Genomic DNA, 144,179 nt, shown 5'->3' with positions numbered 1-144,179 from the left:
TTTTTTTGCTTGTGTGTGTGACCCAAGTGCAGCAATTATCTCTGTGTTGTTCCTTCTTTTCATTTACCAATACTGGCTGCCACTTGTGAGGAGAGAGAGCTTTAAAAAATAGAAGCAGTAACGTATATAGGCACCATGGGTCTTTAGACTCTACGTCTATAGACTCTACAGGTATATAGACTAGATCTATAGACTCGAGGTCTACAGACTTTTCTCTAGCCAGCTATATATACTCCGTGACACTTTGAAACACCATGATGATAAGGGGTAGTAAAAAGTACTTAGCGGGCAGGTCTACTCTTATCACAGTGCCTGACCTATCATCATTTATCCCTTTGTGGTTGTTGCATAATAACATAAAAAAAAAAAACAGAAGAAACAAGTCAGGCCTGCATGGATGACCTGAAGCTATAGATTCACTAGGGCTAAGGAGGGTCGATATAACGTTGTCTGACAATGGCCGACTCACGAGACGCTGTGTACTGGGGGCAATCACGTAATACAAGGTTGATAGATTCATGCACACGGCCCAGCCCACACCATGCAAAGACTCTGTGCACCGCATGAAGTGCACGTATAACGATGCGTAAATGCCACTTCCAGCTAAATCCCGCGCACTGCTTAACACTGACACTGCTGTGCCGAAATTTTTATGGCAGCCTAAAATGATATCTTGGGCCGCGCATTTGTGGAAGCCCCTGAGGCTGTTTTCTTTATGGTTTCTGTCTTTCCTACAGTTTTTCGTATGAAACCGGACAAACGGCCGTTCTTGTCCTGTCTTGTATGAAGGAATCGTATATAAACAATGGCACTGAGTCATCGAGAGGCTTCGGCGTTGGCGTTATTATTGTGATGCAGGAAACAGAGATGGCAAACATAATAATATGTAATATGGTGGCTCTTCGCTTTACCGAGTCCAAGATCAATAATTTGAAGAGGCAGCGATGAGTGTAGGCTTTCTTTCATCGCACATTTAAGCAGTCGCAAAGCTGACTCAACGTCACTAAGTGCTGCTTACAAACAAGGTGGTTGCGTATATAGAACTACATCTCTGATTTCCATAAACGTCGGCGCTATTTGGTTACGTCGACGAAATCGTCGAAGGACACCATGTGCCGGGACAAGAACAGCCGCAGCTGACACACACCCCATATGACACCGTATATTGTCGGTTTGCATGCACCTTAACCATGGATAATAGTAACTGTTAGTTTTTACGTCCCAAAACCATGATTATGAGGGACGCCGTAGCGGAGGGCAACGAAAATTTTGACCCCCTGGTGTTCTTTAACGTGCACCTAAATCTAAGTATACAGGCCTCTAGCATTTTCACCTCCATCGAAAATGCGGCCGCCGCCTCCTGCGACCTGCGGGTCAGCAGTCGAGCACCATAACCACTAGACCACCGTGGCAAATCCTTAACCGTGGAGTCGTATCATTTTGTCCGTGCATCTAAGTGGGAGTTAGTGCACTGTAAGTGTGAGAGCAATTCCGTTCAAAAAAGTACACCGTCTGGAGAGTAACGTAGACAGCTTTTGAACATATAGATGCTCGGTTTGAACACGTACTCTTTTAGAACGCATATATCTTTTGAACATGGCCCAGGAAAATGAAAGGGTGGTGGTGTAACTATTTGACAAATCTGCGGGGATAAAGTAGTTATGACAGTACGATAGCCTCATGGCATTTAATTACTCGCGAAAAAGTGCAGTTCAGACGTACGCCAGAAACTGTCAGTAGGAAGTGGCGTCCGCGACACGACAGCACCTGAAAGAATACTCAAGAAGTTTCCCAGCGCAGAAATACGGATAGTGGATTGGCGCAACCTCACTTTTGCTGTATGTGCCCGGACATAAGGTCAGCATGCGCCAGGCCCGTAGCCAGGAATTTTTTTCGGGGGTGACGGGTGGGCCCACTTATTGAAAACCTTGACTATTTGAGAAAAACACCTATTTTCATTATTTATTTTTGGTGAAACACCTACTTTCCTACTTTACCGAAATTTGGGGGAGGGGCTAGCCCCCCCCCCCCCCCCATTCCCCGGTTTCGGGTCTGGCATGCGCCAGTTGCGTATTCCAGCGTACTAACAGTGCTGGAAATTACATTATATGAACGTTTGTCTTATTTCAGCAGTAGAAGCGATAAAACGCCGTTTGACGGCCATGGGTGTCAAACGGTAGGCATGTTTGAACAAAGAGAGCGGGATTGGTAGTGATGCAAAGAGTTCTGAACGACATTTCCCTTCTGGGCACGACTTCAATCTTGGCCCGCTCCGGACACTGCAGTCAAGTCACACCTTCGGTTGTGCTCCCAAGTCCCATGCGGAAGGCTCCCGACAATTTAGACTGCTTATACAATTGGAATGTCTTTCATATTAAACATTATTTCAATTTCTAAAGTTTTGTATATTGGACTTTAATTACTAGCCACTTACTATTTTACCGCATACCTCATATATTATTTGCAGATTGTATGCTTTTATCCCCAGCAAAAATTATTGAACATGGTTATGTGTTAGCGTCGGTTCTATATCTTTCTGGCCTTATTCATGGTATATGGACCGTGACAATGTTCAATAATTATTCAATAATTTTTTTTAGCAGATGGTGGAGCACAGGGCGTTGGAAACGCATGTAGCTGGGGCGAACATCTCGTTGCACACGTTTAATAAGTAGAGACGAGCAGCGAGGAAGAACGGAATAAACACACGCCTCGCGATTGCAGGGAAACAAAAAAACACTGCAACGGTCGAGTCAGAATTGAATGTTTAACTTGCAGATCTACACGTCGAACGCTCAATTTTAATAATGCGGAGGGGCGGTGTATAGAGTGTAATGAGAAGGCAATGAACCCATCCTATTAGGTGGATAGTTATTTCCGTTTCGTTTTCAACTTTTATATATGCACACAACAAGCTCCCCGGAGCAAAACTTTTTTGGTTTATTATTTTATTTCCTTGTTTCGAGTACAGCAGCCCAGATATGCATTTCGCATTGTGATTTGCCCCGCGGCGCGTACACCTCGCGGAATATTGAGTCCACACACTAAATTCGACACGCCCCACTTTAAACCAGAGCTCATTACCATATATAGTCTGAGAGCGCGAACTCTGTAAATACTGTTCTCCGTCGTTCACAGCACACAGAAGGCTTCTCTTCATGGCACGTTAGACCTGAGCAACGACCCAAACTACAAATTTCTAAGTTGTTAAAAGGCGTCCCTGACGAGCAAAGCATCGAATGGCCGTGCCTAAAACTCAGCCGACCGCGAACTACTAATGTGTATATACGGTGTACTCAGAGCGCAGTTCCATACAGACACGCAGTCATTTCCACTCCCATTTAAATCAGACCGCAATTCTAAAGCAGGCCACGCGTCTCTGCTTCGTAGCAGGGCACTTCGTGTCTTTCTCGATACGGGCTCAGCTTAGTAATTGCCCCGTGTGCTCACCGACCGTAAGAAAGAGCGGTATAGTTTGGCATTAGCGGACATAAACGAGCTTGAAGCAGGAGGCTAACGACGTATGGCTTAGTCGGAGCCAACGATACCACACCTAACCGTTTTTTTTTTTTCATGATGTCTGAAGTCACTGACCGCATTAATAAATAAGACTAAATTTCTGAAGTGCTAAGAAGAGGCGCACGAGGCATTACAAGTAAAGATGCCATTAAACATACCGTCACTTAAGATATCGCAACCATTTCCATTTTAACACATATGCATGAGGAGAAGCTATAGTATGAAGTGTGTTAGAGTCTTAGGCGGCAGCTTTTGGAGACATTACCATATTATATATATAGTCTATATTATCAAGCCATTTAGGCAGCTGTGATGCTTGATCAATTACAATCAGTCCATTGCTTCATGTCACAGGTGCGACAAGTATACCGCGAGCGAGATGTTCTTCATGCGTGCGAAACCACAATGTTCGTGGTACCGTGTATAAACCTATGCAGCGTTGATGAACATACAACGACGCCCTTGAAAGCGTACCTTGAGAGGAAGCTCGCGCAGCTCTCCACACCTCGTCATTGTCTCTCCCACAACTGACCCGACTCTCTCCTTTCTTTCTCTCATTGTGTCCTTTTGTGAGTAGCGCGGGAGGCTCTCTCTTTCTCTCGACTGTGGCTGCGCAGGCAAGCGTCAAAAATCTGTCCACCTCTTTCATTTGGCGTCCAACAGAGCGTGAAACGCACACTCACCCGACAGTCACGCGGCGAGTTCACGTTCGAAGTACTCACGCAACTACCAGAAGCGCGAACGTTCTGCACCCCTCTTTTCTCAGTTGCAAGTGGACTGCCCCTGTATACCTCCGTTTGCCACGCAGGCTCACGTTTTTTGCACATTGAAAGCACACGCGCGCCGCATATATTGTCTTCGCTCGAGGGATTTTTTCGCGCGTCCTTCAATTCGCGGCATAATACCAACCTGTGTACAGTGCATTTTGCCGCTTCGCAGCACAAAGTCTTATTATTTTATTTTCTTATTTCTCACCCTTTCGTATCTCGCCTTTCTCGGCGCGTCCATATATCTTTTCCGCTTCTCGACCCTTCTCGTCGTGTCTTCTTTTACATAAACAGCGCTAAGATGTGGCGTCACGCCTTCTGCACGGTCACCGCGGTGCGAACACACGTATTGCGACCACCAAGAGTGATGAGTTGACTCGACTCGGTAGACTGGAACCCATCACGCACCGCGCTAAGCTCAGCATTACGCCCATGCTCCCCCCCCCCCCCCCCGCTCCCTCCACCCCTCTTCAACAACAACAACAACAATAATAATAATAATAATAATAATAATAATAATAATAATAATAATAATAATAATAATAATAATAATAATGATGATGATGATGATGATGATGATGATGATGATGCAAAATCGCAGTAGCCCAACTATAAGCGCCAGCAGGAAAGCCGGGAAATGAAACGAATATACAAAAAGCAAATGACAGAAAACGTGGGAGACCCCAGTGAGGAGGAGAGATGAACCGAAAGTTGAGGAGAGGCAGTTGGTTTTATTGTAAAGGAAAAAGCAAAAGGGGCGAGGGGCACTGCGGGACGAGGTATAGGCGTCAAGATTGCGTGCAAGCCATGCATGCGTCCAGGGTTTGCGTGCCGGACGACGTAGCGGAGCGATGTGTCGGCTTTCGCCGCGGAGATCCGTCTGGCGGTCGACCCCCGTGGAAAGAAAAAAAAATAATGCTATATAGGCACAGGCAGGCTCTACGCGTCATAAAATCCCAGCGCCCCCGGAGGCACAGCGCTGCTTTCCTCCCTCGGCAGCAGCAGCGAGGCGAGAGAGTGCTATTCGCATCTTTTAAATATACCTGAGCGTTGTGCGTGCGAACGCATGGCGACGTAATGTACCGTGGCACCCGTACATGTATAAACACACACAGAAAAGAAGGATGCAGAATGGGAGGGACTCTATTATATATGGGGTGAAATAAAAAGAAAAAAAAAGTTCCGGAATGCAGTGGTGGTCCAAACGTGACGAGTGGTCAAAAGAAGGCAGCCACGCGGTTTGAGCGAGCTGTCATGCGTGCGCATGCGCTGTGTCAATTACGAAAGTCGTTATAGTAGACACAATGTAAGTAAACGAGCAACTGTCATGAGGGAGGTTGGCGCGCGCCACAGCGGTCGACATGAAGACTCCGGAAATGCCACCACGGGTGCGCGCGTTTGTGATTAGTGCATGTGATGAAAGACAGTGCAGCAGCTTTTTTTTTTTTTTTTTGTCGTTGTCTGTGGTGATTTCCACGGCACCGTCATCGAGATATATATTAGTTGACGTATATTTCTATCGGTTTCCATGCAGCTATAGAAGGTGAGAAACGCGTTTGTGGGGTGTAGTACAGGCGTATATATCTGCTTGCACTCCGAAATAGGAGTGTGCTTTCTGTCGCCCGTGGGAGATAAGGAGTAGCCGGCATGTCTCTGTAGGTGACGCCCACGTCTCCTTACCTATATGTAATTAAAATAGTACGAAGCGTCATGCGTGCGCACGCATGAGACCCGCGAAATATCTTCGAATGTAGCATCGTGCTTGATATCGCGTGCGTTGAAAGAAATTACTAGTTTATGATCTTTTAGCGACGGAACTCGAAAGCAAACAAACAAAAAAGAATGAAATCAATCCTTGCAAAACCGACCCCTGGTTATGAATAACACCGAAGCTTATGTCTTAGGTCACTTTTTCTACAACCTGCGTCTACCTTTAACGGGCACCCTATACTCAGTAACCAGCGTTTTTTTTTTGTTTTGTTTTTTTGTCATAGTAATACCACCGAAATGCGACGGTCAACCTGGGAATCGAACCCAGACTTCACTCAAGAAAGAAGAATGCCACAGCTGCACTGGGGCGGATACGCACGATGCTATTTAAGGTGAAGACTCAAGGAATGATGACATCATCGATGAAAAGTTGATGACGTCACCGATAAATGATCACGATGAAAAATTCAAGTACACGCCACCCGAGAGTTAACAAAACTACAAGGAGGGGTATGTTTTGAGGAGTATACACGGAGGTTTGTACTACTTCTTCAGAAACGTGCAAACTTGCACATGCAGGAAACTGTCTAATATTAAAAAAGAAACATTATAAGAAACAAGAACGACGTGTGTAGGTATGCACGTCTTTTCAAAATCTACGAGCGTGAAAGAGTACAGGGCGCTGCGAATCTCAGGGACAACGTCGGACTTAAATTAGTTTAGAAACATCTTTTTTCAAAATACTTAAAGCTACAAGGGGAGCAGTCTGTCACCGATAAACCAGTAACATTGGATTCCTTCTCGGTACAATATACCTGATATTTATCAGCGCGGCGTCGTAATGTGATGCTCGGGCAGTTCCATATCGCATATCGAGTTACGAGCGATTCTTTCCTCATTTGCTTGAATCTTTCAAGATTTCTACTACACTTCGGAAGGCAATCGTACCAAAGTGCTGTTCGAATGAAGATGTCATAACGCTTGGTTTCGCTATCCCATTGTGATCAACTGCTGTCAGTCACATCAATCGCGTTCGGAAAGTGCGACGCGTAATGAAACAGGTGAGCCTATAAACTTCATGTATGGCATGCTGCTTTGAGCACCCTGTCAGGTGGCTGAATTTAACTGCCGAGCAACTGTGCAAGAACTTGGGCTGCATCCACTTACCCCGCATATGAACTGTGCAGCCAACGCTTTCGTAGTGAAGAAACATTGTTCGCCTCCTCACCTCCGTGATTTCTTCCGTGAAGCACTCCTGTCGTCTTATCCTGACAGCACCGATGACGAGAACAATCAAGTCGCAGTAGCGCACCGACATTTGTCACACCACGAAGCAACCACAGTACTCTTCCTCGCACCAAATGGTGTCAAAACGAACTCACGAGCCTGTGACGGAACGCACAATCACCGCGTTGTTAACCACTGCCGCAATCTGTTCGGACTTCAGCAGCGCACGTGCTCTGTTCCTATGTTTCCAGTCAACGTACGCCGCTGTAGGTTTAAGTTAGCGATCACGGCAGTCCCCAGACACCGGCACTCACACACAAGGGTAGTCCACCCTCCACATCTTCCAACGATCCGTCGCACAGAACACATAATCACACGATCAAGTCGCACCGTCAAACACGCAAACAGTACGTCCAACGATGCTCCGACGTGCACGCAACGGCGACCACGACGTTGTCGACTTTCCCGCAACCCGCGTAGACGAATTCTGCACCGCGCACACGGTCACCGTCGGTTTCGTGCGGCTGCCCAGTCCGACTGACACCCGCGCGTTTCCCTGTGTCTCTTTCCCCTTCCCTCTCTCTCGCCAATTCCCTTTTGCACGACGCCCATTTCATCCTCACCCTCTGTCCCGGTCACTTTGTATTTTTAATTCTGTTTCACGATCCCGGCGGCGGCATTTAGCGTCGGCGACGGCCGGTGATTCGCACCAGTGCGTGGTGGTGGCCGCCGGCCCAGCGAGCACGTCGTCGCGCACGGCAAAGCGAGCGGTCGGCGCTGACGCGGCGTCGGAGCAGCGTAGCGGCATCAGCGCACACGTGCCGAACAGCAACAAGCGAACGCGGAGCGCCGTGGGTTCAGCGGCTGACCGCCAGGGGAGCCCCGTCGTCCTGCCGGCTACTACTACTCGAGTGGGCTGGCAGTCAGCTGAGCGGCTGCCTGCGCGCTCTGCTCCGGAGGAGATGCCGATGCTCCCGCTGCTCGCCTCTCTCGCGCCATCAAAAGGAGTCGGCGCTGAGGGGGCTCCACGGACGGAAAAGAAAAAAAAGAAACGCTCGGAGCAAAAGAGAATAAGGGACCAAGAAGCGGGTCGAGGAGAGGAAGAAGAGAAAGAACCGCTGTGCGGGTCCCCACCCCAACGCTCAACGTCGGGCGACGGGCCAACGATGACGGCTGGCTCGGCGCACGTACCCGACGGGCCCCTGAGTTTTGATGCTCGCATTGAAGAAGCGAGGGAACCCCTCGCAGGCAGCGTGTCTCTTAAGACGCGCGCATGTGTGTCGTTGCACCGCCACCTGCACCGAGGTGCTTCGGCCGTGGATGGCGCGGTAATTGCGTGCAGGCAGCAAGCAGCAGCTGTGCTGGCTCGATTGGCAACCGCCATATGCGGACTATGGATGCGGCGACTCGCGCACCTTCGTGATGCACAGCACGCAAATATTCGAACCACTGCGTAACCCCCCTCCCTTTCACCAATATGCATGGCCGACTGGAGAGAAGTGCGGAAGGAGAGGAGAAGGGGGGGGGGGTGTTATATTCCTGATGTCCGGTCGTGACGACGGAGCCCTGCCTCTCTGCCGGCCGGCAGGACGTCTACCGTCAGCCTGACGGGCGGCACGCAATGTCACTTTCTCTTTCCCTTTCGTTCTGCGCGACCTTTTGGTCCTATCAAGCCTGTCTCGACCACGGCCAAGGTTTCTTTGCTCCTCAGGCCACTATCCTCCACAGCAGGAGCCCGCTTCTCTCTGTTATTCTTATTATTCCTTCTCCTCTCGATTGTTTCTTCTGTCGTTCACCCTCCCTCTGGGCGCGACTAGCCCAGAGTCAGCGCGATCACGCTCGCATAGTGCAGTACGGTATACACCCAGCCGGTGCGTGCCTGCGAGCATGTTTCGACTTCGTCGCTCTCCCGCGATGTTGCTGGCTTCTCCTGGTCGTTCCGCGCTCGCTCGCTACATTCGCCGTATAGTTCGTGCGCGGAGCCCGTTGCGTGAGTGGATGTGAATGCGACGGCGGCTGGCCGTCCGGGGAAGCTCCCGAAATAGCCGCGCACTCTCTCGCGGGGACACCCCGGCCGGTACACACCTAAAGCCAGAAAGTAGCTACATGCCCGCGACCCGCGAACGACGGCAGCGCGCCTCGCCGCGCGGAGAGACAAAATAAACAAGTTGGCCGCCTCGTTTTCATCCGAGCCTCTGGCGAGTTCGCTGCGGGAAAAAAATAATAATAATAATAAAGAATAGCGCAGTTAGTGCACCCCATTTTCTCGCTTTCTTTCTGATTTCCTAAATTTTTATTGCCCCGTATTTTTCTTTCTGCTCGGCATCCTCGCATTCTAGATTCTGTTTCTTTTTTACTTTGTCTTTTTTTTTCTCTTTCTCGCACGCTTATAGCGGTTCTCCGAGGTGCACCTCAGCTCCTATGCAGTTTCGCTTCGCTCTTCCTGCAGGCGTCGGTCTCGGCGAGCTCATTTCGTTGGCGCGTGAGCGATGAGCCGGCGCTATAGAAGTGCGCGTGTTCGTATACTGTCTGCATGTGTGCGTGCGTGCGTGGCCATTGTGTGTGCTATATGCGCCGTGGGTGGCTCTGCTAGAGGGATTATATAGCCCCGTGCGCTACATGGGTGCCAAAACTAGGCTGCCTACACCCGCGAGCTTAATGGCTTAATGATGTATTCGCTCGCCAATAAAACATGTGAGTTGTTGCGGACGGTTAGCTATATGAGTCGAGAGAAGAGACGAATTGCCGGCCTAGATTGCGAGGCTAACATCGCCCTGTATACAGAAAACACATAAACCAATCGATGGCGTGGTCTGTGACTCACATGGTAGCTTAGTGCATAAGGTGTTGCGCTGCTGGACGTGGGTTCGATTCCCACCCATGGTGGCTGAATTTCGCGATGAGTGCGACATGCACAAATATCCGTGTACCAGGCCCGGAGCCCGGAATTTTTTTTTTCGGAAAGGGGGGGGGGGGGGGGGCATTGATTCATGAGAACTACTGTGTATACGCTCCATTGATGCTTCGCCGCGCCTGTGATCGGATGCCTAAAGGCATAGGCGTGCGCAGGGTTCCCCATTAGGGGGGGGGGGGCAAAGGTTCGTCGCAGCGCCCCCCCACCCTACTAAGTCAATGTATGGGGCAGATTTTGCGCCCCCCTCCTCTTAGGTGACTAGAAGGGTCAATGTAGGGTCAGGTTTTGCGCTCCCCTCTTAGGTGATTAGGGGGGGGGCTGCCCCCCCCCCCCCCCTGTGCGCACGCCTATGCCTAAAGGTGTCATATGTCGGAGATTCGAATCGTCATGTCAGGGTGCGGAAAGAGGAGGATTACGCTGGTGTCACTTCTCTCAATATTCTGAAAGTTTATACTCACGAGCAACGAATGCACACGACAGTTTTCGGCATTTACTAAAGAGAAAAACGGGTTTTCTCATATTAGTAAACTACTCTTTCATGACACCAAAAACACCACGCTTACTGAGATAAGACACTTAGTAAGCGAGAAAACGCACAAAAAGAACATGTGGGTGCGACGCCACCATGAAGCTTCCGCACTACGCTCCAGATTTTGAGGGCGCCTACTAGGGCCTACGTAGTTCCCGATCGGTAAAAATGAGGTACATTCTCCCCTTGGGGGGGGGCATAGACTTAACATAGCAAGTTTGAGGGGATTTCCTTGAGCCAATGGAGCCAAAGTACGATAAATACACTTTGAAATCCTGACGTCACGCGCAGAGATTTCGGCGCAAAGTATCAAAAAGAAAATTTGAACTTGATTTTCTTCTCCATTATTAAACGTGTGATGGTGAAATTAACGACAATAAAGTTCTCAGAGTACAATTTATCAATCTAACCCAGGTCAGTGTTTCACTTTAGTGTCCCTTTAAATACACTGTATCAGACCTGAATTTTGAGGAGGAGGGCGACTGCGATTGAGGATGACGAGTGATCAATCTGAGATGCAGTTGGCCCTATATATTCCGCAGCAGCTTCCTCCTTATTTTTAAAGAAGTTTATACACCCTTATACACCCTCATGTGCCACGGAACTGCTCAGACCAAGCACTGTCTTTTTTTTTTTTTCAATTAAGCATGTATAACTTCAACGCGTTCATGCAACCAAAACACCGAGAATGTGTTATTCCGCTCACTTCAGGAGTGTTCGATGCGCACAATAGTGACGAGAGCATCGAACTCCCACTCGACTCACTTGAAGCTCTTAATTCTCAGTCTGAGGTCCATTTCAGCAGAAGCAAATATCTCAACAAGCAATGAAAGCACTTTCGTTTGGAAACGCTGGCGTATGCTGTGGATATTGATTCCAGAGCACCTTATTTAACTGTCAGTGCTCCAATCATGCGTGTGAAACCCACTCTTGCAACGTCCGTGGAGTTTGTTTCAACTAAAGGTTTCCGGGAGACTCCCCTTCTAAATATTTGAATTTTGCATGTGGATATATAGACGCACACATGCAAACACGCACAAACATGCACAAATTGTAGCCGAAAACCCCACCCCGAAAAAAATTTCTGGCTATATACGCCCCTGCAACAGAGATATGCTGGAGGCTCAGCGATACAGGCAGTGTAATTTCGGAATCCGTGAAAAGGCTGAGTCCAGACCCTTTCATATCGGTGCCACGAAATCACCTTTGCCTTTCGGCATCGAACTCTTCTTTTATCTGCCTTGCAGATTTCCAGATCTTACAACTGCGTCCCTTGGCACCCGTTTCTCTTAACAGACCACCGATTATCTGATCTGACAACGAATATATACACAACACGCTAAATGCTCCCAGTGATTAAGCGGCTGCACATCTGATGATAGCATTCACGCCCGAAACCCGCGCTCAATTCTGTCACCACGTGTCGCGGCCAGGTGGAACGTCACACGCTATGCGGTTCGTCTAGACGCTGTCTGCGCCCGCAGACGCCTCCTGTTGTGTCTGCGCGCTCGCTCGCCTCCCATTGTTTGTTTCTTCCCGTTTATTTAGTTTTCTTCTCTCGACGACTGCAGCTTTGGGCGTGAAGTCTCTTTTCGCGCAGACAGGGTCGCCCGAATGCATTCTGTGGACAATGAAAGAAAGATTGTTCTCTGCTGCAAAGAATAGCGCGCAGCGACGCGAGCAATAAAGGCAAAGACACGCGTTGACACCTGCTGCACCGGCCTCACTGTGGGCATGTCCCATTCTGGTTTGGAATAAAAAAGTTCGTGTGTTCTATTATATACTGGCCCCCGGCGACCGCATTCCTGTGCTACGGAATGCAGAAACTCTGATCGCGTAGGATTCCTGTGTACGGTTTAGTGTGTTTCATGTGATGGAAAGAGACACCTCACTTTTGCAGTTTATATCTATATATAGACGATTACATACTCGCATACACGGCGGCTTAGAGCTAACGAATGAAGATGAGGTGAAATACAAAATATCACTCAGCAAACACTTACATTAGGGTCACTTTAGAATATGGTTTCACATATATGAAAGCATATGTGAAATCATTCTCCGCTTTCGTTGAAGCCACACGGCGAAGGGAAATGAAATTCGGCGTAAGAACTTGCCGCGTGTGGGGACCGAGCCCACGACATCTGCACAAATTCAAGTGGACGTTAAAACAACTTTGCGCTAATAGAAGGTCAGCCAACAGACTCCGCATGAGCATACTATATATGCTGAGGGTCCAACACCATCAATTATACGATAACGGTCAGGCAGACGTTCGAGTTCAGCTGCCATATTGCTTAATCGTGCCATATTGATTAATAATAATAATAATAAAACGTGCCCAGGGGCGCAGCCAAGGGGGAGGCTTGGGGGGATTAATCCCCCCCCCCCCCCCGAAAAAATTTCTGGCTACGCCCCTGAACGTGGCATACTGGTCAATCTCCACGTCTCTCTTCATGTGTTAAGAATATGTGGTTAATTTTTTTAGAGCATATGACTCATGCATTTCGTCGCCCTTTTGCGTTGACTTGCTTCTATATTCTGACTTTCGTATAATTACGACTCGTACATCGCGTGGAACGCTTAAAAGTCTGCCACGACACCTACCAAACGCAGGTATACGGGACACCGCTTGTTATCTTCAAGGCAAGCCGGTGGAACGCAATTCATAATACCTTTGTTTTATCTCTCTCTCTGCCCTCTCAGGATGTAATTGAGATATGATGTGTTCGTGTTACTAAGACAAGCATCCGAGGTTCGCTAGAACGACGCAGCAAGAACCACATTCATACCACTGCATGGCTCTGCGGGAACCTGGGAGCAATTTCACAGGACAGTGACCCTCTAAAATGCGTGCACGGCTGGCGCTCTTGAAGAAGAGTCCATGCAGAGGCAAACGCATTTCTTATCTGCACTGTAACAATGAAATGCGCAAAAGCATTTTGAGGTACACCAGCCGACTGCCACCACGCAACGCACTCTCCCAGAGCGTGCGCAGCGCCAAGCGATCATACACCAAACACGCGTGATATGTGTGAGTTTCCGTGCGCACCCAAGCATCGTCCGGTACTGTTTTCTACGAGGCTCCGAGAATCGGTGTACATGCCTGCGGGTCTCCGCGCGGGCCCTTCATGTGTACGACCAAGCACCGCTTGCGTCCATCCGAAAAGAAAACGTGACACTTGGCTGATTCAGACGTGTGTACCGGTCTAATCACGAGCTGTTTATCACTGCGCAATTTTCTAAATTGCCCCCGCAGTCACGCGCGGTCAGTCTTGCTGGTGTACACGTATGTGTATTTGCGTGAAGATGTGCTTTTCGTAGCAACTCCAGCACCTGCTGGTCTGCCCCTCTTCCCTTTTTTTTTCGCGCCATCTTGCGTGTTTGCTCTGCAGAGATTGCGTAGCATGCAGGACGTTCTTAGACAATTTTCGTTATTTCATCTTCGGGTTGTATTGCCGGAGCATCATGCAGCTGAATGACGTATACATTTGTTACGGCCGGAACCCTTACTGCAGCCTCAGAAGCCCCAATTACGGTGACAACTAATCGCCGCTGACGAATTAAGAGCTCACCGTTTCGAACACGCAGGCAGCACAGATATAAACCGGCGGCCAAGTGGGAATGAACAAATTATGAGGCCAGGTATACAGACATAAGCCTGCAGCAATCGAGCACTTTGCGCGACTGCGCCGTTAAGCATCGCTTTCATATATAAAAGCGGCTTGCCTGCACAGCATAATGAAATATGAACAGGCGCCGCTTCTAGCTCTGTAAGGACCCTCGAAGGAGGGTTGACAGTATTGTTAAACAAAACTGGATAGCACCGGAAAGACCCTGTATTCTTCTCTTACCTCTAATTTCTCCCTCCTCATAACGATCTGCCAGTTTCAAGTTGACAGGTGTGGTTTGACGGCGCAAGGTGCAAACAGCGTCCGCGCAGGGTTTAACTCCTCTAACACGTTTTACCCGGGGCCGCAAAAAAGGGAAAAAGAAAGATAGAAAAGGAGGAGGGGGAGGGGGGAGGGAAACATGTATAAAAGTAGCCTGGAAACTTGTAACACGAATATGCTGTTAAAATCTGGAAAACGTGCTGGTAAATAATAAAACAGGCATAAGCTCTGCTGCAAGAGAATTTACTTGTCAGTTTACAGGGTGCCCCAGCTATCTGTAGCCAGAGTTTAAAAATATACCGACGCACTCTATGCAAGTTGATGAATATTGCATGGAGTAAGTCACACTATATTTTGTGTTCTGCTTAATTACTTAATTAGGCAAGAATAATTAACCAGCTTTTGAAGCAACGAAGCTGAAAGAAAAATTCCCATCAGGAAGTTGTAGATCGGTTAATAAGACGTCTGATTAAAACAGTTTCTAACTTTTTATCTATTAAGTATTAGCGTTCTTCCGCTTACTACAGATGCTCCCAAAGTACACAGGCAAAACTGAAAAATTTCGCGGAAGGGACGCATTGGACCACCTCCTGGCTACGCCAATGAACGATGCGTAAAAAATGAGTTCTTTGTGGATTCTTTGCTGCAAGGACGGGACGCCAGAGACGATATACGAGGGAAAACATATAAGTGAGGAACGAACCGGTGTTCTATACTGCGCATGCATGCGCGCGCCGCACATCGAAATGGGAAAGCTTATTTACGGATTTTTCGACCGTAGCACGAATATGTGTGTGGACTTGGCTCGGCGATTCGCTTATGGAAGGGAGACGCTACAAAGAACACAGTTAACAGAACGAGCGCAAACTTCAACTGGTTAATTTTTTTTCATGCGCAGTCGACATAAAGAAAAATTCAAGAAGTACGGGGAAAGAGATAATTCATTTGACCCCGTCTACGTGACGTCCATACGATATCGATTTCAGCAGGAGATAATTTTATTGATGGCTAACTTCCGCGTGTTTCGTGTGGGCTCCTATAAAATACGCAGCCAAGAAGCGATGCTGGGATGTCCTTCTAAAGACAGAAAAAATAAGGGTGTAATAAATGTGGAAAACGAACAGTCCACGGGGCGGAAAACTAATAAAATTGTTGGTGTTTAACGTCCCAGAACCACGATATGATTATGAGAGACGCCGTAGTCGAGGGCTCCGGAAATTTTGACCACCTGCACCTCAATCTATAGCCCACTGGCCTCAAGCATTTCTGCCTCCATCGAAAATATGGCTGCCGCGGCAGGGATTCGATCCCGCCACCTTCGGGTCAGCAGTCGAGCACCATGCATAACCGTGGTGGATCAAGGGGCGGAAAAGAATGAGCCCGTGCATATGTGCGATTGCATATGAGAAATTGAGGGGCTAAACTTTGAATAACGTCCGGTCGGACACCAACAAAAGTCAAGTATACCTATGCATTATTGAAAAAACGACCATTTAGTTGTTAGCAATCTGATGCATGGACGACAACGATGCACATAGGCGCGCCCCGATCTCTCCATTAGAGCGAGACGGGTTTCAACGAAGCCTCCTCTCCCCCAACGATTGCTTGAATACGACAAAATAGCAAGCTTCGCAACGGATGCTAAAATGAAGATGAAGCGATAAAATGCTTCTCACAACGGCCTGCCTCTGGTGCCCGGCTTTCCGGCGGTAAAGGTGGGAATTGAAAATTTGGAGGGCGTCTGAGCTTCGCCTTCAGGAGCGGAACACGAAAGCGTAATCATGCCCCGTGCGCACCGTCTTCTCAAATGCTACCCTGGCTTCGGTTCTCGGTGCGTGCCTCAACAGCGTTTCAAACTGTCCTATAGAATGTTTACCGCAAGCACAGTTGTTAAAGGGACACTAAAGAGCAAAACGATTTTTCTCATATTAGTAAAGTGCTCTTTCACGATACCAAAAACACCACGCTTGCTGCGAGAAGACGCTTGGTAAGCGAGAAAACGCGCAAAACAAAATGTAAGTGGCGACGCCACCTTGAAGTTTCCGCACCATTCGCCGTGACGTCAGATGTTTTGACGGCTCCTACTAGGGACTACGTAGTTCCTAATCGGTAAAAATGAAGTACATTGTCCTCTGAGGGGTTCATAGACTTAACATACCAAGTTAGGGGTAATTTTGTTCAGCCAATGGGGCCGAAATACGATAAATACACTTTGAAATCCTAGACGTCACGCGGAAGATTTCGGCGCGAAATTTAAAAATGAAACTTTGAACTTGATTTTCTCCTCTATCAACAAACCCATGATGGCGAAGTTAACGAAATTAGAGTTCTCAGAGCACAATTTATTGATCTAAACCGATTCATTTTTCCCTTTAGTGTCCCTTGGAGTGCCCACTACGCCATAATTGTTCCTTTTGCGAATCAACGAAGGGCCCACTAAAAAAGCTATCGGGAAGACTTGGCAGCCCCCTTATATGATCATGGGAGGGGGGGGGGGGTGTTGAACCTCTACCACGTGCCCCCCCCCCTGTTCTGGCTTCGTCTTCAAAAGAGCATATGCTTACGCAACGGATATATCATCGAGCTCCATAGGATGAAAACCCTACATTTTTATTTCTTTATCTCGTCGGCGAGACGGTCTAATACTGGCTAACATCTATCTTAAATCTCTCGTGATCTGTTCTTTGGAGGGCAGAAAAGCCTCAAACGATTGCAAAGTTACATCTACAATGTGCAGCCGCGTCAAATTCGTGTTGCGCGCTATATGTGCTACAAATAACACCGTATGTCATCTAGCTGTCGCTATATATTCATCACCTGTGGCAGATAGCTCGCAGTTCGACATCTTAAGGTGGATTGTTTGGCCAAATAAGTTCAAAGACTCCTTTATGTAGTCGCGCCGCACGCTGCACTTTCTTTTTTTTAGGCGAGTGCTTCAAGGTTTCTTTATAGTGGATTTCAACAAACTGCTCTGAGCTCGACAGCAACACTTTTACCCATGCAGCATTCGGTCTTCCTGTTTATCGTCGTTCCGAGACAAATGAACCTGTCAAACAGCGCAACGTAAGAAAAAGTAGTGATAAACATCGAATGAGCTCCTGTTTTGGCTTGTTCTGTGGGCGAGGCCGTCACTTCTTCTCCGTAAGTGCTGGTTTTCAGTCGACAGTGTTCGAGAAAAACGTCTCTCTTGACGAATGTCAGGTGCTGACTCTTGTCGGACCATTCTTTGTTTGGACTTTCCCACTTTCTCTTCTTTGCTTATTTATTCTGTGCCATTACCGAACCTCCGTCTGCGCCTCCCGAACGCTTCCGGGTACACCCACCCTTTTAACCCGAAGTAAAGTACAATAATTGGGCGCATAGGCACAAGTAAGTCAAGTCTACCTTGTTTTTCGTGCGCTGAAAGCGTGACTTCGTCGGTGCAGTGTTTGCGTTCCATATAACTTTCACTGCGCTGATGGAGACGAGACGGGCTGCAGAGGCGCGCAGACTACTTGTGTTTCCGATTCGCCAGCCCGTCTACCATCGCTGCAAACCGTCCGTGTTTGAAACAAACAGCGGAGTGAAAAGACAACATAAAAAAAAAAAGTTTCGCACTAGCAAAACTGCCACGGCCAGTTGCACCGGAACAAACTTTGTCGACGGAACAAACACGAGAGACCCCTGGCGACTGGCTTCCGCGCGCGCCGATGCGCGCACACGCACACAAAGTTCGAGCCTCTTGTCTCGCTTCGAGTGTATACCGACAGCGACCGCACCAAAAGGTGAGGCGCGCCGTTTTTTTTTTTTCTTTTTATACGCCCGCATTTGACCGTCGTCGAACAAATACAAACGCGCACACACGCGCTGGACGAATCTCCGCGCAATAAACCGACGTCGGCGACCGCTCGCTGGGCGCATGGACGGACACCTTTTGTTGGCTCCTCTTTCGTCCGACGCGCAACCTGTTTCAAGAGTTGGGGGGTGGACCCCCACCCTTTTGTCTGGGTGTGTTGCGCGAGCAACGCGCCGAGAGACAGACAAGGGGGACGAACCGACGCACCGGACTGACCTCCCCCTCCCCTGCATCTAAGCCCGAAACAACAGACTGGACCCAGCGCGGCCGGTCACCGTGGTGAAGGCCCCTGTGCAGCACACCCCTTCGCTAGCCCCTCTTTGCTCGACCACCACTGTTATATGATTTATAGGCAGGGAGGGGGGGGGGGGGGTGAGGGTTGAAGGGACGGTTTCGACTGGCGTGAGAGGCCAACGCACCGAACGGAAACTGGACCCCAAGCTGCTCGCGCGACGGGACGATACGGCGAAGAGCGTGCAGTGACTTGTCCGCTACATGCAGACCCTCCCCCCCTCCCCCCTTTTCATCTAAGATTGGAAGTCGTGGCGGCGTGGGGAAGGGGGCGAACTGGGAAGAGATGTGCTTCTCGGTGGTGGAACACACCCTTTCTGAGCGAGGTGCAAGTAGGGCCGGTCGAAGAAAAAAAAAAAATAAAGAAGACGAAGATCGCTGATGGTGAAGGAAGAAGAAAAAGCCCCGTCGTCCAGGCTGCAGTCGGGGCAGCGGCGAGCACGCGAAATCGAAGCGCGACCGAAAGTAATAAATGCAAAGCGGAACAGAAGGGATTCATCGCCGCGACTGCACGAAGAAGAGTCGAGACAGCCGCGCGGATGAGGGGCGAGGGATATGTAAAAAAACCTGTTTCCTCTTCTGCCGCCCTCGGATGACGCGCTGCTCCGCGTGAGGAGCGAACCTTTTGCGTAGGGGGAACGAGTCTTCTTCTCCGAGAGCCGAACTGCGATGGCCAGCCAACCAACCCCTTTCCTCCTCGGTCGTTTTCGGTTGTTGGTTTTCTTTCTTGAGGAGCGAGTTCTTGACCTTTGTTTCGGCGTCGTTCCCCCTCTTCTTCCAGCCCGTTTCGCAGCTGGCGATGATGTGTGTTATTGCGGTTGCGCGTGCGCGTCTCATTTCGAGACCGGGCGACCGTTATGTTCAACGTCGAGAGGATGCCGCCCCTTCATTGTCTGCAGCATCGGAGAGGTCGGTCGCTCTGCTAGGAAGGCTTCCAGTTCCGAACGCTCGCCTTCCGGTGTCATTTAAACGCGCGTGCGTTAAAGAAAAGAGTAACGGAAGAAAGCCCGCCGTCTCCTTTTGGGAAGAACGAACCGGAAATCAAACTGGTTGCGTTAGACCCATTACAGGAAGTATCGGATAAGCGCTGGCCCAGCAGTCCAGGTGAACAAAACTCGACAAAAACGACAGCTGTTGTCAGCGATACGGGTAAAAGTCGCCGCAACGTCCGACTGTTGTTAGAGCGGGATTCATCATTATAATGACCGCCCTATATCTAACGGCGGCCTGTAGTCGTTTGTGGATATGTAGTGTATATCACATTCAAGGAGGTGAGGCATGAATACGCTACCTACACAATCCTCGTAGCACTAGAGCTAGCGAGAAAAGACCGAGCTTAGCTTAGGGCGAACAGTGGGCCTGCCACTAACAAACAAAACAAGGAAAGGATATTCGCTCGTGCCTGTTTGATATATGTGGCATCTCTGCATGATAGTATAGGAACGACGGTGAAATTTATCGCGTGAGTGCCGCTGGAATATCGCAAGGATGCTGTCGACGCGAGTCGCCGCACAGGGCGGTGTGGTCGGTCTGTCGTACTTAATGTCTCTGGCAATGATTAAAGACTGCCCGGTATAGTCTAAAAGATGTTTATCTGTGTATTCTATCATTTGCCTTTTAGATAGTATAACACGCTGCGTCGTTCTCATATGTAGCCTCGACGTCTCGTGCTGTGGACGAACGAAGGGACGTCGATATATTTCTGCGGCATAAAGAGGATCCCGCCGACGCCTGATAAGACCGACCTTATGGAAACCAAGCGTGAACCACGAGGCCTGCATGAACGATTCAGAACATTATTCGCTGTGAATATCTGGGAGGTTCTTTCGTTAACCGTTCAAGCGGTGATGAAGGCAAACATTTCATCTTGGATTGCTATCATTGTCGACGTTAACCAGTTTAGTTAGGTTAGCTGTTCTGCAATGAATAGAAATACAAAAAGGAGAAGTGGTTATAAACAAAGCTCAAACAAAACAAACCACATACGCTACCGGGATAGAAACGGTAGCAGACAGAGTTAGCAAAATCTAACTATACTCATAAAGCTACGATTTTTTTTACAAATTTTCCGGTTAGAAGTGCTTCAATGTTGCAGACATTTGCAAAAGGCACATGGCTCCGACAATCGAACTAGCCACCCTTCGCTTTAAAGGTTTAAAGGTCAATACATATTAGGTCGCCTGCTTTTCGGTAGCCGCTATTCTTGGGACCTTGGCCCACGGTATCGCATATGCGCAAGGCCACGAAAGCCCTCTTGTGCTTCTTGAGGACCACCGGACTTCACGAGCGCCTGTGAACGAACAGCGCGAGTTCGTGTTGTGTAGTTTCACGCTGTTCATCCATCTCTTTCTTACTCTTCTTCTTTCTTCTCTACCCTTTCCTTTCTATAATTCCCCCTTCCCCCACCCCAAGTGTAGGGTAGCCAACCGAGCCAAAGCTTGGTTAACCTCCCTGCCTTTCCTCTTCGTATCTCTCTCTCTTGTGCCAGTGGTATGAAAGTGTGTATTGAAAGGAGGGTTTGAAGATGCCTCCTGTGCCACGAAAAGCAGTATACGTGCTACAAAGCATGAATCTATAACGCTGCAGAACATGTAATTACTATCGAAAAAATTTCACATGACACATATATGCCTCATATCCAATAATCTCGTACGATCATACGAGAACACATATGGTTCATGCGTGTTCATACGAGATTATTGGATATGAGGCACATGTGTCATGTGAAATTTTACGATAATGGCAGCCTTTTGACATGGACCGTTCAAAGTTATCGTTATTTTGTGCGCAATAACCATCACCTTTATCATTCTATTTACGTCCAGCGCATGACGAAGGCCCTTATAGAACGCAATAAGTTTTCAATCACGTGTGCATCGGGGTGACCCCACCTTTTGAATTCGTCTTCCATTTTAACTCTCTCGACCCGAGACAGCAGTACTTCGCCAACTGTGGCTTGGTGTAGTCTTTACGGAATAATTTGAACTAAAAGATCAAATCGGTCAAATCAGATCAATTGACATGCTATAGATTCTGTAGGGTATCTTTAGCTGAAAGCTCTCGTTGACAGCTCTTGCGATAAGTATAAGTAAACGAGTTAAATGTGGGGCATAGGGTTGCCCCTCTCGCATTGCAACACTCCGTTTGTTCTTTTTAAGAGGGCGAAGCGGGGGTGTGGCAGCCGAGTTTCGCTTCGAGGCTAGAGCGATGACACGGCCCTAGGACCTCGTCGCTCACGCGAGCCAGCGATCTCTCTCGGCGGTCGCCACGCGGAGCTTTTCCTTGGCAACTTGACAAAGGTCGTTGCGCCGCGCGAACAAGGGGCGAAAACACATTCCGGCAACGTCCGTTTGACAGATGCCGACAAGCGACGCGCTGAATTTCGTCAGCGGGCCGTGCACGCCGGCAGCGTGGGGATATAACGCGCACTCTCGTCCTCTGTGGCATCCATGTACGTGTCTTGTACATAAGGCGCGAACACGCGAATGGCATGCCGGAATTGTGCTTAAGGGACGACGTTCACCTTTCAACCGCGTAAGGCAACGAGCTGCGCTGAACCAGGCCCAGGACGTTGCGCCGCGTCCTATATACAGGGTGCCCAGCTAACTCTATAGCCATAGTTTTAAAATGTGCCGACGCACTCTATGACGACGCAACCAAATGCATGTGGCTGACTATTGCAAGGATTAAGTCACACTATTTTTTGTGTTCTACTTAACTGCTCAATTAAGGACGTTTAACTAACTAACTTATGAAGCAACGAAGCTAAGCAAGAAATTCCGATGAGAAAGTTATAGATCGCTTTGCAAAACGCCCGACTCGACATTTTCAATCTTTAGATCTATTAACTATTAGTGTTTTTCTGTTTACTACAGATGTCCGCGAAATTAAAAAAAATACTACGTGACTCCCGCTTGCGCGCCTATGCGCACCTTTCCATTAAGCTGTCGAAAAAAAGAGGAGGAGGAGGAATAAACGTTTATTGTACGAAACGGTGTCGCGGTGCTAGTCCCGCGTCTACCCTAGGTGGGAGGTCTCCTCATTCCAGGAACCCTCTGGCCTTCGCTGCCTCTTTGGCCCTGGCGACGAGACGTTGTTGTTGGTCCAGGTCCTCTGAGGCGAGCTTGGCCTCCCACGTTTCGAGAAGGTCCTCGTTTTCTTGAGCGGCGTTACTGGCATTCGGCGAAGGCGTTGCATCTGTCTGTATGCTGCACGGGCACGCGAGGATCATGTGGGCCAAGGTGTCAGGTACGCCGCAAATTGGGCAGAGGTAGTCATGCAACGTTGGGTACACTCTGTGCATCAGTATACCGTGGGTGTAAGTGTTGCTCTGCAGTCTTCTGAGTATGGTGCTGTCCTCTTTGTTGAGCTTTGAATGTGGTGGGGGGTACTCTCTGCGTTCTAGCCTTTGATGTTGCAGTATTGCAGAGTATGTGATGGGTACGGGCTCAGCCTCCGCGGACGCAGTCCCGGCGTCTGTAGACTCGAAAAAAAGAAATAGATTTTTTTAAAATGCGACTGCCTTCACGGAGATGGTATTTTAGCTTTATATACGTCCTGTATCTTTTTATTATTTCCTGAAAATTGTACCTTTAAAATGATATCATTTCGTTGTCCTTGCTTCCTTAAGAATGGATAACGTAACCACGCCTTCTTGTAGATTGTGCTTCCTAAACCTGTGCGTCAAACATTTTAAATGCAAAGCATTTCTAAGGCACTTTGAGTGCTTTTTATCTATCTATCTATCTATCTATCTATCTATCTATCTATCTATCTATCTATCTATCTATCTATCTATCTATCTATCTATCTATCTATCTATCTATCTATCTATCTATCTATCTATCTATCTATCTATCTATCTATCTATCTAGATAGATAGATAGATAGATAGATAGATAGATAGATAGATAGATAGATAGATAGATAGATAGATAGATAGATAGATAGATAGATAGATAGATAGATAGATAGATAGATAGATAGATAGATAGATAGATAGATAGATAGATAGATAGATAGATAGATAGATAGATAGATAGATAGATAGATAGATAGATAGATAGATAGATAGATAGATAGATAGATAGATAGATAGATAGATAGATAGATAGATAGATAGATAGATAGATAGATAGATAGATAGATAGATAGATAGATAGATAGATAGATAGCTGCCTACGTCTGGGTGTTCTCGTGGTCTCCTCATTAGCTTGGTGTAGACCAAAATTGGCATGGGAGGGTAAGAGGGTTTGACGAATATGACTGCCTGGTCGTGACATGAATATCGTGAAAATCCTGTCGCGTACGTCGTCAAATCCTTTCCTCCAGACACTTGTCAACTTGTGGCCTTGGAGAGCAGAATAGTGGCTTGAACAAGGAAAACATTGAGCTCTAGTCAGACATCCCTTCTGCGGGAAATGAAGAGCTCACATTGAGTGCCACAGATCATGTCGATCTGACACTTTTGTGGCGGAAGATGGACACAGCAGTGGTTTATTCATCGCATTTTTTCTGTCAGCTCATCTAGGAGGGTTGTAGAAATAGAAAAATGAATTTGCCCAGGAGACGAAAAGCTGGCTGCTGTAAGCGCGTGCGGACGCGCGGCGAAGGCTCACTTGAGTGGCAGCATCGCCACTATTGATGAGCTCCAAAAACTACTGACAGCTGATAGACCTTTAGTGTGTGAAGGAGGCGGGGCTCATGGAAGCAGCTGATGCACGTCTCGTCATTACAAAGTTCTTCCTTTGCAGGCAACTCGCGCGTTGTGCCGCACTCGGGAAAAGCGCATGCAAATATAGATGCGCCAGGGAGAAGGAACAACAAGCGCGGAGGCAAAATAAAATGAAAATTTTCGAAAGGAAGGCGATGAGGGCAGCAGCAGCAACAAGATTTTCGTCTACGGAAAAACATCACGAAGTTGAAGATGCAGTTGTCAGCTAAGGATTCAACGCAGTTCATGAATCGCTGCAAACAATGCAGAAGCTGAATTTTGAAACTTCTCTGGGACGACTGCAAGCGAAAAGCTCATAAGTAATGCGATGCACAGAGATGAACTGCCTGCAACTTCACATTGCAAGTCCCAAAACGTATATGGTTTGCTGCACTGCATGACGCTTATCCCACTTACAATCAGATAGTATCAGACGTATCTTGCGAATATCCATGGCTACAGTGCAGCTGCTCTTGTAACTATTCATAACCTTCTTAAAGGACAAGCCTGGCATACAGACGTGCGGAACACTTGTGCTCGATGAGATTAAACTGGACGATACTTCAATAGATCACCTGATAAGTTTGATGGTTTTGTGAACTTTTCGACTCCAGCCCCGAAAAAGCGGGGTCATATCTGCCGACCATGCTTTAGTTTCATCACTCTGTTGCACGTGTTGCAATATGGTGCTCCGAGGAAAGAAAACAGTACCGCCTTTTTTTTTCTTTCGCGAAATAAAGTCCCGAAAGTGTGTACATATGAGGAAAAGCTGCCCTGAATTTATTCATAGTACCTTAAAATATGTACACCAATTGGCCTGCTGACCGCTACTTCACGGCTTCTTCAGTGATCTAAATTAGTAGGGCTGAAACGAATAATTGGTACTTTCCTACAAAGCACTGTTAACTAGAGTCTAACAAACACGTAGCGCGTTTCCGTGCCCGTTACTGCGGAGAAATGACATCGTACTGAAACTGAAATTAAAAGGAGACTTTGGCGTCTTGGTGGCGATGACAAAAAGTAGCGGGAATCTTCACCATGCCTCGTTACTAAATGCGCGAGAATCGGCAACAGTTCATTAATAGAGCCTAGCGGACGGCCAAGGCTGCTGAACTCTTGAAAATGCACTTCAACAGCGAATCGGCGCATTTCACAACTCGGTAAAATTTCTCTATCGATCTGCTAAACACGAGGCCGTAAATATATTAAAAAGGTAATGGGTGACCACACCTGTAGCTATTGTAAGATGCGAAGTCGAAGGACCTGAGCCTGTTCGCCAATGCAAGAGCTGCACTCGCGTAGAGATGTTTGCGGCGCTCCCGCCATCTGGCGGTGAGCCAAGGCACAGGGGCGCCCGCGATGCATGGCGCCTGCGGAGAGTCTTACAACTGAATCTAGTCCAGTAATGTTAGGCGTAATGTCGACGCAGCGTCACTTGTGGTCGCAGTGCTGGCTATCTGATTTTTGTAACAAAGCAATAAACATAACATGAATTCCTATGATACAGGCTTCATGCCGGGTTAACGTCAATAGCGGTTCCATTGTTGGCTCCGCTTTTATAGAAGTCTAATAAGCACTGCATTTGTATTCCTATGATTCAGCAAGCTATATTCAAGCGTTGCTCGACCCCAGAGGAATACGTTAACGAAAGTTACGTATGATATTCACATCATCGCACCGTAAAGTGCACTGCGTTTCGATAGCACTCACGTCTGTGCTGAGTACTGACGCTAAGTCAGACCACGAGTTACCCTTTAAATGCCAGCGTAGTCGACGTGCTTGGTAAGGCCACGATGAGCACACAACTACTACGCTTACAAAAACAGGTAGATCCACCTCGTAACGCTTGGCTCAAAGCAAAAAAAAAAAAATGCAGCATAGACAGTTACTCACTGATTGCTTCGCATGAAACCGATTCCCACATGGCGTGGGATCTGCCGAATTTTTTGTAAACACATTCGAAAACGTATTGAATGTGTCTGTTTGTTTTTTCGTTTTTTTTTCTGGCGCTTGTGAAAGCACAATGCAAATATCTTTGAAAAACATTCGGAAAAGCATTGCATCTGTCTTTTTTTTTTTCTCGGTTCCATAGAAGTGTACAAAGCTAACTAGCCTCTTTATGACGTTCCTTTGTATAATTAATGTGACCTTGTATATAATATTTCGCCATCCTCCCCTTATGAAATGCCCAACCCAGGGTTTTTAAAGGGGTCATGAAGCACCCCTTGGGCTTGTTGAAAAAACACAACCTGCGGAAAGCTGACACGGCTATGAACTGCTCTGCAAAATAGAGAGTTTTAGCTAGATACGGAAATGCGGTAGGCAAATACGCTTCCGTATGACGGTACCGCTCCTCCTTTCCAGGTCGTCGACCTTTTGCCAGTGAAGGCACCCCAACACCACAAAAGCTTTTTTCAAAAATTACTGTGGGGTTGTCACGCCTCATTGTTCCCGTCAGCCTACGCATTGTTAACGAGACACCTGTCGTTTGGGGTACGCATTGTCACTGGAACGGGGAGCGGCAAAAGCACAACCAGCGGGAAAGGAGGAGCGCTACCGTACTGCTTTACCGTATTTGCGTACCGTATTTCCGTAACTTGCTAAAACTCTCTAGTATTACAGTCGTGCGCGCCGCGTAAAGGCCACAAGCGGAGCGCGAAGTTGCCGTTTCCTCAGGCGCCCTCTTTTCAAACAGAGGCCGGTTCTCAATCTCGTCGGTGGGCGGGGCGTCTGCACGTTGACGTCGCGGAGACATAGCATGCTTATTGGCCGATAGCCGGATGAGATGCGCTTCTTGCCACGGGGTGCCGCCACTTGCCCGCGCCGCACTCCTCAGTCTGCTAACTTTACGCGGCAGCCGCACTCGCGCGTGCGAATCACAGCGGGATAGCGATCGCGTTTCATGACGCGCGCTGACGTAACTTCTTTCTCCCGTGCCATCCCTCCCTGTCTAGCTTCCAGTGCGCTCGTCGGCACGAGAAAAGAGAGAAAGCGCTGAGAGCGTGCGCCAAACCCCCGTAACTCCGCTGATTCTTGACGGATTCGAGAAATTTTTGCGGCAATCGATTCGGGAGGCAGTAAACTCCGATACTAAGGTCATTAGATCATTACTTGGAAAAGTGGTTCATGACCCTTTTAAGGGATAAGAAATTATTATTATTATTATTATTATTATTATTATTATTATTATTATTATTATTATTATTATTATTATTATTATTATTATTATTATTATTATTATTATTATTACCTCCGATTTTATATCTTAAATTTCATATGTATAATTGACGTTTTAAATGTTCTAATCGCGCTGCTGCCTCGTTTCTATATTTACTTGTACTGCTTCGTAAAATAAATCGTTTGTTGGGAGTTAGCACCGTTTCCGCGTCGTATCTCTGTGTCTTGTTCCGTTTGAACAGCAAGAGGCCATGCCGCAGCTCCCCCTGTGCGTGCCGCGGGGTGCTTCGCCGTTGAGCGACCAAGCCAAGCGGCGCGATTCAAGAAGGCCACTTTACAGGCGGCGCAGCCATCACGGCGGCAACATGGACGGAGTGCGAGAGCGAGCCACGGCCGATCAAGAGTAGACACCGGCAGCGGGGAGCGCGAGGTCGAGGATGAGGGTGAGAGACAACGTAGGGCGCAACGAGCAGCGGCGGCGGGCCGGGGTCAGCCGAGTTTATTTGCCTCCAAGGTTGTGCAGGCGCGAAGCGAGGGAGCGCGCGCAACGACCGACGACGAGCGACGACACGCGGCCAGACGCTGCCGCGCATGCTGCGGGCTCTGCCGCGATGCCACGTGCGCGTGTGCGCGCGCGCTCAAATGTGCGGGACGGGAAGACGCCGCCGTCTGCGGTGGTCTCCAGGCCACGGGGCACGGCTTGCTAAATTTAACGCAGAAAAAAAAAAAAAAATCGGGAGCAATACCAGTCTGTAAAGGGGGATCACCAGCGAAGCTATGTAGCACACTTATTTATTGATTGAATTCGTTAATTAATTTATTTACCCATTTATTTAGGTTTTTTTTTATTTAGGGCATGATCATTTAAAACAACTCCACCTCGACTTGCGTGGGTAAGAAGTGCAGCGCGCAGGTCACTTATGTATTTATCGTGACGCCGTACGAAATCGTATATGGGAAGGAAAGCGGTCCTTAGGCTAGACGCTCCTGTTAGCGTCACATGCTACGACAGCCTTGGAGGAGTCCTGACACAAAGATTTTCGCCCCGCGTTTTTTTGCTGCAATGTGTTGCTGGGGGCCTGTTAGTCATAACACGGCACATCGTTTGCTGCAGCGCGCGACAGATAATTAATTACAAGCTCCTCATTACCGACACAGCCTCAGTTTTGGTTTGACAGAGCTCCAAAAACGGCAAGCCGCCGGGTGCAACTATCACCACCTAGCGAGTGAAACGCTCGGTCACGTGAGCACACAGAACAGTGACGCATTTCCGCGCGGTCTGTCGTCGTCGGGCTCATCGTCGTCTGATGGCGACTATTTTCTTGCGGCGGGGATCGAAGGAATTTTCGACGTGGCGAATCACTTCATGTTTGACCCGCTGGCGAGGAGCGATTCGTCGGGAAGCGCGTCAAAACAGAAATGGCGGCTACGACGTCATCGTAACTTGTACCGGCTGCAACGATTACGTAGGGGAAGTAGGGGGGTCACCTCGGGTCACCTCCGAGGGTGTCAATGCACTAGGTGCGGCCTATAATGCTGGATCGCGCTCGCGAACTTCAAAATTCGTATATAGTATACCTTCCAAGCTTCATTCGCTGTCGATATTTTGCAGATGGTACACGCACGTACACGGGAATCCATCCAGCAGACTATCTCGGCCGCGAAATTTTGTGTCAGTCGCCTGCCAAAAGATGAGCTGCGGCGATGCAAAAAGCCACGCAAGCGCTGAGAAAGACAGAAGCACTATTATGACCGCCGCCGGCGACCTGCCCCGGCGTATAACATCGGAGTCGATGTGCGGGTGCAAAGGGGCGGAAGCTGTCCGGGCAAGAAGCTACTCGCGAAGTTCGAGGATCCCTTCACAATCACCGAGCGCCTAAGAGAGAACACCTGGCGCGTTAGCACCTCGGATCGAAGATTTGGACTCGACCGGCGGAAACGAAATAACTTCGCAGTGCGTGTCGCGCCTCAAGAAACGAGTGCGCCGTTTGTACTGAAGTGTCGTTTCTTTTTGCTAGCAAAGTCCGCAGCGGGGCCGAGTGGGAAGGGAAAGAACGCACTGGGGCTCGGACTGCTTGCGCGAGGAGCTCGGAGGTACAGCAAAGCGGAGGAAGAAGCGGGAGATAATAGACCAGCTGGCCCAGGAGCGGGGTCTAAATTCTGAATTTCCATGTAATGTTTACCGCCGGTTTCATGGCTAATCCCCCTTTGTGGGTAAGAGCCAGTAGAAGAGGTTCAAGCAAGCAAGCAAGCGGGTGCTGTCTCTGTGTCTGACTGCATTACATTATTTATTTACTTATTGATTTATTATTTCGTTTACGTATTTACTTTTTTCTGTTTATTTTTAGTGTACGAGCGGTGAGTAGTGGAGATTGCCCAGTTTCTGTGACATATACCTGCTACGGGTTTTCTGTGGAGTAGGTAATTGTTGGCAGGGTAACTGCTCGCGGAGTTACGGCATGTTTATATTTCTTATTACTCTCAGGGTCGCAGTCACGTGAACCGATTCGCCTAGTTCGCCCACTGCCGTTTGAGCTCAGTCTGTGTGGCCACGGTCGCTTTTTTTTTCTTTCCTTTTTTTTAAATTTTAGGGCAAAAGCCGCTCATGATGATAATTTCCCGTTGTGTAGGTAACTCCACGTACGTACAGCTTCGTGTACACAGCTTTTCTTCTGTAAAAAGATGAAATAGACGAGTAGAGAAAGGATGGCAAGGAGAGCGTACGAAAGAAAGGAGTAGGAAGAAGAAAGACGGAAATCTTCCTCTTTTTTTTTTAACCATTTAACGTTCTCCGAATAAGATTTTAACTTTCAGCTACGCATTCCTGGCCCATCCCCCAGAGTGCGTACGTGCCATAGAACAGAAGAAAAAACAAACAAACAAACAAACAAACAAACAAACAAACAAACAAACAAACAAACAAACAAAACAGCGAAAGGAAGAAAGGCATCACGGATGTAGCATGGCGACAGACACGTCAAATCGATTTCTGGCGTAATTTTGAAGTTCACTATTTAGCGCTTCGCAAACCTTAGAGCTAGCCGACAGGTTCATCATCAGCTTGCTGTAAAATTTGCTCGAACGCGTACCATTTCGTATAGCACAAGCCTACATATGTGGCACGACATTCGCGTCTCGAAATCTGCCGCTATGTTGCTTATCTGACCCACCATGTGGTAAAGAAGTGTTAATTTAAGGGCTCGTTTTTCTTTGTTATACACAATATTGATGAGCACTAACAGACAATAATGCCAAGGAAAGTATAAGGTATTACATCTACTACTAATAACATCCCCTATACTTTCCTTGGCATTATTGTCTGTTAGTGCTCATTAATATTGTGTATAATACCATGTGGTAGGCGTACTAAAGAGAAACAAGCCTGTCAGTGTCTTTTCCAGCCATAACATGTCCGAAAATATTAGTTTTTTTTTTAAAGGCAATGGCCTTAGATGTCTCATCAAACGCGCAAATTGACAGTCGGCGTCGGCGTCCCGCGGCGTCGGGCATAGCACGAGTGATGCAAAAAATCATCCTCACGTGATGACGTGACCATATGACGTCATCGTGGCCTCACAGAATTTGTCGTGACGTGACGTGATGTAACGTCACATGATGCCGTCATCACATGACATCGTAGCTTGGTCAAAGATGTGCCGATCACGGAGGCAGTGCAAAACCATTTGCCTCCAATCCTGGCGGCAGTGCAAAATCACACTAGGTGCACAAAGCTTTCGCAGGGTGGCGGGACGGAATCAATATATCGACTGAGAAGAAAAAGAAGATGGCTTTCGCCTTCGAGTCGTCTTAGGTGAATGCATATGGGACCCTGTGAGTTTCCTTTTTTTTTTTTCTTTAAACACCGCTCAGTTTTCCTTTACTTGCTGGAGAGCCCAGCGATGATCACTACACCTTTAGTTCAATATGTTGCGTTCCAAGTTCAACCGTTAATTCTTATTCATGCTTCATTCGTTGAAGCCACAGTGCATATATTATCACGGAAAGCCCTGAATATTCCTTGTTTTATTTTTTTGTCATATAATGTAGTGGGAAGGAGTACCAAGCACACTGATCCCAGCTCACTCTTTACACTTTGTATACAGACATGTATGGTCTCTGGTGTTTCCATATTATACTAACTTCAAGTATGACCTTACAGAGTGGTATACTTTACAGATATCAGTAAATTGTTTCCCCGTCCCCCTTTTCACATCGAAGCTGTATATAACTAGGACATTCGCCACTCCGCGAACAATAACCTTGCATACACTAACTCTGCCAGCAGCAGTGTGCCACAAAACTTGGGCAAAACCCCTAATCACCGCCGGTTCGCTAAATATAAACAGAAAATAAATAAATAAATAAATAAATAAATAAATAAATAAATAAATAAATAAATAAATAAATATCCTACGCGCTGCATTTCCGGCCCACGCAAATAGAGGTGGAAATGATTTAAAGGAGCATACACCATATTCAAAAGGGACTTTCTGAACCTTTCATCAAAGTTCTCTGTCACATCCGTGGCGTGTGCTACACAGCTTCACTGGTCACCCCCATTCACAGAGTGGAACGTTCTTTTTTTTTTTCTTTTTTCTTTTTTTTTTTTGCTATTCCGGGTGTTTTATTAGTCCATAAATAATGTAATGATGTGTCAGCGTCAGACGTGCGTATAAGCTGAAATAGAAAGTCGAACGGGAACGTCGTGCGCGTGAACGCACTGATGCGAGGACGCCACGAAACCAGGGCCCCGCAAGCGCCATCTGTCCCGAGGGAGGTTGACTAGGCGTAGATCTCCACGGCCGGGCTAGACCGCACGCGCGCGCTCGCTGGTCTAGCCCGGCCGTGAGATCTCAAGGGTGATGCGGATGTGGGAAGGGGGGGGAGTGGCTGTAGGAGGCGCACTCGGCGTACACTACAACCCATGGTGGTGATCGGCCTCGAGTTAAGTGAAAAATGAAATTAATTAAAGACAAACTTAATGCATTAAGTGAACAACTCATTGTGCTCGCAGTAATCGGGAAGTACATATTTTTGGGGTTAGTTGGTTCGTTCAGTAATTGAGGTCATAGCGCTAACGTGACAGGGACGAGAAACGCGACACGACGTAGCGCACGTCTTGCTCAATTGCTGCTTGCGGTACTTCATTTATTGCTCAATTACCTCAATTACCTCAATTACTGCTTGTGGTAATCTCTTGAATACGTGGAGACCCCCCTAACCGGGTAAAAGTTAATTTTACCCGACCAAACCATGCTTTCAGCAAACCAGCCAGAAATAAAATCTTCAAGAAGTTGTAAAGATAAGAAATCTAATGCAATGCGCCAAGGCATGGACTCCATTTTTACGGTTTACGAATATCGCCTGGTGTCTTTTTGTTCGTTAGTTATTTGTACCGTGAACTGGGTTTTCCATCATTTTCCATCGGCTTCCACAAATCGAAGTATGGGTCTCGCCGCCCAGAGAATACGATTCTGTTATTCAAAGCTGCCGCCGAAGCGAGGCGTGGTTCGAAGAACGGGCGCTAGACAAGAGATGGCGCCAGTCTTCTAAGCGTTCGGGTACCAGGCGTGTGTGTGATTGTTTTGGAGGCGCGTGAGTGCGTGTGCTTACGCTTGTGTGTGTGTTTATGCGTATGTGTATTTATGCGTGCGTGCATCTGGGATCAATTTACAGATTTTTCACAGGATTGACGATAATTAAAAGGACTAAATAAAGCACGCGTACTGCGCATACATTTACGAAGCATAAAAACGTGATATGTATTATGGGTTCAAAGTTGAATGAAACATTGCTGTTGGCTACCGCATGATTCATTTAAAATTCTTTCTTAACAAGTATACTTTATTTCCTCAAGCATATTTTATTTCTTCGTCTGATTCATGATCCTATTTGCTGACAAGGAGTTGTTTGCAATGCCACATCGCATACACAACTCATCTATAAAAACCTCTACGAAAACGAATAAAAGTAGTGGCTCCGTTTTAGGAACTTCCCCTCGACACCAATAACAGAATATAGCCTATCGCTGACGCGTGTATGCATTACTGCAGGACAGTGAAAGCGTTAATATATGCGCATGAATCTAAGGCTCAGGCCCGTACTAAGGCTCAGGCCCGTAGCCAGGGGGGGGGGGGGGGCTAAGGGCCCGCCCCCCCTCGAAATTTTGGTGAAATAGGTGTTTTTACCAAAAATAAATAATAAAAATAGGTGTTCTTCCCAAAAAGTCAAGGTTTTCAACAAGTGCCCCCCCCCCCCCGAAAAAAAATTCCTGGCTGCGGGCCTGCTAAGGCTGAAGAATTATTTGTCTCGTTGAGCGGCCCCTTGGGCAAAATCCGGCAGGCGAATAAAATGGTACGAGCACCCACGTGACCTACGTCATCGCGCACGTCAGTCATAATGACGTCATAGATATATAAATTTGTGACGTCATCATGACGTCATCGAAGCGCCTCATGATAACGTCATCGTATGGCATCGTCGCTTGGTCAAAGGTGCGCCGATCCCGGAGGTCGCGCAAAACCGCGCGCGTAAGGTGCAGAAAGTCTCAGGTGGGAAGGAACAAACAATCAATTGAGAACGCCACGGTAATTTAATGCGTGTCTCTCACACTGAGACTCGTTATGTCGTGCAAGAAGTCCGGTCCCCGATTGCATAACTTAATGTATTACCAAGTGGGCAGCAGGCTTTAGCCTTAAAGTGTTTCAGTAGTGCAAATACACTAGCGACATTTCATACTGCGATTCTCATACCACTGGTGCAGCGCAGGGGAGCGTAGTTTTGTCGTACGCTTGCCCCTTCTTTGTCACAACCATCAATGTATTTGTTTACGATAGCTGCACACATTAGTCTAAATTTGCAACGTATCTTCGGCGACGAAAGTTTCCTTAGTACGAAACCGACTAAAAATTTGAAATCACTTAAGTTTGGGCACGTTGCTATTCCATGTCAGCATCTAGAGCACGACACAAGACAAGGACCGGGTGACAAACTGTCTTCGTCGGTTGTCACTCGGTCCTTGTCTCGTGTTGTGCGCTAGATGCTGAAGCGTCTAAAAATGTTAAATACGTCGCATAATATGCGCTAAATAGGCAGTTTATGATCGCATTTTGCCACTTACACAAACTAAACTGTGTGCATTGCAAGCGGGAGGCGTCAATTTTAAACACTGTCAGTTTTACCGCCGTTTCCGCAAACCTTGAACACCTTGTGTAGGCAAACGTATTCACTTTTTACAACTAAAATGTCAATTTTACACTTTGCGCACTCTGAGTTTACAAATTTCATGTACTCACGGTTGTTGTTCGCCGCTTTCTTGAGACTTTTATACAGAAACTTTTTAAAACAGATGACAGGACATGCAGATTGGCTATGTAAATTATCACTGCATCGAATGTCTTTTTTTTTTTTCATGAACATATAAGTATACAAAATCTATAAAAGATATAAATGTATGTATAATGGCGCACTAAATGTTCGGATCAGATATTAAAGTACAGTGCGATGTACAGCCGCCCGAATCTTTAACTAGCGTGCGCAGCGGCTACTTTTCTGCGTGTGAGAGTCATATGATGGAACGAAGTTGCAAAAAATTGTTTTGTTGGCATGTGCTTCATGGGAATGCACTTGCCCTCACCCTTTTTGGAACTTAATTCGGTCATATGGCGAAGATACAAAGAAAAAGCTGCCGCTCGCTCACGCTAGCTAAAGCTTTGGGCGACTGCACAGTGTTCGGAAAGCGAAGGCGGTTGCATTTAAAATAATGCTGACGTGCTTTGTATCGATCATTTAGGGGTTAAGATGATAATATATGAATTGAGCTATTCTGGTGATCCGCGTATCACAACACGCTTGCTACCTTTTTTTTTTTTTTTTTTAATCGTAGACACGAAGTTTCATTTGTACAACACACGGGCGACTTTGACAACTGGCTTCTCCGCAGCACGAGTCATTGTGCGGCGAAGCAGCCTTGCTGGCGTAACTGTCAAGAAAAAAATACGCCAGGCCTGCGGAGAAACCGCAGCACAGTCACAGCGAAAGCTGGAAGAGCGGCGTTTCTAGAGCCCGTTAAGCTCTCTTGGGGCTACAATACAAGTACACTAGAAAGGTACCCACTACGCCATAAATCACAATTTTTGTGAAGTTGGGAAGCACCTACTAAGCCATTATTCGCCATTCTGCAGAGAAGCGAGGCACCAGCTACACGTCTGTAAGGCATTATGTGCACTTTGTTGACGCGACGACTGATGACGATGAAGAATTATGGCTCAGCCCTTTGTAATGGGTTGGAATGTTTAAACGGCCCACCAGTTATGTAATTTGCATTTCGTGACGCCCGGTCGCTATTTCCCTCTCCCGTCATGCTGTATAACATACGTTGACGTGGGAGAGAGACGGGGGGGGGGCGAAGAACTTTACTGGCACCCCGAGGAAATGGATCATATGGGCAACCAATACAAGTGCACTTGCGAGGAACCCACTACGCTATAAATCATTGTAATTTTTTAGAAGTAGGGCAGCAGGCACTGTGTCATTTTTCGTCGTTCTACGGAGAGCGTTGGTACCTGCTAAACGCATGTAAGGCATTATGCGCACTTTGTTGATGCTGTGCCTGATGACGATGAAGAATTATGGCAGAACCCTTTGTAATAGGTTGGAAGCATTCAACAACCTACTCGTTGCGCAATTCGCATTGTGTGACGCCTGGTTACAGAATTCGCGTTGTGCGACGCTTGGTGCTTATTTTACTCTTCTACCACGCCATATTCTATATGCTAATGTGGTTCCTTCCCGACATAAAGCCTGTATAGGAGCTTTTTGCAGAGCAGTTTCAAGCACCGGCATGGCTCAGAGGTTGAATACTGGGCTCCCACGAAGAGGGCCCAGGTTCGAACCTCGTTCCATCCTGGAATTTTTTTCTTATTTCGTTTTTTTTTTCTTATTTCGAGCGATACTGGTTACGGACACCGGCGGCGGCGGCGGCGGCGGCGGCGGACAACTACGGCGCCAAAAACGGCCGGTGAAATGATCTCATAACAGCTTTCGCTGTAAAACGAGGGCTGGTATACTGAAATTGTTCAAGGCCTAGATTTCCTCACAGTAACGCCTAGAGGGAAATCTGATCTGGCGCCACCACCTATGCGAATTTCTTAAGTGGTGATGCGCCGGCAAGGCAATGACGAACTTGTTCCTGGCCGAGTTGGTGCGTATGTTTGCTAAACATGTTATTCCTGGCGCAATGTTTGAAACATGAAGCAAGGACAGAGGAGAGACAGAGGAGCGCCAACTGCCAACTGTTCATTCATGGTGAAAGCTGGAAAACGAAGTAAACGTCCGAGCATGCGCAGTAACGTGAAAGCTTGACGTCAGACGTGTCATCACGGGAGCTGTTCATTAAGAAAGCCTACTTCAGATCTATATAGCACAAATGATGTGTCACTGACGTAGGCGGACCTTTTCCTTCTAATGCGAAACGCTTCTAATAGTTCCCTCGCCGTTTTACATCGAAAGCTGTAATGAGATCATTTCACCGGCCGTTTTTGGCGAACCTCTGAGCCATGCCGGTGCTTGAAGCTGCTTTGCAAAAAGGTCCTATATACAGGCTTCACGTCGGGAAGGAACCACATTAGCATATGCAATATAGCGTGGTAGAAGAGTAAAATAAGTACCAAGCGTCGCACAACGCGAATTCTGTAACCAGGCGTCACACAATGCGACGAATTGCGCAACGAGTAGGTTGTTGAATGCTTCCAACCCATTACAAAGGGCTCAGCCATAATTCTTCGTCGTCATCAGGCACAGCATCAACAAAGTGCGCATAATGCCTTACATGTGTTTGGCAGGTACCACGGCTCTCCGTAGAATGACGAAAAATGGCACAGTGTCTGCTGCCCTACTTCTCAAAAACTACGATGATTTATAGCGTAGTGGGTTCCTCGCAAGTGCTCTTGTATTGGTTGCCAAGGAAGCCCATAAGCGCATGATCCATTTCCTCGGGGTCTCAGTAAAATTACAATGATTTATAGCGTAGTGGGTTCCTCGCAAGTGCACTTGTATTGGTTGCCAAGGAAGCCCATAAGCGCATGATCCATTTCCTCGGGGTCTCAGTAAAATTACAATGATTTATAGCGTAGTGGGTTCCTTGCAAGTGCACTTGTATTGGTTGCCAAGGAAGCCCATAAGCGCATGATCCATTTCCTCGGGGTCTCAGTAAAATTACAATGATTTATAGCGTAGTGGGTTCCTCGCAAGTGCACTTGTATTGGTTGCCAAGGAAGCCCATAAGCGCATGATCCATTTCCTCGGGGTCTCAGTAAAATTACAATGATTTAGAGCGTAGTGGGTTCCTCGCAAGTGCAATTGTATTAGTTGCCAAAGAAGCCCATAAGCGCATGATCCATTTCCTCGGGGTCTCAGTAAAATTACAATGATTTATAGCGTAGTGGGTTCCTCGCCAGTGCACTTGTATTGGTTGCCAAGGAAGCCCATAAGTGCATGATCCATTTCCTCGGGGTCGCAGTAAAGGTCTTCGCACCACCCCCCCCCCCCCCGTCTCTCTCCCACGTCAACGTATGTTACGCAGCATGACGGGAGAGGGAAATAGCGACCGGACGTCACCCAATGCAAATTGCCTATCTGGTGGACCGTTTAAAGCTTCCAACCCATTACAAAGGGCTGAGCCATAATTCTTCATCGTCATCAGTCGTCGCGTCAACAAAGTGAACATAATGCCTTACAGACGTGTAGCTGGTGCCTCGCTTCTCCGCAGAATGACGAATAATGTCTCAGTAGGTGCTTCCCAACTTCACAAAAATTGTGATTTATGGCCTAGTGGGTTCCATTGTAGTGTACTTCTATTGTAGCCCCAAGAGACTCTACAACGGGCTCTAGAGACGCCGCTCTTCCCGCTTTCGCTGTGACTGTGCTGCGATTTCAGCGCAGGCCTGGCGTTTTTTCTCGGCTTTTACCTATAAGCTTAACTTGTGCGAAACGCAAGTTAAGATTAGGCAATGACGCTCTGCGAGGCTTGTGTTGGCGATCGATTCTTAGGCTAAAAAGTGGAGACGGCTGCACAAATAAGACTTCCCTAAATAGAAACCTTCACAAACATATCTCATTCACCCTTATTATATCCTATAGAATAAAGGTTCACTCACCTGTACGGCATAACGGCATAACCAAACGACGAAAGGAAGAAACAGACGACACATACGTAGAGTGAACGCTGACCTTGTCAGCGAAATGGTTAATATCGTAGTGAAGCAACGTGTAGTAAGCTAGTTATTTCATAGAATTACACAGAAAGAAGTATTATTTCACTTTGAGAACTTCCGCGTCGATGTGTACGCTTTTATGAAACGTAAAAAGCCGTGAGCGACCACCAAAGTTGGAAAACAGACAAGGTCAGCGTTCACTCTGCGACAGTTTGTCGTCTGTCTTCCAACTTGTACACATGGAAGCAGAAGTTCTCAAATTAAAATAATACTTGCTTCTGTTTAATTTTAAGAAAGAACTAGCTTACTAAGTGCTGATTCAGCACGAAATTAACTATTTTGACGCCATAGAAACGCGTTCAAGCGAGGCACGTCTCCGAGGTGTCTGGGCTCTTCGTGAATGATGCCAATCCGAATCCGACACATTCCAGCATTCCCATCACGGAGTTCTTTCCTTCCTCCGTGATTCCCATGCATAAAACAGCTTCGCAGCGCCAGTTTTCCCTCTAGCTAATTGTAGGAAACTCTACTGTTTCAGGCAAACTTATTATTCATAGCAAACGCCTTTTAATGTAGGCACCGATTTAATGTCATGCCCAGAGTTGAATACATCCTCAGTTAATGTTTGTCATCTTGTTTAACAAAGATCATGACAACGGAAATTGCGTGAATTGTACTATTCAAACACACACGAGACCGGGTGACTGGCTCTTTTTTGCATACGAGCACGTATACAAGATAAAAGACGCAGTTGTATATAAAGATGTAGTTACAAGTGGCGTGATCAAATCTCTGATAAGTTCTAAAATTAAATTAAATATTGGCGGTTTGCGCGCCAATATCACGATATACTTCTGAAGTACGCCGTAATAGAACTCATGATTAACTTTTACCCTAGTGGCGCCCTCGTGGCGTTTACACGCAAGCCTATGAATAACTACAGCGTAATAATCAATTTTTTGTTTTATCTATCTGTGCCCTCTTTGCGACCCCCATTTCCCCACCACTGTGTAGGGTAGCAAACCGGTGATTACTACCAGGTTAACCTCCCTGCCTTTTCATCTATTTCTCTCTTGACCAGATAAGCTTTTTTAGGTGTCTTCGCAAATCAAAGTACGTGGGCGTTCTTGCACTTCGTCCCCTCGAAGATGGGGGTCACTTTGGCCGGGAATCGAACCCGCGACTTGGAATCAGCAACCGAGCACTGCAACAACTGTAACCCCGAGGCGGACAACATCAGCCTTCAAATGACTCAAGGTTGTTAAACATGTCATCTCTTTTTTTTTTTTCTATACACATCTTTTTGTTATCTGGTCCTTCTTCCTGCAGAATGTAGACTGAATATTCGGTAATGGAGGACATAATTTTCTTCTAATTTCATTACAACTTTCCTTGCCATATTTCTCCCCAGTGATTCAGGCCCACTGACAAAGTGTGACATGGATTTTCGAATATTTAAGGCTTCCTCCAAATCGCATACAGCAATCAACTAAAGCCCTGCGTGTAATGCAACCTCCTGTCAGTCCTGAAATAAATTTTACAAGATGTTGTTTTGTTCTTATTTGCCTTTTCGTCAAATATATGTGTTCTTTCTACACGCTGATGCATTCGGACATGCTGCAGAAAATATGGTGCACGCGCAGAAGGAGTGCTATTGAGAGGTCGTCTATTAGTATTTTGTATGGAGACATGCAGATGAACTATATTAACAGTCTCTGCATGCGTGCGCCTGTACGCGCGCGTGCGTGTGTGTGTGTTTCATGTGACAAAAAACGAAGAACAAAACAAAGAATAAAACTTGCTCACGCCACCGCCACTTCACGTGCCTAGTTATGCTAGACAACAATTGCAACTTACGCTTCATGATCATTGACCTTACTGGCGTTATGAGAAAAAATGGAAAAGAAAAGCAAGAACAAAATGCACATTTACCTGTATAGACGTAGAAACGTAGTAGGTATTCGTTTCCTTCCCACAACCGTTACTAAACAGCGCTTCCACATCTTTTTCTGTAAGCTCTTCGCAACGGTCAGTGAAAAACACGTCAGTGCGCTATTAATAGCTTCTGTCGTGAGGCATTTGCCAAACCGCATTTTTTTTTCTTTCTTTTCCGAAAGCGCATGACATTATACTACGAACTGCAACCAAGACAAATCGTCAATGCAGCCTTGAAGTGATAAGAAATCGTCGAAAAGGGAATGTCGAGGGAGGCATCGTTTCAACGAGAGTATACTGCAGACGACAGAAGCGACTATTGGCATAGGTGGCACAATAGCCGTCGTGTTTGAGGCGTCACTTATCGCTATACGCACGTAGACGTCTGCACAATTTCGTTTCTATACAAGCCAGGGAAGTGTAAGCATTAACCAGGTAAGTGTAAGCAAAATAGCAAGCATTATGTTTAACAAACCAATCGTACATTCCACACTCTTAGAAAAAAAGGTCGTCATGTTCACTAACTAAATAATAACCGTTTGTGACAAAAAGCACTATAGGTGCTAAAGATCGACCGAGTGTCTTCGAAAGCGCACTCCGTGGAGACATCTATTGCCCTTTCATCAAAAAGCACTAATCTCTTAGTAAGTCAAGGTAGTAAAGTGCAGGTCAGTGAAATTCGCTATCTGGATAGTAAGTGAATTTATAGTAGTAACTCGTATTGTTAGTCTTTTACTAAGTTGTTAGTAACTGCACTAGCAACTCAGTAACTGTACTACTAGCGGGCTACAGTTACCCAACAAGACGTTCTCGCCTATTTTGTTTATATGTGCGTGTGCATTATCATATAAAGTTGATCCTATTTCAAAACATATACTAGATGAAATGAAAATTAAAAAAAAAACGAAATGCCACTGCATTCTCTTCTTACAATAATTAATTACCGATAATTACTTCAAGTAATTACCATGGTAAGTGCACATCACAGCAAAGTACCTAGATGCATGAACGGACCACAAACGAGAACACGCACTGACGCACACAAGGAAGTCAACTACGTATACCCCATATGTATACTCAGCAGCTTGAATGCTATTTATGCTCCTATACTTTGGGATAGCACACCGTGTACCGGTTAGAAGCCATAGAATTTAGAAGAATAATCGATATTTCCTACCATTATCTTGTGTACTATTTTCATATATGTGTGTCATCCCGTAGCACGTAACTGTTATTCCAACGTAGCCAAGAAGATCAAAATTTGTCTAAATTTTGCTTAACACTGTCACAATTATGGCATAATATACTACAGCATCTACGAAGCATCTGGCAGCATATGCGACTTTGTAGTAGTGAAAACACTAAGGAAGCCTCACTGGTTAGCAAAGGCAAAATGTACTGGCTTTACTATATAGCTGCTGGCTAGCAAAGGGATGCCGCGAAGGTACTAAAATACCCTCGAAACCAGTAAATACATGCGTTTACGAACTGTTTGCTAACCTTTTTTTAGGAGTGCCGTCTTGCTGCGAAGCATGAGTAACCTCAATGAAAATGTCAGTACAATTGTCTTTCTAGTGCTCTTGTAAACGGCATGCTGTTCCCGCAAACAACTTTCATCTTCATGAATAAAGCTAAAAACAAATACAAGCTGCTGCGTTTAAATGCAAACGCTGCACGTTTTTGGTTCGGGACAGTTCCTTACATCAATAGCCCTGTAGCATGCGTCTGACAGCCCGACAAACTTGCGCAAACGAACAAAGTGCTAAGAATGCCTCTGATTTATCAAGTATAGCAATCAACAAAAATGAAGAACTGCGGTACATGCAAGGTGGCCAACACGCTATTCTGCACCGAACCGCCCTGATTCACGACCGACGCACAAGCAAAACGACCAATGATATATGACTGTTTTTCTGAAGAGTTTGGGTGCTTTGAAGATAATTCAACGAAGTAAAGCTGCAAATATCAGGCAGCAACGTTAAGACACATGGCCCACACAAAAACCTGCTTTCGAACCATATAGTTATAAAAAGCAAACAAGCTGAGCCGCAACGTATACCGACATTTGTAAACAATGTCTACCATGCACTTCATGGTAGCATTATGCCGTGAGCTCACCGAGTCTTTATAAATGCAATCAAATTGCTCGCAAAGTTTGTAGTTAAATATGTCTACAGTATAGCCATAATACACTGATTGTTGCCTTTTTTTTTATCTAAATGAATTCATGTTGCCTCGCGATGAGCTCAATACCAGTGGCGTAGCCAGGGGGGGGGGGGGGCATGGCGGGACAGTGCCCCCCCCCCCCCCCCCCAGAAATTTTTTTGCCATAGCATAAAGAGCACAAAATCACACTCCACCACATCTGCCTGCCCGGCCCCCACTTCAGATCAACGAGGTGCCCCCCCCCCCCCCCCGAAAAAAATTTCTGGCTACGCCCCTGCTCAATACTCATACTTATTTATGCAACACTCTGTGGCCTGCGAGAAACCCATTAAGTAGGCCCCACGGAATAAATTACGGAGTTGCTAATGATGCTCTCGACGTTAAAGTTAAATAAACTGAGTGCAAGATAATTGGTAATGAATTAAATGATGTAGCTATTGAAATGCGACTTTCTCGTGCAGATCTGCCAATCAAATATTTGTTGATGCAGTGGTTCAAGAGGAAATGTCTTACATAAGAGAACGAATTTTAATGCGCACTCTTACAAAAAGCTTCAGTTATTGTTTTTTAACACGATAAAAAAGCGTTAAAGAGCTCATTACGAAGAAATTCCGGTGTCGGCGGCTGTGAGCGAAAAATCAGCGTTGACCGTGACTGAAAAATCAAGAAAGATGCAAACAAACTAAATAATAAAAATCTTCGGTGCGAATGAGAATCGAACTCAGGCCGTTTGCGTGGAAAACAGGTGTTCGACCACAGAGCTACGTACGCCACTGCTTAGAACTGCTTCCGGGACAAAACGCTATGTCATGTAGTGGGAGGAGTCTTCTTAACGCAGGTGTTATTGCGTGACAGAAGCGTAGAATTATACGCCAGGCGTCAAAACGTGTGAATTGCGCAACGAGTGGGTGTTTTAAAGGCCCACCCATTACAAAGCGCTCAGACATATTTAATCATGATCAGCAAAAGCATCAACAAAGTGAGCAGCTGCGTAGCTTCGCGTGTTGCCTTATGATTCGCAAAAGGAAGAATTATGGCGTAGTGGGAACTTTGCAGCTGCACTTGCAGTAGAAATTGTAGGATACTTTTAAACGGCCAATGTTACGCGCACAGACGTTCGTTTCCATGCGGTACGGTTGAGGCATCCAGCGAGAACCGAAGCCAGGCTAGAAATTGAGAAGACGATGCGCACGGGGCCCGGTCACGCTGTCGCGTTCTACTCTTGAAGGTGAAGCTCAAGCGTCCTCCAAGTTTTTTTTTTCTTCTATGCCGAACACAGAAGGCATATACAACTCAATAGAAAATAGTTGCATTAAGCTTTAAAAGTAAGGACCCTGTGATAAATACACGAGATTGTAAACTCAATCACATAACGCGGATGACGCCGTCACCATTTTCTTGCATAAAACCACCTTGATGCGATGCTGCTCTTGAAAAACCACCGTCTCTCAAGCCCTCGTATACCCACCGAGTTACAAAATAACATTCCAGGAGAATGAGTTGCACACATGTATCCATCCCCAAAAAAAGGGCGTAGGCACTGACAACATCGCAAGCACGCAAGCACAATCACAGCCACAACAGAACGGGCACTCGCGGAGTAACGCCCACACTCATACCATATAGAACACTATACAACTGGCAATTATGCAGAACCTCGTACGGTAAGCAATAACAGTAACAACGACTACCACAGCAACAACAGCAGCAACAACAAAGACAGCATTCAAAGACTTCAACGTAAGGTCCACAGCGTCCACAAGCAAAACGCACGCAACGACACCACTTTAATTGTGCAAATGCAACACGTATACAGATCACCACACGACAGTTTACAATACACAGACGATGCCCAGAGTGTCTCAGTTGCACGCCGACGAGGCGACATGCAACACGTGCCTCCCGTGAAGCTGCGGCCGTCGAAAAATGGCTCGGAGCCAAACACTCACTTAATTCGGAGAGTCCAATCCCGCTTTCGGTGATTCCGGAGTCGCGACGACATTAATCCGATCAAAGGGGCACGACACCAAACGAAACGAACTGCCTCCGCGATGGTTCGTTGAATCGCCTCTGCTCCACAATCCACACACCGAAGCTTCCATCGCTCGGGTTTAAGATCTCCAGTTTTTCGTACGCGGCTTCCAACCGACGCCAAGTGGCGAGGAGAACGAAGACGCAGAAGGGAATGACACGTCCATGCCGTGAAAGAGAGGGAGAGAAAATAATAAGTGAACAAGTCCGTTCGAGAAAAACGGATGGAAACAGTTCGATAGATGGGAGAAAGCCACCACCAGCCTCTCTGTCCCCACTTTCTGGCTTTCGAGTTGGCTGCGGAAGGGAGCCATGCTAGCGGAGCCAAAGGGAGAGGAGCACAAAAAGGAAGGAGTGGGCGAGGCAACAATAAAAAACGGGTGAACTTCGGGACGGGAACGGACATCCCGCGTACGCCGACTGCAGGGACAGGAGGGAGGGAGACAAAGTTAAAATAAGAAAGAGAGAAAGCGGGAGGGTGACTGGCCCGAGTAAACGAGTAAACAGGCAACGAAGCTCCCGTGTCAGCTGGAGGGAAACGAAAAACGCGGCGCGCCAATGGGAGGGTCCGAACGAGGCGTGGGAGAGGAGAGCAACCCCGCCTCGTAACCCAGTAGCCCAAATAGGGCTCCGCTAACCGGGAAGAATGGGCGCGGGGGAGAGAAGCAGTCGAGGTAGGAAGGACGCAGTTTTAGCGTGGGCTGCTTCTTGAGCGCCACATTTGTTACACTTTTCTTCCAGGTCGCCGTGGCTTCGCTTCCGCCTTGAACGTGCCTCGAAGCCGCGCTTTCCTTCGCGCTGTTCTCCAGTGTCGTCCATCGGTAGACCTTCCAAACAACTATCTGGCAAGCATTCACGAGCAAATTAACGCTTTGCATTACACGAGCATCTGGACGCGGAGGCATGCGCGGCTTGTGTTGACATAAGGTGCTTCGGTCTTTACCAACATTCCCAGGTGAGCGGAGAACGGGCCGTTAGTTCGTCGCACGGCCTGTCACGCCGCCCTTTTTTTTTCTAACGGAGTCACCGTATGTATTATAGATGAGATATCATTGCGAAAGCCTCGTTGTACGTAATTAGGCACTCTGACACTCGCGATATGTATTGGCACTGGAGAACAATGGAACAGACGCAACGCAACAGTGTATATCTAGAGGAGAGCCGCGCTAAATTGGCAGTGTGGGTGCGGAACGCTATATAGCAATGTCTCAGAGCACGAGACCAGTCATCACAATACATTTGCAAAAATGTACCAGTATTGCCAAGGTGAACACCGCCCATTTTTCAGATCTTTCAGAAATTGCTTTTTCCTGCTGAAGTGCGATACGATTTACAAGAACAAATCTATGCACGTCCACCTTTGCATGATATACTGTCGTCCGTTTATATATTTCACCTTCCTCGAATTTCTTCAAGGCGTTTGGTTACAGGCCTCGAAAGTCCCTATTTTTAAAAGTGAGTGGATCTTGGGGACCAATGGCCTGCCGTTAAAACGGTCCTTAGAACTATACAGAGAACACCACTCGTGCTATTGCCGTCACATTCGGGTGTTTCAATGGGTTCGGTTCCCAAATGAAAACTTTTCTCCGCCGCTCATGCTTAAACGGCTAAGCAAAGTTAGGCATCGTGTTGTGAGCAGATCGACACATCGTCTTTCCTCGATGTCGGATTCTTATGACAGGGTTATATACGTATACGTATATAGCGTAAAAGGAGACTGGGACGAGAAGAAACGCGGGACCACGCTACTTCCGATTCTTATGATCTCATGCTGCTTACAGTTGGTATAAACATACCAAAATAATGAATCTCTTCGGTGAGCGATGAGCGCAACAACTGATAGTTGCTGGTGTTTTACGAGCCAGAACCACGATATGAGTATGAGTCACGCCGTAGTGTAGGGCTCTAGAAGTTACGACCACATTTTCTTTAACGTGCACCTGAATCCCGGGTCTCATTTTGTCTCCACCGAAGTGCGGCCGGGATTGAACCCGCGTCTTTTGGGTCAGCAGCCGAACACCGTACCCATACACCACCACGGTAGCCAGCGCAATAACAAATTAAAGCAAAACTAAAGCTGCCGCTTTCAGGAGCGCTAAATAACATCGCACGCATACCCTTTCAATAATGACCACAGTGAACGCGCACCCCTTGTCAAATACATCGAACTTTATTCGTGATTTACCCCTCAGTTACAAAATCGACCCAACAAGATACCTTTAACGACCATTGCACACTCACAAAAAAAAAACAAAAAAACTCATAGAGCTTCTGCGGAAGCTCTATATGAGTTTGTTTTTCGTTAGGCCATATTATTCAGGCCATGGTCTTAATAAATATAAGGCTAACGAAAACTGCACTGGGGAGATGTCACGGCGAAGCAACAGTTCTATGTATACATGTTTACGTATACCGTCATCACTGCCATGGGTGCCGAACGATGATTAGCTTTAAGAGGAAAAAGGTAAGCGCCCAGGCGATCACGAATGCCTCAATGCTTACAACCTTTCGAACACTGTATTTAACAATTAACTTTCAATAACCACGGCGCCAACGCCAGTTTTCATTTCATTTGCGCGTTACCACGTTGCATTACACGTTTTTGACCCGTCTTATATCGTCTCACCAAGTACGTCTCTGACAGGCGTGTTGAAAATAAACAATGTGAACCTCGCCTGAATTTGAATTTTCATGGCACTGTTTCGATCATGACATATCCGGTTGGAATAAAAATTTATTTATTTGTTTGTTTATTTATTCCCTTGAAATGCGCAGCACAGAAACATACAACAGTGCCGAGGAATGCGGCTAAAGTCAATGGTTTACCTGACTGAGCTGCGACATTCATAGATAAAGTCACATTCAAATCCAAAAAAAAAAAAAAAAATGAAGCTATACAGAGCTACACTACTACAATTTATCATGCAAATAATGTAATATGTTAAAGTTATCCCAAACAGAAATGGAGATATGGCCATGAACAAGCGCGTAACAAATAATTGTATCTAGGAAATATTATTGCAGCCAATCGAGTCCAATAGTACTCTTCTACATGCATATGCTGATAATTCTGAGGTTAGTTCACAAAGCAGTTCGTTTGAAATAATTATTGGAAGGGATGCAGTCTCTAGCAAACGTTATGCATTCGTCACTGGTTACACTGTTATTAAATTAGTGTATTAAGTATTTATCGTTCTAATTTTGATGTTCACCAATGTCACGAATACTGATACACAAAAGTCAATCTCTAATCGATGATTTTTTAAAATCCCACACATTTGTTGCTCAAAGATTTTGCTGAATTGCTGTCGACGCTCATAATCCTTGTCACACAAAAGCTCTTTGTTACGCAAGGCTTCAGAATGTAATTTTTGGACAGTTTTCGCGCTGCTTGTCAATAATTTTGTTCACAAAAAAGGCGGTTCATGCAGACAAAAAGCTAGTGAAATCTGGCATCGTCTGTAAAAATACGGCATCACAGGCTTCACTGTTTCTGCACGGATGACGAAGCTCCAACATGTTTTCTCTATTTTTCTTTTTTGCCAATAGTCTATCTTTCTCATCCAGAGAAATTGCAATATTGAAGATCTGCATGCTAGTCTAAAGTTATTAAATGCTTCTTTATTTTGCTCCATTCCATGGCAAACGTCCCAGCCATTTTGGCGACCATCTCAAATGTATTCGAAAAAAATCGTGCTGATTTATTGCATTGAAAACAGTAAATTCCTAGAATATTTCGGAGGGGGAAATATTTTTGGCAACGTGGGGAGCCTTCCGAACTGCCCAGAATGTCGCCTGGGTGTTGTTTGTAAGAACATTTATTCTGTAGTATCGTTTCTTGTTTCAATACCAAATTTGGTTTACATAATAGCCAAAGGCGTTTTTGTAAGGTGTTTGAAGCTCAGTATTATTACTGCAATTTTTGTGTCAAATGCGCCTCCAGGAATTTTGCAAAAATGTTCTATGTTTGCACTTTTTCATTTGCAACATTGTGCCTTGTATGAATACCCGAGTAATGAATACATACTCTACAAAAGGTATATTTTGCGTTAAAAATATTCTCAGGCGCCTCAAGTTGCGAAAGTTTACGAGAAAAAATCACGAATTTCAACAAATAGTCATTTTGGTCCACATTGAGACGTAATTTACAGCCCGTGGTGCTCCTATTAAAATCAGCTTTATACCTCAATCGAAAGAAAATAAACCGTTATTCTTATATGGCAAACTTGGTCACTACAATTTTCGCTTTAAGGAAGAAAATAGTTTTCGAAATTCCCTATAGACGGCAATGGGGAACTTCAATGAGGAAGCTGCCGCATGAGCAAATGGGAAGATAGCCATGGCGATAAACCAGGCTAACATCTCCGGGGATGTCATAAAAAAATTGCACTCTATCGACATCGCTGTATATATAAGAGCAAACTTTAGTAAGCTATCATGAAACATTCGCTAGTCGATCTGCGGATAACTTATACAGCGCTCACATATAGGGGCTCGAGAAATACTTATTCCATATGCACAACAGCCACCGCGCATACGAGGAGATGGTATGCATGTAAAGCAAACCGTGCCGAGACGACATGCGCGCTTTTAAGGCGCTGTCATTCACACCTGCGACATTTGTCAGAAACAAGCGAAACGTTCCGTACGAAGACAGCATGCTCGACGACGGTTGGATTAAACTGCAGGTGCTGCAAAGCGAGCACGAGCGTGAATCAGGGGCGTAGCCAGGAGGGGGGGGTTCAAACCCCCCTCCCCCCGAAATTTTTCAATTTTGCTTGCGTATATACACACGCACACATACAAACGCACGCACGAAGATACATAAAGTATGGTTGAACCCCCCCCTCCCCCCGCCGAAAATATTTCTGGCTACGCCTCTGGTGTGCATACATACATATGCGAACTTCCCACGCGTCGCTTCTCACGTGACACTTTCTCGATCTGTCATGTTTGCCCGCTTACATATATACTGTTTTGTATGGAAAGGTCTTTCATTTATAAGTGTAGTATTGATTTTAAGAGCCTTGAAACGAGGAAGTGTTAAAACAGAGCGTGCATGTTTTATCCTTTCGTCTATAGCCTCTATAACAAGAAAAGTCACTTATATGCATGCAGTATTCGTCTGCAGTTGTGCTAACTTCCCTTCGTAGGGATATTCAATTTAGAGGCATCGACGATGCAAAGAGGCCGTCACCGAGGAGTCTCGGGTAACAAGATGAGTTCGATCGCTATGCAAGTGTATGTAAATGCATCTATATGCAAGCATATTGAGCGCTTGCACTATGCAAGCATCTATGCAACCTGATTTCGTTGCACTCTAGTGTTGTATAACGTTGTTGCACATTGCTGTTTGTAATGATTGTTTGGATTCTTTTCTTTCCTTTTTTTCTTTTTTTTTGCTTTTTCTCTGTGTTTCTACTTATTGTTCTTTTGTGAATACTGGTGCCCCCCTTAATCAATGGCCTTCAATGGGCCTGTAAGACATTTTGTATAAATAAATAAATAAATAAATAAATAAATAAATAAATAGGCGTGCGCAGTGTTGCCCATTAGGGGGGGAGCCTCACCGCGTGCCCCCCCCCCCCCCCCTCCACCAGTTCAAAAGAAAGCATGCTTCGCAGTGGATACAAAGATGAAAATTAAGCAATATGGCGTACTTCCCACAACGGCCTGCCTTTGGTCCCTTTGGTAAAATAAGAAGTAGACAGCTCTCGGAATGCAACTTCAGTGGTCCTCGGCCGCCATTATCATCAAAAAACATGCATGGCCATAGCCTTGCACTTTAAACAATGACGGGACAGGTCCGACTGAACGAAGGCTAGCGCCCCCCTTAGATGATTAGGGGGTGGGGGTGCTGCCCCCCTCGTGCGTACGGCTATGCACGCAAGAATGTAAAGATTTCTTCGTAGCAATCTATTAGAAGTGCTCAAGACGGCGTTGTCACAATTGCAAGCACCCAGCCATATTAATCGACATTACATATAGATATGTTTAGCCTGGCAAATAATCTAATATACTTATGAGCAGCAAAGGCAGACGCACCGTTGCCAGAGTCTAGAAAATAAAAGAGAATGTTGCCACAGAAGCCTGCATATTTCTTGTTCACTGCTGTCATCATTATCGTTAATCCGTTTCCAATTCGATCATTTTCCTTTGGTTCTTCGTCACACCTATTAAAAATGTAGATAACAGCATCGAGTCACGGAGTTGCGCAAATTTTGCGAAACGACTTTACACAGTACATAACGATAGTATCAATCGGAACTCAAGAGGAACTACGGTATATATGAACTTCACAAGGTCAATCATTTACTTTCTAACCGACTGGATTCAATGACACCATAGGAAATAACTGCAATTTTTCTATGCCCGCCATGGTGGTCTAGTGGTTATGGTGCTCGACTGCTGACCCGAAGGTCGCGGAATCGAATCCAGGCCGCGGCGGCCGCATTTTTGATGGAGGTGAAAATGTTTGAGGCCCGTGCACTTAGATTTAGGCGCACATTAAAGAACCCCAGGTGGTAGAAATTTCCGGAGCCCTCCACTACGGCGTCCCTCACAATCATATCGTGGTTTTGGGACGTTAAACCTCAACAATTCTTATAATTTTTCTACCGGTCTGCTTCCTATAACATCTTCAGTATCATCCCCATTTCTGTTTTGTCCGTTTCGCGGAACCTTTCTCTCTCAATGAGATCGTTTTGGCTTACGGGGAGAACCACGTTGAAGGTACAGGAATTAGCAGAAGCCCTAAATCAAATGGCTTATCGACAGGAACACCTATACACAGTGTGTCTTTCGCAAGAGACACTGCCCCCACCACCGCCATCGTCATTTTGAGTCCCAATACAAATATGTTACATTGCAACCCATTGGTCCATTGCAAGGAGGTTTAAAAATAATTGATGGAGTAGGTATTAAGAGTGAAGCCGTGCCTCCCAAAAGATGGCGGCCGCGGCGGCCATCTTATTAGGGGCACGATAAAACGTCAGCGCTCGGCGAAGAAAAGGGAGCGTTTTCACCGCACGCCCGACGAGTTTAATACTGTGATAGAATTCGTTTAAAGGTGTAGGTATGGTAATCGTTTTAGAGAATAAACTGCAACGAGAAAGCGGCCAAGCGGAGCGAGCACGAGCACCAACCACAACAACAGTCTTTTTCGTTTCTCTACTGGTACCCGTATTTGTCAATACAACCACTCCTCGGTGGAAAAGGGGTCATCCTGGCGACCTATGACCAGTGTTGTATGCCTTACAGAAAAAAAGTAACTAAATACGTTACTCGTTATGCTAACAAAAAGGAACGCGTTACCGCCCTACGTTACCCATAAAAAAAGTTGACGCGTTACCGTTACCGTTACCGAAAAAAAGTAACGGACGTTACTTCTGCCGTTACTCCATAATCAGAAATTTTAATCGTTGCTTCTTCGCTGCAGGAACCCAATATAAGAATTTTATAAAGCCCAAAGTACTGATTTAACGAGAATAATTTGCACAAATTTGCCGTTCCTTGGCAGTACTGTATATATATATAGTGGCCTGCAGTAGCCTGTGCAGTTATATTTGGTGGCTTCTAACTTTGGTAAGGCTATTTTTCTCAATGTGACATTAAATAGACGACGATCGATGCCACCGTCAACGCTCTCCGCAAAGAAAACATCACTGAACAAACTTGCAGTAATTATGAAGGCGTGCTTGTACTAACGAAATTAATGCGCAAACTTGTAGCAACAAAAAATGCTTAAATGCCATAAATCCGGCAAAAATATTTGCGCCCAATTTTTTTTTCAATTTAACCGGCATAATTACCGCAAAAATTGCGACTGTGTATGCGAAGCTGTTGAGGGTCAGCCTCGCTTCATCAAGAATTCATTAGTCAGAAAGCTAATCGCAGCTGCAGATAGCAAGACGCAAAACTAATTTTGGAAAAGAAGTTTATAAGCAGTGTCAAAGTATTGCACGAACAACTTCCCAATGTAACTGCAACTTGCTGAATGTAAGAAGCAGTTGCATTTCAAAGCTGTCGTCGGAGAGATTGCCTAAATTTGCTCCCAAATGCAATCTTCCCCGCGTAACAAAGGACCCCGCGCGTGGTCGCTTTGTCAACGGTTGGCGGGACGACAGCAATCCGCCACTGCGACGAAATAACATCGGGGAGAGCTCTGGGAAAGTAACTCCTACGAGACGAAAAAAATCTGTGTAAAGTTCTTGAGATAATTGGAATAAAAAGTAATGAGTAACGTCACACCTCGTGTTACCGAAGTATCGTAACGTAAGTACGTTATCCGTTACAGTTCCGCAATAGTAACGAGTACGTTACTAAGTTACTGAAAAAAGTAACGCGTTACCGGTAACGCCGTTACTTGTAACGCGTTACTACCAACACTGCCTATATGACACAGGTAGTACTGGTCGCCCGCACAGGTCGGCAAAAAAAAAAAAGTGCAGTTCACTTAGACTCACTCAAGAAATATATTTTGCGCTTATAGGGCTCAGTCGTACTCAGACTCGAGTGAGTGAGTGAATAAACTTTATTAAAAGTCCGGGCGAGGCGGGGGGAAGAGGGGATTAACCCCTGTTCCGTCCCACTCTCCGTCGATGATGGCGTCAGGTGACGGCTTGAAGCCCTTCGACCCGGGCGCCATCCTCGGCTTGCCGGACGGCCCAAAGTTGGTCGGTCAGCTTGTCGCTGGTGAGTGCCGCCTCCCAGCGGCAGCGACGCCGACGCAGCCGATCCTCAGCAGTGACCACAGCCGCGGCGGCGGTCGGCCCCTGCGCTCGCGCGGTGATAGCAGTTCGTCCCTGTCTAACATATACGTCGCGAAGTGAGCGGCGGCAGCGCCAAGTTAGGGCCTGTCTTTTGTTTAATTTGTCGTGTGGTGGAGGGTATTTGCGTCTGTTTAGTCTGTAATGTTGTGTGATGTCGTTGAATGTGGTCAGGCGATCGCCCCACGACCATTCCGGTTGCTGTTGTGTTCTTACTCTCTCTGGGGTGGAGTCGGCCGCGGCTCGGTGAGTGAGACCTCGAGCCGCGGTATGGGCCGCCTGGTTGCCTGCAAGCGGGACGCTGGTGTGAGCCGGGGTCCACAGGAGAAAGACCGTCGCATTTTCGGTTTTTGAATGCGAGGACGGTGACGTCGGGGCCATCGCTCCTCGAAAGTCGCCGCCGTCCCTGCTTCCATAGCGAGTCTGAAGTATGCGGGCCGCCTGCCACGAGATGCGGCCGCGCGCGAACTCAGACTCACTAAAATTTTTCTCAACCGGACTCACTCGGACTCAAATTCACCGAAATATCACTCACCCGGGCTCACTCAGACTCACACTCATGGCCCGATCTGAGTCTGAGCGAGTCCGAGTGAGTAGACTCATGAGTGAGTTTGCCGACCTATGCTGGCGGGTCGTATTTTCAAACGGTCTATGTGATCAGCCTCGCGTCCGCGGCGCCGTTCATCCGTGATGTCCGAATAAAGGCTCAATAACGTAGTTGACCGGTGGCGTCTGGCGTAGGACCCGGTAAAGACCGTCATACTTAGGCATGAGCTTCCCGGAAAGGCCGGTAGCAGATGAGGGCACGCGGAGCCACACGATTGTTTCATGGAGGTGAATATGATGAAGAGTTTTGGTCATGAGAATGTTTCTGGTGGGCCTGGCCGTGCGCTAAATAAACGTGCGAGCTGCCGTAACTGGCGGCCTCGGATAAAGTCCCAGATTCCGAAGGGTCCGGGCGACACAAAATAATAGTGCCCATGATCGATGATGTTTCCCGACCATAATGAAGGAAGAACGGAGACAATCCCGTGTGTGCGTGCGTGTATGTTTGTGTGTGTTTAGAACAGATTGTGAACGCTTTATATAGTACTATATGCAGTCTATGGACTAGTTTTTCCACTGTTTCCCGTATTTTTAACTGCAATTCCTACTTTTTCCGCACACATGCTGTTTACGTGTGTCTTTGTGTTACTAGTTTTCTTAGTAAGCCTCAAAGTCTTGGCAAATCTTATTGGAGATCTAGTCACCAATACGCATTACGATGTGTAACTTTCGTCGGGATCAACAATCTTTCACAACTAACCTAGCATTTACATTTACAGATCAAAGCCACTTGATCTCGAAATGGGCACCGCCCTGGCACCGCCAGAAAAAGAGCATATTTCCGAGATTTTTTGGGGGGCAAACGCTGACTGCACTCTTGCCGGTAAGGCGTTGAGATTGGTCTATTGTAATCCATCGATCGTAGATAACTCATTAACACTCAGAGTCATGACGCTCTTTGGTCATATCTGGCCCTTGCGCCAATAAATACCAGCACATAATCGTCAATACCTACATGTAGGTGGGTGTTCGGGATATAAGCGCGCGCTATAACAAATGCCGTAACAGCTATAAAACGAAACTATTTTTTAAAAAAGGAGGAAAGTTTGGGTGTGACTAAAACGAAGTGACCTATATTCTGCAACATCAGTTCCCGCTGCCAGACGAGGTCGACGAACGGTAAATCGAGCGCGCGACTTCCGTGTGCGAATAAGCTTACACGGTGCGTCTGCAACCGTGCACAATACAGGGCCGTCGGGATAGAAAGGAGGCCATTTGGCTCACCTTCCTTCAAGAGCGGGGAGCAAAGCGGCGCCCCAGTGTGTGAAGACCCTTCACAAAAGACGCAGCCGTAGTTCCGTGTCCCGGTCATGGTAACAAAGAACTAGGCGCAGGCCGCAGCTCCATTTTTGTCGCACCTTCCCCAGGCACCGTTACCCGGCCCGCTCCCGCCGAAGTTTTCTCTACTCTCGTCTATGTGTGTTCATGTGTATACATTGACGCGCATGTCTTTGTTGTGGAAAGCCGCCACGTTTTCCTTCGAGTTTCGTTTCATCGTCCAAGCGCATTAGGTTACGTCGCTCGGTCCGTATAATGGGGAGCGGATTCCCCCGCTTCCGCTTATTGAACACGGAAGTACACCGTGCACTCCCTATGATATGCGAGGTTATCGTGGAATATATAGGTGCCAGTACATAGGTTGGTCTGCACTCTGCAATCTCATGGGTGCTAGTAATCATCTTGCTTCCCTCGAGACTTGGTACACCGGGACACACTGCAGTCTGCTACATTGTTAATATTGCTGCATGCACTATTAAAAATTTGCATATGCCAACACAATATAGGTCGAAGGCACCGCATATCCGTCCACAATTGCGTAGGTGTGATCAGCGAATGAAAGGCGACCGTTTCCGACGTCCCTGGCACCGGCACTAACGCTCACGGGAGCTGGAACTTGTTCCTGGGCTATAAAGCACTTCTTGAAACGTGAAGGACAGAGAAGAGCATTGGCGTGCGCACAAGGGGGGGAGGGGGGGCGGCCGCGCCTCCTAATCACCTAAGAGGGGGGGGGGCGCAAAATCTGCACCATACATTGACTTAGTAGGGTGGGGGGGGGTCGCTGCGATGAACCTTTGCCCCCCCTGATGGGGAACCCTGCGCTACCAATGGAGAAGGGACAGAGGGGCGCCAACTACCAACTGTTTATTGACGGGCAAGAGTGGTAAACGAAGGAAATCTTCCGTCAATAAACAGCTGGTAGTTGGCGCTCCTCTGTTTCTTCTCTGCCCTTTCTTCACGTTTCATGCAGTGCGCCATGAATAACACGTTTAGCTCATAGCAGCATTTACAAAAATAGATGAAGGGTGGGGGCTCGCTCCCCCATGCCCAAATGCACTGTTAAAAGTGAGGCTGAAGAGACCTTTCCCACTTTCTGAAGCGGTCACTCGATTCTCCATCAGGGGAGGGGAGGGGGCGAGGTTCACCGCAGGCTCCCCCCCCCCCTCTCTCTCCCGAAAGAAAATACCCTTAAGTTAAGCGTATTTTCGGTTAAGTCCGAAAGAAAATACGCTTGGCAATGAACGTAACAATGAAAACGAAGCAATGACGTGCTTTTCGCAACGGGCTGCCTTTGGTCCCCCGCTTTCCGGGGGTAAAGATGGAAGTAAACAGCTTCTGAATGCAATGTCAGAGGTCCTCGGCCGTCATTATCGTCAAAAACCTGTGTCGAATGACGGTAAGGTACGACTGAATAAAGGTGGGGGGCAGACTTGGCGTCCCCCCTTTCGGTAATAGGGGGGGGGGTGTTGCCGCCCCACTGCCCCCCTTGTGCGCACGCCGACAGCACACATGGCTGTATCCGGCAACTGTACCATGACTGCAGATTTGACATGCGCACACTCTCTCGGCGCACTATCCAGCAACTATATAATCTGTGCTTGCATAAAACGATCGTTTTTTTGATCCGGCTGTTGCGTCGCCCTTGCTAGTTGCACTGGCAAAGCCTACAACTCAGGCGAAATTTTCTCTCAGCATATTAGTCACGTAATAGATATTTATTACGCATTCCTTTCCGCAGTGAAGATCACTTCTCCGCCACACAGTAACACGTGGTATGGCATCTGAGCAGGGGCGTAGCCAGAAATTTTTTTCGGGGGTGGGGGGGAGGGGGGCACCTCCTTGATCTGAAGTGGGGGTCAGGCAGGCAAATGTGATCGAGTGTCATTTTTAGCTCTATATGCCATGGCAAAAAGAAATTCGGGGGGAGGGGAGGCACGGGCCCGGTGTGCCCCCCCTGGCTACGCCATTGCATCTCAGCTATGCAAGCCACTTCTGCGACATTTTCGCGCCGTGCGCGTCGGCATTGCACAGCACTGTGAAAATCTTGTCAAAGCGGCGCAGCTCATTTACGACAAGGAGGTGGAGGGGGGGGGGGGGTGTCGCTTGCTTTTCCACTGTCTATAGCGCGACGGCAAAATATGGCAGCTTCCCACACGCCCTCCCTTATTCTTTATCTTTCTTTAATGCGGCAGACTATATGGAGTCGACAGAACAAAGAAGTCTGGTCTCATGGGACAAGCCTTTGTGGAAGATAATACAGACACGCCGAAGATTGCAGGTTCGGCCCCTGGCGGCAGCAAGTTGCCTTTTCGTCCACCTTACTTTCTTCACATCTATATTACAATTACTACAACAGACTTAAAACAGTACAATTAACGTCCTCTATACCTTCCTTGGCTTCATTATCTGCTGGTTTTCATTAAAATTGCCAACGAAGTTACACGTCTAAAGTTTTGGCAGTGACAAGCAAAAACCTAGTTACCTAGCATAACTTGCTCCTAGACAAGACCCCTAGCACTTACAAAAAGTGTGAACACTCCTGTCCTTTAAGCTCGAGCTTCTTTGGTCCGCGTAAGTTCCCGATATTTTTTTATACAAAATAAATTTATAATAGTCTTCTTGTAATTTCTATTCTGCTATGTAATCAAATACAAAAACATTAAAATAAATTAACCATTATATTTGTTTCTCATTAGTTAAACCAGAAATGAATTGTTTTTGCTGAACCAGAATGAAAGAATTGGCGGTTCATTCTCAAAGGATGGCTAGCCATACATTGCAGCGTGTGTGGATGACAGGGCCCATTTCGTGAGCACACCGTAATCACAAAACAAATTTGAGCTCACACAATTGACAATGTGGCATCACGTTGCCTGCTGAAGATTTGATATTCCCGAGAGACAACGCGCAATTTCTGCAATAACATTATTCTTAATTGGCACCACGCGTTGCATCTTGCATCTACTAAAATAAGTGTTTCTACCCATTGCATTTTTTTAAATAGCATCCTTGGCCATAACATGCAATGTAATCTGTGTTACTGGATTGGTAGTGGCATGGCTTTAGGTAGAACATATAGTTTTTCTTGTTCATAGGTGTTCATGCCTTGAAACAACTGAAAAATACAATGATGTCATATCGTGAATGTTACTAAGATGAAAAGTTGTGTGGCTTTGTATTTCATGAAAGGTTAACCACAGTGCCATACAGGTAAGTTTGGAAGCGAGCATTATTGCATAATACTTGATTCCCGCACACAGCACTGCGTAAAGTATTGACTTTATGCTCACATGACTCCCTTCCTCTTTATGGAGATTAATACATATGCTCTTTCAGTTTTTCAGATTGCAAGCGAACACACATTTGATGCAACCTACTTGTACCCAGGTTGAATATGAAAATACTATAGATGAACAGTTTATTAGAACACAATATAAGTAATGTTTTATTATTGCAGGCTCTTGAGTCTTCTTTTCAGCAATACCTTAGTGGCCTCAAGTCTTCACAGATGACCCTGTCAATATTTTTGTGGCAGTATGGCTGATCAGTGTGTGCCAGGATTTGACATCGTACATAAGCACTGCTCAGTCAGGTGTGAAGGTCTACCTAGAATAACAGAGATATAGTAGCGTTAAATGTAAGGGTCGTACTTCTTTACTCACAAGTAGGGTGATTCCACGTAAGATCGAACAAACGATGGCTGGTCGACCTCTCAAATTTATTTGAAAATTTTATATATTATTGCCTGATGAGTGGAAAGAAGAGATCCGCAATTTGTTTTGCCGCCAAAAATTTTTTCGAACCACAGGAAATCAATAATGACGAAGAGGTGGAGTGGAGCGCTCATCCGCTCTGCTGTTTTGGCCAACTTTCGTTATGAATTGCACAAAATATATTAAAGTTAGGTAGCTGAAATTTATTTACCTACATATATGCATGTTTTTGCTTCTGCTCAGGTATTTTTAGTTTTTATGTGTAGTGTAGATGTTTTTATAAAAAACCTCAAAAATGGCCCAATCGGCAAAATTTTTCTCACTTTGAAGGTATTTATCTCAAAAAAGCCGTGTAGCAGAGCGACAAAAATTCTGCATTACGTTCTTCGCATACTTATCTACCAAACTGCCAAATCTTGTATTTATACAACTTTTCAGTAAAGAGATATGATCGGGCTAACTTCAAGAAAACACCGAACAATGAAAATTTCTGACAATTAAAAAAAAACCCATTTTTTAAATTTCTTAAACTTTGTCCACTTATTCTCCTCCACATCAGCTTTCACAATCATTAAAAACATGTTGCATAATGTTGTTGCACTAATAGTTACGGCCCCTCCAATGAGACCCTTTGGCAAGGATGGGCAATTCCGACTTCTTGCCCAGCAAGTGTATAAAATGCAGGCAGGATTGAATTTTTAATAGTATACGTTGTTGGGCTACTTGGTTCATAATCTTCAAAATTGGCTAGCGCGAAAATCGACAAGGACTAAGAAGGAACACTGATGAACACTAGCGCCTGTCCTGTACATCAATGTTCCTTCTTAGTCCTTGTCGATTTTCGCGCTAGCCAATTTCGAAAAACGATTGAATTTCTTTTTATTAATAGGCCAGCAGGTACCTAAAAAGGTGTCGCCGGCACTGAAGACGTTAATTTTGAAAATATTTGGTCACTGCAGCGGCCACGAGCGGGGGCTATCGACCAGGCGCGCGCGCACCCGAGATGCTCGTTGTAAGAGACGGCGCAGTGAGAGCTCGTTTTCGCGTCCTCAGACCGATTGAGTTCGAAACAGCAACACCTCTCGGGTGACTTGAACGCACGTGCACCGGTAGTCGCAGTGATCTGGTTAATTGCGTCGATTTCATTTTCCGGGGGCATAAGAATGTCATCGTTAAACTGTGCGTTCCGTGAAGATCTTTCATTGCAGTGGTAGCAAAAGCACGCGTAGCACAAGTAGTCCGTCTCACTGACAGTCACTGATCTTTCGGGCGTTAAACGTTCCTTCAAAGCATTTATGTCTAGGTCGGTAACTCTGCGAAATTTTGGCTTGTTTGCAATAATTAAAGGAGTACTGACACGATTTTGAGACATCGCAAAAAGGACATTTTTTGCTTCGTTGGTATGCAGTGTCCACGCTGTCCACACACTGGAGTCGGAGAACACGTATAAAATATTTTAATTTGACTTTGAAGTTTTCGTCGCTGAGAATATGCAAGCCAGCCACACTGCAAGGACATTATCCCGACAAGTCAAGACAGTTCCTCCGAGTTCGCGAGTTCTGCGTCCTGCACGCAGCCTAAATCGTAGAAATCACTCTCAGGGTCACTGGACGACAACTCACTCATCGTTGTCTATTGCACCACGAGCAGATGACGGATTTCCCGCTAGTACGTAGCGAATTTCTGTATCTCCGTGACGTCACACTGCTATGAAACGACACTGAGAAGCCACTCCCTCGATATCGAAACCGAAAGTGTCTTTTTAAGGTGGCGCTAATTAAAATATATAGGATGCATCCCCAGGCACGACAATAGTCGTTTTAGGTTTCTCGAAACCAGTATTTTTATTTAGAGCAACAATCCGACTTTTCTTTTTTAAATTCGTGTCAGTACTCCTTTAAGCTTCTTGTGCTTCGAAAGGTAGTCTCCACAATAGACTCTTCAGAGCTATACTTTCTCGTCATGAGACGCACAGGAGGAGTAGAGTAAGAGCAAAGCACAAGAACTATCCGCGCCGAATGAAGTGTGAACAGCGCACCGAACGCGCGGCCAGTTCACGCCGTCTGCTGCCGACATCTAATATAGACAAGCGCATCCGGTTACCGATAGTTTTGCTTTTCTTTCCTTTGACAATTCATAATTTGCTTTGCCACTGGAGTGCCACGTTCATGCTTTCCACTGATCGCAACTGGCGCAGCGCAGTTTCTGTGGCAGCAGCGTGCGTGAAGCGAGCGCTCATATAGCTCCCTTATAGAGTTTTCATCTTGCTTCCATCTCCGCCGCGTTATCAGCGCCTAGCTGAGATGCGAACAGAGGGCGGATAGAACAGCGAAGCTCCAGTGCACGTGCGTTCAAGTCACCCGAGAGGTGTTGCTGTTTCGAACTCAATCGGTCTGAGGGCGCGAGAACGAGCTCTCACTGCACCGTCTCTTACAACGAGCATCTCGGGTGCGCGCGTGCCTACTCGGTAGCTCCGAGCTCGTGGCCGCTGCAGTGACCAAATAATTTCAAAATTTACGTCTTCAGTGCCGGCGACACCTTTTTAGGTACCTGCTGACTTTTTAATAAAAAGAAATTCAATCCTGCCTGCATTTTATACACTTGCTGGGCAAGAAGTCGGAATTGCCCATCCTTGCCAAAGGGTCTCATTGGAGGGGCCGTAACTATTAGTGCAACGACATTATGCAACATGTTTTTAATGATTGTGAAAGCTGATGTGGAGGAGAGTAAGTGGACAAAGTTTAAGAAATTTAAAAAATGGGTTTTTTTTTTATTGTTGTCAGAAGTTTTCATTGTTCGGTGTTTTCTTGAAGTTAGCCCGTTCATATCTCTTTACTGAAAAGTTATATAAATACAAGATTTGGCAGTTTGGTGGATAAGCATGCGATGAACGTAATGCAGAATTTTTGTCGCTCTGCTACAAGGCTTTTTTGAGATAAAGACCTTCAAAGTAAAGAAAATTTTGCCGATTGGGCCATTTTTGAGGTTTTTTATAAAAACATCTACACTACACATAAAAACTAAAAATACCTGAGCAGAAGCAAAAACATGCATATATTTAGGTAAATAAATTTCAGCTACCTAACTTTAATGTATTTTGTGCAATTCATAACGAAAGTTGGCCAAAACAGCAGAGCGGATGAGCGCTCCACTCCACCTCTTCGTCATTATTGATTTCCTGTGGTTCGAAAAAATTTTTCGCGGCAAAACAAATTGCGGATCTCTTCTTTCCACTCATCAGGCAATAATATATAAAATTTTCAAATAAATTTGAGAGGTCGACCAGCCATCGTTTGTTCGATCTTACGTGGAATCACCCAGTAGGTTCACGAATTCTGAAGCAGGCACCTCACATACAAACCACACTAATTGAAACCAGTTCTGAGAAGAAACTAATTGCTAATATTGTATTACCAATAACATTTTACAGGCTAATGGCAATGTTGCTCTGTTAGTTACTAAAACGCATATGTCTGCACATAAGAAACAATGATGCTTTATTGATGAAAGAAAATGCAAGAAAAACTGAGGTGGATAATGGAGTGCGACACTGGGTGAGTTGGTGCATAGCTTAACGAAAAATATTTATGGCACAACTGAGAAGAAAAACGAGAGAAGGCTCTGGTGCCCCATCCTGTCTTCTCTCGTTTTTCTTCCTTGTCCTCAGTTGCGCCACAAATATTTCGTTAAGCTATGAGGTGGATAACACTGGTATATGTACTATTTACCCCAGAAATTCGATAATGGTGCGCTGATCCGAGAATGAATTGCTATGAAATATATTGTTTCTGTTTGGCACATTTTAATCATTGTTCTTACAATAAAAAAAAACATAATGCGGTTAATTGATTGGCAGTAACTGTAGAAAGTTGCTTTGCTGAAAGTTGTAACTGTAACAGGATTACTTTTCTGCTCCAGATAACTTTAACTACAACACTGTCACTTTTAAATGCGAATGCATTTCTTAGTCGGGCTATGTGAGACGTCCGGCGTTGTCCGCGCGCCGGCAGGTGTTATCTCTCCGCTCTCACTCCCTCTCCCATAGGAACAGCTGCGAGTGCGTGCGCTTATCCTCGCCCCTAGCAACCGGAGCATGTGGTGCGAGAGAGTGTAGGAGAGGGTAGGTGCAGTGCTTCACCGCTCCTTCTCTCGCCGTTCGCTCTCTCTCCTCCCTGCGCCCCACTCTCCCGTCCGCTCACGCCTCACTCTTGATCGTTCACTGGCTGGGCGCCTCTCAAGAACATCCGGAAATGTGTGCTCGAGACGCCGCTGTGAAACGCCAACGGCGACCACAAGGCTGAGATTATGGCCATCAGGTACAATGACAACGCAAACAGGTGCTGATGAATGCGTAAATAAATGGTTACGGTACAAATCCTCGTCTCGTCATTAATTTACACCATTAAAATTACTACGCCGTGTACTCTCGGCGCAAGAAATGCATTCGCATTTCCTCACGATTCCCTTCGGGGAGGTGGGGGCATTTTTGTTGGTAGCTTGACCGTGGCTGTTTCAAACCAGCACACTATGTTTAGTTAGAGCAGTTGTGATATGCACCAACCACCATGAAGTGTATCTAAACACATTTTCATAAACATGTGGCCTAGTGACAGCATGTTTCGTGTGATGGCCCCACTAATGAACAAGAGAAACTTTATAAGTAAGTTCACAGTTGGCCCAAATTTAGGAGTGACAAGACGTTCTAAAATGTACCAGCCAGAGCATACAAAGTACGACATTTTCTGTTCCAGGATGGCTCAATGGGTATATTATACAAACTTCTGAGCCATAGCAAGATCTATCAATGCCAAGGGAGCGTGACTATCATTTAAAGTTGCGAGGTCCGTGCTCAAAACCTCCAATCTTTCACGAAGCTGGCAGAGGTCTGCGCACTTCGAAAACATTCACTGTGGCGCACTGTGACCACAGCAATGAATTAGGTGCCAAACTGAGCGCAAGGTAGCACACATTCCAGAAACCTTGGAAACAATGGCTTAAAAAGTTCGACATTCTTTTAAGCTTAAATTATCATAGATTGTCTTGCCTCCATTTTTGCGCTGTGGCAATGCTTCATTATGTATCATGAAAATTTGGATATCCATGTATCATCACACTTAGCGAATAGGAGTACCGGTTGGCAAGAATATGCAATGAATTTCAGTCACAACCGTAACATAGCCAAAATACGGTGTAATACGGATGTGCTAATGCTGACCTAAGGCATGTTACAAAAATACTAGAGCTGTGCGAATAGCAAAATTTTGGGTGCGAAGCGAATTCGAATAATAAAGATTGAGTGCGAATCGAATCGAATAATTTCGAATAATTTTCGAATATTTCTCAACATTTTTCGAATAATTCGAAGTGAAATTACAGAAAAAGTTGCAGTGAATCCCTAAGTATGTTCTTGTGAGATAGCAACATGAAAGCGTTTCTTTTCGCGAGGTTGATGAAGCGCTGGTGGGGTCATATTTCATAGTGGTCTTTCTTATCAAGAATGAGGCAATGTAGAGGCCGAATTCTATTTATGTACATGATTTGGTGCAACCAAATCATGTACATAAACCAAAGTGCTGCCGACAACACTTGACACGTGATAGGTAAAAATGCCATTTCCTCAGCCTCTCCTCCTCTTTAAACTTCTGTGGAAGCCCAACTGATATTTCGGACAAGGGTGTGCTCCCTTCATGTCTGGAGTTTCAAATCTGCCTCGTAGACGTCGATATATAAGAACATCTGAAATTTTTGATGCTAGAAAGCTTCGGCGTCCGATTTTTCGGACTTCCTGCCCAAATTTCAGGTCCAAAACAGCATTAATTGAGCCTCCAACTCTGCCACATCTTTCATCTCCATGTTGGAACCAGTGTTTTCTTGAGTTAATACATTTGCGACCGTAGCGGAGCTTGAAAGGCAGCTTTGCCGCAATACGGGGGCGTGATGAGAAGCATATTGAAAATCTAGGGACCACTTCCAAATGGACGTTGACTGTCTCTTGGCTAAGTTCGACCGTAACGGACCTTGAAAGGCAGCTTTGCCGCAATACGGGGGTGTAATGAGGTGAAGCATATTGAAAATCTAGGGACCACTTTCAAACGGACGTTGACTGTCTCTTGGGCCTTGGCAAAGTTCGACCGTAAGAGAGCTTGAAAGGCAGCTTTGCCGCAATACGAGAGTGTAATGAGGTGAAGCATACTAAAAATCTGAAAGGGTCACTTTCAATCGGACGTTGACTGCATTTGTCTTTGGGAAGTTCGAATAGTTCGAATAGTAAAATTTCAGTGCGAATCGAATCGAATAGCAAACACTATTCGAAAAATATTCGAAATTTCGAATATTCGCACACCCCTAAAAAATACACGGGAAAAAGATTCCATATTTAAATCAAACTAGACTTATTCTTGACTACATATATCATACAACTTTCACTGTCATGCTCTAGAAATGCTAAATCAGTAAGATGACAGAATAAATGTGCAGGCTACGAAAGTGTAACAACAGAGGTGCAGCTTCAATATTTTTTTAGTGTTTAAGAAACTCTTAAGAGTGGCACAGGTATAACCTGGCTGCAGTAAGCACTTGAGCACTAAAGTCAACCTCCATTAATTTGACCTTGACGGGAATGTTGAAATACCGGCTGCTTTATTTGGCAATTTTGCTTGCAATATGGCCTGCTTGCCAAATTTTACCACATCCCCAAATCCCGTATGCAGGCAGCTTTTATCATATGAATGTAAAAAACAGCATACACCCCACTATAATGGTCATCTGATCACATAAAAAAAAAAAACACTGCATGCCTTCAATCATGATGGCTGAAAAAAAAAAGAAAAGATGAAATCTGCAATGTTAAACGAAAATTTATGCGCCGTTTATGCTCATTATCATCACTTGTTGACAGCTCTTTGTTGCTGTGGGCTGCAACAAGTCATCTTCGTGTGGTCAAGCACACTTTATTTTCCACATTTTTTTAATAACCATGCTATTATTGCGAGGATGGTGACCCAAACTTAGACTAACCAGTTCACCATGGGTCACAATACTCACCAAACTCACAAAACACACTTGGCATAAGAATGCAGAATGACTATACATTTAGTATAAAAAATACTGCGCTGTGGGTATTACACACCAAAAGAAATAGAGCATCACCTAGTATGCCCATGTGAAACAAGTGTTGTCCTTCACAAAGAAGCCGAGTTATGGCACAGTGTCACGTTCAGGGCCCTGCTTGTGGGCCAAGTAAAGAAAGCCGATGCTTGTGAGCGCACTGACAAGGAATATCACATCAAACCACCGGTGGTAAAAGTTGAACTGCAGCTCGCCCAGTACTTCTGTGATGATGGACCTGGAAACATGACAATGATATCGCATCATTACAGCGTAAGCAGGATCCAAGCATTGTGGTTACTAGCATGAACTTTGATAACATCCAGGAAAAAGGCTCCCACGAGAAAAGGTGTGTTTTACCATCCATCTTTTGCCCTTGCACGTACCCCTAGTTTTTCATCAGTGACACAAGCTAACTGGTCATTCATTTGTGGCTCAAATATCTAAGCTGTAAACCTTGTACTTTTAAGATGCACAGACTGTGGTAACACTAATGGTGAGTAGGCTATTCCTAGCAATGTTCAGGTTGTCTTTACATTGATAAAGGGTGTACAGTCGCGCTCAATATGACTTGCAACACGGGAGCGCATGGCCTCACGAGTTTAATGATTGCGCACGGCTTCACCTTGCTTTATTTCTGTAACTTAATGTTATTTTCTTATTTGGGAACATACCCCAGTGAGAGAAGCGTTTAGTTGTAGAAATAAGGGCTAGTGGAAGGAATGCGCAATCTTTAAACTCGTTAGGCCACGCGCTCCCGTGTTGCAAGTCATATTGAGCACGACTGTACATGCACAATAAATTTCTTGATACTCTTCCATTAGGCAATGTAGCCTGTTCATTAACATTATATGCACACCAAGTTTCACTTAAAGTAATGTACAGAGAGGACACAACATTCTTTAGTTAATAATTATAGTACCTAACAAGTTCACCAACAGCATTAAATAACAAGGCACAGAATGGGTAGTACAATTAAAAGGGCCTTGCAATACTTTTCCAAGTAATCATCGAATGGTATCATTAACCTCATGAATCGACTGCCACAAAAATTTTTAGAATCCATCAAGTATGAGCAGAGTTACAGGGATTTGTCGCACACTTTAAGCAATTTCTATCTCCTTTTGTACCAGCCAGCGTGCTGAAAGCTACACAGGAGAGGAATGACAAGGGGTCAAGAAGCTACGTCCATTTCTCAGCATGCGTCATGGCCTTGAGCACTTTTTTTATTTTTGTTTCTTCGTAAGTGCGGCTTACTTTCAGCGTGATCACAAGCGAGCGCGCGGGCATGTTGCGTCATCCCGTGGTGGCCACAGTAACTATACGGCTCATGATGCTCAAATCAGCCAATGGCCCTGTACTTAATGTTTATGAAGCAGTCATTTGGGTTTATGGCATCATTTGTCGAGAGAAGAGAGAGCGATTTCTAGCCGACTTTGAGAATTAATTGTAAATTCCAGGCTGCATGCTGCACTATAATGTTTGGCTTACCTGTTCTCAGGAGCCTCGACTACTGATTGGCAGTGTTTTCTGACCACGCTGAAGAAGTGTTGCAGGGCCCTGGCCCTCAACACTTTTCCGAGTAATCATGAAATGGCATCATTAAAGGGCCCCTCACCAGGTGACCTAACGAATTTTAGTTACACATTGCAAGTTGTTGCGAGCCCAATAAAGAGCATTATGCCGCAAGAATTTTTCTAATTGGTCGGTTAGAAGCTGAGAAAAACAATAATTTGTAGCGGCGCGAAACCATGATGCGAGGAGGTGAGCTGCAAACCCTCGCCGCTCGCCCCGCGTAGCCTTCGCAAGCCAAATCCCTTCCCTGCCCTCTTCGGCATGCGAGCGGAAGGATCACATAACACATACGCATGAACACGTCATACGCACAGAATGTCACGAGCGCATGACGCGCCCGAACCAGCCCGAGCCCCCGAGACGCGAGCGGTGTTGTGGCGGCGTTCTTTGCGCTTCATCTCTGCAAGTTATGCCGAATGCGCCCTCGCCGATCACTTGGCTTTCAACCTATTACTGAGCACGAAAGCTGCAACATTTGTACGGACGCGAGACTAGCGGTGTGCCGCATGAACATCTAGTTCGACGCGGGAGGATAAATGAGCCTAATGAGCGCTGGAACGCAGTAGAAAATTAGTTTCGTTGTAAAGGGTGGCGTCTGCACGATGCGCAAAGCGCGAGAACACGAACGCGTGCGAAACGGAGGTAGATTAGTCTCGAATCTTGCTGCGATTCGCAGTAAAAATTAAAAAAAAAAAAAACGCACACATTCCGTTTGTGTGTTTTATTATTGCTTTCAAGTTTTATTCATCCATTCAAGCAACAAATTAGAAAAACTACGCGTCGTGTCAAATAATTATCGCAGTGTCACGTGCTACTGTTGGCGACGTCAGAGCACAGTCGTCTACGTAGAGGAGCGACGTCACAGCACTACCATCTACGCAGGGCCATTCTTTCATGTACGTCATCCCCTCATTCTCTGGGCGCGTGGACGCGAGAAGAAGGGCAAGCAGCGTTCAGCTTGAAATTTGACCCATTTACGTGGCGGCGCGTAGCGTTGCAAATTTTGGCAGACGTAATGGTGAACGCCTAGTGCATGGATTGCGCTCGTCAGCTCAAAATTGTCAAACCTGGTGAGGGGCCCTTTAAAGGAGTTTATTGCCTCACGAATCGACAGGCACAAAAATTTTTAGAATTCGTCAAGTATATGAACGGACTTACAGGGATTTCTCACACGCTTTAAGCATGCGTGCTGAGAGCTACGCAAGGGGTGGGGGCGGGGGTGATGACAAGGGAGCAAAAAGCTACATCCCTTCATCAGCCCACGTCGTGACCTTGAGCACTTTCTTTTCTCTTTTTTGCTTCAAACGTGCGGCTTACTTTCAGTGTGTTTGTGAGCGTCTGCGGGCACGCAGTGGTATCCCGTGGCGGCTGCCGTAACTATGCAGCTCATGATACTCAAATGAGCCAGTGACCGTGAACTTTGGGTTTATGGCACGGTCATTTGGGTTTATAGCATCATTTGTCGAGAGAACAGCGAGCGATTTCTAGCCGACTTTGAGAATTAATTGTAAATGCTAGGCTGTGTGTTGTGCTATAATGTTTGGCTCACGTGTTCTCAGGAGCCTCAACTACCAAATGGAGGCATTTTCTGACCATGCTGAAAAGTGTTGCAGGGCCCTTTCAAGAGAAAGTCAGAAAACAGATATGCTGATAATATAATGGAAAACAACACTAACTTAGGCAAAACAAGGAGGGGGAAGAAATAGCAAGGAGAAAGCATGCAGAGAGGGACATTATAAATAATAGTTTGTGGTATCACCTATATTCTGCAGGCATATTCATCCTTATCAACAGCACAGATGAAACAAAGTACATTCCCTGCAATAAAAGAAAGAAGCAAAGAATGTTACCAAGTCCTTAAAGCTTTCTGGTTTACACAATATGCCAATGCCTCTACCCTGCCAGCCAATAGTTCTAAATGCCAAAAACTGAGCTAAATGAATTCAGCATTTGCCCATTTTTCTGACGCAATACAAATATGTGCATGAGCAGCAGTGAACCTAAGGCTATGGCATTTCACTTCTGAGCGCGGTGTATTGCGTTTCATTGCCGACCGCAATGGCACCTTTATGGTTAAGTGGAATGCAGAAAAACTTATTTATTGCATAGTGGGTGCACATGTAAGAATTCCAGGAGGTCTAAATAAAGTCACAGCACCCACCTAGCGCTGCACCTCTCGTAGCCAATGAGTAACTTTAGGGTGCCAAACTCTATGTGTTAATTTAACTGTTGATGCAGAAATTACCTTGCTGGCAAAATATTTTGACGAAAACTCACCATGACTTGGGCGAGAGCCAAGACAATTATGTTGGAGGACTTGCTGCTTGAAATTGCATAGAAAAACTGCAAAGAAAGAAAGACAGAGAAAAGAAACAGAAGAAACAGACGTTTCAAATAATGCACATGAGCCATCTAACGAGCACAAAAAGCAACATTTAACGAGAGCATGAAAACAAGGAGCTGCTAACGCATTTATGCATACACCATCACTTGACGCACATAAATGTTCTAGAATGAGGACACATTAAGCATGGTCTACTGACTTATTCTTTACATCGAACAGGTGTAACACTGCCTTGGAAATCCCATGCAAGAGTACCAGCACTGTACTACATATAGTATATTGAAACAGTTAACAGCCCCTTTTGGTATGTCAAATGCTGGGCCATGCAACGTTCCTGCAAGTGGACTTCTTCTAATGGTATGGTGAGCATTTCTCGTGTCAATGGAAATATTCATGCTGACGAAATAGCGCTGTTCTGGCAGATAATGTGAAAAAAATGCATTGAGCCCGAAGCTAACCAAGTAAGCAAGCTGCTAAACTCAATATGTGAATGGCTCACACAACAAGGGCTTCAATTGTGTTGGCAGTTTCAATGCACTACAGCAGTGTAATGCAGCAAGGCATCTAACAGCCAAAGGACTTGCCCGTCATACAGTGAAGCGTAATATCAGGAACGCATATCTTTTTCACTGAATTACTGAGATAGCATTGGTGTAGACAGGGTTTGTTTAAGCGCTGCGTCCCACCACCAAATTTTTGCCAGGCCATTATGTGTGTATGTACAACATACACATATGCACGCATGCACAGCCGGAAAGCTGTAGTAGCTTCTTCCGCACGTGATAAAATCCCGACTACACCTCATGACTGTTACATATGTGCGCAATATCCCAGCTAATTCTCTAGTGCCGCCATCTATGCGCCGCCTTCAACTAAAGGACAGCAACTAGCGCCACCTATGTTACGCGTCTGTAACCTCGATCTGGAGAATAAACAGTTCTACTTCTGCTCTCGACTGGGCTGGTCCCGTATCCTTTGCGGTCCAACAACAACGCAACATAACATGGTGTCAGAGTGATCGCAACCACCTCGCAAATATGACCAGCGCCTTCCTGCAACCACCGGCACATTTCGAGCCAGGCGACGACCCGCAACAAGCCTGGGACGACTGGAAAGAAGCGTACAACATCTACGAGCAAGCTTGTGAGTACGCCACCAAGCCTACAGCTACGCGTAGGGCCCTACTTCTCCATGTTCTCGGGCCCCACGGCCGCCGCATCGCCCAGACATTCCCTCCTCCACCTCCAACCACCGACGGCGAGCAGCCGACAGATCAAGTTACGTACCTCCTGGAACAGTTCGACGCCCTCTACAGACCATACAAAAACGTAATACAGGCGTCTGCTGTGTTCAACACGATGAAGCAAAAAGAAAACCAGACATTCGACGAGTTTGTAACGGACCTTCGGAGGCAAGCAGAAAAATGCGACTTTGGGAAGAAAAAAGACCGACTTATTGGCGACCGCATCGTCGTAGGAATCAGAGATGCAGCATTAAGAGAGCGCCTTTTTCGCGAACGGGACCTCACACTCGTCCAAATCATAACTACGTGCAAGGCAGCGGAAATATCCAAGAAGCACGTAAAAGAGCTCCAGGAGCCGAATTTCGAAGTGAAAGCCCTACAGAAGCCGAAGCAGTGGAACTCACAAAAACCCGCAACAATGGAGAACCGGCAACAGAAACCACAGCTGAAGCTGCAACAAAAGTGTTCACGCTGTGGAACAACGCACAGACCACGCGAATGCCCTGCCTACGGTTGCAACTGTTACCACTGTGGCAAGTTCGGGCATTTCGCCAGCCTGTGTAGGCAACGCCAACGAGGCAGCAGTACCTCCCGCCAGCGAATAGGTCTCCTCGAAGATCCGCAGCAACAGGATCAGCAGCAAGAATTTTTCTTGGAGAGTCTCGACCTCCACAACATCAACTGCAACTCGGAGTGGACAGAAACGGTCAACGTAAATGGCCACAACGTCAGCTTCAAGCTAGACACCGGCTCCGACGTAAACATAATGCCAAAAAACCAGCTCAGCGCATGGTCATCGCAGCCTGCATTCAAGCCAACAGCAGCACGAGTGACAACTTATACGGGACAGCAACTTCCCATCGACGCTGAATGCGAGCTGCGCTGCTCAACTAAAGAAAAAGAGTGCACCCTGAAGTTTCTCGTCGTCAGCCAACCGCTGAAGCCGATTTTGGGCGCCAACGCATGCCAAGCCCTGAATCTTGTCACGAGAAGGCAACCGCAGCAAACAACAGTAGCTGCGTGCACAGCAACGCAACGACTTGAAAACGTGCTCAACGACTTTCCTGATGCATTTGAAGGCATCGGAAAACTACCTGGAGTCTATTCCATACAAATGAAGGAAGGAGTAACTCCCGTGGTGTCAGCTCCACGACGTGTACCCAGCGCATTAGAGCACAAAGTCAAAGAAGAACTGCAACGAATGCAACAAAATGGAATCATCGCCGAAATCACAGAGCCTTCGGAGTGGGTCCATCCGATTGTTATTGCCACGTGCGTTTCTTTATCACTTTTGCTATATTCGGTTTTTGGCCACAAAGACTGCCAGCAACGCTCAGCGCGAACCGCGCCTCATTGTTCGAGAACCTTCACGATCATTGTAGATCGTTTTGTTAAGATTGTGCGCAAGACGCGCACACTCGAGCTTATTCTATAAATTGCACGATAGCCAGCGATAACGCTGGAATATTCGACGGCACATGTTTAAATGCCGACGCGCTTCACCGCTTGTTAGTTGATCGACGGTCGACTCTCTGTTCGCCGCTATCAGCGTATTGCTGTACTGTGAATTTCAGTTCCCCGGCCACAAGTTCGGCCAAATAAACAGTTTCATCTCGGACGTGCTGACTGCTGTCTTCGTCTACGTGACTACCACGTGACATCTGGTGGAGGTGCTGCTTCATGATCCGGACGCCACCGCGGAGCGCTGACCCAAGCCCAAGCCGCGGAGAAGACAACGCTACAGACAACCCGGATCGTCGTACCAGCCGCCGGCAGAAGGGACTGCACCCAGAGTACGGGCTCCTTCCTGAAAACACCAGGCAGCCCAAGACCATCACATCGACCGCCGAGACGATGACAGCCCCCATGCCGCCTACAACGGTCGTGATGCAACAGCCAAAGGAGCCACCGACTTTCCGTGGATCGTCGTTTGAAGACCCGGAGAGCTGGCTGGAGACGTACCACGTCTTCTTCTACCTAGAAGACGCCGCGAAGACGTGGTTCGAGAACCGTGAATCGAGCCTTCAAATCTGGGACCTCTTTCGGACGACGTTCCTTAATACATTCGCGAGCATCGTCCGCAAAGAAAAGGCTGCTGCTTTGCTGGAGACAAGAGCGCAGCTACCGAATGAGAGCGTAACCATTTACACGGAAGAGATGACGCGACCTTTCCGCCTGGCCGACGCTGCCGTGCCTGAGGAAAAAAAGGTCCGCTTCCTTATGCGGGGAGTGAAACAAGACCTCTTCGCAGGATTGGTGCGGAACCCCCCGAAAACAGTCACCGAATTCCTCACCGAGGCCACAACTATCGAAAAGACACTTGACATGCGGACGAAACAATACAACCGCTCTCCGCTGTCTGCAACCTATTCCGAAGTGCACTCGCTGGCCACCGACAATTTGCGTGAAACCATCAGAGCGATTGTGCGGGAGGAGCTGCGCAAACTGTTACCTTCGCCACAGCATCAAGTGGATTCAATCGCCGACGTTGTCCGCGAGGAAGTCCGGCAATCGCTTGGAATTCCCGAAGCACCGCAGGCTCAGCCGAAAGTCATGAACTATGCTGCTGCAGCCCGACACAACGCCCCTCCTCCTCGCCCACGTCAAGACGCCGCGCCGCCGCAGGAGTTTCGCCGCCAGGCACCGCCGCCACCACAACCGACGCCATACCGGCCGCCGACAGGACAACGCTGTGCCCCCCGAAAGACCAACGTTTGGCGTGCCCCTGACAACCGCCCGCTCTGCTACCACTGCGGGGAGGCCGGCCACACGTACCGCCGCTGCCAGTACCGACAGATGGGGCTACGCGGATTCGCCGTCAACGCGCCGCGCCCGCAGCCAGGCGAACGGCCTCGCGACATCGACTACCTCACCGGAACACAGTGGCAAGGACGACGACCTTCCCGCTCGCCGTCGCCCGGCCGCTACATGTCACCGCACCGCCGGCAGTACACTGGCCCAAACCGGGGCCGGTCGCCTAGCCCGTATCCGGAAAACTAAGGGCAGCAACCGATGGAGGTGCGGTTGCTGAACAACGAAATGGTGAAGATCCTCCGCCGTCGACGACGACGCCGCGACGAAGTTCCGAGCCCCCGCCGCACGCCGAACGACGTCCTGAAGACGAAGCTTTGCGACCGGAAGGAGACCTGACGACGCAACGCGAAAACAGCGGTGCAAACCAACGTAGCCGTGACCCGACGCCACGATGTAACCGCAACGCAAGACGGCGGACTAGCGACCTCGACGTTCTGGTCGACGGCCACAACGTCACCGCTCTCGTCGACACTGGAGCCGACTATTCCGTCATCAGTGGGCCGTTCGCAGCAAAGTTGAAGAAAGTTAGGACTGCTTGGGAAGGCCCCGAGATCCGGACCGCTGGAGGCCATCTGATAACGCCGATTGGTGTCTGCACGGCGAGAGTCACCATCAAAAACCGGACTTATCCTGCGAGCTTTGTAATCCTACAGAACTGCTCCAGGGATGTGATACTTGGAATGGACTTCCTAAGTGACCATGGTGCCGTCATCGACCTGAGGTCTGAGTCGATAACACTAACCTCAGACAAAGCGCTCCCGCCCCATGCGACGCCAGGGAAGCATGCATTGAATGTGATAGAAGAGCAGGTGACCGTTCCGCCACGCTCCAGCGTCATTATCTCCGTCGGCACCGAAAAACCTGCGAACCTTGAAGGCGTCATCGAGGGCGATCAGCACCTACTCCTGAACCGTCAAATATGCGTCGTACGAGGTATAGCCGAGCTGCGTGAAGGTAAAGCAAAGGCAGTGCTGACGAACTTCAGCCACGAATATCGGCACCTCAACATTGGTACGACGGTTGCCTACATCGACGAATGTGTAGCCGCCAGCAGTGCTTTCGCCCTCTTCTATGCTGCCGAACCTGCTTCGACGAATAGAGGCCCCGAACCGGATTTTGACGTCAACCTGAGCATTCCGAAGGTCAAGCAAGACCAGCTCAAAAACCTGCTCCTGCAATACAAGGACTGTTTCGCGTCGTCATCGCGGGTCCGACAAACGCCCCTTGCTAAGCACCGCATTATAACAGAAGAAAATTCTCGACCACTTCGTCAGAGCCCCTACAGAGTTTCGACGCGAGAATGTGAGGCCATAAAGAAACAAGTCGACGAAATGCTACGCGACGACATCATCCAGCCTTCAAAGAGTCCGTGGGCGTCACCCGTGGTGTTAGTGAAGAAGAAGGACGGGACACTGCGCTTCTGCGTTGATTATCGGCGCCTGAATAAAATCACGAAGAAGGACGTGTACCCCCTCCCACGGATAGACGACACCCTGGATCGACTTCACAACGCGACGTACTTTTCGTCGATGGACCTCAAGACCGGTTATTGGCAGATCGAAGTAGACGAAAGAGACCGAGAAAAGACCGCTTTTATAACACCCGATGGCCTCTTTGAGTTCAAGGTCATGCCTTTCGGTCTTTGCTCGGCACCTGCGACGTTCCAGCGCGTCATGGACACCGTACTGGCCGGATTAAAGTGGCAGACGTGCCTTGTGTATTTAGACGACGTCGTTGTGTTCTCCTCGACCTTCGACGAGCATCTCCGGCGGCTTGAGGCAGTACTTCAAGCAATCAAGACCTCTGGACTGACCCTGAAGCCAGAAAAGTGCCGATTCGCGTACGACGAGCTCCTGTTTCTGGGTCATGTGATCAGCAAGTCTGGAGTGCGCCCAGACCCGCGGAAAACAGCTGCCATCGCCGACTTCGCCTCACCCACCGACAAGAAGGCCGTGCGCCGATTTCTCGGCTTATGCGCATATTACAGACGATTCGTCAAAAACTTTTCACGGATCGCCGAACCACTGACGCTTCTCACGAAGACTAACGTCGAATTCAGGTGGCAAACAGCGCAAGTCGAAGCATTTCATGAACTCAAACGACGCCTGCAGACACCTCCGATACTTGCGCATTTCGACGAATATGCCGATACGGAGATTCACACCGATGCAAGCAGCCTAGGACTCGGCGCCGTCCTTGTGCAGCAGACGGGTGGACTGGAAAGGGTTATCAGTTATGCTAGCCGGTCGCTGTCTAAGGCAGAGGCGAACTATTCCACAACAGAAAAGGAGTGCCTCGCCATCATCTGGGCTACGTCAAAGTTTCGCCCCTACCTCTACGGCAGGCCCTTCAAAGTTGTGAGCGACCATCGCGCCTTGTGTTGGCTAGCTAACTTGAAGGACCCTTCAGGTCACCTCGCACGGTGGAGCCTAAGACTTCAAGAGTTTGACATTACCGTCGTGTACAAGTCCGGAAGAAAACACTCCGACGCCGACTGCCTGTCTCGTGCCCCTGTCGACCCACCACCGCCCGACGACCCGGATGAGGACAGCTTCTTGGGAGCCATAAGTGCCGACGACCTCGCCGAACGACAGCGAGCCAACCCGGAACTGAAGGGCCTTGTGGATTATCTCGAGGGCAGGACCACCGTCGTTCCGAAGGTATTCACGCGGGGACGGACGTCGTTTTTCTTGCGCAACGGTGTTCTCCTAAAGAAGAACTTCTCACCGCTTCGAGCCGATTGCATTCTCGTGGTACCCTCGACATTGCGGCCAGAGGTCCTCCAGGCTCTACACGACGACCCGACGTCTGGACACCTGGGTGTTTCTCGCACGCTAGCAAGAATACAGGAGAAGTACTACTGGCCGCGCCTTTCCGCCGACGTCACCCGTTACGTAAAGACCTGCCGGGACTGCCAGCGACGCAAGACACCGCCCACTAGGCCAGCCGGACTTCTACAGCCTATCGAGCCACCTCGACGGCCGTTCCAGCAAATCGGGATGGACTTACTGGGCCCGTTCCCGACGTCCAATACCGGAAACAAGTGGATCGTCGTGGCGACTGACTACCTCACCCGCTACGCCGAGACAAAGGCCTTGCCCAAAGGCAGTGCCGCCGAGGTAGCCAAGTTCTTCGTGGAGCACATTGTCTTGCGTCATGGCGCCCCAGAGGTCCTCATAACAGACAGAGGTACCGCCTTTACTGCGGACCTAACTCAGACGATCTTCAAGTACAGCGAGACGAGCCACCGCCGCACCACCGCTTACCACCCGCAGACCAATGGCCTCACCGAGCGTCTAAATAAGACCATCGCCGACATGCTGGCCATGTACGTCGACGTCGAACACAAGACATGGGACGCCATCGCCATCCTTCCGTACGTGACCTTCGCGTACAACCCGGCCGTACAAGAAACGACACAGATGACGCCATACAAGTTGGTCTACGGACGGAGCCCGGCAACGACGCTCGACGCCATGTTACCAAACGTGACCGACGAGGAAAACATCGACGTGACCACCTACCTACAGCGCGCCGAAGAAGCACGACAGCTCGCCCGCCTACGGATTAAGAACCAGCAGACGACTGACAGCCGCCGCTACAACCTTCGACGACGCCACATGGAATACCAACCCGGTGACCGTGTATGGGTATGGACGCCAATACGCCGACGGGGACTTAGTGAGAAGCTTCTGCGACGATACTTCGGACCGTACAGGGTACTTCGGCGCCTCGGCGCACACGACTACGAGGTTGTCCCTGACGGCATTACGAACTTTCAGCGGCGCCGTGCGCGACCTGAAGTCGTCCATGTCGTGCGCCTCAAGCCATATTACGCGCGTTAGTGAATCTGAGGACTGTACTTTTGCTTATTGTTTATTGTTCTTTCTTGCTTTTATTCTTGTTATTTATTGTTGCATGTATTGGCCACCCCCCCCCCCCCTCCCCGTGTCATGTTTTAAGCGTCGGGACGATGCTCTTTCAGAGGGGGGCATTGCCACGTGCGTTTCTTTATCACTTTTGCTATATTCGGTTTTCGGCCACAAAGACTGCCAGCAACGCTCAGCGCGAACCGCGCCTCATTGTTCGAGAACCTTCACGATCATTGTAGATCGTTTTGTTAAGATTGCGCGCAAGACGCGCACACTCGAGATTATTCTAGAAATTGCACGATAGCCAGCGATAACGCTGGAATATTCGACGGCACATGTTTAAATGCCGACGCGCTTCACCGCTTGTTAGTTGATCGACGGTCGACGCTCTGTTCACCGCTATCAGCGTATTGCTGTACTGTGAATTTCAGTTTCCCGGCCACAAGTTCGGCCAAATAAACAGTTTCATCTCGGACGTGCTGACTGCTGTCTTCGTCTACGTGACTACCACGTGTGGGTCCATCGGATTGTTATCATCACCAAAAAAGACGGCAGCGTCCGCCTGTGCTTAGATCCTCAGAACTTAAATAAGGCCATCAAAAGACAACACTGCCAGGTGCCTGTGGCGGAGGAACTCTTCGCAAACTTTAGCAGTGCAAAAATATTCTCCGTCCTTGACGCAAAAAGTGCTTTCTACCAACTGGTCTTGGATGAAGCAAGTTCACGTTTGTGTACGTTCACGACGCCCTGGGGAAGATATCGATTTCTTCGTGTTCCATTTGGCCTCGCAACAGCCCCCGAGCTCTTCCAGCAAGCTATTGACAGGGTCTTTGAACGGCAACTTACCGTCAAGCCCTACTTCGACGACGTTCTGGTCGCGTCACGAAACCTTGAAGAGCATGAGAAAGGCCTCAGGAATGTGCTCACAGTAGCACGCGTCAACAACCTAAAACTCAACAAGGCCAAGCTCCAGCTGGGTTTGACGGCAATTACGTACTTGGGTCACCAACTCTCACCTCAAGGGATCGCTCCAGACCCAGATAAAGTGAAAGCCATCAAAGCGATAACACTGCCATCAAACAAGCAAGAACTACAAAGATTTTTGGGAATGGCAACTTACCTAACTAAGTTGATTCCCAACTTCTCAGAAGCGACAACACCTCTTCGTGAGCTACTAAAGACAGATGTCCACTGGGCACTGGACGCAGCAGCATACCGACACCCTAGAGCTCATTAAATCGAAACTAATGACGGCACCCGTGCTTCGCTATTTCGATTCATCCAAGCCCATCACAGTCTCAACGGATGCCAGCTCCTATGGAATGGGCTCAGTGCTGCTACAAGAAGGCAGACCTGTGGCTTACGCATCAGCAGCTCTCACAACCACACAGCAGCGGTACGCACAAATAGAAAAAAGAGCTTCTGGCTGTTGTGTTCGCATGTGAAAGATTTCACTACTATACCTTCGCGCGACACATCACAGTGCAATCTGATCATAAGCCACTGATCGGTATTCAAAATAAGGACTTCAACAAGCTCTCACCAAGAATCCAGCGACTTCTTCTGCGACTACAGCGATACAACATCACTATCACCTACGTACCAGGCAAGCAAATGACAGCAGCAGACACACTGTCACGTGCACCAGACTCATCTAGCCAGATGCAAACAGCGGATAATGATCAAGGACTTCTCGTATCAACGTTGATCCAAGCAACTCCAGCAAGACTTCGTCAAATTGCAGAGTCAACTGCGCAAGATCCGACCCTACAAAAAGTGGCAAGATACATACAGGATGGGTGGCCTCCGAGGCTTTCAGACGTCGACAACAATGTCAAGCCATTCTACCACATCAGAAGCGAACTCCACACAACAGAAGGCTTTGTTTGCTATGGCCAGCGGCTAGTCATACCAACAGCTTGTCAATCAACTGTACTTCAAACGTTGCACCAAGCGCATCGCGGAATCACTGCTTGCAGAACTTGGCAAACCAGAGTGTGTACTGGCCATCTTTAAGCAAGGACACTGAATCCTTGGTAAACAGGTGCGAAATATGTCAGTCACACCGGAATGCTAATCCGCAGCAGCCACTGTTGGACAGATCTCTGCCTGACCGCCCTTGGATGCAGCTTGGCATGGTTTTTTTTCATCTTAGAGGCAAAACATACCTTCTAATAGTTGACTACTTCTCCAAGTATATAGAAGTTCGGCAGATGACGAGTACCACAGCCTGTTCACTAATACAGGTACTCAAGGATACATTCGGCAGGTTTGGCATACCAAATGTTGTAATATCTGACCAAGGTCCACCGTTTGACAGCGCCGAGCTCAGAAATTTCTTTTATGACTGGGACATCAAACATGTCCATTCATCTCCACTGTATCCCCGCAGCAATGGCCAAGCAGAAAGGACCATCCAAACAGTCAAATCAATGATGACAAAGGCATCAGAAGAAGGCAAAGACCCCGCAGTTGTGCTGCTTAACTATCGTTCAACTCCAACAATAGGAGGGAAATCCCCAGCTGAGCTGCTAATGGGCAGGAAGTTGCGCACATTTCTACCAACCCTTCCAAGCGTACTACAACCGAACTTTCCAACTGCAACTCACCACACGCTTCTCCATGAAAGGCAAAAGCAGCAACACAAACACGGAGACTGCCACACAAGAAATCTCTCAGCACTAATTCCTGGTCAGATTGTGTGGCTCCACCTGAATCAAAAATGGGAAAAAGCCACCGTGGTGAACGTCGGTCCAGAACGTCAAAGATACGCCGTAAAGACAGACACCGGAGGCATCTTCTTCAGAAATCGCATCCATCTGCGACCAAGAAACACAGAGCAGACTGTTGCAGAGGCTTTGCCAGAGGACTACGACATTGCTGAGCCGAGCCCACCAGTTCCATCACAGCAAGTTGAGGAACGGCCTCGCCCACCTCAAAACCACCCGCTCCGGAAGAAGGATCAAGCCTCCTGCACGCTATCCCAGCTTAAGAAGCGACTTCACTTAAAACTGAAAAGCTGGGTTACAAAAAAAAAAGGGGCGTGTTACATATGCGCGCAATATCCCAGCTAATTCTCTAGTGCTGCCATCTATGCGCCGCCTTCAACTAAAGGACAGCAACTAGCGCCACCTATGTTACGCGTCTGTAACCTCGATCTGGAGAATAAACAGTTCTACTTCTGCTCTCGACTGGGCTGGTCCCGTATCCTTCGCGGTCCAACAACAACGCAACATAACAATGACATCATGAAGTATTTTGTAATCTCCTTCATATTCTATATATGTGGCTGTGTCTAACGAAAATATTGGAGTCCCACACTATCCAATTTTTTTGTGCTGGCACCAATCTTAACTGTAGGAATGTCATTTTTTTACAGTGACAATAAAAAACAAGCATTAAGGTTCCAAATGGCACGCTAAGAAATACAATAATGCAGCTTACCTTAGTGAGGGTTATCAATAGGCCTCGTATAGAAGTGATGACAATGATGCCAACCAGAATAAAAGATATATGCTGCGACCAAAACTTCACCTACAGGCAAAATAACAATATTTCGTCAGATATCAAAGACACACAATATCATAAAAACCAAATACCATGAAAAGCATCAGTTAGGTACTCTTTAATGGGTGAGCTTGTGGCCCAAAAAAACAAGCAAAGCAATGCACAGATCACAACAATTGTAGCAAGCACAGTCAGCATGCACAAGCAAATTACGGACATCACAATGTGTGTACGCGACACACTTTCTTTCTTTCCCTGTAGTTTATACTGCATGGTACAGCACTGACACCTAACATTTTTACCAATTCAGTTTTGCAGCTCTCCCTCTGTTTGGTTAGGTAAAATTCTAGAACAATGACACAAGGAAGCAAGCGAGCGCCGAGCAACGTGAAATGAATCGCAAGTGGCAATTCCTGCATTGTGGTTCGCAGTGACAGTGCTTGTGCTGGCACACGCGAAGCTGGGAAATTTGATCGGTTCTAGAAACGCTGCCAATATTAAAGTAGACACACTCGGTGTTGTACATCATCTCTACCATCTCAGAGCGCGAAACCCATGAGAAGGCGGGCAAGCGACGTTCAGTTTGAAATCTGAGCTCTTTCTGCGGCGCATAGCGTAGTAAATCTTGACAGAGGTGATCGTGAGCATGCAATGTATGCACTGAGCTTGTCAGCTCAAAATGGCCGTACCTGGTGACACACCCTTTAAGAAGCGACACCACAACCTAAATGTTTCTGGTATAGAAATTTCTTAGCATCGCAACGGACATCATGCCTAACTTAATTAAACAGTTGCACAAGAGGCACATGTGTTTAAGCTGTACACAAAGCATTTCTTTTAACGACGTTAGTCTTAAGCGTACACAATTTGATGGGACGAACAAATATGGCGTAAAATTGACAGCTAAGAAGGTGGAAGAACTAATTAAAAGATTGGGAGATGGCAATATCAGTAATATGTCAGGGAGAGGCCTTGATCTTGCAAGAAACATGCTGATGAAGGTCACAAAACAAAAGTAACCAAGTGTAGCCTTCAAAGAGATACTACACTCAAACCTCGATATAATGAACGTGGATATAACGAATTATCGTTATAACGAAGTAAAAGAAGAGTAATCTTGTCACAGATACAGTGCTGCAAATAAACGTTTATAACGAATTTTCGGATATGACGAAGCTATTTTTGTGACAGATGTGACTTTGTTATACAGCATAGACCGCTTATAACGTAAGTCGCCGGAGTCCCGAATATCCGCCCTATAAGCGGTACCGCACTATAACCAAAACAACATTTTTGAAAGGTTGCACGTGTACAAAACATGACCAACAGGCAGGCGCGCGATTCCGACTATGGCGGCATGCGACTGGGGCGTAAGTTTGCATCTGCTTACATTTGAAAATGTTGAACTGTTAGCGTCCGCGGACCTGCGGTGCCGACACAACGAACGCGGAAAAAATGCGCCGTCACGGGAAGTCGCCGCGGTAACACACCGCGCGTCCGCGATGTCGAAAACGGTGGCGACCACAAACCACCACTCTAGTGTTTCACACGCACGCCCGCGTTTTCGTGAAAGATGTAAGTCACCCCTTCTAAATGCAACAATTGCAAAATGCTTCAATGACTCGGCACCAAACCGCAACTTCTGTAGTCCGCGGCCGCCGATATGGCAGCTAGCGCTCGTTAGGCCTAGCGTGCGCGTTGCAACTTGGCATGCCACCGCGAGAAGCTTGCCCTAGGCAACACGAAGATCGGGAGTAGAAGAGATCGCACTCGCGAGCTAAACCGAGGGCATCACGCGTGAAACGAAGTTTCGGTTCGCGATCGGGAGAACAGCCGCGGCAACTATCCCGAAAAAGTCTCTCAAGCTTGTAAGTCCGCCTGTTGGTGGCAAAGGCGAAAGCTCAATCGCGTCTCAAAGCATTGTTACTTGCGGGGGAATCGAGGTTGCACGCGCGATATCTGCGCTCTACGACGAAGCAACGACGAAGCGCGCATGTCAAGCGGCCGAAGGGGGCAAAGGCTTCTCCGTCGGCCGCGCAACCGCTCCCCCTCCTCACACCACGCACCTGCGCCGGGCTGCTGTCCCCCACAGCCATCCCTTTTTTTCCCTCCCCCCGCTCCTTGTTCGTTCGTTCCGCGTCCCCTCCTCCTTTGTAATGCCGTCGCCGCTCTCTCCCCCGCCGGCGCATCTCCGCTGAGAAGCACGCTCGCATCCTCGCATCTCTGAGAATGTTCCGGCAGCCGCATTATAACCGGTCTTTCATCTCGGGGGTCTGCACAATAAGCGGTATGCGTATACATGGAGTTCTATGGGAGAGTAAACGGGAGTCAGAAAAAACCGCATTATAGCCGGTACTGCACTGTAAGCGGTTACGTTATAAGTGGTCTGAGCTTAATGAGGTTTGAGTGTAGCAGTCTTGTGGTGTGAGACATCATGTACATATGTCACATCAACGTCAACAGTGTCACTGATGCGTGTTCAGTGTCAAAAAAAGAGTTGTCAGCGCGCACTCTGAATCGTTAAATGGCGTCGATTCATTCTACATTGCAGGAGAAGAAGTCCTGCAATAATGGGTGAGGTTAGCATAGAAACAACATTGGCATGCTGCTTCAGGCTCTATAAAGACATTACTGAACCACAGCACATACGAATTCCACTGGTTGTGTATCATAGCAACTTTCGCTCAGAGAAGAAATCATCATAACCAAACGAAAACCACAAATCTGAGAGAGTAGCCAGGAAGACAAGTTGACTCACATCAACGTCAAATCCCATGTAATGGACAGCAATCTGCATTCCCCTCGTCACAGGGTCCACCTTCCCGACGCGATCAAAGACAATGTTGATTGTGCACTGCAAAATATTTAAAAGATTATATATAATTCCGGTAACTACAGTTGAGGTGATAGAAAATTATTACAGTCAAGTACCAGCAACATGGGCAGCAATTATAGGCGATAAAAATATATTCGTCTTCCGGCAACCAATATGGTACGTTGGCCAAGCAACAGGCAACTGCTTGTATTTGCCATGCTTCCATAGCGCATATGGTTGAGAAAAATGCAAACACAGGCTGTAGTCTGAGTTTATCACACTTTCGAGGACATCAGTTGCAGTGGTTGGCGACCGACTGAATTCGTTAAACAGGTGTGTAACGACGAGCTAACGGAAAGGCACAACACCCAAACAAATCTATCAGCATGTGTTATCAGTGTCAACTGGCTTGACTGGAAGAGGCACAGGATTGCTGTGGCATACAAAAAATCCCGTAACTGTGGAGGAGTTGTTACGGTAACTGCTTACGTAAAGTTTTGAAAGTGTGAGTACGTGGGCAATAAGTTAATTCCAATTTGTACATCCTAGGATTTAAACACACAGCGTGTACCCTTGTAATATGCACCCACTTTAAACATACTAACGGTTAAAACATAGTTGCGAAGAAATCCTCAACTGAGTCTCATAAAGCCTAATGCATTTGCTCACCGCTTAAGCCCTACTGTTTCGTCCTATGCCTACCGGTTAGTGCGTACTCTGTGTACTGCGATAACTTTTTGTGCCATAAAAGTTTACTGTGCCGCTGAACTTGCTGACACCAAAATGTGCCACAAAAGGTCTTTCGTCCTTTCAAGTGTGAAGAACGGTCAATCAACTATTCCGAATTCTGTGCCATTGTGGCGATGCTTTTATGGGTAAGCATCGGGAAAGAACGAAGGCAAGGTGGCGGCCACCAACGAACCCACCAGTATGAATTATCGCCGACAACCTTATCTTCAGCTATCTGCTCGGGCACGCGTGTGGAGTAACGCTATTTTAAGCCTACTGCACACTTTTGACAGGAGACAACCTGAACGTGCTGGGCCTCCGATTGCTGTGACCGTATTCAAGCCCGCACCGCTATGTAGGAACGAAGGCAGCTCACTGTTGCGGAATTGAGTATGGTGGGTTGCAGGCACCGAGAAACCTCGCTGCATTGACACTATCACACTCAACGCACACATATGATGCAGATAGCATAGCACTGTTGTAACCGTGCTGCACGCTTTTATTAGCTGACAACCAAAACGCAATTTCATTCACTGCCAGGACTGCTAGAGCATCGCGGAGTGCGCATCGCTTGCAGGAAGCTCGTCATCGCCATGTTAACCCAACAAGCTACTCGCTGCATCTGTGCACGGTCTGGAGCGTAGTGGGTACGAAGAACACTCACACGGCAAATGCGCGCGTACGGTTACAGCAAGTGGTCCGGCAGTGATGGCATGGGCTGAGTAGGTGACGTGCTGTATGCAACTAGCCAGGGACGATCGGCTCCACGCAATTGTACCACGTTTTAATCAAACTGTCAGTTTTCACTTACATAGTAGCAGGTCGCAGTTCAGACGCATACACATGTATCGCGGAAAGCCAATACTGTCTTTATGTTGCTACGTCAGTTGCTGCGTATCCCGTACCCTGCAATAGTTTCGAAATGCTCCTTGGCATCGCCACCGCGCGTTATCGGACATTCATGCGGGAGTGCCAGAATCTTCTCTGCATTTTGGCAAAAAGAAAGAAAGGGTTTGGTGGAGGGTACTTTAAGCATCTCTTTGTTTCTCTGTATCTCTTTGTTTGTTGCGACAGCGCACATCAGGAGATGCAAATTTGTACTTGGTGGTTAATGCATACTACCGTTTAGTGCGCAACTATGCCGCGTTTCTGGCAGCTACGTATTAACGAGGTTTCACTGTAAAGCCCTTTTAGGGTGGGGCTAATGACAACCAAACGCTAGTATATTTTCAATGCATTTGAGGGCATTCGGCGAAATGCCGCAAAGTGAATCAGTGGTGTGCTTTGGTGTTTTTTATGCCTCTTGTTCAATTTTACCCACTTCTTACTTCGATCATGTTTGTCAGTACCATCAGGTTTGACAGATAACTGAAGTCGATTTCACATGTGAGCAACAAGCCTTATTAGGCCCACAGTGCTAATACAGTTGAACCCCTTTATAAGAGACACATACCGGGGTGCAGTTCTTGCCTCTTATATGAGATGTCTCTTACAAGTGGGTACCAGTTTCTCATTTTCTGATCAACCCCTAGTTCAATGTAGGCACACTGGTGCCTCTCACACCCATTTCTCTCTGACATCAGTGTCTCTTATAAAGGAGTTCTACTGTAAAGAGCCCTGCCTAGGTAAATTGAGTGCAATGAAATATATATGACAGAACCAGAGTGAAAGTGACTCACAATAAATATCTTCCATATGCAGTACAACGAGAAGAAGTAGCCAATAAAGTTGAAGTACTTCCCTTTGAAGGTTTTGGACCACTCTATCCTTTCCTGGAAAAAAACAAAATAAAGTGTGCATGAAAACAAGTAACAAAGAAGAAAAACAAAGAGCTTTCAACGGCATAGTCAGGACCATGAGAACCCATAAGCATCGCCTGGCAAGTTTTTCCATCACACTAGCATAAGCTCGGTGTTAGCTTGCACAATCCTCGTTCAGTGTTTCTTGAGAGTTTGTAACTGCTCTTTCACCAGAAAGTTGCTGTGCTGTATGCCTTTCTTTTGATGCCAGTGCTCATACCAGCAAGTGTGTGTTTTACTTGCCACTTGCCATTGTTGCACTACCCAGAGCATATTTTTTTGTCAAGTTGTGCTCGTAAGTTGGGAATTAAGCTATACTGATGTCGGCAGGAAGGTTGCAATTACATCTTGAGGCATGATAAATTGATAATCTATCACCTTCTGATATATCTTATCAAACAGTTTATTTATTTTTTAATTTCATTATCCTCAGGACCTGAGGGAATTACAGAGGGGAGTGGGTTAGATTTGTAACATAAACGTAATTTCAAGCTCACAAAAAAAGGGGGGGCGGGGGGTTACATTTATGTAATACAGGAAAATAACAATAAACAGCGCACCATACAAAGCAAAAAACAAAACAAAAAACAAAGTTGACCGAGAATACCAAGCTTAAAGAGATCTTTTACAACAGAGAAACAAAACAAGAGAAATAATGCTCAAAGCAGTAACATGTGGCTACAAACTAATGAGTGTATCATCACTGTATGTTAAAATCATGGCGTGATTAAAAAAGAAAACAAAAGGCTAAGCAAAAAGGAAAAAGATTACAATGCTGGGACATTCAGGTTTCCATCATGAATGCCCTTTGCGTAATGGCTGCCCACATGATTACAACATCCCAGACATTGAAGGAATGCGAATGCACTTTAGAGACATGGATAAAAAAGAGGTGACAAAACAGAGTGTGCATGCATGTCATAGTGTGCTGCATGCATTTTGTCCTCTCTTTTAACGCGACAGTGCTAAGGAGCCAGTGTCGCAGAAAATGTGGTGTCGGTGTCAATGTTCCAGAAACTAAGCCATCAACCGTGTGCTAGACAAGCAAGACTTCACTCACCATCATGTTGTGTATCTCCACAGTCTCCAGAAACAACTGTCGGCTGAACTCCTCCAGGGCTTCTACACTCTGCTTCAGCTGGCCAATGTCTGGAACAAACACAGGACATTCATGCATGCCCTCAAATAACGTGAAGTTTTCAATGAAATCTAAGATTTCAATCACTCATTTGCAGAGGCTCGCACGCAGAATCCTAACATAATATAATTGTTGGGGTTAACGTCCCAAAACCACGATTTGATTATGAGAGACGCCGTAGTGGAGGGCTCCGGAAATTTTGACCATCTCGTGTTCTTTAACGTGCATTTAAATCGAAGTACACGGGCCTCAAGCATTTTCGCCTTCATCGAAAATGCGGCCGCCACGGCCGGAAGTCGATTCCGTGACCTGCAGGTCAGCAGTCAAGCACCCTAACCACTAGACCACCGTAGCGGGTACACGGAGAATCATACATAGGAGCACCCTCACACATACAAATGATGTAGGTGTGACGTAGCCTGGGGCCACAGCGTCTGTTTTCATGTACAATGATGTACGGCACGATTGATGCATTCCCAGTAGCACTTTCCCGATCTCTCTGTCAAATTTCTGTGATCCCAGTACAAAGCCTATGTCATTTTTTCTTGCTAAGTATGTTGCTATTCAGCACCACTTGTTGGACTACATAGTCATTTCAGAGTGCCAGAACAAAACATAACTAAGGTGGCAGCATGTAGGCTACAACTACATTAGTTTGTCCATGCAGGGTTGAAGAGGTTATCATCTTTCTTGTGCCGGCCAGCTTTAACACTTTTTTTTTTTCAGGAACGTTGCCATTCTGAGTCCTTCGCTCCACTAACAGTGCAGTTTAAATGGATTGGAACTTTGATTTTCACGTGTGCTGATGAAATGCGAGTGCCAGTGCACAATATAGTATATATAATATACTAAGTCCAACAGAAAAAGTAGACACATTCAAGACTCCAACAAGCGTCTTATGTGGCTGTTGCAGTCAGCCAATCACAAGCCTACTGTCAACTGGTGGTTGTTGTGCCAATGACACTGAAAGCGGAGAGCTGGTAATGGTGATAATGATCACGCTGATTAAAGGATCATGCTTGCCGACCGACTGATCTGACTCGAAGTGCATCTTGTTGACGTTTATTGAACTAATGTGCAACCATCACTTGTGTGCAAATGCTAGGCTCATGGCGCCAGCACACCTTCAGTACCGCTGGCCGCAGACGAGGTGACGCTCTGCAGCATGCCCCAGATGCCGGTGGTTTGGCGACTCGATGCCGACTGTTTCTGCTTCTCCCTTATGGCCAAGGCAATCCTATGGTAAGACAAAACAGAAATGACGTCTTTCTCAACGTGCAATGAAAGTTGCACCCAGAACTTGCAACACACTGTAGCTCAATTCACATATTCTAACATGTGTAACCTACGCCCTGAGTTACAAACACAAAAAGAACTTTAAAAGCAAACTACTTACCTGCAGCAGTGCTCAAATTTTAAAATGGCAAAGTCAGGGCAACCGTCGACAAAAAGCGAAGCTTACTAACAATGGTATTTTAGTGCTTAGCCACGAAAGCTTTGGCCATTTCTCTCTCTAAATGTAGCAAACCTTCACGACGATGTTGGACACGTTTCTGCATAGCAGCATTTTTACACATTTTTCACGGAAACGTATGCCTCATAGCAAAAGAGACAAACGCCAGCGAATCATCACCAGCACGTCTAGGGATCACCGCTCATTTCTGGGAGTCCATACCCTGCCCTGGCAGTCAGTCCTAGGGCTCCCCCAATTGCAACAAATAAGCATCTTCACACCTGGTAGAGTGTGTGGGGATCAATCCTCACACTGCTGTTTATTTGCTGGAACGTTGAGCAGCACTAGGTCTGACTGTCAGAACAACAGCAAGCTTTACGTAGCATCTTCTCAATACCTTATCGACTTTCTATTAAATATGAAGTAAATTTCTGCATATGAGAAGCTTGTGGCTACAGTTTTAGAGCAGTTACAGGCGTTATCACGTGCTGCGGTTTCCCTGGTTGTGCTTTCTTTTAGGGGCGAAGCACCTCAGGGTCTCAGTGTGTCGGCGGGCATCGTCGTCTGCTGTCGCGGCGTGCATCGTTGTTTCTTGTCCATTTGCTTGAGCGCAAGAGAGGGCGCCACCGCCTCAGCGCTCACCGTGTGGCAAGAGAGAGAGAATGGCGCGCGTTGACTATGGAAACGCTCTTTCTGCGATGAACGCTGAACTACCAGCTCACAAGGTACGAGAATGCGCCCTCGCGCGCAAGAGACAACGCCAACGCAGATAGCGTCTGCTAGCGAGTTTCTTGATTGAAAAAACCGACTGCTCGCGCTGCACAACCATTCACCGGCCACCGCGTATATATAGGCACTGGATCTTGACCTGCAATGTTGTGCCAGTGGCAGATTCTCTTGTGCGTAGTTAAACAATAAAGATTTGCAGCGTGCATGTTAACTAAAAGTGGGCTGCGGATCTCTGTGTCTAATCTTTCTTCTGTCTCTCATTGCCCATTAGCAGTGATTTTGCTGTGGGAAACACCGGCGCACGCTGCATGCTTTGTCCCTCCAAAGGTTTCACGTTAGCGGAGCTGAAACACCCGTCCCTACATGCTTCACCCCTCCCCAACATTTTCTGCGGTCCAGTAGAAAGATTACGAATGGTGCTCTATTCTATCCCTGCTATACAAATTTAATGAATGATGTGAGGACTTCATAAGAAAGAATACAAATTAGCGAATAAAATAAAGGCTCAACAAAATAACACGCAAGAGCAACGTAGCTTTCCTATTCAACCTTACGGCAGCACAAATCAAAGCTAAAGAAAATTTTTTTTTTCTTTAGCAGCAATCAACGCAACTAGGTCTTGCAGATCTTAGCACTTGGACCAACTTTTAGTGCCACTTTTTTTAATGTGATGCACACAGTGAGATGTCATGAGAAGAAATCACTGATCAGACCTCTATGAATGTGATTATAGTACGATAACTTAAAAATAGAGAGAAAACAGAAGCAGCCCCCAACCTTTTCTTCTTCATGATGATTACATCAAGCGTCTGAAGGAGTTTCTTCTCCATGTTCTGCACATCGGTGAGAGTAACCACCCTGTAAAATTTGAAATCACGCAATACATTAGAGCATATAACAATCAACCTATCATCGGAGAAGTAACAAAAACACACTAGTGCATCTTGAAGTAACAAATGGAAGAAACATAGGCTCCAGCACACCCCCGGTTTATGAATTTTTCATCACAAACTTCCACTTTCCTCTGACTCCTGCATTTTTAAGTGATAGAATGCAATAAAAAATTTTCAGAACTAGTGGCACCTAACTGCCTAATAGACATATGCAAAATTGCTGCCATCTGTCGGCAGGTTGACGAAGCTACCGATCCGGCGCCATGTTGGAAGCTTGTGTCCAAATCGTATTGCTGTCGCTGGTATAGCTTCTTGATTGTATCTGCTTTGATATTAATTAATCGGGGCATAAAAATGTCAGACGAGTGAGTAAGGGCCTGTACACGGGATTACCTAGTCACGGCGATGAGAGTTATTACATGTAAGGAACTTCCTCGCAATGAGAACGAAGGTACAAAGCTTGTCATCGAGTCAAATGTAGGCCTACTACTGTTGACAATGAAGCTATGCACTAGGTTATAAATTTGTCTCTGTTTTCAGTGTAGCGAATAAAGCGTTGTTAGCTATCTGAATATCCTGTGTATAGTGTAGGGTGATTAGGAAGAGGCTTTAGCATGCGACACGCACGCCTGTACAGGGGGGGGAGGGTGCAGCCCCGTACAGGCTTTTCCCCCCAAAATAAATATAAGATAAATAGCGAAAATAGAATAAAATAAATAAAATAAATTGTGAAAATAGGCGCTTCTCTCAACTAGGCCTTCACAATCGAAAACTAACTATACAAACAACGCGTTCCAGCACAATCAGTCCATTCGCTGAGAACAAATTACGCGCACGAGCTACCCGTATAAATTGTAGTTGTTATCGCAATGTAATAAGCAAAGTAATGTCGTCAACAGCAGTGCAGGCTTACACATGTAGCCGCGATGCAGCTTTGAAGCTTGTACACAAAGTCGGTTTGTCTGTGCCTGCAAGCACATGGCGCGAAAACTGTCTCATTTCGGCATGGCACGAAAGAGTGTTCTCTGATCAGCGCCGATGCTGTCATATACTGCACCTATTAAGAACAGTGAATGTAAACACGGCTTTAGTCGTAAAGCCGAAGCAACGGAATGATGTGCTGCTTCCCGTTGGCCACAAGGAAATCTAATAACAGGGAAGTTAGTTTCCTGCAAACTTTTTTCAGCATCCCAATTTCCTCAATCTGAGCAACACAGCACACGAAAATATGTCGGCAGTGCCGTTTCTATCAGCCGCCTAATGTTGATACGTAGGCTTTATGTGTGTGCATGCGGAGTGCGTTTAGCCTTCAACATGGCGGAAATGCACACGGTGGCTGCTAGATGGCAGCAGATTTTGCATAAAGTCTATAATGAAGCTTTTTGCACACAGTAGCACACACAGAATTGGTCAAGGGAAAAAAATATATCACACTTCATTTGATCTGCGGTTAGGAATCTAACACAAGGTAGTAGTTTGCTATGTAGATGATTCTAAAAGAAAAACATTGTTATAGTCTTACAAATCATAAGAGCAATTAATCATAATATTTTTGTTACATGAAAACAAATTCAGATGAACATGGACATATTAAACTATCGCACGCATTGAACAGCTGTGAAATTCCCTTAGAAGCACAATGCAAAAGTGCAGCACCATACAATGAGTACAGTAGACTCTCAGTAAACAGAAACCTCTTAAATGGAATTGCTACTTAAATGGAACCACTGCCTCTAATAAGATTGGTTTCGTGCCTGAATACTGCTACCCGGTTCATCTTTTATTAAATGGAACTCCTGTTACATGGAACACAATTTCTTGGTCCCTTCAGGTTCCGTTTAATGAGAGCCTACAGTATATTGAAGAGATTCACCGCCATATCTGATATATAGAATATCATGCTATGCTGTGCCCCTGTTAGTGCACTTCTCCTAACAAAGCCGAAATTTACTTATGTTATTGGAAATATGCTGACAAAACAGCACTGTTCTAGTTGATGCTGACAAGAAAGACCTTGAATCCAAGCGAAATAACACACCATGGAAAACACAGTTTAGCTGCAAGGGCAAAGCAATGAATGCAATAGCAACAAATTGGAATGTTATACATACATAATAAGGCTAGCAGCTAACCCCTTTAGCATCTTACCTGGTGTAACTGAACAAAATGATGGCATAAGGAAACGTGTCAACATCATCAAGCGAAGTGACCTTCGTGCTTCACTTGAAAGGTGTGAGCCATCTGCTAATCCCTGTCAAGAAGCGCATGCACAACTGGCCCGGCTGGTCGAAGTCTGCAGTTCCTGCCAGAGCCACACAGCACCCCTCCAGGACCCACTGTGGAGGGGTGCTGGCAATCATGTTGGCAAGCTGCGTGTTTTAAAATATGGATGACTCATGCAGTAAGGGTCTTACTTGCATGATGGCATATTCACTTCAGCAAGCTTCACCGTTATACAGCTGCGTAATGCTGTTAAGCATAGTAGCAGTGAAAACAACTAACTGTTCTGCAGTAAAGTGGGTTCTCCCTGGACCCAATATCTATCCACAGTGGATTACCAATATACCAAATTATATTGTGGTCCCCTTCAGGTTCTATATATTCATGTTCGAATGTACAGTCGTCAGCAAGCTCAACTCAACGCTCTGCAGCGTGTCCTGAAACGGTTTGATCAATGCCAGCGCCGCGTAGCTTTTGGTTCTGTTGCCGAGATTTTACCAAAGCATGCCAGCATACTATCCAAGCATACCGAGCTATTATCTTGGCAACAGCGCCCAGCGCTTCGCGGCTGGCATCAGTCAAACCAGTCCAGGCCACGCAGTGGAGCGTTCGAGTTAAGGTTGCTGACGACTGTACAATGAACGCCATTTCTAATAACAGCACATGCTTGTGCTTAGCTCTATGTACGATTTCAGCTGCCACTCACCTCATAAAGTAGGCCATAGAGGTGTACGGGTAGTTGACCGCACCGAATCCAGACAGTACAGCCATGAGTGTGACGCCAACAACGCCTACGCGGCTGATGACTTGCTCAATCGAGAGTATGCCTGAGAGGAACCGGCAAAAGAAATTGTGGCAGGAACCATCAAAGAAAATAGTCATCGTCGGCGATAGTTTCTTGCATCATTTGCAGCCTACCCTCATTCCGTCTGTGAAACACAAAGCCTAATGGGCCCGTCAGCATAAACACGAAGTGGCAGCCTCTGTGCCATTCACAATGCCAAATGACAACATGGTACAGTATATCTTGTAACCATATCACCCCAGTAAGAGTGCTGTAGCAACACCCATGCCTGTGGCTGCAACTTTGTTGCAAAGGCTATCAACCATCATAAAAGAAGGTAGGCGTGCAAACACAGACACAAGTGAAGAGACCAAAAGAACACAAACATATTTGTGTTGTCTTGATGTCTTCACATATGTGAAGACGACGTAAACACTTCACTTGTGACGAAGACAACACAAACATGTTTGTGTTGTCTTGCTCTCGTCTCTTGTGTCCATGTTTGCACACCTACTTTCTTTTATCATGAATCCGTAACAACTAGCTCTACTTTCTGTCATTCTAGGACATTAACCAAGTGGCTGCGCTCTATGCAGATGCATTGTTTGTTGCAGATGGGGCACTCGCAGCTAGCAGCTGCCTACCTCATCACCTCCTTCCCCAGTGCGTGATATCACCCGCATGCACACCAACCAACGAGGTGCCTGAGTTTCCTTCTGCTCTCCGACCTGCACTTTTTTTCTCTCCACTCTTTAAACTCTCCCCCTTTTTTGTTGTACACGATAAGTCGACGTCCTCCCAAGGTGACCAAAGTAGCTAAAGAAAACTAATTCTTTAATACATCATGCTTTGATTACTTATAGTATTTGCCTTTTGTCCCAGTTAGCATTAGCAAGGGCCTTAAGAGATGTAATAATTGAACCGACAAGGATAAGTGATGATGCAGTGTGGAGACAAAATGTAAAAAACAAAGACAAGAGGAGATAGCCGGCCACATGCTAAGATTGTTTGCATTTGGGATATCACTTTTTTTTTCTATCTGATCACTTCATTAACTATAGTAACATAACAACGTTTTTGTATTGTCCAATACTAATTGTTTCTGCCTTATTACTGAGTGCTCACTAGTGCTGGTATTTGGAAGTTGTCCAGTGTAAATAGGATGTAGTTTATTTTCTGGATAACTAGTTAACTTGTTTCATCTACTGTATTCTTGAACAATGATGGTTATCCTACGTTAAATGGGATACCTGTATGAAAAAGGAACTCATGAAGAATGCGGCACAAATGCATAAAAAAGAAGTACACGGGACTTCCAAGCTCAAGTTAGTTGTCACTGTTAAACCAGCCCTGTTAAACCAGTCTCGGAGCGTGCACACAAAAGACGAGCATGGAGCATGATGGCTACTACCAAAACTTCTCAGTTAAGTGCATCGACCTCATTGCAGTTGCTGAGCTGTTTCATATGGAAATGCACAGCCCTTTGTGCCACTAAAACTGGGAGTGATCGTCACCAGCAGCAGCCCATTTTGATGTCCACTGCAGGACAAAGGCCTTTCCCAATGACCTCCAATTTGCCCTGTCCTGCATGAGCCGATTCATTTTATGCCTGGAAATGCCTTAATTTTATCGTCCCATCTAAGACTGCCATCCCTGGCTATATATTTGCCATTTCTTGGTATCCATTTCATCACTCCAAATGACCACTGGTTATCTGTCCTTCAGGGTATGAGGCAAGTAATGCTTGCTTCTCTTTTCTGGGTCTTCTGTTTCCCTAACAAGGACGTGAGAGGGAAATGCCGTTGCAAATTTGTGCACGATAAAGTTAGTGTTCTGCATTTTCCAAGTTGTTTACTGCAAATACAGTCGGTTACTGCAACAGCTCTGCGTTATGCATGGGCATGAATCTGCGAAACAAGATTATGTGTTGTGTGCATTGAGTACACAACACGAATAGGCAAGCAGCAGTAAATAACCATCGCTGTCAAGATCATCAATAAATAAATGCACACAAATTCATGTTACTCTGCAACACAACATGGCACCACCAACCCAGCTGTTAAGACCCTGATAACCCAGAATTCAGTGAACAATTATGTGCACGAACAATCTAAGATCATCTACTGAGAACAATGTTTCAACAATTGCCCTAGAAACATGAAAGGCCAGTAGAGTGAGCACAGTATATCAAAGGTGGGGCAATTTCAGCCATGTCGTTATTCAGTAAGCTAAAGCTGAATGATTTTTAACAGCATACATATGTGCTTCTGAGAACAGTCTTGGAGCAAGGCAGTTTAATGCACTGTTAACAAGAGGTCAAAAATGAGCTCACACGTACAAGCATTCACACTTCCGTCTAGAGCAAAACCCGGCAACCTCACTAACAAATGAACCTGCTCAAGCTAATTCAGACTTGGACCAATCGTGAGTGTCTGAGTGAGTCCGCCTGAGTAGACTATGAGTAAGTCTAAGCAAGGGTAAGCCCTAAGCAAAAAATATACTATTTTGAGGGTGCACACAAGTGAGTTCCATTTATTCTGACAACCTATGGTCTAGAGAGTGGCCTATAGTCTGGAGCACTCTAGCACATGGCTGCAGAGTGAAAAAGAATAATAATGTGAGAACTACTGAGTTTCAGGAGCCACGCTGAGTTTTCTGTGCTGCCTGACCACCCAGTGGCTTCCAATGGTCACAAGCATTGCTCCTCAATCTGGTCAGCAATGTTGAGAAATGGATTTTGCTGCAACACAGTGCAATAATTCAGTGCTCTAGAAAGAACTGTTGGTAACTGCACATGTAAAATACTTCCGCAAGCACCTTTCTCAGTTTTGAATTAACAACCTCAGCAAAGTGTCATAAAGACTCGCGGGTGTAGTGAGAGTCATGACTCTGCTTTTATGTGACAGCACCACAGTTCTTTCAGAAAACGTAATGACTTCACGGTACTTCTCCTCATCCCGAATATCAAGCATGCTGTTGATGTGTGCACAAAGATTACCAGACACATCGTGCAAGAGAGTAGACCGTGCTTTTTTTTTTGCTTAAGAACGTTAGCTTGATCGGCAGGTTGCATGAGTTTGCTACAAAGAATGCATTTCTGACACTTCCGTTTTTCTGTGAATGTCATCATGGTACAAATTTTGTCAGTGAAAATGAGCATCTTGACATTCAGAGATTCTTGGAGGATTCCAAGCTGCAAACTTTTTTTAGCAGGGTACATTTTTTAGATTTTATTAGATGTTTCCTGATATGCAGAACCTTAATTATAGCCAAGAAGTAAGTGAGAAGGTGAAATTAAAAAAGAGGAGGCATACCGTGTTTTGGGCTTAGGATTGGGAACGGGTCACCAATCTTCCAGAATAAATAGATGAACACCACCCATGCGCCAAGTGCAAGCGGTTTGACAAGCCTTGCTCGCACTACGCATAAGCATGAAACAGCAATAGATTAACAGCCATAAATAACTTTCACTGTCAAGGTACAATTAAATACAACACATTAATGTATATTGTAAAGAATACATTGTATCTAAATGTCCATGGTACAGAATAAATTACACCTAATCTTACTAGACCACCTGCCGTGGCACAGCTGTTAGCTGTGCCATCAACAAATTAGCACCTCAATGCGGGCTGCACAGTTATTTGGTGAATGAGAGGCTCGATTAAGTGTGGTTGCTTTAAACAGATGTGCATGAGTAACTTTTCACCAAACATATTGGTAAACTAACATATAGTCAAATAAAGTAACATATTGCCCAAAGGTTTCCTCTACAAACTATAGTGTTTATGCTTACAAGGCAACTACACGAGTTCCTCTGTTGCTGGCTGAATGCCACGTGCAAAAATTTGTGTATGTAGTAAATGGTGAAATGAAAATTATTCATTAACTGAGTCACTGACTAAGTGACTGATTGATTGACCTACTCAATGATTATATACACTGCCAGAAATGGTGTTGTGTACACATTATAGTAGTGTCTTATTGCCCTCAAGTTAAATTCTGCATTGACAGCTACTATAGAATCTAGTCAAGCAGCTTTTACCAAATTTACACAATTAATGTCTCTTACATACACAGGTAAGAAAACGAAAAACGCACATATGCTGGCCTCACAGTGACTTTTCTAACAGAATCAGAAGAAGCGTGTTGCTAGCCAGCCAGACAACGGGTCAAATACAACTGACTTCTTTAAACCAAAACTTTTAATTAGGTGACTGGGTTATAGGGGTACAAAGCAATGGCACAAACAAGCTGAAAAGAGCACTCGACACCGTAAAAAAGTGGTGCGAATTCTCGGGCAGATAAGGCGGACTGAGGCGTGAAGTCTGGGCCTTCTTCGCGCCCCGGCACAAGGAGGAGAAGGAGCAGTTCGTCGCTTCAAGCGCGGCATCACCTCACACAAGCGAGGGGTCGCCCCAAAGTTCCAGGAACCATTAGCAACACCAAAGGGACCCCGCTGTTCGAGAACGGCTTTGCACACAACACTAAACACACACTCACACACACGCATGCACACACACAAAGCCCCGCCCCTGTTCAGTAGGGCAAGGCAGGCAGCGCTTCCGATACACTGTGCGCTCTGCGTGCAGAACACTCCCCGTCTGGTGTCGGCTCCCGTTGTACACCACTGTAACTGTAGATCATGGCGACACAAGAAGCACAACCTCCGTGACAGGTCTGCAAAACGGCTTCACAGCTCCATTCCGAACTGCCTTGACCTCTATCTTTCGCACCCTTGGATCCATGCAAGGAAAACTTCTGTGTCACGACTCCCACAGGCCAGTCGCTGTGGGCGGCCTGACTATCTTTCTTTTAAAGAGATGACATCGCCTTTCTTTAGGTTAGGCATTGCTTGTTGCCACTCGTGCCGTTCCTGCAAAGTTGAGAGGAAGGCAGTGCGCCAGCGCTTCCAGAAACCATTAGCAAGGCCCTGCACTTGTTGCCAGTGCTGCTTGTATAGGTTGCCTGTGTCCAGTTTTCCAGGAGCTGACATGTTGTTCCAGTTTTTGTGTCAGGCGAGTTGCTGGATTGAGAAGATAGGGATCTTCGGGGTCATATGACATGGAGACTAAGGGCCTGGCATTGATGATGGCGGACACTTCTGCCATGAAGGTCGCAAGCATGTCGTGCGTAAGGTGATGGTGCTGGTTCTGAATGAGCACAGAGTCAAGGATACAGCGTGTTATGCCAATCATCCGCTCCCACGCTTCGCCCATATGAGAAGCATGTGGTGGGTTGTATGCCCATGTGCACCTGTTTCCATGAGTAATTGTAGATGTTACCCATCTCTCGGAACTCTCCGCTGTGCTCACGTTGGAGGCGGTTACACTCAAGAGTGATGAACTTGGCTATGCAACGTGTGAGGCTGTAGCATGGTCGCCACTGTCACATACGCGGCACCTCAAGTTTGCCTGGCATTGCGCTTTTGTGTGACTGTGCGACAAACAGCAGCACATGCAGATTCCTTGCTGCCTGACAAATTCCGTTCGTTCTTCCCAAGCTTTTTCTCGGAAGGCGCGACACTTCTCTAAGGGGTGAGGCTTCTTATGGAGGAGGCACCATTTGTCCACTGAGTTCTTTGCATGATCTGGCTGCCCGTTTAGGAGAGTGTCCTGACATGTATTCACTGAAGTGGAGTCAATTTCAGTTTTCTTTGTGGAGACGGTTGCTTTTGGCCTTATTTTAGAGTTCTTCTCTTCTTTCCTTGCGCTGAAGTCAGCTGACGTATCGCGTGAAAGCTTAAAACTTGGGTCGTTCCTCATACCGGCTACCTTCATTATGAATTCTGAGAAGAAGGAAAACGGTGGGAATGCAGTCTGATGTTCTTTTTTGTATTTTGAACCTGCCGGCATACATTTCTCCTGCAGACCGGGAAGGAGCTTTGCGACGCTAGCATTCACTCCTCTTGCAGTGTCTGGGTACCTGAGACCTGGCAAATGTGGGTCCATCTTTGCAACTTTATGTTCAAGGAGAAGGTCACTAAGCTCCTGAAGTTTGAAGGCATCCCGGTAAGACACGCTATAGAAATTTTCGAGTCGTTTGAGCAAAGAATACTCCACCAATTCAGGGCAACCATAGGTGCCTTCTAACCTCTTCCACATGGTGTTCAAACCTGCCTCTTCCATGTGCACAGATTTGAGCCTTAGTGCCTATGTCGAAGGCCTTGGGCCGAGCCACTTCACAAGCAGATCTAACTCCTCCTGAGGGGAGAGACCCAGATCACGTGTGACACTTCTGAGTGAAGTTTTCCAGGCGCAATAATTTTCGGGTTGGTCATCACACTTGTTGAGGCCACCCAAAACAAGATCTCTTCGGCACAAGCACTTCAGGATACCAGCTAGCTCTGTGTTTGAACCGTCGGGCATTATCTCATGAATAGACGGAGGTTGAATTACGTGAAGGCCTGTCGGACTGTTGTGAGCTACAGCAGCTCCTGAAAGCACGCTGTCATTTTCCTTGCGGTTTGTCAGAGAGTCAACAGATGGCTGAGGTGACTGAAACCTCCCGACACTTAAGTCTTCCTGTTCGTTTATTTAGCTCACAGTCCGTAACGTTGGGTCAATGGAAGGCATCACTCGTGATCTCTCCCCGTCGTCCTGCTCCGCAGCTGCCTCCAAAGCATTTGCTTGTGCTTCTGCGACGGCTACTTCTCTTTCGTGATGCAGGATTTCTAGTTTTGCATCAATCTTCTTTCTCGAGGTGCATCGCAGTGTCTCTACGGCTGAAGGCTGCCTTGGCTCTGACGGCGTTTGCCTGCGCACGTGCCTGTGCTGCAGCTGTGCTCATAGTCAAGGTACCAGAGCGTCGCGACACTGACAAAGCTCTTGAGCTGACCGACAGCGAGTGCTTCGACACAGTTTCCTCTCTGAGATTGCGTCCTTGCTCCGTAGTCTTGCGCAGCATCTCTTTCACTATAGTGTCTCGATCCGCGTCTATGGCACTTAGCATATCGAGCTCTTTCCGACTTGCCTGTGTCTCCGCAGCAGTCAAGAAAGCAGTGTACTTATCGGAAATGTTTTTATATCGCTCATAGCTTGTTGAACGAAGCTGCACAGGGATAATGTCGACAGCCTCTTCGTGCGCACTTGATAGCTTGAGGATGGCCACCTCGACGCATTCCCATGCAGCGTCCGTTCTACGGAGATGCTGTTCGTAGCTCGTTTCATAATTTTATTGAGATTTTGCTGAGAGTGTAGTTAGTCTTCGCAGATAAATGTTGATCACCGGAGGTTCATGTTCTAATGCGGCGCAGTTCTCTGAGGTCTGCTCTGTCAGCTTGTACTGTTCCATTATAGGCATGCTTCCTTCACAACGTGTCTCATGCGGAGCGGACGTATGTTGTCAACGAAGCGAAGCTGATAAATGACACATGGAACCTTGTCGTTGCCCTTTGTGCCATCAGCAGGTCATCCCTGGAGCAATGCCATGTCCTTGCAGTACGCAGTGGTCTTGAGCAAACCGATGGTCTTGCTGTAGCGACGTATGCACTGCCGGCGGATGTGATGCTAGCGGCCGATGGGAGAAGACTTCACTTTTTTACGATGCTGGCCTCGCGGTGACTTTTTCAACGGAATCAGAAAAGGTGTGTAGCTAGCCAGCCAGATAACAGGTCGAATACAATTCACTTCTTTAAATTAAAACTGGTGACTGGGTTATAGGGACACAAAGCAATGGCACAAACAAGTTGAAAGGAGCACTCGACACTGTAAAAAAGCAGTGTGAATTCTTGGGCAGATAAAGGTGGACTGAGGCGTGAAGTCCGGGCTTCCTTCACGCCCTGGCACAAGGAGGAGGAGCGGTTCGTGGCTTCATGCACGGCGCCGCCTCACACGTGGCGAGGGGTCGCCTCAAAGTTCCCAGAACCATTAGTGACACCGAAGGCACCCCACTGTTTGAGAACGACGTCGCAGAACACTAAACACACACTCACACAGACACATGCGCGCACACAGAAAGCCCCGCCATTGTTCAGTAGGGCAAGGCAAAGCAGCATTTCGATACACTGTGCACTCTGCGCGCAGAACAGCACAAATGGGTTTGAGGCCGCATACTCACCGAAACGTGCATTGCTGATTATAAGATAGCCAATATAAAATGGAAGAAACACTATCAGCATAAACAAAATGGCGTACAATCCAAGCTTCCAGTGGAGATACCGAGAACTGGAAAATAAACAATAATGATAAATACATATGCATGCACGGCCCACTATGGCTAACACAAGTGTGATAACACAACCACAATGCAATGATAAAACAACAATGCTTGCTTTAGGATAGCCCATTAAGACAAAGGTAGACACTGCAGGAAGCAAGTCAGTTAGAATGACATAAGGCTGGGAGCAAGTTTGTACGTACTTATGGTTAAAAAAGTTATGAGTAGCAAACATGAACAGAGTAATGAAAGAATGAGCTCTCCCTCTCTCACACACATGAGCACAAACAAAGGTGCCTTATACCTGTGTCACATGGGCACTTTTGAAAAGCCATCCAGTCGATGGCCATCGAAACGTCACAGCTCTATCGAGTTGATGGAGTTGTCGCGCTGCTACACGGCAGTTTTGAATGGCCATTGAGTGGTTCAGGTTGTTTCTCACAAAAATGGTGTGGCGCTGCGGATCTTTACTTTCATATTTATGTCAACAAAAGTTAAATAAGATAAATACACTTAAAGTCACAAATAAATCTTTTGTTTTGTTTGAACATTTCAATAAATAGTTTATTCGTAGTTATGATTACACATTTACATACCTGCCAAGTTTGGAGAAACGGAATCCGGGAGATATACTCAAAGGGGGGGGGGGGGGGGGTACTGCGATAGCAATTATATAGACACTGTCAGCAGGATTTTGCGGTTGTCGCTGATCTGTACAGAGTCCAAACTGATAACATCGCTTACGCATCGTCTGTTTCACGTGCGAGTAAAAGCGCGCTAGCGCTAGGGACGAACGCGGAAATGCCGTCACCGTCGCGCTATGGTCGCGCGAAGGGCACATGCGATAACATCGCTCCGCGTGCGAGAGGCCTGTCGTCGCTTGCTACTTCATGCGCAATTAAACTGAGGTGAACCTTTCAACCATCATTAAAAAAAAGAAAAAGAATCCTTTCTACTACGTGGCCAAACAACCTCGCTCATGTGGCCAGACAAAGCACTGGACGCGCAGGGAAAAACTGGATTTCCGGGAGATTTCTCTATGACCCGTACAACCGGGAGAAACGTTCAAAATCCGGGAGTCTCCCGGGTAATCCAGGAGACTTGGCAGGTATGCATTTAGTTTTAAAGTTCTTGAGCAGCAAAACTGTGGCGAGTGAGACATGGCCAGACGGCGCGATGAAGACAAGCATGTTGCTGTTTTCGAGAGTTATGCAATTCACACATTTCAAGTAGGTCGATTCCACGAAAGATCGAAAAAGGGTGTATATTTGATGTTTCCGATTTTCCTGATAATTTTGTATGTTGTGCACATATCATTCCACAGCACGAAATCGCAGTTCGTTTTCAAATAAAAATTTTTTTCAACACAGCAAAATTCGACAAGTGTCGCCGGTTGACGACGACCATTTTACGAAGAATGCGTTTTCGTAACTTCGGAACCATGCTGGCAGCTACTCAAGCTATATATTACAAATATCTTTCTTTTTGGCGGAAGTAGAAGTAAAGAGGAAATAGCTCTTATCGTTTCATGGAATTCGGAGTAAATTATGTATTTTTAAAAATTCACGAAAAACGCTGCGTTTTTGAAAATCAGTCAAATTTGGGACGCTATGGCTACTTCTGTGAACATCTTAGCTTGTTCATATTTGCAGTATGAATAGGTCTTTATGTGAATAATGAACCTCTGCATTTGTATTTCTCTAATAATTTTCAAAGTAGTAAATTTTCATGCTCGAAACATCAAAAATTGAAAAGTGCTCCTCCATTCAAAAATCTATAATAAAAAAAACCCAATCTCAATTTTGTTCAAAGTCCCCCAAAATGTTCTCAAAGGACTGCAGAATGATATTATGAAAAAACATGTTGCATCATTTTTATTACAACAAAAGCAGAAAATGTCAAACATTGTGTTTCCAGAGCGTGGTGGCTACTGCGCAAAGGACATCTCTAGTAACAAGAAAATACAGTAACACGTCTTATTTCTTTTCCGAGCTTCGCTAGACAACAGTAATGATCTATGGTCGGAAATTGGGAACTGTTTTGTAAAGAAAAAGACCGTTCCAATTAATTGCATTTGCGTGGTTTGCGACTTCACGCCAGTGTTAGACATCCCTCAGTCCACAGTATGCACTTTCAGTTGTAGCCTCCTTTTCTTTCATCTATTTCAGTTGAGTATAATTCATATCTTGAGTGCTAAAGAACGCATTCCCTCCATGCGTCTCTTATCATGATGTGCTGTGCCAGAATTGAGAGATTGGTATAAAAGCCAAGGTCTCTTCATGAATGGAAATGAATTTCTGGTCGCCAAGAGGTGTGGTTTTTGTTGGCCCAAATGTGTACGTTGTCAAACCTTATGTGATCAATGCAGAGTTTAAAAAGAATCGATTACGTGAAGATTGGTGGCAGCAGTTCTGGCCACGGACAAAACACGTTTTGTTTGCATTGCATCTGCTTTGTTTTGCATATCCTTCTTTCTCTTGAAGGAGTGCTGGCAGATCTGGTTTCCCTCTTGAATTGAGCGCGCATCCTGCTTCATGACCCTCCGCAAAAGAGTCTCGATCCGATATCTTCTACGTAACGAAAATTCTGCTGCAGCGGAATTTTCTTTTTGTGCACCATGAGGCAGTCCGTACAAAATCTCGGCCATGGCTATAACGCCTACCCATAGCCACCTTCAGAGCGTAGGATAGTGATCGCATCAAAGTGAAGCACAATTTGGATGCTTAAGTTCTATCTCAGGTGGTGTTTGGCTGACTGGCACAGCCGTACTCGTTACTGTCGTCTGCTCAGGCGGGCGTCTATCGCGCCGCCCTTTGCACCTGTCCGCCTAACGCATGCTACTCCGTTTACACGAGTGCTTGTAGCGCGGGCCACACGATCCGCACGGTGTGGATCCAGAGACCAGGCGGGAGAGCGACGATCGGTGAAAAATGTATCGTGTAACCAACGCAATCGACAACCCAGCTTTTTCTCGTGCATAGCGACAAAGCCTGGCAAACAACGTGTGGCTGCTGTGCTTAGGTTGCACTGCGGTACTCGCCGTTCACTACTGCCGCCATTTGCGATTTCTCACATTCTTATAATGCATGATCGACTCAGCTACACATATTTCGCGTTTAGCTTCGTTACTTTTATATAAGCGCATTTACTAAAAAAAATTATCCAGAGGAATGAAAATGTCCGTGCTGCCCGTCGACGAGGAATGTAAGTGGTGTCGCAAATGCATTTAATTGGAACGGTCTTTTTCTTTACAAAACAGTTCCCAATTTCCGACCATAGATCATTACTGTTGTCTAGCGAAGCTCGGAAAAGAAATAAGACGTGTTACTGTATTTTCTTGTTACTAGAGATGTCCTTTGCGCAGTAGCCACCACGCTCTGGAAACACAATGTTTGACATTTTCTGCTTTTGTTGTAATAAAAATGATGCAACATGTTTTTTCATAATATCATTCTGCAGTCCTTTGAGAACATTTTGGGGGACTTTGAACAAAATTGAGATTGGGTTTTTTTTATTATAGATTTTTGAATGGAGGAGCACTTTTCTCTTTTTGGTGTTTCGAGCATGAAAATTTACTACTTTGAAAATTATTAGAGAAATACAAATGCAGAGGTTCATTATTCACATAAAGGCCTATTCATACTGCAAATATGAACAAGTTAAGATGTTCACAGAAGTAGCCATAGCGTCCCAAATTTGACTGATTTTCAAAAACGCAGCGTTTTTCGTGAATTTTTAAAAATACATAATTTACTCCGAATTCTATGAAACGATAAGAGCTATTTCCTCTTTACTTCTACTTCCGCCAAAAAGAAAGATATTTGTAATATATAGCTTGAGTAGCTGCCAGCATGGTTCCGAAGTTACGAAAACGCATTCTTCGTAAAATGGTCGTCGTCAACCGGCGACACTTGTCGAATTTTGCTGTGTTGAAAAAAATTTTTATTTGAAAACGAACTGCGATTTCGTGCTGTGGAATCATATGTGCACAACATACAAAATTATCAGGAAAATCGGAAACATCAAATATACACCCTTTTTCGATCTTTCGTGGAATCGACCAGTAGCAAAATGCTTTATTAAATATTTTATAAAGCTCACACATACTGCTTTTAAAGCATAATGGTTAAATTTTTCTCTTTCTAATAGTGAGTACGAGCACACGGTGAACGAGAGAGCACGTTTGCGCTGTTTCCGTTTTCGTCGCTCAGTAGTCACCAATGTTTCGATGGAGTTGTGGGGTGCTCCGTTGACTCGATAGACTAGTGACTCGATGGCCTTTGAAACCCTTGTGTAGCAGATCGTGCTTGACCATTGAGTCCTTAGACTATCGGTTGGAAGGCCTTCCAAACGCCCATGTGACACACGTACTAAAGGGACACTAAAGGTAAATGTTAAGCCGACGTTGATTGATGAAATAGCGTTCCAGAAACCTCGTAGTGCTCGTTTCGTGCCAAGGAAATGCTTACTTTGAAAGAAAATAACATTTTAGTGGTCCACACAGCGTTAGCGCACTTCAAATCGCCCAGCTGGAAAGGGCCTCCTGACATAGCGTTTGCCTTGCCCAGTGTTGCCCGCCTTTACTGCCCAGCAGCTGACACTGTGGTTTCTGCTCTGAAGAGCACATTACAAGCCTTGCCCAAGTTGTGGTTGATCTCGTAATCCTCTGCACGAAAGTGCAGCGAGCACACACGCGGATTTCTTGGTTGTTTAGCACACTGTCGCAGTGGCACAGCATTCGGCCATTTCGGCACCCATTGGAGAGTCACGTCTGTTTCTTTACTGCAGCTGCTGTTGCTGTTGCTCAAGCGGTGCACACCATCCAGGCACACGGCAACATAACAGGGATGCAGCATTCTGCCGAACTTTCCGTTAGAGCGACTTTCATGAGCGTGCAAAGCACACGCAAGAGTACGTGATAACGAAACTACCGCTGAGATGCGACGGCGAGAGTGGAAAGCAGCCTGGCAAAAACAGAACTTTTAGACCACCCGCGCCGTTCTCCTTGGTAACTCCAAGTTCTTTTTTCCCTAAATGAAACAGAAACGCACAAGCAGCCTTTTATTACGTCTTGTAATGTACAGAATGTTATTTTTTTATAAGTAGTTTGAGTGCTAGTGATTAATTGTACTCGGGACTTTTGACGTTATCGGGCTCATTGTAAAATGTCCCACTGGTGGCGCATATCGTGTCCTACATTTACCTGAATTTCTCGATTAGTAGAGAACTGCTGTTGATATTACTGACGTCTTAGGCGCTCTCAAAAATTCACCTTTCACTCTGACATAAATTGTTATTTGCCTTTAGTGTCCCTTTAAGTGATGTGTTATCTTTCACAGTGTTGCACAATGCGTCCAAGCTAAGATGGACCAAGATATTACAATACTTGATATGAGGTATCAGAACAAGAGCAACACTGTGTCAGCTTAAGTCTTCCATAAAATACAATATTTTAAAGTAGGAGCCACACAAGTTTTTCTGTTACTGGATGAATACCTGGTATGGAAACAGCTGTATAGTTACTGATAAAAATCAAACAATGATTGATTAATTGACTGATTAAATGGACATGTGCTCGAAATTTTCAACTTGTGTGAGGTGGGCTAACCAGTCAAATGTACACTCAGAAATTCAGTCATGTATAGTAGGTGTGTAGTTTCACAAGAAGCTTCAAGAAGGTATCACTAACATGCAAATGCCTTCCCATTTGGTACATGCATGTTAGATGATTTGGCATCAGCCAAAAAAGACAAATGTCTCTTCTTGCATCTGGTCTACAATGCTATCAGTTTGCGCCTCACATCAAATAGAGGCATTGTGTGGTTTCCGCAGTAGCAACAAAAAACACAACCTGTGCAGTGGAGTTTGTGCGTTTTGATAAGATACAAAGCCTAACAAAAACAAAAAATGCTTCCAAATAAAGTGTTTTGAACGATTTGCTAAAACATTTTGCCAGCGCTAGTCAAAAATCTTTACATAGCCCTACACAGTGCTTTGGTCATTCAAACACCACTGAGAAAATGCAGGCTGGAAACTATTGAGCACATTTTTAAATTCAAATGCGCTTGCATCCAAACTTATGTCATTACGCCAACAGTTACTAAACCATCTAATCAATTTCAGCTAATTAGCAAATAACAAAGACTGTTTGTGGAAGACTTCTCATGACAACATGCAGTTGGTTCTGTCCTTGTACCCCCATTTTTGTTAACTTGGCCCATGTTAACAGGGATACCACGTGTAGCAGTTTTATTTGTAAAACTGGTTATATGAAAAACTGTACACCTTTTCTGTCTTTGCAAATACTGCTGTCATAAAATGTATCACAAGGAAGGAATCTATTTGACGTCTCTACGCAATTCGGAATTTTTTTATCAGATTGTTTTTGTCTTTCACTATTATGTGCTATGTTGATCGCATAAATGAGAATGCAGGCTAGAAATTCAGTGTTTACCTTGTATCGAGAAAGCCCAGGATTTCAAATATGATCAACTCAAACATTGTGCAAGACAGTGAGAAAGTTATAGAAAACAGTAGCTGTACAGACAGATGATGAACCTGCATGGAACCACACAAAAATCAAAATATCACAAAATATCCGGTACAGGAACAGGACATAATGCTTTCTTGTAAAACACTGAGTAGACTGTTCAAAACGAAGGCTTAAAAACTATGCGCTAAACTACAAGTAGAAATTCTGGTTCGTTAACATGTGCACCTGCTAGAAATCACTTAAGACAAGGTGGAAGGACAATCAAAATGATGAGATTTAACTATGTTGAGGTTTAACCCTTTGTATTCCAGCGTCCACATATGTGGACAAAACATATCAGTGAAGTGGAAACAGGCTAGGCAACGCTCTGCCTTAGAAAATGATTTGAAATGTTGGCATTACTTCAGCATTTCATAAAAACATCTATGTGTGTCAACTTCTGCGAACAAACAGCCGTAAGTGCGCACAGAACAATGGCATTCTTCTCAAGTTGCTTATAGAGGTGTATGCCTCCATTTTTTTTAGAAGTTCACGCTAAATTCGTAAGAGTTTTTAAATTACCCGGCTTTATTCGAGAAAAGGAAGGATTTATATTGTTTTTGTGTGACTTTTGTTGCACTGTGAGCGATCGAAGTTTTGTAAGTTGAGTTGTCACTGTGGCGTCCACGGCACTGAAGCGAATTGAACATTATTCAACTTCTCAGTGTGCAGGTACAAGTGCCTGGTGAAGTAGCCCGGCACAAAGATATAATCAAATCAAACAGCAGAAAGGGAGAAACGTCAGTGTGGGTCAGCATCAAGGCAAACTAGAGATTTACTTTTGCCGCTCGGTCCGTTGTTTTGCCCATAACAGAATCATGGAGCAGAGAGCCACGTTCAGGGAACATGCTGATACAGTTGTACACATGAACAACCACTCTGTACTAGCTTTATGTTCATGTGTTGTGATTATGTTGCATTACACTTCTGCTTACATCATCAAACAGCCATGCTAGCATTGTTATTATGAACAATTTATATTGTATGCATGCATAAGTTACCTCATAGTCTTTGAACAGCTTCTTCATAAAGAATACCCAGCCACCCGCAAAGAACAACACCTGAAAGGTAAGTTTTGAAGTGTTGAACGCCAAACGTAATGCTCCAGTTTAGCATCAATATCAACACTCAGTCTTGCCTGATGTCTGTATCAATAACGCACCAATACAGAGGGTAACCAAGCAGGCAATCAATCCGCACGTTGGTGGCCGCATTAAAAACATATTCCACGTTGCAAGCACAGTTCTGTTTACTAGCTGATCGAAGTGCAATCTTATTACACCTGCTGGCGAGCTTCCTTGCTTTTAGCGCACCCGTTACTGGCCTCGCATAAAAGGGAGCCCTTATTTACCAAGAAACTGTAATAACAAATCCCGATGAACGCGATACACACATGCACATGCCTCTTTCAACTAAAACTTATCCACAGATACAGAACCACAGAGTTGACTCAGCTTCACTGAAACAGCTGCTACTGAAGTGGCAAGTTGACACCACTTAGGTTGAAGTGCGATTTTCGCAGTGAATAATAGTTTACTCAATCACGATGGACACATTTTCTTTTCTTTCTTTCTTTCTTTCTTTCTTTTTAATCGCCGGTACGGAAGCTACGTGCAGCTGTGATGCCTGGGTCGCTGCCCTGACGAAGAAAAGCCCTCTTGTCGAAACGGCTCCAGTGACATTGCCGGTTCAACGTATTTTTCAGCACTGTACTAGGATCAGTAAGACAAACGGTAGCGACACGTAAGAACGCTGACGTACTTGCGACACGGTCACAACGAAAAAATCCGTTAGTAGCGACATGGTTCAGCGTCGAATTCACCCGAAACTTCGTGAAGAGCAGTCGTATCTCGTCTTTCAAGGGCGCGTATATTTGCTTAACCTCAAACACCGCATTTTGACGGACGTTCCTCGGCTCGTCAACACCGCCAGCCAAATGCAGACAATCGAATCTCGGCAATGTTGACACCAGTGTCGCCAGGCGACCGCTCCTTTCGCGACGTTTTCAGACGAGGTTTATGGTTTCGGTTCCCTCGCTGCCACGTCATACATCTTAAGGATTTATTGTTTCTTTAATTTCTCTCCATTTTTAAGCCATGGCAAGGATATCGTGAGTCTGGGATCAACGAAAACAATTGTGCCATAAGTAATGACAGTTTATGTGGGCGGCCCTTTGCAATACATTGCCACGCTCACATGATCCGTTGCATACGTGTTAAAGGGGTCATGAACCACTTTTCCAAGTAATGATCTAATGACCTTAGTATCGGAGTTTACTGCCTCCCGAATCGATTGCCGCAAAAATTTCTCGAATCCGTCAAGAATCAGCGGAGTTACGGGTGTTTGGCGCACGCTCCCAGCGCTTTCTCTCTTTTCTCGTGCCGACGAGCGCACTCAAAGCTAGACAGGGAGGGATGGCATGGGGGAAAGAAGTTACGTCAGCGCGCGTCATGAAACGCGATCGCTCTCCCGCTGTGATTCGCTTGCGCGAGTGCGGCTACCGTGTACTGAGGAGTGCGGCGCCGGCAAGTGGCGGCACCCCGCGGCAAGAAGCGCATCTGATCCGAACGCCGCTCTCGATTTACGTCGGCTATCGACCAATAAGCATGCTATGTCTCTTGCGACGTAAACCGACAGATCCGCGACGTAAACTGACAGACGCCCCGCCCACCGACGAGAGTGAGAACCGGCCTCTGTTTGAAAAGAGGGCGCCTGGGGAAACGGCAACTTCGCGCTCCGCTTGTGGCCTTTACGCGGCGCGCACGACTGTAGTATTTGGCAGAGCAGTTCGTAGCCGTGTCAGCTTTCCGCAGGATGTTTTTCAACAAGCCCAAGGGGTGCTTCATGACCCCTTTAAATCGCATAAGAATGTTGCCGGAATGTGTACCAAGGAGCGCTATCTTACAACGGTTTGGAACATTTTCCTTCCTCCATGGTTTGGAAAGCTAACCGTTTACTTGCCCTCGTGTGAATGGTCCGAACCGCTCATTTGGTGACGCAAGCGCGATTTTGGCCAATCACGCGAGGGCAAGCGAACGTGTTCGCTTTCCGGACCTATATATAACGTCCCAGTAAGCTGCCCAATCCGTCCTGTCATAACTAATATACATGTTATAAATTAGTTTGCCTCTCTCTTTTGTGCAAACAGCTGGCCAGCATCGCTGCCTGCTAGTAAAGCATTAGTAATCTTACTAAAACGAAAGTCAAACAGTAAAGAAAATGGTGTTCCATTTAGTATCACACAAAGATAAGCCAATTATTTAAAGCTTCACTTAGGTGAAATCAATAAAATTGTAACATTACCTTTAAAAAGTGACTTTTCAGCAATGTTGGCATGTAAAAGGGGATGTAAACACCTACAAACTCGCCCAAATTTCAGTTATAGTAAAACTTTGTTTGACTTCAATTTTTCTCAAGTTATTTTGAATGAGGTACATGAAAGTGTATCCGTAGCTCTTGTCTGCATCCATGGCGCACGGACGATCTTTTATAACAACTTGTTTCTTTCTAATTCTTCTTGTCCTACATCAGTGACTCGTACAACGCCCTGCTATCACCAGAAATGGTCACTTTGTAGGAATTTTGAAATAAATAAAATTAGGCTAAAAGAATTGGCAGGCAATACAGCCCCAATTATCTTGCATAGCAGTCACGTTCAGAATAACAGCAGAATTCCAACTCGCATCTTGTTAGCTGACCCAACACTGCAGCACACACTGTGTACAGTAGCAAATGTTCGGGCCATCATCATAAAGATCTTTCTTTTGCTGTGCAGTCTGGCTTGTTGCTAATCACCAAATGTGATCACCATACTGTTGTCTTGTATTGTTTATTAAACAAGTCTACCTTTCTTTTGCTGTGCAGTCTGGCTTGTTGCTAATCACCAAATGTGATCATCATACTGTTGTCCGGCTGCCTACGCAAACTGCAGACAAAGGAAGTCAAATTATGCACTTTTCTTAATGCTTTATTTACAGAAAACAAAAGAAAAAAAAGAAGAACACATAGGACGTCACAGTGTAAGAGCAAAATGCAGTGGCAGGTAGCCCCACAGAGCAAGAAAAGCCTCCTCCATGCTTGGACATAACCTGCAAGTAAACAAAAAGCATGCAAACAATGTGACAATCACACTTTTTTGTAAATTAACAAATACTCAGGAAAAATTAGAATACATGCAAGACACTGTTCCAAATGCAAATGAATAGTTTCAATTAAAAGGTGCCTGGACCAGGCCTCAGAGCTATGAATATCCCAGCCAAATTTTGTCGTTGGAATTCAAAAGTCGGTGCTGTTATAAACGTCTTCACTTTGAAGAAAAACCTGTTTTCAGGTGTGTGTTCGCTGCCAGCAGCTATTCCCTGATGACTTCAAGCAGGTTCCCATAATGTGCTGCGATTTAGTGATAAAGCTGAACCCCTTTATAACAAACACACACTATGGAGCAGTTCTTATCCCTCACATGAGGTGTCTCTTATAAGCAGGGTGCCACATCCTCATTTTCTTATCAACCCCTATTTCACTGTTAGGCACAGTGGTGCCTCTTATAACCACTTGTCTCTTACATCACTGTCTCTTATAAAGGGTTCAACTGTAATTACAGGACACAGTTCGCATCAGTTGGTTCGTTCCTACTGTTACTGTGTGCATATTACCGTAAAAACCCGCATATAGTTCGATGTGTATTTTGGGAATAGCAAACGTGAGAAAAAAGGTTTTCACCCGAATATTGTTCGAGGACAACAGAAACTGAATACATTTATTTACACACTTATTCATCGTCATCTGATGCACTCTCTTCCGAAACTCTCTTGTCAGAGATGTCCTCCCATAGCATCTCATCTTCAGTGCCATCAAGGGCATTGGATATTGAGCGCTTCTTGAAGGCACGACAAACGAGGGCCTCGAGAATGCAGGCTCAAGCCTCGGTGATCCATGAGCACAGCATCACTAGCGAGGCCCCTTTCAGCCGTCCGGAAGGGGTTACTTTGGCTCTCCAGACATCACCCACTCCATACACAGGTTGTGCGTGTCCGTTTAGTCCGATTACAGGGAGGCAAAATTTTCAAGAGGCCAGTGCAGAAACTACACCATCTAGCGCTAGATGTTACCACATTTGAGGCCCCGGAGGATGTCGGAGATCAGCAGACCACGAAGAAGAAGGATTGATCGTGGGCTGCTGTCTCCACAGCTAGCGCCAAGAAGTGTGTGCACCACTGTCACCATCATGTAATTTCTGGTGTTCGATTGTCACCACTGAAGGCATTTTGTTGGGTGTCTCACGACTCCATCTTTCTAGTGGCGCTACCTATAGAAGGCCGGTGTTCTGCAACACAGGTGCTTGATGTGGTCCTTAAATGATTTATTTAGGCAGACATCAAGCAGCTGCAGCTGGGATGTCATTCCTCCCGGGATGACAATGAGCTCGATGCGGGAATTGCGCAGCAGTCACTTCACGAAGTCCGCCAGGTGACAGCGAAATGTACCAAACACAAGTATCAATGGAAGCCCCAGCAGTGCTCCAGGTTGTTGACAAGCACACAGACTTGATCCAGTCAAGCACAAGTGATTCATCCATACACCCCTTATACTGGCGGCAGACGCCAACGTTTTTTGGGAACTGCTCCCCTTTCGGCAGTGTCTTTCATTTAAACATCAGGTAGGGTGCCAACTTGTGACCGTCTGCCGTGCAGGACAGCATTACAGTTACCTGTGTTTTCTCAATTCTAGTTGATCGCACTGTAACTTGCCTGGAGCTTTTTGATACACCTTAGAGCCGGGGGCATATCAAGATATACCGGAATCTGATACACGTTGCCATAGGCGGAGAGTTTTCATTTTACCGGAGGGGGCGGGGGCCCGACTTGCTCTTCCACATTTCTCTCTCACTCTCCCTATATATATATATATATATATATATATATATATATATATATATAGAGAGAGAGAGAGAGAGAGAGAGAGAGTGAGAGAGGAGTCCATCTTCCAAACTAAAGAATTTAATGTAACTTTAGTCTCTTAGTTGCCCGTGATATCATAATGAAGATCTGTAAGTGGAAGACCCTAGATTTATTTTTCAATTTACACAAAGACATCGATCCACCTCGTAACTCTTGGCTCGAAGCGAAAAAGGTCGCCTTCGTTGACTGCGTCGCGTAAAATCGATTCACGCAATGCGTGGGGTTGGGCTTTACTTTGTTAAAACATGCGCCAAACAGGAGACGGTAGGCTAACGCTATCACGGGAAGCTTTAATTATATGCCAGTGAGTTCAATTCAAGATGGCCGAAAGTAATTCTGAGATGGTAGCAAATACGATTTGCTACCACTACACCTTGTGCGAAGCTGCGGTTATGAATCTGGACGACTAATGGAGTTGCTCATTGGTGGCCGAACATTTAGTAAAACCCTTTACTGATATATCAAAAGTGCGTACAATCTTTTCTCGGCATTTTTATAAGCAGGCATGTCGAAGGGTACCAATATGTAGGCAACCAAGAAATTACACGTTTTTTTTTATTGGTGAGTAAGCTTGTGCCAAAGCGTTCACTGACTGGCTGTGTCGTGATTGCTTTGTATTCTCAGTATCATTTTTGTGTTCTCAAAACCATTCACTACGGGGTTCAAGACAATTAGAGCGCAGCTCTTAGGCGTCCGTTCCTGCATTGAGCGGCATCGCCGTTGGCGTCGGCGGCGTAACCGATAGCGCGAACGACGACGAAAGAGAGCGAAAGCGGAGTTTGTCGATATCACGGGATACTGGCCTCTAACCTTGCTTTCTTCCTCTGTCGCGCGCGTTGGCCCCTCGGTCGGAGCTCGTGCGCATGCAGGGCTAGCACGTGCACTGCGGCTGGCTTCGCTTGTTGTAACGGGGCTGTGGGCGTTTCACTTGTTTCGCGACAGCTGCAATGCACAGAGTATATAGTGTGCATAGCACTCGAGCGCTGGCAGTTTCTGTGGCAATATCTAACGAATGTTACATTGCTACAACTGCGGATAGTCAAAACTTCAAACAAATCTGGTGTTGCCCGAACACGAGGCTGCGCTCAGCGAATTAGGCAGTATCGTAATCGCCGGTGAATTTTTTAATTTGTCGTAGGTTAAGTCGTCGCTTCAGTTGTTCATTAGCACAACATATTCTGCACGTAAAAATCCGTTTGAGGGGCATTTTTCCACTGAATATTTGACTTGTCACTGGCCCATGTGCCGAACTTTAAATGGCTGAAACGAAAAAGAAGCGGGCATGAACAGCCTCCTGTGAAATAGCTTCATAGTTAACCATAGGTTCCATAGTTAACCAGAAGCAAACAGCAAGATTCGTTTCTATATTTATGTATTTCCTATTTGATGAAAATTAATTCCACCCTCCTTTTTTTTGCCTTTTTTATTATTATTCTCACAAAATTAACTTGTAAAAAATCTTTTTGTTAAACAAAATAGAAAATTATTCGCATTACTAGTTTTTAAATAATTTTTTCTAAGCTACCCGATTCTTGGCCAATCCCCCTGAGTGGGTGTGAGCCAGCAGTACAGGATCTACATCTACATCTACATCTACCTAGAAATAGCTGCCAGACAGGACGACCCGGGGACCTAAGCCAAGCTCTTAAAAAATACCCTGGGCCGGCGCCAGGGGGGGCTCAGCCCCCCCATGAGGCAGTCCGGGGGGGGCCCAAGCCCCCCAGCCCCCCCGTACTCTCCGCCTATGCACGTTGCCGATCTAGCCCAGCTGAAAGGGGACTGCCTCTCGCAACGAAATGACGTGCTTCTAAAAGGCCACAAGCAGCTCTTCGTAGCTTTCTGGCAGCATCTGTGAGATCGACGTATGCCGACATAGGGAGAACCCAGCGCGGCGAATGAAACGAAACATTCAGTGCTTGCTTGCCTTGAAGTCCGCTTGCTGAATGCCTGTGTCTCGAGTGATCTCACTTGCCTTCGCTTGCAGCAGCTTGATGTTGACAACGAGGTGTGCGGCTCGTTGCTCCCGAACAAAGTCCATCAGTTCCCGTTCAACGTCAGGAAACGCTCCATTTTTCGGCTCCTGGAAACTTCTTCTCAGGCCGCTGCACACAAAGAGGGCTTCCTTCCGTTTCCTCCAACCGCTAATACTTCGCTCATTCACGCCGAACTGCCACCCCGCAGCACAGTTGCTGATGGTTTCGGCAGCTGAGATCACCTTTCTTTTAAAGGCAGCCAAACACTACAGCGTGTGCAAAGCTTTGCGTCAGTGTTTGTTACCACTGCGCATGCATTGTACGCTATCCTCTTGCAGTCCCCCACTAAGTGACGGAAATAGCGGGCGACGGCAACGAACGCTCCCTACTGCTTTCGCGGTCCTGACATGCCATAAAATCGTGGTCGTCGTGAAGTGTGCCTAGTGGTTGCACTGGCGACTTTTGCCTGTAGGACTAACGCTACCTAACGTATGGTGGCTAGCCACCATACCTAAGGCAGAAGTGTGCAGAAACCTGCTGATGATGACAACGCTGCGCAATGCAGAAACCAAAACTGTGTATTCAGGCCGAAAATTCTTGGGATCCACATATACCACAAGGCAGAAATTTCGCATCATAAAATCTAGAAAAAAACCTCGGAATATGCGCGGGTTTTTACGGTGACTGATGCAGTTGAATAAATAGGTTACAGTAGTCTGAAATCTAAGCTGACTGTGGTTCGCTCGCACTCGGTCATGCCCAATCAATAGAAATGAAACACAGCACTCCTGAAGATACAAGGCCTGGCTCTTCAGCACAATGAGGAATCACAAGAAAGGTGAACACTGGACTCGTATCTCTGCTTGTAGTAGCCCTTAAAACAAATAGCTTTGATGACATCGCATTTACTCGCACAGTAATCACACTTAAAAAACAAATGGATGCAAATTTAGGGATGCAACCAATATCGGGGGTTAAAAATGCACAGCGTTGCCTGGTGCATTTTAGTCCCGTCTGATGAGCACAAAGCACTTTTTGAGCACGTGCAATGTAATGACTTTTTAATCTAGTGCCGCTGTGACCAATGGCTCCCACACTCCTGGCAAGTGCTCACTTTTGGCGATATTTTTGTGAGGTTACCACTGGATGCATCGGTGTCTATGAATGACAATGTTCCCGGGCTGCTGTATTAGCATAGCTGGCACAACTGCGAGACCGCTGTGGACTGTAGACAGCTAAACACTGTAAAGCTGTAGACACCTAGCAAAAGTACCATAAAAGTACTTCTGAAAGCGGTCATCTGAAAATGACGCCCCTGCTTCCACTCCACCTCAACTTCATCACTGCACTCCAGCCTCTGTAGCTGCACACACTGGCACACTCAGCCAAGATATTGTGTATGGATAAAACCGTGGAGATACCTGGCATACTTGCACGCTGACTCACAAACACAAGAAAAGCCAACGCGGCCAGACCGCAGGAAGCACGCTGGGAGCGCCTTCAATGATCTGCACTCTACGACGATGCAACTATTTTCTCGTTTCTCAACAGAAAACCGAACAGCGGTAATGCGTACTTGATGCGGACGCGGGCGACCATTCGTAGCGTAGCCATAGTGCGCAGCGCATGTGACACGCAGCCAAAGCGCAAAGACTTCTCCGTCGCTAGGCAACCGGTCCTCTTCCTCACACCACGCACCCGCGTCAGGGTGCTGCCCCCTACCACCAGCTCTTTTCTTTATTTTTTTTTCTACCCACGCTCCTCGTTCTTTTGTTCTGCGTACCCTCTTCCTTCGTAACGCCGGCGTCGCTCCCCCCAGCCGGTGCTTACAGTGCAGTACAGGCTACAACGCGGTTTTTTCTGACTCCCGTTTACCGTCCCATAGAACTCCATGTATACGCATACCGCTTATTGTGCAGTCCCCCGAGATGAAAGACCGGTTATAATGCGGCTGCCGGAACATTCTCAGAGATGCGAGGGAGCGAGCGTGCTTCTCAGTGGAGATGCGCCGGCGGGGGGGAGAGCAACGACGACGTTACAAAGGAGGAGGGGACGCGGAACGAACAAACAAGGGGCGGGGGAGAAAAAGAAGCGATGGAGGTGGGAGCAGGGTTGCCAATGGTGGCTACTTTTCGCCAAATTGGCGAATTTGAGAGGCACGTGGCGACCTAAAATTATGAATGGCGACATGGCGAATTTTTGGCGATTTTCGGCTTATGTCTCCACTGAGTTATGCAACCTAAGCTCAGTGTCTTCCCAACGATTGAGCGGCAACATTCTCTGTATTTTTCTTGGGTTTAGACCCACGAGTAGTATGTGCATATTACGCGTCATTCAGTATGTCCGTCCTGTAACTCGTGTGTATCTCCTCAATTCATCTAGATGCAGGAGGTACTGGAAAGTCCCCCAGCGACATTCTAGCAAAATGTAAGTCAGCGGACTGCCTTGCAAACCGCGAGGGGGCAGTGTTTGACTATAAGTTTATGGCTTTAGGTGCTTTAAGCTTCTCTAAAGTTTCGCTTCTGAAGGGGCTAGACAACGGGCTGGCCGCCTGTTCCGACCATGTCTTCCGCCAAAGCTCCAACTGTTCTGAATAGCTTGGCGACTTATTCACTGTTGCAGTACCCCCAATTCAGCTCGTAAAGACTGTTTTGGAATAGCGAACAGAGGCGGATGCGCGGCTATTCGTGCAATAAAAAAATATTTATTGAGGCATTTTCCACTGTTCTCGGTGAGCGTGTGCAATGAAAACAATTGCTATGTAACGTTTTACACTGTCTACCTGATCATTAATAACGCATCAGATTGCCGCGTGTAGATATAGGTGACTATAAGAAAGGGTCAGTGGCGTCCGCTATCATATTAGTTCACACTGAAAAGGTGTAAGACTCACTAATGATCGGTTCCTGTAAGAATTCTGTCGTGTCACCTTCAATAAACCTTTTAATACTTTTAATTCATATAAGGGTACGTGAAGCTGTCTACAAACAACGCTTTCACGGTTTTCGCCCAAGGTTTACCACACTTTTACCTTTGAAACGAGCGGACAGGGATGGAAGGATATCATGAGCGTTTCATTCATCCACCCTTGCGCCACCACGCACATCTTGCGGCCAGTCGGCGAAGTAGCACTATGCACTCCCATGGTGAAGCGGGCGAAACGACTGGCATTGAGAAACGTCAACATAATTTCAGGGTCTTGGATGGTACTGTATTCTACGGGGCTATACGTGAGTGGAAACTTTAATTACTAGGTATGCCGCACATATTGAGAATGGCAACTTCTTTGGCGACATTTGTAAAAAAATGGCGACTTTTGGCAACTTTTTGCTCTTCGTTTGGCGACATTTACTCGAAAGTCAGTGGCAACCCTGGGTGAGAGGCAGCCGCCCAGCGCGGGTGTGTGGTGTGAGGAGGGGGAGTGGTTGCGTAGCCAACGGAGAAGCCTTTGCCCCCTTTACTTTGGCCGCTTGACATGCGCGCTCCGCTACGAACAAACGCCCGCGTCCGCATCAAGAGCGCGTTACCGCTGTTTGTCTCCGTCGGGAAAATAGTTGCTTTGTCGTAGAGCGCAGATATCGTGCGTGCGACCTCGATTCCCGCGCAAGTAACAATGCTTTGAGACGCGATTGAGCTTTCACCTTTGCCACCAACAGGCGGACTTACAAGCTTGGAAGACTTTTTTCAGGATAGTTGCCGCACCTGTTCTCCCGACCGCAAACCAAAACTTCGTTTCACGCGTGATGCCCTCAGTTTAGCTCGCGAGTGCGATCTCTTCTACGCCCAATCTCCGTGCTGTCTAGGGCAAGCTTCTCGTGACGGCATGCCGAGTTGCAACGCGCACGCTAGCTGCCATGTCGGCTACCGCAGACTACAGAAGTCGCGGTTTGGTGCCGAGTCAATGAAACATTTTGCAGTTGTTGCATTTAGAAGGGGTGACTTATATTTTTAACGAAAACGCGGGCGTGCGTGTGAAACACTCGAGTGGTCGTTCGTGGTCACCACCGTTTTCGACATCGTGCACGCTCAGTGTGTTATCGCGGCGACTTCCCGTTACGGCGCATTTTTTCCGCGTTCGTTATGTCGACACCGCAGGTCCGCGGATGCTAACTGTTCCACATTTTCAAATGTAAGCGGGTGCAAACTTACGTCCCAGTCGCATGCCTCGACAGTCGGAATCGCGGGCCTGCCTGTTGCTCATGTTTTGCACATGTGCAACCTTTCAAAAATGTTGTTTTGGTTATACAGTCAAACCTTGTTAATACGTACCCGCTTTAAACGTACTAACAGTTAAAACGTAGTTGCGACGAATCCCCGACCGAGTCCCATAGAGCCCAATGCATTCGCTGACCGCTTAAACCATAGTGGTTCGCCCTATGCCTACCGGTTAGTGCGTACCTACGCGTACCGCGATAACTTTTTCTGCCATAAAATTTTGCTGCACCAGTGTAATTCTCGACGCCACAGTGTGCCGCCAAAGGTTTCCCATCTTTTCGAGACATGCGGAAATCGGTCGATCACCGATTCCGACTTCCGCGCGATTGCGGCGACGCCTTTGCAGGTAAGCATCGGGAAAGAACGAAGGCGAAGCGGCGGCCACCGACAAACGCGCCAGCATGACTTAGCGCCGACAACCTTATCACAATAAGTATCTTCAGCTATCTGCTCGGGCTCGCGTGCAGCGCAGCGCTACTTTAAGCATACTGCACGCTTTTATTTGGCCACAACCTGAACGTGCTGGGCCGCCGATCGCTGCCGTGCGGGGCCGTGTTCAAGCGCGCACCGCTTTGTAAAAACGCGAGCAGATCGCTGTTACGGAGTTGAGCGCTGTGGGTCGCGGACGCCGTGAAATCTCGCTGCATTGACGCTATCACGCTAAACGCACACGTACGGTACAGCAAGCATAGCGCTGTTGTAACCATACTGCACGCTTTTATTAGGCGACCACCCAACGAACCTCCCTCCGCTGCCAGGACCGCTACAGCGTCGCGGAGGAAGCACGACATCGCCGCGTTATCTGAACAAGCTACTCGCCGCATCTGTGCAAGGTCTGGAGCGAAGCGGGCACGAAGAACACTCCCACGACTAATGCGCGCGTGCGGTACGGCAAGCAGCCCGGCAGCGACGGCATGAGCCAAGTAGGCGACGCGCTGCACGCAACTACCTAGGAGACGATCGGCTCCACGCAGCCGTTCCGCGTGTCCGTTTTCGTTTAGTAGTAGATCGCGGCACAGACGCATACACATATATCGCGGAATGCAGACACTGTGTGTTCTGTTGCTATGTCGGGCACTGAGTATCCCGGACCCTGTAATAGTTTCGAAATGCTCTTTGGCGTGGGCCGCGTGGCGGCCACCGCGTGCGATCGGGCAGTCGTGCGAGAGTGCCAGGATCTTTTCTCCACTTTGGCAAAAAGAAAGAAAAGGCTTTGCAGTGGGTAGTTTAGGCAATATTTGCTGCGGCACTCTTTTTTTCTTTGCTGGCGGCGATGGCGTACGCCAGGAGAGGCAAATTTCTACTTGGTGGATAGTGCGTACTACTGTTTATTGCGTAGTTATGCCGCGTTCCCGGCAGGTACGTATTAAAGAGGTTTCACTGTAGTGCGGTACTGCCTATAGTGCGGATATTCGAGACTGCGGCGACTTACGTTATAAGCAGTCTTTGCTGTAGTGCGGATATTCGCTACTCCCATGACTTCCATTATAAGCAATCTATACTGTATTGCATCTCTTCACCCTGATTGTCCAGTTGCGGATGCTCCACGCCGTTGGTTTATCACACCTTCCCACTTGCGTGCCCAGACGTTGTCCATTTAGGTTCCATTGGTTCAGTCACCACCAAGCAGGGCTCACGAGATTAGCACTAGGTGTTGCATGTGCCACTTCGTTCAACCTAATCCCTATGCAACTAAAAATTAACTGAATACATGCTGTAACATAGTGGTGCGCCGTGAGGATAGAGTTAATGTTCAGTGCAGAATTTCAGGACTGTATGTCAGATATTGGAGAAAAAAACAAAGTGTTGAATATGCCCTACAATAACAGGTGCTTGCAATGAACCAGCTTTTTGTGCCCGAGAGACATAGATGTCGGTCCAATAAAATTTCGCAAAAGTGTCAAGCAACTCACCCGGTGTTAACTCTAAAACTTGAGATTTCCAATGGACGGCAGGTCGGGTAGCTTGATGTCCTTGATCTGCTGGGGTAGGTTCATGTTCTTCACGGCTGACACAGCTCTCGCAGGCGCTGCCGAGAGGCCAGCCTGTCAAAAAGACGCAAAGCAGGCCATCAAATAAATTTTCTTAGCATTATTACATAACAGCATTGCAATACCTTTAAGCTTAAAGCTTAAAAAAGTCATAAACCACCCCTCGGGCTTGGTGAGAAAACACATCATGCAGACAGCAGACACTGCTATGAACATCTCAGCGAAATCTTGCAGTTATACGCGGCAAAGAGGGTTTATAAGCGGAGCGCAGAAGTTGCCATTTTTAAGGCGCCCTATCTTCACACAGAGGCATGTGCTCACTCTCTTCGGAGCTGCCGACGCCTGCTGTTTGACATCCAGCAGCAGTTAACAGGCTATTGGCCAACAGCCAACATAAATCAAGAGTGGCATTTGGATCAGATGCGCATTTTGCTGCGGGGTGTCACCACATGCCGGCGCTGTGCTCCATGGTCTGATAACATTACACAGTGAGCCGCACTTGCACAACGGAATCCCAATGGGAGAGAGTAATCACATTTCATCACCAGAGCGTAAGGTCATGACACGTGCTGACGTAACTTCTTTTCCCCGTGCCATCCCTCCCTGTGTAGCTTCTAGCGCGCTTGTCGTGATGAGAGGAGAGCGAAAGTGCTTAAAGTGCACGACAAGCCCCTGTAACTCCACACGGATTCAAGAAATTTTTGCAGCAATCGATTCATTCATTCATTCACCTCTGATACTGAGGTCATTTGATGATTACTTAGAAAAGTGGTTCATGACCCCTTTAAGACTACAATACCTTTAAAGCCATCGATGAACTAACTGCGATCAAAGTACGTCTGACACAGTAATAGCTTAGTGGTTATAACTAGGGGTGTGCGAATATCAAATTTTTCGAATACGAATCGAATACGAATATCCACCTTCGAATATCGAATCGAATATCGAATATCCAAGGAAAAATGCCTCCACAGTAACGATATTTTATTTAACATGTAGCTATTTGAGGAGGAGGAATAAACTTTATTATGAACCAGCAATTTAGGTTCGTTGGCCTAGGCCTCCCACGTGGGGACGTCGAGGTCTTGCCTCTTCGCCGCCTCGCGGGCTTGCTGGATGGCCCATAGCTGTAGCTATTTGAAAAAAAAAAACATTAACAGCCTGACTGGCAACACAACATACACTGCTATCTCCAGAACACAATGTCCAGGCTAGCACAATGCACATCACAACACGAGCAAATATCACGGCACAATGAAAGTAATGACTACATGTTATCATGAAGAAATATGAGTTGCTCCACATGATCCGGCAGCAGGCGCTCCCTTCTAATAGAGACACCCCCCCCCCTGCCACTGAAAAGGCACGCTCGCTTGGAACAGAAGTGGCTGGTATAGGGAGTTACATGGGGAAAAGGTTTGCCAGACTGGGGTATCTGAAGGTGCCTACAGTCCGCCACCAGTCACGTGGGTCACTGTCTTTCTTCAGAAGTGGTCCCGCATAGTGAACGAGTGGTAGTGCGGCACGTTACGGCCGCATAATATTGAAAATGTACGGTTACATGATCGCCAACAGCGCTGCACGTCGGAGATGCACCAGCAATAAATCATACGTATTGGGGCGCTCGTCGCAGGCAGATATCGTGCCTCCCTCTACTTACGATGTTTATCGCTCCTCTCGGCAACGTTTTTAGCGATACGAACGCAGCAGAAATGTGGAAGACGAGTTATTTTATGCATGATAATCGAATCGCATATTCGAATTTTTCGAATATTCGAAGTTATCGAATATTCGAAACTTCTCGAATACACGATTTTCGAATCGAATACGAATATTTCGAATGTAATAATCGACGAATATTCGAAACTTTCGAATATTCGCACACCTCTAGTTATAACATTGTTTCGCTCAACTCATGATTATGGTATTGACCCTGGCCTATTTCGGTGGCGGCCAAATTCAGTGACGCCTGTCTATTTGATCGAGGTGTGTATTCAAAACAACCAATAGTCAAGGTCATTCCGAGGCCATTTATATTGTGCTTCATAAATAGATGATGGTTTTAGCATGTAATATGCTAAAGGAAGGATAATTTTAGAAATAATTTGACTAGCTCATTGAATGAATCAATTTTGCAGCATCTTACATCCAAAAACAGCAGAGAGGGCAAGCACAACTTTGTTAGTTATCTCGTGGCATGCACACTTGAACATATGGGTTCTGCTGTTTGTCCAGTGGTTGTTGATGTGAAATGATGATTTGCAGCCTCAAATGATACACCTATGCACTTCTTTGTATGAATTCAATGCAGAGTCACTATGGCTCTGCAATGGACAAGGCTGTGAATGACTACTGAAAAATTAATTAGCTTGGCTCATGTGAAGCTGTAATCTCTTTGCACACATTGTAAAGAAGTGCATCATTTAGACTTTTTTGACCATTTGCAAACGGTATCAATGACGAGTATCATATATCCGCAGCATGTTGCAAGACTCCACCACTAGAAGGAGTAGTGGAGCAAGAATACCTAGGCATTAAATATAATTAAAACAGACCTATTGCCGTTGCCACTTCAGCCAACCAATGTAATTTGTTAGAACTCCCACAGAATCTACAGTTTCAACGTGAGTTCAAGCTTTCATTGGTGAGCTGGAGATTTTTCTTTGCGTGTGTGCATGTATATATGCGAGCTCATGTGTAGGTTACCTCTTGCTTCTCAATCTTATTCTGTTCTTCAATCCGTGTGATGATCTCAGTCATGCTGGTTTCCAGAACCATGCCCCCCATGACAAGCTCGTTGAGAATGTAGTGAACCTGTGCAAGAAAGAGTGCACATACTAAATCCCACACACTGCAAAACCAATGCACACCACAATTAAATCCAATGACGAGCACAAGAAAGATAAAGCACTGCAACAATACTGTTTAGGTGACCCAAAGAATTAGCACATTGTTAATGCAGGTAAGCAGAGAGAATAACAATAATTGCTCGGGTTTTACGTGCCAAAACCACAATATGATAATGTGGTGCGTTGTAATGGAGGGCTCCAGAAATTTTGACCACCTGGTGTTCTTTAATGTGCATCTAAATCTAAGTACATGGGCCTCAACCATTTTGCCTCCATCAAAATGACACCACCGTGGCAGGAATCAAACCAACGTCTTTCAGGTCAGCAGCCAATACCACTGCGGCAGCAGGTAAGCAGAGAGCCAACCATATTCTAAGGCAAAAGCCTTAGATGCCTCATAAAACGCGAAAAGTGACCGCTGGTGTCAACATGAGTGATGCAAAAAATCATCACGTGATGACGTCACCACATGATGTACTTATGACATCACTATGACATCACAAATGTGACCCCAAATCAGTTGCTATCGTCACTTTGTCAAAGGTGGGTCGATCCCAGAGGCAGTGCAAAACAATGTTGAGTGCAGAATGTTTTCGGGAGGGGGGGAGTATCAATACTATCAACTACATTGATGGTTTTCACCTTCTAGTTGTCTTAGGCAAATGCATAAGGGACCATGCAAGATTTTAAGTCTTGGGTTACATTCAACAGCATCTAAGAAACACTGTGAGACAGCAAGCCACCCAAAAGCAGACTACATTTTTCTGTGTAACTTGCAAAAGCACATTATTTTCCTCGCAGGAGTTAGCTATGACACATAACCTGCGAGTTATCAAGCAGCTGTATGACAGTGATTGTGATTCTGAACCTCCCTTGAACTTTTATTCGATATTCTGCAATTGACAAAAAACAATGCCCTTGCTTAGCATTTACTATTCTTGGAAAAATATTACCATAAGCACAAGTCATAAGGAGCACCCTTGGGATATCAAGATGCAGTCCGACGTTACATAAAAAATACTATATTTCATTTCCACAGTACGAAGCACAAGAAATTGAAACTATTATATTAAGGCCTGGCATAGGTAAGATGGCGATGGCAGAACAATTTGCCACGACTGCAGTTTTTGGATGCGGTGGTTATTAAAGGGACACTAAAGGGAAATATTAAGTTGAGCTAGATTGGAAAGCTTAGGCTTGTGTAATAACCAATTCACCATTTCTTGTGAGAAGAGAGCATTATGTAAGTGGCAAAATGTGAAATTGAGACAGTGGAGTGGCACCTTTCGTAATGTTCTATGGGTACTTCATTAAAATGGCATCAGATATTCTATTTTGAATACTCAATTGCTGCTATGGCTTATAGATGAAAAGTGAATTACATAAATTTTGACAATAAATAAATGTGCAGTAAGTCAGAGTTGTTGCTACATATTACAACCATGGAGCTCTCAGACGCTGGCTGATTCACAGAAATCAACAGCCAAGATGGTGACGTCAAGTCCTCCATTCAGTGCTTGCGATCTGAATTTAGCAGCACCAGAGACTTTCTGTGGCTGTTTTCGAATGCAAAAAATCTGCTTATTGGCATATGGAAAGCGCTGATAATTTAACCAAACTTAATATTTTTCTTTAGTGTCCCTTAATGTGCAACCACCCTAAGCTTTGTTGTCACCATAAAGAGGCAACCACCTGTATGCAATATCAAAGCTACTGGCAGATTTCTTCTGCTGTCTTTTTTCAATGAAGTACAGTCTTATTCCTGTAAAAAAGATCACAAACATGTGACAAGTTAAACATTTTTGCCAGAGTGTACTAGACATAGCTTTAATACTCCATATACTAGTACCGGTAAAAGTGAGTTTCATGTCACCAGCATGAAATGCCAGGGTGCATGGTAAGTAGCTATCAAACCATTTTCAAGGTTCACTGGTAGCGTTTCACGACTAATAGTGTCAAAAAGAATAATTGCACTAATTAATAACAACAAAACATCACCGGTACAATTTCCTCAATGCAAGATGAAAAGAAGCTAAGGCTTTGCAATTCACTTCTTACTATCCCTGCGAATAGCAAGTAGCAAGAGTGCTAGCATCAATGTGGGCAGTGCAGTTGCTGCCATGTGGTTGTGCAATTACAAGGCAACCGGCAGAAGCTGTTATGTGGACTTCAAGACAATGCTTTCGGCTGGCCAGAAATTAGCAACAACGATGCCTCAATCTCCTTTGTTTGTCTAGTTAACCATTAACCAGTATAATAAATGCAATGTTGCAATAAAACAGCTTGCAAGCCTCATGCAGCCCAGTGTCTGTGCATTAGACATATCTCTTGCCAAGTTGGCGCACAGATGCCTACCTTGTCCACGTGGAAGATCAGGTCCAATTCACACACATTCTCAAAGCACTTGTCCAGTGTTTCTACAAACACCTGTGGAATAGAACAACGTAAGACAACATCAGGAAATTGCTACAGCAACAGGCTACACAACACAGTTTATTCTTCACCACAATTATAACATGGTTACAAGACTGTAGACCTCAAAGCCCAAGTGGCTGTTCAGTTAGCGTCAAGGGTCGGATATAAAGGCGTCATAGTTTGTCACAGTTAATATCTAGCTTTAGTAAACTATACTATGTCAAAAATTCTAAGCATCTGTGATTTCACTACAAGATTGTAAAAAAGTAGGAGAGCCTTCTTAAAGGAGTAGCGACACAAAATTTTGAAGGCGAGATAACTTGTGCGATAAATTTGTGTGGACACACTTGCCTCACCTACGAAATATCGACGAATAATATAGCTTAGAACATATCTAAAATCAATTTTGAAGTGTGTGTCCTGCCACTGCACACGAAACGTGCCTCTGGTTTTCATGTAAACAACCAACTGTCACCTCCATCACTAAATTGTGTTGGCTGCCACGATCCTTGAGAGCACTCTCTTTTAGCAGACCTTTTCAATGGAAAGAGGGGGGCAGACTTGCACAGGAGTACAAAGGCTGATGTCCTTGCCTTGGCAGTACATTTTTGGGGGGACACGCACTGTTTACTACGCCTCAGAGGAGATCATAGCAGCACCAGGAAAGCCTTCTTTGAAAAGGGTTGTCAACACGGTGCTGATGTGCATGCTGTTTTGTGTGCTCACGTAGCCAGCTATGTTTACATGAAAACCACTCTGGGTCTCGCCTCACTCGGTGCTCTATGAAACTGAAACTGCGCGCTATAAAACAGTCTCCAAATAATTAATCGTCATGCAGTTGAGCAAACGAGGCTTCCAGTCGTGATAAGTGGGTCATTAGCTACTTATTGCAACAGAAAAAACAAGATGCAAAATTTTTCGTGTCACTGCTCCTATGAACTATTACTGCTCATTAGAAGCAAGGATTGGCTTGAGCTCAGTTGACACAATCATCAAGTTGACTAAAAACATCAGTTTCTCAACTATTCCCAACATCCCTAGTTTGTGCAAAAAAACATGTAACACATTCCAGAATGTACAAATTATGCGAATGACCACAAAATGATGATGATTACCACAACGATGATGGTAGCACAACACCACATTCAACTAAGCAAGCGAACAAGATATTGTTTTGCGGCTTCTAGCTATAGTTACAGTAAAATTGCTGCTATACACAGTAGTTGCTATCTCATACCAGCTCAATATTGCATGTGCACAGCTTCCTGCTGCACAACACAGCATTAAAAAAACTTTGTAAATATGGAAATCGGGGGTATGAACCTGATAATTAACTTTGACCACAAGGAGTTCTTTCACAAGCTCCTAAATCACAGTACACGAAGCGTTTACTTTTCCCCTGTTGAAATATGGCCACCACATCCAGGATCAAACACACTATGCTGTGCTCAGCAAACAAAACTGTAGTGAATTGAATGAAGAGTTGGAAAGACGAGAAGATTTTGTTTTGAGCTCATAACTGCCACAGCAGTAAAACACAGCACTCCAGTGCTACTTCTTTCAGCACATTTTACCTAACAAGACTAACTGTTTAGCTATACTGCAGAATTCAATTCACTCAAAACACGATGCATTCGACAATCCCTCAAGAGCTCGACTTACACTCTTTCCAGCACTTTTGAGAGCAGACTGCGGATTAAGAAAAAAAGCTTTGCAATAATTTATTCCTCGTAGTTGTTTGAAGTTTGTTTTACGAACTGTGCATGGCACAGCTTTCCTTTTTCTTCTGTACTGAGACTGTGCAATGAACACAAAAGTAATTGAGTAACAATGAGTTGGTCACCCGCCCTGGAACAGAGCTATCCCAAGAGACATCGACTACTTACCTGAATCAGGTCCAGGATACCAAGTTCGCTTTCTGACGAGTCCACACAGAACACGAAATACAGGGTTGCATAATGTCTGTAAATGATCTTGTAATCAGACCCTCCTATGAGCCTGCAGTGGAAAACGTCAACGTCGATTAGACAGAACACTGAAGATGGAGTCGGTTACTCATGTGAGCGGCATAAAACCAAAACGTTTCGAGGGTCAGTCTGTGAAGCTTACCGACCCTATCGCTGCGTTAACCCGCCAACAAATACACAAACAAAAACACGTGACAACCATGCGGGTTGCGTACACTGAGTGTTGGCTTACTTCTTGCCAAAGTACGGACGTGCACTGTCCATACGGGCTCACTACATCGCCCTGCACTAAACAAATAGGTCGTAATAGTCAACTTACGTTCCACCCTCCAAGAAGTTGCATACATTGTCGTCTCTCTTCGAGACTAACTGGAATGTTTCTCGAATGATCTGTTGCTGCGAGTCTTCAGGCTGGAAGTCATAAAGTTACCGTCATTACAGCAAAACGAAACAACGGAGCACAACATACAGTAACTAGCAGACTTCGTGGCGCAACACAATCAAAACTGGATGACACGCAATATGCGCCTAGCCATGTCGTGCATCTGAAGAACAAGGACTCCGTTCGCCGAAGTTACTAGGCCGCGTAAGACATTTGGCCCCAATTTACCGAGCAACGGAACGGTCGATAACAGTATTAATGAACTTTTACGCGTACTTCAACAACGGAGAACCGCGAGCTTGGAGAAAACGCGTACTCACGTAATACTGGTAAAACTTTGAAAGCCTCGGCTTTCCATGGTTATTGAAGACTAATATGGCTTTTATCATTGTCGATCAGCACGAACTAACTTTGCATTGTTAATGAAGTAGAGCACTTTTGCGGGACACGGCACAAGCTGCAAGAAGGAGCGACATGCAGCAGACAGGGCAAGACGCATCCATAGCCTTCGCGTTACAAGCCGTAAAATAATCCATTCGAATCCACAAGTGTTTGTTGTTGCCAGCTGTAAGTAGAACTGTTCTAGGCTTGGTCATATATGCGTAGGTGCTGGTCCCGTCGCACTCCACGATAGCGGATCAAAATGATCTGAAAGGTTGCGTTAACAGCCCTCAAGATTCTCCCGCGCCAACCGAATTCAGTTGACCTGCATTCCTTGCACTCTCCTCAAACGGACGGCGAACATCAGTTCAGTCCGATAAAGAAGCATTCCAGAGCTTATAAAACAAGGCTAGTTATTGCTAAAGAAAATTGAGTCCAGAATTCTGTTTCCCTGAACTTTGCGCGAAAAGTCTGCACAACGAGTCAGTGAAACGTCACTGGTTTCAATTTCTCTGGCGGGAAGCGCAAACTTCAGGTGGCAGTGCACATCGATCACCGCTGCCTCCGCCGAAAGCCAGCGAATGCGTGTCAGAACGGGAAGCAAACACAAATCAGCATACGATCTTACCACCCGCGTGGCCGCCGCATCATTCCGTTTAACTCCAGAGACCATGGTTGAACCTAACGAAGTATGCAATGCAGTGAAGCGGACTTACGGGCCAGCACCCAGGGACACGGCGGACGCTCAACATACTTATTTTTTCCGAACTTAAAATCTCTTCTAAATGAGCTCAAACATGCTTTTCTATTTGGACCGCATCACCAATCTGCATGAGCCTGAACATCAGTCATTTCAAATATTTTTCAATGTTTGCGCCAATTCCCGTTCGAAACCGCTGGGTCATCGACCTCAATACTTGTTTGGTGCAATTACTGCTATCCATGTGATGTAGTTGTATTGTGTTTGTATACTTTGTAAAATTATTTTAAAAATTGCCTAAATGAGCGCAGAATCACCATATTGATTCACCACAAAGCACGTCGTGAAAGGGAATATAATTAAGAAGGCGCCATGCTTTTTCAAGCAATCAGCAGAGATTTGAGGCGCTCCGTGTGGTATTGTATTTGCGACGGTGTTCTTCAGCAATGAAGGTTTCGCCCACCACGACAACATTCAAACACTGCAAAGAAAGAAAAAAGTTTTCTTGCAAAGAAAAAAAAAAAGCCATATCCCACGCCTTGTGGGAATCGGTTTTATGCGAAGCAATCAGCGAGTAAGTTGTCCATGCTGCATTTTTTTGGCTTTGATCCAAGCGTTACGAGGTGGGTCGACGTGTTTTTGTAAGCGTAGTAGTTGTCACATCGTGGCCTTACCAGGCACGTCAACTACTCTCTAAAGGGTAGCTTATGGAGCACAGGCGTGAGTATATTATCGAAACGAAAGGGACTTTACGGTGCAATGATGGGAATATCATACGTAACTTTCGTTAGCATATTCCTTTGGGGTCGAGCAACGCAACGAACGCTTGAATATAGCTTGCTGAATCATAGGATTGTAATTGTAATGTTTATTAGACATTGTGGCTGGCGCAGCATAGCCTAATGTTGCTTTCGCGCCACTAAACCCAACATAACCTGTTTATTGGACTTCTATGAAAGCGGAGCCAACACTGGAACCACAATTTACGTTGACCCGGCATTACGCCCGTATCATAGGAGTACATATGGACTGTTTATTGCTTTTTTGTAAAATTAGATAGCCCGCACTGCAACCAGAATTGACGTTGCTCCGACATTACGCCTACTACATAGGGTCTTTTTCGAAAGCAGTTTCAAGACGTGGCGTGGCTCTGTGGAAGAATACGTAACTGCCACTCAGAATGCTTGGGTTTGATTCCTGCTGGGATCCTGATTTTTCTTCTTTGCGTTAATCGTGTCAATGCTGCCAATGTCGTTTTTTCTTTACGCTCTCGCACTTAAATTACGAGTTTCTGTTCTCGCCGTTCCTGGGTAGATATAAACTGTCAACCACCTGTGGCGCATACCCGCTTACCGTTGCCCGTGGTATACGGGTATGTGCCACGCGTGTCTGGAGGAGAGGGTCTGACGACGTACGCGACAGGATTTTCATGTTATTCATAGCATCACCAGACAGTCATATTCGTCAAACCCTCTTACCCTCCCATGCCAATTTTGGTCTACACCAAGCTCACGAGAGCACCCAGACGTAGGCGGCTAGATAGATAGATACGTAGATAGAAACGCCCAAAGTGCCTTGGGTTCGCTAAGAAATGCTTCGCATTTAATAATGTAAAAGGGCGAATAGTGCACTAAAATCATTGCCCACAATCTTTTAGGAAAGAATATGAGGGGATCGAGCGCAATGTCTGGGACGTTTTGCACGGTATGACCCATTTCTTCGGTCAATTACTTACCGAACATTGTTTGGCAGAGTTGAAAACAAGCGACGATGAAAGGACACCGAGACAGAGATAGTCGCTCCCGTGTCAAGTTTATTCTTCGAGCACTTATAAAGAGATGCAAGGAATAATTGAAAACCACCTGTTCGTAGCACGAAGCCACAAGGAAATCTATGCAGATTTCTCAGAAATCCATAAAGATTTTTCGCACTTATAAACAGGGTTTTAAGGGGGGAAAAGGGGGGGGGGGGCGAGGCATGGCGTAGCAAGACATTTTTTCGGGGGAGGGGGGGGCTGAATTATACTTCAGGTATGTTGATGCCTGCGTTTGAATGTATGTGTGCGTCTAGACATACACATGCAAAACTGAAAAATATATGGGGGTTTTGAACCCCTAACCCCCTCCCCCCTGGCTACGCCAGTGAAGGGAGGATAGAGGACAGAGGTGGTGGTGGGAGGGGGGAGGGAGGTCGTGGTGGCAGTACGGGCATGCGGGTAATGCTGGAACACTAAGAGAAAAAAAAAGAAAAGAAAACATAAAACTCCAGTGACCATGGGATCATGCAACTCTTACACCATCTCGCCAAGGTTTAATTTGCACTCACCGCTGCTCATAGAAATCTGTAGCCGGCGGGTAGCGCAGTTCGGCCTGATTTTGCAACGCCGTGTCGACGCGCATGAGATCGATCTTCCTTTGGCAATTAAGATTACACGGCACACAATGGCCGCACAGCCGTGCTCGTCAGGTTGCGGAAAATCCTACGTACGTAAACGTATCCCAAAACCCATGCAGGAGTTTCGCAGAATCCGCGGTCTCTCGAGGACGCTCCCGCAACCGGTGCAGCTTCGATCCACATTGCAGTCACGAATCGAACGAAGAGCTCCAGGTCGCTCGTGCGCCGCCGGTTGTGAGCACTGACCTTTCCATGTTGTACGCACTCGGCTCTCTCCGGAACGTTCAGTGTGCGTAAGCAGACACCAGTTTCATTTGCATATACGCAAAACCGACGATCTTGTACGAACGCTTGCAGGGCCTCGGATGTGATAACAGGAGTAGTCGTGTTGTACTTTCCCGTTCCATGTGTTTATTTTTTTTAAGAGAGTCTGCAACGGTACAAGAAGATGTATCTGTGAACAGCGGCGAAAAGTGAGCTACCTTTATTATTTTGCGTTATCTGCAGCAGTCTGCAGCATCCCACGTCACCTACGAAAATGAAGTGTAAAAGCCCAATATTAAAAGCCCTCTGAGGACTCAAGTGACGCCTGGAAGAAGTTTTAAACAGAAAACAACCACAGCAGCAACAACAAAAAGAACAACAGCAGTTTCCGTCAGAAGTTGACCGAGATTAAAATGACAATTTATTTATTTACTTCTATTAATTTATAGATGCTGAAATCCCAAAGAAGGGCTTTAGAAGTTTGGGAATTATTATTGGGAGTAGCACAAATGGCAGGTATACAATATTTTACAGAAACAAACAAGGAAGCAAAATAAAAATGAGGAACCCAATGTGCTACTAGCATAGTGGTACAACATCTAACGCTGATAAAGAAGCGTTATGAGATAAAGGTCAAGCTAAAACAGAAACCAGTTTAGTGAACTGTTAAAGACACGAGGGAAATATTTTCAAGAGGCGGTTGCACAACAACGTCACTAGTATGTTCGTTCCAGCCTCTGAGAGTGCCAAAAACAATAAAACGAATTTTTAAAACATTTATCGCGAGCCCACAGGAATTGTTATAGTGAGTCCACGGCGGTGCCTTGTACGACACCTTGTAGAGAAAATCAATAAGTTATTAATGCCTATCTTATCGTGTCGGTAACTGATTCATAATTACAATTTTTTCTTCACTGGAAGCATGCGCGCTGTATCGAGCATAATCGAAAGATCACATGCTGTGTCGAATATTGAATAAACTTTAACTGCATGGATTTGTGGTTGGTAACTAACTCTTTTGGGAAACCGAAAAGCTTACTCTTACAGTAAAGGCTGCTAAGAAGCAAGATAAGATGGAACAGCCGAAGAAGACTAAAAGAAGGGGACTCCGTAAAGCGGGTTTCGTCCCACAAAGGCTCTTATTGCGAGGAAGCCAGCTTTCGCGAATGGGTTTGGAAACTCAAGTTACTTAAAGGGGCCCTGCAACACTTTTTGAGCAGGGTCAAAAAGCGCTGCCAATCGGTAGTCGAGGCTCCCGAGAACACGCGAGCCAAATATTATAGCGAAGCGAGCGGCCTGGAATTTACAATAGATTCTCAAAGTCAGCTGAAAATCGCTCCCTCTTCTCTCGACAAATGATGTATTAGTCCGCAATATATGACGCGATTGTCGGCAGTCCCACCATTGGCTGATGTTTTAATCACGATAACACCCTCATTATTACCTTAGTTGTTAATTTTGAGTTCAATAAGTAGATAATATGTATGTTTATATTGTGTTATGCCGCTAAAACACCGAACAAACATTAATATTAGCACTTCCGGTCTCACCGACAGCTCGTCTGCTCGTAGTTGCGTGGTTGCGTTTTCTTCACCATGTGCAGTGCCGAAATCGTGAATATTTCTGTGCTTTTGACCATCGCCGGTTGCCGTTGAGAGTGGCAGCCGTTCGAGTGTTGCCTCATCAGCTGGAAACTGCATCGTCGGCACGTTCTCAACCGAGGCAGCGGTGCAGCATTTCTCCGATAACAACGTTGGCGCCGGCTAGCTTAGGATACCTGTGTTCGCTGTATGGCGAGAGTCCCGTTCGCTGTCTGTTCAGTATGTCATCGAGCCGTACCTCGGCGTATCCTCCCCGTAGTCTCAGGTTCCCGACAAACCGCGACACAGCAACCAAGCAGGTTCGCATTTTCACTGTAGCTGCAGACAGCAGGGGGATGGGTCCGCGCCGGCCCGATGCCCCACGATCCTTTCTCCTAGTCTGTAGTTCTTTGTTGTCAGCCCGCACTCGCTGTGCGCCCGCATTCGAAGAGCAAACAGCATCGAAGTACCGCCACTGGGAGAAAGGTGCACGCAGCTTTGCCGTGTTGAACCAACACCTAGTCTAGGTGGTGTTGGTTGAACACGATTCAAGCGCGAGCAGTGCGAAGAGGCGGTGTATAGGAGTGTGGGTCGAAACCCATCTCAGCTGTCATTCGTTCCAAACGCGCACGCAAGTTTGCGTCCATGGTTGACAGAGCGATGAAAACACTACGGCCGTTCGAGGTGCACACCCAACATTACCAAACCGACTCACAGTTTTCAAGCACGCGCGATACACGGTGCCATGGGCTCCGCCGCTCGACGACGACCGCGCGAGCCGGCCGGAAGTGGCGCCACAGACCACGTGGTTGCGCCGAGACGCCAGAGAGAAAAAAAAGAAAAAAAATGCCGCCGGCGCTGACGTCGCCTCCTTGCACCTCCGCCCTCCCTCCCTCCCTTCACGCCGCGCGCAGCTTTCCGCGCGCTCGCTGCGTTGAGTTGAGAGAGAAAGCTGCGGAACGTGATCTCTATAATTTGGTAACACCACTTAGACTTGAACGATTCGAAAAATTTTTGCGGCATATGACTCGTGAAGAGTCATACGTCAATAATGAGACTATTCCAATATAACTAAGAAAGGTGTTGCAGGGCCCCTTTAAAGGTACACTTAGAGCTCAGAGGCTCTTGGAATTCGTATACATTCGAGAACAGGCGTTTAGTCAGTGTCGGAAAGAGGGAAGAAAAAGAAAATCAAAGCAAATTTAGGATTCTGAGAAAAAAGATATTTTGTCGGTATCAAATATTCACTTGCAAAAATAACGAATTCGCGAGAACACGGACTGCACGAGCACCAGGTACAAAAATGGAACGGTAAACCGAACAACACCACCCAGAGAGAGAGAGAGAGAAACGAAGGGGAAAGGCAGGGAGGTTAACCAAGCACGTGCTCGGTTGACTACCCTACACATGGGGTGAGAGAAAGGGTGAATAGTAGATAAAACGGAAAAGAAGGAATAAGAGTAAGAAAAAGAGGAATACACAGATTGAACACACACAACATGGACTCGCGCTGGTATTTAACAGGCGCTCGTGAAGTCCGGTCGTCTTCAAAACCAGAATAGGGCTTTCGTGGCCTCTTGCATGCACGAAACCGTGGGTCAAAGCCCCACGGTCTTCTTTTCTGATGGTGGTCTTGCATCAAGACGATGGAGTTTGGCTTCTAGACCACGTCGTTGAGTCTGGTAACATGGGCAGTGGCGTAGAGTGTGCTCATTCGTCTCCTCACAGGTGCATAAGTTCATTCCATAGTTATTTTGGTGGTGCTACGGCTAAAGAGATTGATTCGCACTTCGGTGTTGACATTCGCGCCAAGTTCGCTTCGCTGTGAGAACTGCTCAGTTCTACTGAAAATGTTTTTTATGTGAAACCTCCACTTTCTATACAATCAGGGATTGTATAAAAGAGTGCCGTTGTCTAAGCTTATTGGCTATTTAATAATAATATCTGGGGTTTAACGTCCCAAAACCAAGATATGATTATGAGAGACGCCGTAGTGGAGGGCTCCGGAAATTTCGACCACCTGGGGTTCTTTAACGTGCACCTAAATCTAAGTACACGGGCCTCAAACATTTTCGCTTCCATCGAAAATGCAGCCGCCGCGGCCGGGATTCGATTCCGCGACCTTCGGGTCAGCAGTCGAGCGCCATAACCACTAGACCTTATTGGCTATTTACCAATGGTGTATATTTATACTACTTCGCGAAGGTCAGAAGAAGAGAAAAGAAAACATATCGGCATTAAACAATGCATGCCTGCGAACATATATAGCTGTTGTGTCTGCCGAGGGACATCAGCCATCATCAGAATTTGAATGAATGAATGAATGAATGAATGAATGAATGAATGAATGAATGAATGAATGAATGAATGAATGAATGAATGAATGAATGAATACGTCGCCACCTTATCTTTATATCTTTTGATAAGGAGAACCTGAGGTGTCAGTGCATAGGCGGCACAAACCAGATAGACTTATGATGCTAATCTTAAAAAAAAGGAAATTAGGTCCCGATAATTACCTTTCATGATTTCATGAACCCCATACAGTGAAATGATTGGGCACACAGGTAAAATGTGTTTCAGCATGATGTTTTAGAGGCATATTAATTTGGTGACATCATTTGTAAATTTTAGCCGTGTGTGAGCAATCACCTACTACTTTAAAGAATGAAACGCCGCCTCATATCTCTCCGACGAATCTCACGGATGCTTCTTACTCGTAGCACGGAACCGAAAACTTTGAATTCGGTTGCATTGGAATCGATGTAAAGTACTGTTCTCCTGCTTCAACAGACTCCGAGAAAGCCCAATGAAATTGAAAAAAAAAGGATGTCAAGAAGTAGGGCGATATGAAAAAAAAAACAGAAACATACGTATGTAATGTAGTACACCAGACGAACGGTCTATCAGCATAATCGAATCAAAGCCTATCGCGTAACTTTCGGCGCGTCGAAAAGTGAAGCTTGGCAATGCGATTTCAACACCTCTATCAGTGGCACTCGTTGGTAACACTGCGCTCGTAAAGCCTTGTGACGTAGTGGCCTATCATATTCGCCACACAGGACGTGACGCTGCGTTACATTGCCTAACGCACACAGACGTCACAAACATACGTCAAACATACGTCAGAGACCTTCGGCCTTCTGAGCGGACGTTCCCCAAGTCATCCGGGCTCGCTTTCTCACACTTTAACGGGGACAGCCGCAAGCAAAAAGTCCGTAATCCTGGCGTCACACCTAGATGCATAATTGCGTCATGCCGATGGCCCTACCGTGAATAGGTTCATCGACTGCTCCAGTATGAGAAACTAATTGAATCTGATGATGTTGCCGGGTGGCTTCTTTATGCTTTCGATTCATGCCGAGAATCCAAATGTAGTGAATTGAAATCATCCCCTATTTTTCGCTATAATTCCCCCTCCCTTGCTCTCTTCTATAGCTCCGTTTAGCTTTCTTAGTAGTCATTCAGTGAACGGGTTATAACGGCCGTGAAGGGACGCCGGCACTTTTCATTGGTATTCTGAAAAGAGCAAGGTTACTGACGTCTGGCGGCAAAATCCCGTTCACTCGGTTGGGGGCAGTCGTTTCACTCGCCTGAGGTACACGTCAGGTCGTTGAGGCTTTTGATTCGGCACCAGTTTCCGCAGGGGGTGTCAGTCGATCAGCAAGCACATCGACCTGAGGAAATTCGAGCACTGTGAGAACCCGATCCGTATCGTAAAATAGAGAAGAAGAAAGAAAAGGCAAAAAAAAAAGAGAAAAAAATTGTGGGCAGCACTTGCTGTACAGGCGCTGCACGCGATTGTCAATTTCCCCAATCTGAGGAAAAAGTGCGAAGAAAATGCAGGACACGAGTTATCGCGTTTCTTGCGCAGTACGTTTTTTGCTTGCAAGTGGACTAGCAACTTGCGTGTCGTTGCGCCGCATTGTCAATTGAACAAGTCGTTAAAATGCTACCGGCAGCCGTCATACTAATAGGGACTCCGGGTGACGAAAAGCGATCAATTAACTTCTCTCGATATGGTGTAGTTTACGATTAGTGATAGAACTCTTAATAGTCAAAGTCGATATATCGTCGGTGACTTGACAGGAAAACAATGAGTTAGTTAGTAATGGCATCCGTGCAATTGCGCGAAGGCTGTCCTGCAACAAATTCAAGATTGGCAGACAGGCCTTGATAACTTAGCACGAGTTTGTGACGTAGTGCGACGGAAATGACGTCCTTTTCGCTGCGTCACTGGTAAATCGCGAAAACCGCTGATCGCAATAAAAATTGCTCGAAGGATGACGCGAGCCCTAACCTTACACATATACGCAATGAACCCTGAATACCATGTTTTCTTCATGTGAGCCAATTTTATTTTTTGCCCAACTCTTTAGATCAATAAAGTTTGTTTCGTTCATATAAATAAGATTTCCCTCTTCCCCCTTTTTGGCTTTACATACCAATACCTTGTTCTCAGTTCAAGTAAATTTTTTTGAAACATATTATTTGGAGCATATATAGAGCAATTACTCGAACAGGCGAAAATGCACGACAAATCGCAATGTTGAGGCATATATCAGAATATTCCGTAATTAGATTCTCAACCATCCTCATTGGTACGCACGTTGCAATTGCGGAATTCAAGCCGATATTATCTGAAGTCCTTCGACTAGCACCATTGTACCAAACTGAACTAAACCAAACTGTACTATAAGTAACTGAGCTGTCGTTAGAGTTAAAGCGCTCGATGCTTTCTGTAAACTTAACTGAGTGTCATGTGTAGTTATGGCATATTTTTAAGGACTGGCATCTTAAAGATTTATTCTAAACAGACGTGATTTCAACCTATATTGTCCACGTTCAACTTTTTTGTTACAGCATGCGCCCATAAGTAGGGGTGTGCGAATAGTGAAATTTAATCTCGAATCGAATAGTGCCGAATAGTGGCCAAAAATATCGAATATCGAATCGAATATTGAATAGTAAATTTACACGAAATGTATACCGCCAATTACGACAAGACAAAGGAAAAAATCACAGCATATCCACGGGGTGAATGATGATGAGTGGGGCGAAGCTACGGAGGGAATCATCTGTAAACCGTGAAACTCTTCCGTGAAATGCGCCTAGTACATAATATAAAGAGTGTGAAACATCGTGTATATATTAAACATCAAACTTTTATTGTACTGTTGGTTTACGTGGTCCCTTCATTATCACTTGTGATCGGTGAAATGCAAGAAAGAAGTCCGCTCCCGAGCGAAAGAGCGCCAAGAGCGACCCGCATTCCCCGCTCGCCCTGTGCGAATTAAAGGCAAGGCTAGAGGGAAGACAGGACGCGCGTTCCACGACGCGAGGTCGGTAGCATGCCCAACGAAAGCCAACGGAACGCGATCGTGCAAGTGCTCCGGCTTCGCATCGCCTCATGGTTCCATTTAGCGTCCCAAAACCAAACATATTGCTCAAGGTGTGCCTTGCGTTTTTCGTAGAAATAATTTCTTTATCATGTACACTAAGACGAAAAGTTGAAAGCTCACTAGAGTGTATCGCCCGCAAAGTATGTCTTTTAGTGTGATTTAACTCTCGTACGGCAGGGTCCTCGCGCCGTTGCCGGTCCACCTCGCCCGTTGACGATCGGGCGAGGTGGCTACATAGAACTACTACTACTACACTTTAAGAAAAACATCTGGCGTTCTTTCGTTCTGCTTTTACAAAACATCTGGCGTCATTCGTTGGTTTATTTCATCAATCAACGGCGTTTTGAACAAAATTTTTATTGTTTAATCACGCACAGGAGAAATCTCACCAGGCACTACCTTGGAGGTAAACAATGGCTGCTAATGGCAATGAGAGACAGAAGAAGTCGGCTTTTAGCTAACACTTACACTTCTACTTCTACTAAAGTTTCCTACTGGAACATGCCAATGGCTGCTAATGGGGAATGAGAGACAGAAGAATTCGGCTTTTAGTTAACGCGCACGCTGCGAATTTTTTATTGTTCAACAACGCACAGGAGAAATCTCCCACCGGCACCACCTTGGAGGTCAAAGCGTAGACTTGTTACTCACTACTACGACCACGACGACTACGAGGGACGAACGGGTGCCGCCTTAAGGAGCTTCGCCCCTAAAATCAGGGACGCTACGGCCTGCTGACAGCTTCATTACGCACTTGTTCGGAAGTGGTTTTAACGCGATAGCGTTAAAGAGCTCGTATCGCAGAAATTGCGCTGTCGGCGTCGGGGCCGTTGGTTGTGAGCGAAAAATCGAAAAAGCTGCAAATAAAATGAATAATAAAATGTTGGGTCCGAATGAGAATCGAAACCCAGGCCGTCTGCGTGGCAAGCAGGTGTTCTACCACACAGCCCGCCTCTGCTGGTGCTGCACTGAAAGTAACTTTCATGCTTCCCAAAAATACGCGTCCTGTATACAGGTGTCACAGTACGAGATGTAATATCGCAGTAATATTGCGTGGTACAAGTGTACATTGCCATAGGGCGTCACACCATGCCAATATCATAACGACTTCGTGGTTTAAAGACAGCCACCCATTACAAAAGGCGCACACATTAGTGCGCGTATTTCCCTTAAGACCACGTAGTGGGTGCATCGCAACTTCGAAGAAGTTTCTCGCGCATAATTGCTCCTGGTTTAAAGCATGCTACCCATTACATAAGGCACACGCCTTAGTGGGCGCATTCTGTTAAACCCTCGTAGTGTTCGAACTGCGCAGTAGGAACAGAATATCGCTATCGCGTTCAGCTCTTAAAGGCGAAGCTTAAGCGTCCCCCAATTTTTTTGTTTCAACTTTTATGGGCGCGCAGGCATGATGATAGAAGAGCCGCCATTCCGGTCAGCAGCGCCACTCCTAACCTCCTAACAGAGGGATGTACGGTAGCTAGTCTTTCTTTTCCCCTATTGTCGCGTAACATGGCCCATCTGACAACGGTAATGTTGTGCTTCATCGCCATGGGTGCTCCGGGCCCAGAAGTCTTCGGGCGCCCGTTCACAGCAGCGTTTTAACTGCGCGCCGGAACGATGGGGGTTTCTGAACTAGTGGCTAGTGGTGCGGTGTGGCAGTGGCGACTGCTCAGCGTGAACAAATTTTTACATGCAAAGCCAATCACCGAGGGTTTCGCAGGCCAAAGTCAGGTCGTTTTACGGCGCTTGCGGCATATGCGACCGAACTATGCAAGAAGTCCGTGCCTTCGTTTCGGGAGCAAAGTTGTCTAGGACTGGACAGTTTTCTCATGTGTTTTTCTACATGCGGAAATGAAATAATCTCCTTTAAAATCAACATGTACTCGCTTTTGAACCAGGATGTCAGTGAAAGTTTAACGAACGGCGACGTTAGCGTTAGTTTTAGCCACCCTACCCTAACCAAGTTGCTTCATTGGCCTTTATCGCGTTTTAGATATTCGTCCTGCAGAATTATTCGAAACTTCGAATACTAGCTATTCGAAAGTCGAATCGAATTATTCGATTAGGAACTGTTCGATTCGATTTCGAAACTCGAATATTCGCACACTCCTACCCATAAGTGATTAATTTGATAGTTCATTGGTGAATCCTCACGGTAAGCCTGTACCCGAACACTGACATTCCTAAGGAAGGCATTTAGTGCCTCCTCGGAAATCCGTCTGAAAAGGCGTGCTGTTTTTCGCAGGTGGTTAAACGAATTGTTCTAACTAAAGTAAATTTTAACAATGAAAAACGCTCTGATTGCTAGTAGCGTGCAACAAGACGCAACCGATGCTTGTAAGCTGCTATGCGACTTTAAGAGGACCTTTAAATAGCATGTGAATTTTTTTGCATGTGAGTGTTTCTGTTACTGCGGTCACGTGCCAAGCCTTAAGAACAAACACCCGCCGATGTTCAATGAAGCCAACCTCTATCTCCATAGAGCGAACGGCAAACTCGTAACTCATTTTTTTAATGCGAAGCATTTCTTAGCGAACATTTGGCACTTTGAGTGTTTCTATCTATCTATCTATCTATCTATCTATCTATCTATCTATCCGCCTACGTCTAGGTGCTCTCGTGATCGCCTCCGTAACTTGGGGTAGACCAAGATTCGTACAGGAGGGTAAGAGAGTTTGGCGAATGTGACTGTCGGTCATGACATGACTAA

The 144,179-nt window shown here is 46.2% G+C and overlaps 2 protein-coding genes across 3 annotated transcripts; both read right to left on the bottom strand.

Moving 5' to 3' along the window:
- Nucleotides 1-58,976: 58,976 nt before the first annotated feature.
- On the bottom strand, nt 58,977-110,968 carry LOC119394001 (Golgi pH regulator). Of its 2 annotated transcripts, none has more exons than XM_037661214.2 (16): nt 110,758-110,968; nt 109,998-110,057; nt 108,919-109,022; nt 102,366-102,472; nt 97,622-97,726; nt 94,230-94,350; nt 91,188-91,268; nt 89,353-89,465; nt 88,151-88,239; nt 86,971-87,063; nt 84,506-84,601; nt 81,685-81,774; nt 70,245-70,310; nt 69,727-69,785; nt 66,435-66,630; nt 58,977-59,178 (listed from the first exon to the last, which is right to left on the bottom strand). In XM_037661214.2, the coding sequence occupies exons 1-15, from the start codon at nt 110,797-110,799 to the stop codon at nt 66,483-66,485; spliced, it is 1,374 nt and encodes a 457-aa protein (XP_037517142.1). In that variant the 5' UTR covers nt 110,800-110,968; the 3' UTR covers nt 58,977-59,178; nt 66,435-66,482. The 2 variants fall into 2 exon arrangements, with proteins under 2 accessions (XP_037517142.1, XP_037517143.1); XM_037661215.2 differs by having other exon boundaries at nt 58,977-59,174.
- A 1,974-nt stretch (nt 110,969-112,942) lies between these two features.
- LOC119394000 (AP-3 complex subunit sigma-1) lies at nt 112,943-131,279 on the bottom strand. The gene is made up of 7 exons (XM_037661213.2): nt 131,066-131,279; nt 130,683-130,774; nt 130,283-130,394; nt 128,337-128,408; nt 125,839-125,946; nt 123,055-123,186; nt 112,943-113,084 (listed from the first exon to the last, which is right to left on the bottom strand). The coding sequence occupies exons 1-6, from the start codon at nt 131,132-131,134 to the stop codon at nt 123,067-123,069; spliced, it is 573 nt and encodes a 190-aa protein (XP_037517141.1). The 5' UTR covers nt 131,135-131,279; the 3' UTR covers nt 112,943-113,084; nt 123,055-123,066.
- Between the last annotated feature and the right edge of the window lie 12,900 nt (nt 131,280-144,179).

The sequence above is a fragment of the Rhipicephalus sanguineus genome, chromosome 5 (genome assembly GCF_013339695.2).
Source record: "Rhipicephalus sanguineus isolate Rsan-2018 chromosome 5, BIME_Rsan_1.4, whole genome shotgun sequence".
Lineage (NCBI taxonomy): Eukaryota > Metazoa > Arthropoda > Arachnida > Ixodida > Ixodidae > Rhipicephalus > Rhipicephalus sanguineus.
The sequence above is the reverse complement of the archived record's forward strand: the minus strand, read 5'-3'. Positions and strand labels throughout refer to the sequence as shown.

Excerpts from the sequence above, each read along its gene's own strand:
- LOC119394001 (XM_037661214.2), bottom strand. The coding sequence starts at position 110,799 with ATGTCGCTACTAACGGATTTTTTCGTTGTGACCGTGTCGCAA. Across the intron at positions 70,311-81,684 it reads TATTGATAACCCTCACTAAG|TTTTTCTATGCAATTTCAAG; the intron begins GTAAGCTGCATT and ends CTTTCTTTGCAG. Across the intron at positions 69,786-70,244 it reads TGGCTCTCGCCCAAGTCATG|GGAATGTACTTTGTTTCATC; the intron begins GTGAGTTTTCGT and ends CTTTTATTGCAG.
- LOC119394000 (XM_037661213.2), bottom strand. The coding sequence starts at position 131,134 with ATGATAAAAGCCATATTAGTCTTCAATAACCATGGAAAGCCGAGGCTT. Across the intron at positions 130,395-130,682 it reads AACTTCTTGGAGGGTGGAAC|GCTCATAGGAGGGTCTGATT; the intron begins GTAAGTTGACTA and ends TTTCCACTGCAG. Across the intron at positions 125,947-128,336 it reads TGATCTTCCACGTGGACAAG|GTTCACTACATTCTCAACGA; the intron begins GTAGGCATCTGT and ends TTTCTTGCACAG.